The sequence below is a fragment of the Sapajus apella genome, unplaced genomic scaffold (assembly GCF_009761245.1).
Source record: "Sapajus apella isolate SASKATOON/1434 unplaced genomic scaffold, GSC_monkey_1.0 scaffold13, whole genome shotgun sequence".
Taxonomy (NCBI): Eukaryota; Metazoa; Chordata; class Mammalia; order Primates; family Cebidae; genus Sapajus; species Sapajus apella.
In genome coordinates this window covers 2,913,045-3,057,223 of record NW_022436953.1, presented here as the reverse complement: position 1 = coordinate 3,057,223, position 144,179 = coordinate 2,913,045, and the positions used below count along the sequence as shown (strand labels likewise).

General features: G+C 43.1%; 2 protein-coding genes and 2 long non-coding RNA genes across 9 annotated transcripts in view; 2 read left to right on the top strand and 2 right to left on the bottom strand.

The window, feature by feature from the left end:
* The window catches only part of LOC116553772, a 35,239-nt gene extending 31,412 nt beyond the window's left edge, over positions 1 to 3,827 (top strand). The window contains exon 2 of the long non-coding RNA XR_004269905.1: positions 142 to 3,827. This is a non-coding gene — a long non-coding RNA (uncharacterized LOC116553772). The remainder of the gene's footprint in view (positions 1 to 141) is intronic.
* A 30,244-nt stretch (positions 3,828 to 34,071) lies between these two features.
* LOC116553771 lies at positions 34,072 to 38,455 on the bottom strand. 3 transcript variants are annotated; one of them, XR_004269903.1, is made up of 3 exons: positions 38,114 to 38,455; positions 35,429 to 35,545; positions 34,072 to 35,334 (listed from the first exon to the last, which is right to left on the bottom strand). It is a non-coding gene; the product is annotated as an uncharacterized LOC116553771 (long non-coding RNA). The 3 variants fall into 3 exon arrangements; XR_004269904.1 differs by lacking the exon at positions 38,114 to 38,455 and adding an exon at positions 36,353 to 36,935; XR_004269902.1 differs by lacking the exon at positions 38,114 to 38,455 and having other exon boundaries at positions 35,429 to 35,888.
* A 1,820-nt stretch (positions 38,456 to 40,275) lies between these two features.
* GOT1 (glutamic-oxaloacetic transaminase 1) lies at positions 40,276 to 63,298 on the top strand. The gene is made up of 9 exons (XM_032281257.1): positions 40,276 to 40,601; positions 49,431 to 49,612; positions 53,677 to 53,800; positions 54,270 to 54,382; positions 54,659 to 54,763; positions 56,600 to 56,750; positions 56,839 to 57,004; positions 57,747 to 57,889; positions 62,491 to 63,298. Exons 1-9 carry the CDS (start codon positions 40,484 to 40,486, stop codon positions 62,628 to 62,630), a joined length of 1,242 nt encoding a protein of 413 aa, XP_032137148.1. The 5' UTR covers positions 40,276 to 40,483; the 3' UTR covers positions 62,631 to 63,298.
* A 2,529-nt stretch (positions 63,299 to 65,827) lies between these two features.
* Positions 65,828 to 130,490, bottom strand: CNNM1 (cyclin and CBS domain divalent metal cation transport mediator 1). Of its 4 annotated transcripts, XM_032281253.1 has the most exons (12): positions 128,588 to 130,489; positions 99,002 to 99,145; positions 96,225 to 96,365; positions 94,732 to 94,901; positions 92,744 to 92,843; positions 92,275 to 92,322; positions 88,850 to 88,912; positions 80,017 to 80,180; positions 71,801 to 71,984; positions 71,504 to 71,653; positions 69,710 to 69,811; positions 65,828 to 68,672 (listed from the first exon to the last, which is right to left on the bottom strand). In XM_032281253.1, the coding sequence occupies exons 1-12, from the start codon at positions 130,350 to 130,352 to the stop codon at positions 68,593 to 68,595; spliced, it is 3,111 nt and encodes a 1,036-aa protein (XP_032137144.1). In that variant the 5' UTR covers positions 130,353 to 130,489; the 3' UTR covers positions 65,828 to 68,592. The 4 variants fall into 4 exon arrangements, with proteins under 4 accessions (XP_032137144.1, XP_032137146.1, XP_032137145.1 ...); XM_032281255.1 differs by lacking the exon at positions 71,504 to 71,653 and having other exon boundaries at positions 128,588 to 130,490; XM_032281254.1 differs by lacking the exon at positions 88,850 to 88,912 and having other exon boundaries at positions 128,588 to 130,488.
* Between the last annotated feature and the right edge of the window lie 13,689 nt (positions 130,491 to 144,179).

Below are 144,179 nucleotides of genomic sequence, written 5' to 3'. Positions count from 1 at the left end.
CAAGCTGCATTAAATCACTATGTGTGTACTTCACAATGACTGGTAAAACACAACTGTAGTTCTAGGTATAGCCACTTGAACTAGCGCAGCGTTAAATCTTTGCCTCACTCAAGTATGGCCATTCTGTGGTTTGCTTTACAGTTGACACGTCAAAGGCATTATGAGGAACAAGATGAAACTCAAAGGTAAGATTTATAAACATACTATCCCTGCTCTTAGATTAAGTGTCCCTGAAGACTTCAGCCTAAAGTGGATCTCTCTAAGTCAGAATCCTGATCATGCACATGCTGATGTCTTCTCTTTGGACGTCAGTGCGAACCCTTAAGTGACTATGTAAATCTGACGACAGTGAAACACAACTATTTATTTGTTGGTGTTGAATGGGAGGAGGTGCAAAATGTGAAGCAGTAACAAATGGAAACTTCCTGCAGACCTAGAGGAATGACAAGGATATTTCAGGCATGTACTGAGGTATTAAAATATAAGTGTACCATGGAAAGGATGCGGACTCTGCAGCCTGGATGCAAATCCTGTCTGTGACAATTATAGCTGTGTAACCACGGCAAGTCACTTAACCTTCCTGTCTGAGTTCCCACAGTACAACCTCCCAGGGTTATTGCAAGAATTAAATAAAATAATGTGTGCAAAGCACTTAAAACGTGCCTGGACATAGTGCACTCCATATAAATGGGAGCCCTTGGTATTATCACCGTCATTATTGTTATGGACAATTGCAAAGGCAGGAAGGGATGTAGAATGCATGGAGCATCAGCAGGGAAGGCTCAAGAATGTGGACTCTAAACTGGGCTTTGATACATAGAAATTTTCAAGTGATGGAAATGGGCAGTGATTCTGGGTGTAGGGAACAGAATAAGCCAAAGTCCAAAGGAAAACAGTTTGAGATATGCTTAGAGAAAAAGCAGGCAGTCTAGCTGGAGCTTATGATGTTGCTGGGACGTAGGGAGTGATAAGGCTGAACGGGGAAAAATTACAGGGTTTGGCAACATTTTGATATGATAACTGAAGAAAAAGGAGGTGCTTTGTATAATCCAAATATAAGCTGTACATCTACATAGCTCAGTGTCAAAGCAACACTGAACTAAAAAAAAGTCTAACAATCAAAAGTATTTTAAAACTAATTTAAAATTTTACTTGCCATTCTCTAAGAACTTTAAAAAGCATACAATTCATAGTTTAGGAACAATTCTTAAACTTCCCCTTTCTGTCTTTAGTACTTAGAACTCATCAGCTTTGGAGCTTCTCACTCTTCTAACCTCTTACTTTCCATTTCTTTTTCCTGGAAACGCTCTCGAAAGCCTCAGCCCATGAGGCGCTTGTCTTTTGTTCTTTTCTTTCCTTCCTTCTGCTTCTTCAGTCTTATCTTTGTTTATCCATTCTCTTGATTTTGAATCATGAAACTCAAGGGACCATCCTGAAAAAGGCAGAACTCTCCTAAGAGGGCAGGCTTAGCCAAGCTATCAGAGACAACTTCTCTTACGGGTAGGGGCAGAGAGATTGGGAACATGCTCATATTAATACATTTTAAAATTCATCAAACAAAGATAACACTAAGATTTGGAGCCTTGGTGATAAGATAATGGAAGATATACCATCAAGAAATAAAAGTGCTTTGGGGGTAAGATGTTGTGTTTGGAACTGAACATGAATTGGAGGCTAGAACATCATCATTTGGATATAGATGGAGAAAAGAAAGCTGGATAAATAAGTCATGCATTTAGACTGGTTTGAGCATCATGCTCAGATAAGTGATAGTTAATGCTGTAGGAATGAATGAGAAGAGAAATAGAGGGAAAAAAAAAGAAATATGCGGGTTACAGACAGAATTTTGGACCATACCTGCATTTCAGAGAGAGGACTCATGAAAGGAGAGGGAGGTCTCATCCAGACCAATTCCATCAGAATCTCTGGAGCTGAATTCACGCATTAATGTTGCTTAAAGCTCCCAAAGTGATTCCATATGCAGCCCATGTTGAAAACCATTGTTCTAGTGGCTTATACAATGCTTAATGGTTTTTAGGGTTTTACAAGGAAAGCAGTGGTTAAGGAATGAAGTTCTAGTTCATGGGATTTAAAATCCAGAAACTCTTAACACTCTCATTTTGTTGAGGAACCTGAGGCTCTAAGAGATTGATTAATTTTGGACCTTAAACAAGACACTTAATGAATTTCCAGCCTACTGCTTGCCTCCACGGTCACTGATACAAATCCCTCCTTCTCCTCTTTTCTCACTCCCGCCTTCCTCACCCTAGCCCAGGTCGTCTACCACTCTTGTCCTGAAAATTCCTGACCCTAGTTCTAAAACTGGCCCGTCCTTCCAAAGACTCTCAGTTCAGGTTTTAAAACACCAACAATCTGTCCGGTTAAAGGCTCACTCAAGGTACTTTCAGCAGCGGCAGACCATGCTGCCAGAGGAAAGCTGTTTAAGGGGAATTTCTTATAACTTTGTGAGCCTGGAAGGAAAGTTAACCTCTAGAAGATAATGGGAGGGAGGGAGGCAGCCTATATTTTGAGGTACTGGAGGTGAAGATGCCCGACTTCTAGCCCAGGCCCCTCCTGAGAGACTCCAGCAATGCCCCCCATACTGTTATAAAGTGCGGCCAAGTCTGGGGCTGTGGTGGTGAGTCCTGCCAGAGCTGACGAGGACACAGCATTTGTGGGAATTCTGTGACTCAAGAGGCAAAGGGTCAGTTTCTTTTCATTGACTGTGTTCTTGCTGCCCAAGAGTTTATCTCTGAGAATCTTGACTGGTTTCCAGGGTCAGGCTTCACCTCCATTGTTATCTGGAAACACAGGAACAGCCGTTTTGTCGTGCCAGAATGGGTGAGACAACACCATTCCTTATGCACCATAATCACGCTCTTCCCACAGAGTAAAGTTCCACACACTTCCAAAAGAGCTAGAGGAGGATTTTTTTTTTTAAAAGTCACAAACCAGCTTGTGTTTCTCTTATACGCAGACATTTGTGCTTGATTTGTACCCTCCTCTATATTTCATTTTCTCTGTGGTTCCACAAAATACCCATGAATATGTTCTAACAATGGAATACACCCTGGAGCTTGAGACACACTGGAATCCCTTGCAAACACTAATCTTTCACTCATCCTCATACACAAAAAGGATAAGCACATATAACCCCTGAACTCGCATGTGACTCCATCAGCCCACACGCACACTCAACGTGGGTTCAGGTTACATGTGTGCTGCTTACGTGATGGTTCACGCAACCTCACCTGGAGGTTTATGTCCACAGGGCCTGTTTATTCCTAGCAGAGCCGGCATCTGTGTTCACAGTCACATGAAAAATACACCATTAGGTTTCTGAGAAACAAATGGCAACAGAGGAGAGCCAGGGCAGCTGAAAAAATGGAACTGCTCCTTCCTGCTCTGTCCTGAAGCAAAGCAATCAAACTGTTTTGGGTGACGCTAGTGTGCTGAGTTCCAGTGTGGACTCTCACAACAGACCCTGATTTAATTCCAAGGCCATGAGCAGCAGTCTCCTCCCCAGCGATGTCTGTTGGGTTCCTCCAGCTGTCTTCAGGGCAGTTCTCCCTCAGTGCAAACTATTAGCATTTCCTGTTAAAACATTTCTAATAAATAAATGAATACATCATCTCCCCAACCCAAAACAGGTCTCAAAGCAGCCTTAGGAACTGCTCTGAGCTAAGGACCGACATGGACCACCCAGCACCAACCCACTGGCCCAGAGCCAATGCTGCTTTTGTTTGAATTCCTGTATGAGTAACTGCTCGGGCTGACGCCAGCCAAACTCAGTGAAATATTATTTTTAATATTAAATAAATAGATGGCGGGGTGTGTTGATCTTTTTTTTTCTCAGTAAATTGCAGCATCACAACCTAGAAGCTGGCTCTCATGTCCAGATTTCCTCAGATAGCAGAAGGAAGGTTGACATTCTCTTTGACCTTCCTCATGGAACGCTTACCCCCCAAGAGACAGAAAAGTCCCAGTTGGTGTTGACAGGACCCTATTTGGAGTAAGCTGGGACTTTAAATGGTAACAAAGCTTGTAAAAAATCATCAACTATTTTTGTTAATTTTTCTAATTTATTGTTTCCTTTCAATATACAAAAACATATGCTCTTTATATAAAAATCAGAAAGCACAGATAAACAAGAGGAAGCTGAAATGATTACTACCCCAGAACCAATGATTACTGTCAAATTTTGGTGACTGTTCCTCCCAGCTTTCGAATATTTATATACATATGTCACAGTCAGTGTATGTTGATTTGACAGAAACGGGATCACAATGGGTGTTCATATGTTTGTTACAGAAAATTAATTTGGGGGTATCTATTTTAAATACCCTCCTAAAACTCCACTCTTCAGAGCTACCTGATTATCTGAATATGCTACAGTCTACTCAAACCATCTTCTATCATTGTATATTAAGGTTGTTCCCAAGTTTTTGCTATTACAGAAAATGCTCCAGTAAAGAATCCTTGTAGCTAACTCTGCTTCCATTCTTAATTGCTTTTTAGGCTAAAGTCCCCCAAACAGAATTTTTTTTGGGGATGGAGTTTCGCTCTTGTTACCCAGGCTGGAGTGCAATGGCGCGATCTCGGCTCACCGCAACCTCTGCCTCCTGGGTTCAGGCAATTCTCCTGCCTCAGCCTCCTGAGTAGTGGGGTTTCAGGCACGCGCCACCTTTTTTTTTTTTTTTTTTTTTTTTAGGGTCTCAATCTGTTGCCCAGGCTGGAGTGCAATGGTGTGATCACAGCTCACTGCCACCTCTACCTCCTGGGCTCAAGTGATTCTCCTACTTCAGCCTCCCAAGTAGCTGGGACTACAGGCATGCCCCACTGTACCTGGCTAATTTTTCTATTTTTTTGTAAAGATGGGGTTTTGCTATGTTGCCTAGTCTTGTCTCAAATTCCTGGGGCAGAGGGATCCTCCTGCCTCAGCCTCTCAAAGTGCTGGGATTACAGGCATGAGCCACTGTGCCTGCCCCACCACTCAACAGAATTTTAAGGCTTTGGCAACATATTACCAAATTGCCTTTTGCAACGATGACACCAAATTACATTACTACCAGCAGGGAACCAAAATATTACCCCGCTGGTACCTCTGCCACACTGTATAGTATTCTTCAAAAATAATCTTTGACAATTTTTTAGAGAAGAAAAGAACAACCAAACTTAAATGTTTAACACAAGAGGTGAGCAATACAGGACTTTTGCAAGTCTGAGTGGTAGGTGGCTGCATAGTGGGCAGCGAAGGCAGGTGACCAAAAGGGAGACCCTGGCTGTCGTGGCCCTCAGCATGTAGAAGACACTCTGACATCAGGCTTGGCTGGATGAAAGAAGTGCTCAGAAGCCCCAAAGTGAGGAAGACAAGAAGCTCTACCACAGAGATTCTCAATGAGATTCATTTCTTTGGAAGGAAAAAGACACTGAGGTCAGGAAGTCTGGGGAACACCGGGATAAGGCGAGTTAGACAGTTTCTTCACAGCAGCATTTCTCGGAACCTGTGGAATGTGGATGTTCCAAGAGGCTGGCATGGTCCGCACTGTTTCCTGAGGTGACTGAACCACCGACGGCCCCGCTTCAGACCCATCTTTTTTATTTTCCACAAAGCAACCTGTGGATCCAGTGCTTGGTGGAATACACTTTGGGAAACCGTCTGATGCCACAAAGGGAAAATGGGTTTCACAGAAAGAGCAGAGAATGGGAGATAGGACAGAAACGAAGGGATGAGGGAGAAAAGAGAAAAGATGAGAAAAAGCAAGATAAAATAAGGGGAAATTAGAAAAAAGGACAAGAGAGAAACCAAAGGAAATGAGAAAGACAAAGAGAGGGAGAAAACAATTTAAGAGAATAGGAAAAGAAATTGGGAGCAGGAAAAGTATCATAGAGAAGCTCCTTATTACTAACCACCTCCCCATTGCTTTTAGGAGAGACCTAGGTGCCTGTCATCTCTTCCAGGCACAGGGTCCCACAGGTCACCCCAAACCTCAACCTGTCACTCTTCAAGGTGATTTTCTCTGAAATGTTCTCATTTCACAGCTTTTTTCTCAATGGCTATTACTTAAAGTGCAAGAGTGCACTGGCAAGGGAAGCTCAGAGAGAAATAAATGGTAGGCCCGACTGGGCATGGTGGCTCACGCCTGTATTCCCGGCACTTTGGGGGGGCCAAGGTGGGCAGATCACCTGAGGTCAGGAGTTCAAGACCAGCCTGGCCAACATGGAGAATCCCCATCTCTACTAAAAATATAAAAATTAGCTGGGCAAGATGATGCATGTCTTTAATCCCAGCTTCTCAGAAGGCTGAGGCAGGAGAATTGCTTGAACCTGAGAGGCAGAGGTTGCAGTAGTGAGCCAAGATCATGCCACTGCACTCCAGCCTGGGTGACAGAGTGAGACTCTGTCTCAAAAAAAAGAAATGGTAGGCCCTAACAAAACCCAGGAAAAGTAAAACAGAAGGAAATTCCAAAAATATGTAATCGTTATGTCTTTTATGGTTGTTGTGTAGCTTTATGTTGAAGCACAGTAGGACATGACCAAAATGAAACAAACGCCCTAGGGCTTCCCCACTTAGAAAGCAGCCGACAAGGCAAATCAATGGCTTTTGAACACCATCTGGGCCTTTCATCCATGAGGGCCTGCTTTCCGGCAAACTGAAAGCACCAAAGTAGTCAAATAAACTAAAAGCTTAAATGTAGGGCATGTACACAGTCCATAAACCCTTTAGAATTCCACAACAAAAAGACAATTATTTCATAAAAGCTGTTTGTATTTTTTTTTTCAAAAAAGTCTCAAGTAATGCATACTGAAATAGAAATAGGCATTTTGAAATAAGCTCATGGTGCATTCATCCAAATCTGAAACCCCTAAAAATTTCAGAGTTATGGGGTAGGATTTGAAGCAGTTACATTAAGATTGATGTTATATTTCATTAGAACAGTGATTCCTAGGCTATTAATCACCAAGAGTTTATTTTTTAGCATTGTTCTCTGCAAGCAGTCACTTATCATAGGTCATCACTGTGTATTCAAGTCCACAATTGCTCGTGGATTCAATTGGCATGCTGGACTGTCAGGTGGACCAGTAACTCCAGAAATTTCTGTGACTTCAACAATTGTCAATCATAGCAACTAGCATGACACACCATTAGTGAATGGAATAGATATTGTTCTACTCAAAAGGAAAGGACCTTGACAACCCTATCACAGAGGAGGAGTTGGGCCTCCATATTATCAAAAATAAGATGTAAGTTATTATTACTGATTTTGTAAATGCCCCACGAGTCAAGACCCCAAGGATGGAAATCCCTACATTTGATATTTTTCAAAAAACCTCCCGGCTTTCAATAATTGTGACTTTTTAAATTTTACAACAGAGTTTCACTCTGTTCCCCCAGTCTGAAATGCTGCAGTGGTGCGATCTTGGCTCACTGCAACCTCCGCCTCCCAGGTTCACATGATTCTCCTGCCTCAGCCTCCTGAGTAGCTGGGATTATACAGGTGCCTGCCACCACACCCAGATAATTTTTGTATTTTTAGTAGAGATAGGGTTTCACCATGTTGGCCAGGCTGGTCTCAAACTCCTGACTTCAAGTGATCTGCCCTCCTTGGCTTCCCAAAGTGCTGGGATTATAGGCATAAGCCACTGCGCCCATCCAACACTTTTCAGAGTTGACTTATCTTGAGCCTGTCAACCAAGGACAGCTAGTGATGGCACAAATGTGGCTGTTCTCACTTCCCTGCCTGTGTAGATATCTCTAACCCATCTATGCTCTTTCTCATTGAGCAGTTCTTCTCAATATAATGTCTATGTGATGAATGAACCAGAGCTGGTGCTGGATGGAACTCACTTGCCTTCCCGTATCTTAGGTGATTTGTTCATAAGGCAAGTATGAGGGATATAGGCTCAGGATCCCTTAAGTGGAGAAACTTGAGATATCATAATAAGGGTGGAAGATGTAGACAGGAAGGGAACAAAGGGATGTAGAGATGACTCAAGAATAAGAATCTGTCCAGGTGCGGTGGCTCATGCCTGTATTCCTAGCACTTTAGGAGGCCGAGGTAGGTGGATCATTTGAGGTCAGGAATTAGAGATCAGCTTGGTCAACATGGTGAAATCCCATATGTACTAAAAATACAAAAATTAGCCAGGCATGGTGATGCATGGCTATAATCTCAGCTACTCAGGAGGCTGAGGTAGGAGAATTGCTTGAACCCAGGAGGTGGAGGTTGCAGTGAGCAGAGATCACACTACTGCCCTCCAGCCTGGGTGGCAGAGCTAGACTTCATCTCAAAAATAAATAAAAAAATAAGAAATTGACTTCTCTTCCACCCCTATTGACAAGTGACTATAAATATAAATCCTTATTCTTTTTGCCTCCTGTGCTCTTCCAAGCACAGATACAAGGGTTGGACAAAAAGGTGTCAGAGTGAATAGAAAAGGTTAGTTCAAGAACAAATTAGAGGAAACTTCCAAAGCATTCTTGGGAAAATACCCTACATGACCATAAGGTCAGGACTTCCTACTCTCCCAAGTCTTTTCACTCACATTAACTCCTTGGAGCTTAATGCTTCTATGAGAAAGGGAGAGAAGGTGTTGGTGTCATCCTCTTTTTTACTCATGATGAAAGAGAAGCTTAAAGACGATGAGTGATCTTTCAAGATCAAGGCGAGGAAGGGATGGAATTGGAAAATAACTTAGATTTATAACTTTAGGTTCAGTCTTCTTTCTGATGCATGTGTGCTTCTCATTTTGTGGTGTGAGTATCCTAGGGCAAGCACGGTGGAGCTAGGAAATTATTTCAAAGATTTGGGATAAAATGGCCCTTCTCAAAGGTTTTTAGGGAGACATTTTGATATAAAAAATATAAAGGCACATGTTGAAGTAGAATACAGAAACCGCATGACTTTTTATGATAAAATACAAGATTTCAAAGATTTTGGTAGGAATGTTAATGGCCTTTCTGGCCGTACCCCGCGACATCCTGATGGTGTGCTTTCTGCTGTTCTGGTGGAGATGAGTGAGAAGTACTACTCTTCACCACAGTGCCTCTCTTCTTTCCTTCTTCTCCTCTTCCTCCTCCTTGTTCCTCTTTTTCTTCATTTATTTAGTTGATGTTGCCACTCTCTCAGCACTCCACAGGCAGCTTGTTTGCAATATCATTTCAGAGGCACGAGGCTGCTGTCAGGACTGCAGTTGTGGGAGGAGCTGACTCTCCCAGGGGTGTTGCAGAGAGAACTGGGAAGAGACTGAGTCACCCTCTAGGCTGAGTCCCCTTCACTGGGTAAGTGTGGACCTGCAGTTGAACCACTCTGCTGGTGGCATATACCCTAACATACCTGTGTCAGTGTATTAGTCAGATCGGGCTGCCGTAACAAAATACCATAAACCGGGTGGCTTAAACAATGAAAACTTATCTTTTTGCAGTTCTGGAGGCTGGACATCTGAGATCAGGGTGTCAGCATGGTCAAGTTCTGGTAAGGGCTCTCTTCCTGACTGGCAGAGGTCGGGGGAAGGCTTTCTAGTACCACTTCTTATAAGGAGGGTCCGATCCTCATCCCCGCATCTAAATTTAATTACCTCTTAAAGTCCCAATCTCCAAATACCCTCACGTTGGAGGTTAAGGCTTCAGCATATGGCTTGGTGGAGAGCGGAGGAGAACAATTAATACATAGCAATCAGTGAGGATGATTTAAGTTGTAAGTAACAGAATACCCAATTCAAAGAAGCTTCAACAATGACAGGCATCTGTTGGCCCAGGAAACTGGAGGCAAGTCAGGGTGGCTGTCAGGAATAGTTGATGCTGAACAGGATGAGGAACAGCCTGAACCATGGAACTCTGGTGTCCATAGCACTGCCTTTATCCTAAGACTGCTTATTCTTTCAATGTTGAATGTCTGAGACTCATGCTTGCTAGTTCACCTAAGTTGAAATTATGTCATGGGCTCATTCCCAAATCAATCACTGTGGCTAGTTAAACCAATCAAAGTTCATTTTGGGAGCTGAAGAGTCAACCCATTCAAATTCCACAACTACTTCATAATCTGAGAAAGAAAGGAACAGAGATGGTAGGAGATGATTATGTTGCCCATTACAGTTTTCTCTTTAAAATTGTCCATTTTAAACTGTTGACTGTGTCTGGTGCATGGTAAGTTCTCAGTAAATATAAGTAGTTGAACTTATGGCCTGCCTGCGTATAGTTATTGTGAATGTCCAAGGAAGGGGTAATAATGAGATGGACCCTACAGAAAGCATAAAGGGAAATGCTGTCAACACCTCTCTGAACTCTTATGTTGTGGCAACACAAAGAAATTCAAGAGAGAGGCAGAAGTTCGTGGCCCCAGAAGCTGCATTTGGGGTTTCATTGAGATCACATTGCATCTGTATGCATTTCCTCTTCCACATCTGGGGAGAGCCATTTTCATTACGGAAATTAACATTGGGTCAAGCCAGCCTGGTAGGATCTGAATTTTCACTTTACTTAAAACATTCACCTGAGGCCAGGAGTTCAAGACCAGCCTTGGCGACATAGTAAAACCCCATCTCTACTAAAAATACAAAAATTTACCCGGGTATGGTGGTGCGTGCCTGTAGTCCCAGTGACTCGGCAGGCTGAGGCAGAAGCACTGCTTGAACCCGGGAGGCAGATGTTGCAGTGAGCCAAGATCATGCCACTGTACTCCAGCCTGGGCGACAGAGCAAGACTCTATCTCAAAAATTGAAAAAAGAATGTACTGTGACTTATATCCATACATCACATTGTAAATGACTTTGGAATATATCTAGTTAAAAAGCTGGGAGTCCATTATGCTAAGTGAAATAAGTCAATCACAAAAAAGACAAATACTGTATGATTCCACCTATATGAGGTACGTAGGGTAGTCAAATTCATAGAGACAGAAAGTAGAATGGTGGTTTCCAGGGGGTAGGGGAAGGTAGGAATGGGGAGTTAGTGTTCAATGGATACAGAGGTTCAGTTTTGCAACATGAAAAGAGTTCTGGAGATGGATGGTGCTGATGAATGTGAATGCACTTAATGCCACTGAACCCTACTCATAAAAGTGGTTAAGATGGTAAACTTATGTGATGAATATTTTACTATAATTTTTTAAAATTAGGAGTCATGTGTGGAATTTCCCTTTTTTCCTTTACCATCATTTTTTAAAAGCTCTTTTCTATTGCTATTTTAATCTTCTTACTTGTACAGTCAGCAAACAAGATGATTTATTTTTCTACCCCAGGCACCAAGATTTCTTTCTTAAGTTTAGCCGGGCGTGGTGGCTCAAGCCTGTAATCCCAGCACTTTGGGAGGCCGCGGCGGGTGGATCACGAGGTCAAGAGATGGAGACCATCCTGGTCAACATGGTGAAACCCCGTCTCTACTAAAAATACAAAACATTAGCTGGGCATGGTGGTGCGTGCCTGTAATCCCAGCTACTCAGGAGGTTGAGGCAGGAGAATTGCCTGAACTCAGGAGGCAGAGGTTGCGGTGAGCTGAGATCGCGCCATTGCACTCCAGCCTGGGTAACAAGAGTGAAACTCCATCTCAAAAAAAAAAAAAAAAAAAAAAAAAAGATTAAGTTTAGACCTTCTAGTGAGGAACTGTAGGTTATTTTCTAGATTTACTATGTGTTACTTTTCTTCTAAAATTTTCCTTTCCATTTTTGCCCTCCCTGATAATGGAATTGTTTTGCGGCCCCTTTTTCTCCTTTTTCTTTTCCCCAAATTGTCTAACTTTAGTGGCTATTAGAGTTTACTGTCACCATACCTTTTCTTGGGAGGATCAGAAGAGCCCAGCTAAGTTTTGGGCAGGATATAACAAAAGCCGAATTCTCCCATGTATTGAGGCTGCAGCCTGAGTGTCACATCCTTCACCAGGTGCTCGACTGTCACCTGCTCTGCCAGGTCCTTTATAAACGTGATTTCATTAGCTTATCACAGCTTCCCTGTAAGGTCTGTGTCTCATTGTCATTATACACCAGGACTCAGCCAGGTTGAGTAACTTGTTCAAATCTCACAGCTGGTGTCCTTGGCCCTGAAGCTTGATAAGATCTTTCTTTTTCTTCTCCACTGCCTCCATCCAGTCATTTCCTCCTACCTCAAGGCATTAGGATAGCCCCATCTCTGACCTCCTGGGGCACTGTCTGCATTTTGTGGGGAAGTGAAAAAGCCTGCTGGGAAGAGCTGGTGGTAGAATCCCCTGCAGTAGGAGATGAGTTATCCTGGTTTTGGACTCGCCTCCCACCCTATCCCCTCTCCGTCCGCCCAGCTCCTTCAGGTTCCCCCAGTTCTCTAGCTGCTGTCACCACATCTAACCCAAGGGACACCTTGATCCTCTCTTGGAGCCAACATGGGTGTAGACAATCCCCTTTGTCTCTGTTTTCAGCAGAAGCAAGATAGCACTTTTCACAAGTAAAGGAACATTTTCTAAGAAAGAGCATGAAACCAAACTGCAACCAGAAAAGACAAAAGCATCCAAGTAGATGTACTGACAGTAGATGCACTGCTCCTCTTCGTAATTTAACTGCACTCCTTCCAGAGTGGCTAAGGGTTTGTTTCCCGTAAGTTATTGGGGTACAGGTGGTATCTGATTACACCAGTAAGTTCTTCAGTGGTGATTTAAGAGATTCTGGTGCATTCATCACCCAAGCAGTACATACTACACCATATTTGTTGTCTTTTATTCCTCGCCCCTTCCCACTTTCCCCGCCAAGTCCCCAAAGTCCACTGATTTAGGGGCAGTTCTACTCCTCAGTCCCCGCAAGGGGAAGCAGAATCCCAATTCTTTCTTCCTTCCTGGGGCAACAATAGGTCTTAGTGGCTGGTGGACAACAGCACTCAGGAGATGACGTTCACATTTCTCCAGGGTTAAGATTACATGACCAGTTTCCACACCTGGAACTTACGGTCCTTCTCTCCTGACAAGGGAATGGGGAAACTGACATACTGAGAGGAACTTGACAGGAGTTTAATCCTCGAGGCCACTCCCACAAACAAGATATTGTAAAGAAGAGTTAAAGAGTGTGTTCGAATTCCAGCACTGCCCACTGCAAGCTGTGAGACCTCAAGCTGGGCAAATTGTTTAGCCCCTTTAAAGTCCCACTTCCTCCCATGTGGGGATCAGGGAGAATTGGAGAGGTTTGTACACACAGTGCTCAACAAACTCCCAAAACATTCGGTGTTATTAACGACCCTGGGAGCTGGGTGTCAATACTCCAATTTTACAGTTGAGGCAGGTCTGCTGAGGTCTATTTCCCCATCGCTGTGGCCCTCATCTGAGCACTTGTTCTCCTACTGCTTTGCACCATTACCAGACCGTGCATTTGCGGAGGCCGTAATAGCCCTGAGTAAATAACTGTTTGAATGAAATGCATGAATGCCTGTGTTAGTAAAAGGAGAGGAAATGATTTGAATTTGAGAGACAGCAAAAGTACTTATACCAGAGGCGAATAGATTAATTCATTTAGATAGTTAATATTTACTGGGTATTCACGGGGTACCCAGCCCTATTCATGCTGATTCCACAATCTTGGATGCCTGGAGGGCATGGGGAAGGCAGGGTGGGGCCACTAAGTTGATCTAAAAAAAGTCTGAATTATAATTTTTAACATCCTTCTTTTCAGATAATTATAATCTTCAAGTTGGGTTGAAAAAGTATTGTTAGATTAAGTAAAAAAATGATAATATCATTTGCAATAGCTATATTATTTATTGTTATAGGAAAACATTTCTGCCTCTTCTATCCCCAAATCCTAGTTATATGACTACTTTGCATAATCTCACAAAGCTAGTAATTTTAACTCTAAATTAGTATAGAGTCCAAGTGAAGGTTTTTATAGGACTGTTGCTATGGGCAGAAAGCATTTAAAAAGAAGACACCATGCCTGGGATCAGATAACAAGATGCTGGAGAGTAGGACTTCTTGTCTTGAAGATGGTTTATGATCCTTGACTTGGCCATTCATTTGATTTGAGAACAGGACAAGGAGCACAGGTGGGAATCCCAAAGGTCAGGGCCATCTCCAGTCAGTTTGGGGTAACATTGCCATTGCTACAAAGGCTTGTTGCAGTCAGGGTCATGGATAGATTGGTGAAGTGAGGGGAAGACATGGAGGATTCCAGGGCTGAGAATCCCTCGGTGTGGGCATCTGCAGGTTCAGACAGGTAAGACAACAGACAGGTTAAAGCAGGTTGTGTCACATATGACATGGTGAAAAAGACTCATAGGAGCAGCTCCCTAAACATGAGTTCTTGAAAGTAGTGTTAAAGTCAGGGTGAGATAAATCTGAGGACCTTAGTTCTCTTTCAATCAATCTTGAGTCATTAAATGGATTTTGGATGATGCAAGAAGGGGACTTGTGAAGGCAGCCTAGTAATGTGCCTCCAAGCATACAGTATCTGAATCCCAGTCTGTCACAAGCTGACTGATAGTAGTAAAGTGTGTAATCTTTGGGTTTCCACTACCTCATTTGTAAAGTGGGAATGACAACAGTACTTGCTTCATTTGGATGTTATGAGGATTAAATAACTTGGCAAATGTCACGTGCTTAGAAGTACCCAGCACCTAGAAAGAGCTCAGTACCAGGCAGCAATGATCATTAGAAATGTGTAAGACCTAGAGTTGCCACATTTGATTTGTGAGTTCCTCAAGAGTAGGTTCTATGATTTTGTTTTTAAGTGCTCATCAGATTACTTAGTTCATCACCCTCATTGTTGTTAATAAAATAACTCTCAGCTATTTTGAAACATGGCTTCTGCTTCCAATGTTGACTACTGTCTAATACCAATCAACCTCTTTGTGGACCTGGAACCAACTCTTCCAGATTATTTCCACCAACAAAGAGATAGCCAAGCCATGGCAATGCACTCAAGCTGTCACGTGAGTCATCTCTGTGCCCATTACATACTGCTACACTATTCCCTGGACCTCAGATCCCAGTAAAGCAGACAGTAGGGAGTACTTCTGAAAGCAGATGTAGAGAATTACGGACTCAGAGGGTTGGAAGGGATTTTGAAGGTCCTCCAGCTCAATCACCGCACACTAACAGTAAGAGTAATTAGAGTAACGACAAGCAGGAAATGGAGAGTAGTGAAGGGAGGATGGAAAGGAGCCCTCCAAGAAAAGGAAACTGTAGGTTGGGCATAGTCGCTCACACCAGTAATCCCAGCACTTTGGGAGGCTGAAGCAGGCAGATCACAAGGTCAGGAGTTCAAGACCAGCCTGACCAATGTGGTGAAACCCTGTCTCTACTAAACATAGAAAAATTACCTGGGCGTGGTGGTGAGTGCCTATAATCCCAGCTACTAGGGAGGCTGAGGCAGGAGAATCACTTGAACCCAGGAGGCGGAGGTTGCAGTGAGCCGAGATCATGCCACTGCACTCCAGCCTGAGCAGCAGAGTGAGACCCTGTCTCAAAAAAAAAGAAAAAAGAAAAAAGAAAAGAAAACGCAAGTGTAAAGGCCTTATGGTGATTCAACAGAACCTTTGCTTCTAATTATGAGGTTATCAACTGTTTTCCTTTAATTTGGGTGGTCTGGGACCGCTGGGGAATAGACAGGACATCTCTTCTCCAAATACTGAGATCTCTGGATGAGAATTACTTTTGCAAAGAGGCAGCATCTCTTGTAGATGTTCTCATCAGATAATCTTGGTTAAATTATAGAGACTTCTGACTTTTTTTGCCCTAATTACTCTCTTTTGTATAGCTTTCTTACTATGTAACGCGTGTTGCCATCTTTCTTTCTTTGCAGTCTTTGAATGTTAAGTCTCTGTACATCTCTCATATTCAGAGAAGAAACTTTTTTTAAAAAACTGCCTTCATTTTCTTATTTTCTCTACTCTGTCTCTTCAGTTTTTTATATTCTGCCCTTTTGCCATTCTCTTCTTTATTTTCTTTTCTGTCTTATTCTCTGTTCATCTTGCTCTAATACTGCATATAAGTTTCTATTCATATTCAGTGAAGGTTTTTACTGGACTATTGCGATGGGCAGAAAATAGAAAGTATCTTCAGCCTAAGATAACTCTATCAGTTTATAGGGAGGGAAAGCTGGAGGTTCAGCCCTGGACCGGAAGCCAGGATTCTGATTCTGGCCCTTCCCTTATTGTGTGGCTCTGACATTCCCTTAGTGCTTTCAATTCTTAGGTATTAGAATCGAAAAGAGAATAAGCTGAGGAGGCATTGCTTAGTAATGCTCTCCATGAATCACCTTTTTACTAAACTCCTAGAAGACACAGTTTCACCATTCAAGCTGCAAGGTGTTCCAGGGTCATATTATGCTCTCAGAGAACAGGAGTTCTAGCTAAAGCCTAGTCTCTGCCGCTCTATTGCCCACAGGCATTGTGACACTTTGTAATTCCAGGTAGGCTTTGCTTTAGAATCAGAGACTTTGTGGGAAAGGTTCTTCAAAGTCATGCAGTCCATCTAGCCATCTAATGTCTGAATCTCTGAATCCCTGGAAGGGAAACTCGCTACTTCCCAAGGCAGCCCAGTTCATCCCATGGCCAAATAATAAAGCTGAATTTTCAAAGAAAACATCTCTATGTGGTTGTTTGCTTAGCAGACACTCCTTCCATTAATCACAAGGTTATCAACTGTTCTCCTTTGATTTGAATGGTCTGAGACCCCTGGGGAATAGATAAGAGGTCTCTTCTCCAAATACTGAAGTCTCTGGCTGAGAATCATTTCTGCAAAGAGGCAGCAAGCACCTCTTGTGGATAATAGTTAGTCTTAATTTTCAGTAGCCATGGCTCATTTCCTTTCTACTGAGGTTTTTGCTGGGTGCAGTGGTGCACACCTATAGTACCAGCTACTTGGAGGCTGAGCATAGGGTGGGAGGATCACTTGAGCCCAAGAGTTTGAGTCCAGCCTGTGTAATAAAGAAAGATCCCATGTCAAAAAAAAAAAAAAAAAAGAGAGAGAGAGAGAGAGAGAGAGAGAGAGAGACCAGGGCTTTAAAGGTATCAGAATACTGCATTATTTCTTTCTTAAATTTACAGATATGGAGGTAAAATGTGTCTCTAGTGCATGGATGCATGCTCGTCATCCTCGTCATCATGTCAATGATAATAATAGCTAATACTTGTATAATAGCTTCCACTTATAGATACTAACAATTCTAGAACTGCTATGTGCTAGGCACCATTCTAAGCATTTTGCAAAATTAAATCAAGAAAATGTCATTTTTCTAAACAACTTTCCTTATTTGCTTCCCTATAGGGGCCCAGAGTATGATGCCACACCAACAAAAGAAAGAACCTAGATGTCATCTAGTCCAATATCAACTGTTCAGATAAGTCTTGGGATATGTGCCTCACTGAAGGCCACACAGCTATTAGGGGCAGTCAGATCTCCTGGCATCTGGGCCAGAAAATATCCTGAGCACTTAAAACATCTTAACAAGAACAAGCTGACTATTCATAGTCAGGATCAAGTAAGGCATTTGAGGAACCTGGAATTCCTTTATCGTAAGAGGAGGTCTCATTTTACTCAACATGTGTGCAATACTCTTCCACAAGATGCCAAAATTGCCTTTCTATTTTTCTGAATGTTTTATCTTTAAAAATAAGCCCATCTTTGATTTTCCCTTTAGGCACTTATATAATTTCTCTTTCCATTTCCCAGGCTCTTTAAAAACCTTCCTAATGGAGCCAAGTGAATTTTTATTCAAGTTAGGACAGGGTTTCTGGATTGGGAACAAAATAGTCATTTGAATTTCTCTACAATTGACTCTTATGAGAACTGACAAACATAGTTCAGTTGGCCTATTCTAGATCTATTGGATCTTCCTCCTATGTGGCTTGTGGTGAGGGATGTAAGAGCAGTGGAGGCAGGTGCCAGAGAGAGGGAAACCCTGGGTAGAAGAGGGATGAGGATGGCATCTTAGCTGGCTACGTAATGAACAGAACACCTCCCTACAGGGAGAGAAGAGCTGGCTCTCTGGCTGTTTGCTTCCATAGAAACCCATCTGATACCTCCTTCTAGGGCTGACCAGGAGCACCATATGGAAACTCCCTGACCAAGTCTGTTTCTGAATATTTCCTCCCAAGAATCTCTGCCTGTGCCCTGTCCACATTTGGAACCAGGCCTGGCAACATCAATACAGAGGAAAGACTTTTGTTTTCTCAGAACATGGGGATATTCTAAGTCAACAGCAGCTTTTCAATAGCGGTTTGATGAATCAGTATGTGGATTACATAGAATATTCTAAAAATCATGTTTGCCTGCAAGAAGTGATAGCTTTATAAATAGCATGGACATGGATGAATGAGTCTAATTCAATTTAAAACATACGCTAAGACCATATCAAAATGATTTCATTGTATAAGATATTGTCCAGAATGTATTCATTGGGTTGTAGCTTCTTTTAATTTTACAAAGAAATTATTATAGTTATATTTGTTGGGGAAAAATACTGAAGATAGATTGGTTGATTTTTAGTTACATTTTGAGCAAAACATGTGTTTTCTCTAATTATCTGAACTTTTCTCCAGTTTAGTAACTAGCAAGATGAGATTTATATGGGTTTTAGAGTCACACACACCTGGGACTTAAAATTGTAAGAGCTTGTTTATGTTACTTAACTCTCTGAGTCTCTGCCTCCTTACATGTGATAGTACTTATTTCACAAGCCATGGTGGGTTTCAAATAAGATATTGCACATAGAATAAGTTTGTATAGTACTAGGCATACAGATAGTCTATAAAGGTTTTTCTCTCTCTTTCTCTCTCTCTCTCTCTCTCTCTGTGTTGTGTTTGGAGAGAAGAAGAGGAATTGAGTTGATGAGTATGAATTGGAAGACCGTTCCAGAAATAAAGGATCTGTAAACATCATAAGTAACTAAGAACCAAATACAAAACCAGAAAGGAACACAGATGAGAAATAGAAAAAGAAGTTTGGAAAAATGCTGTCAACAACAGATATTTATTAAACACCTGCATTTAGGGTCATTTGTCAGGTAACCAATGCATGGGACTGAAGGATAGTTCTTGTCCTCGAGGAGTCTATGGTCCCTTTGAGGGCATAAGATTTATTCATGTGTGAAAGAATTAATTAAAATACAAAGGAATCATTACTGTTGCAGTTGAGAGGAGAGCAATCTCTGTATTCATCATGTTTTTGGAGACCATAGAAAAGTTCAAAGATGCCGTAGGCAGAAGGAAATGGCAGATGCGAACATTTTGAAAGCCCCAGCCATTTGAGTCTGATGACAAAGACTCACAAATGTCTACACATTTAGTTTTGTTAAAACAGCAGTGGTGAAAAATTATCTTAACAATCTTGGAAACAACAGAAAATCCCCAAACAAAGCTAAGTGGGGTCTGGTAGCCTCGCTGCACTTATGTCAAGGGGGAGGGGATGGGTGGACAAGCCGAAGATGTTCAGTGCATACTCCTGGCTTCCTTATTCGGTCTAAGAGACACCGACACCGTTTGTAGAGTTATTTATCCAGATCCTCTTTAAGCTCCATTTTTTTCTCGTCCCAGCAGATCCCTGGAGAGATGCCCTTTCAACCCTCCATCTCTGCTAAATGCCTGTTGGATCCCAGCAGTACAGCCTGCTAGATGGTTGGATTTACTTAGAACAGACTATTATGAAGGTCTGTTAGGGCTGGTGAAAAGAATTCTAGACAAATCTTCCAGGTTAGAAGATAAATGACAGCTCCTCCCAAAGGTATTCCCATGAGAAAGCACAGCAACCATCCTACAGAGGGTTAATAACTACAACCCCCAACTTGCTGTCAGAGATCAGCTAATCTGATAATTACGGCAACAAACACAGTTTAGACAAACAAGACCTGACCCTGAGGGTTTGGAATGAAAACATTTACTCTCTCCCTCCCCAGAGAGACAGTGCCTGGAGCATACACACAGAGAGACACTGGGAAAATACCCTTGTGCTGGAGCAACAGGGTGAAAACATCTGTGTTCCTGAGCTGCTTAGGAAGATAAAGTTGATGGGGAGGAGGCTCCGGTGGGGGAGGCAGGAGGAGTGGGGAAGGGTGCAGTCCAAGAGTGTGCATGTTTGGAGCAGATGGAAAATGTACCCCTATAACTGGAGATGTAAGCAAATTGTAATTGATTTTACAACAGAGACAGAGTGAGAGGAAAGGTACAAAGGAGACCGATGCAGGATTTCAGTGAAAATCTGGGGAGTGGCTAATGAAAGAGAAACAACTTAAAACACCAAAGTAGGATTTATTCCCAAGAGCAAGAGGGGAAAGATATTCACAGCGGTCCTGATTCTAAGTGAATTTAATATCTGCCTGCCAGCAAGGAGACCCAAGCTCTAACAGTCTAAGCTGGCTGGTTATCCTCTTCCCATCCCCTAGTTTGGCTTCTAAACTGAGCAACATGCCCCTTCCCCGTTCCTGCCTGGCCTCAAAAATTATCAAGCTCTTTTTTTCCCCTTTTACTTATAAAACAGCTTCCTAGAAGAAATCTTTCCAGGTTGCTTAAACCAGAGATTCTGACATGGGTCTGCCTCAACCTAGAATTCCAGCAGTTACTCCTTTCCCAACTCCACCCTGAAGTTTCCCGCATATCCACATCCTAGTGGCCACACATCATTTCATTTCTGCCCACGACTGAGAGTGAGTCAGCTGGCAAACACTCCTTGCCCCTTAGGATTCTCCAAATTAGATCTAGGCATCCACATCCTTGGGGCATTTGCAGGTCACATGTATGGATGCACCAAGCTAAGAGGATAACTGCTGTGATTGATGATAGGATCCAGATTTTAAATGAATTCGATAAGCTGAAATATGGTCTCAAATCAATAAGAGAGGATGCACCAGGAAAAAATGCAAAGCACTGCATTTAGGTCCAACAATCAATTGCACAAATATAGGATGGAAAACCAAATATAAACCTACAAAACAACAGTGTATGAAGAAACACCAGTTTTAGTTTGGCAATTGGCTCAACATGAGACAACAATCAATCTATCTGCTTAAATAGTGAATGCAATCCCAGTAGGCATTAATAAAAGTAATGTAATCACATTGATAGTTCCCTATGTTCTTAACAAGGGAAAGGTAGGGTAGGACTGAACAAATCTTCTTTTTTTCTTCTTCTTCTAGCTTTAGCTGTTGGCTAACCAAGTACATGGAGTCCTGTAGGCTGTGCAGAGCAGTTTTGTTTTGTGTTTTGATTTCAGGTTCAAGTCCCCTATTGCAGTCTATACAGGGTCCACCTTGGCAATTGTGAGTGGCTCCCACATCCCGTTTATCTGGTTCTACTTGCTCCTGTGTTTTGAGGCTCACTTGACTGCTCCTCTGCTGGTCTGTTGGAGAGTGCCCTACTCCCAGAGCGACACCTCTTCCCAGACAGAAAAATCTTCTCACTGTTCCTCATACACACCATGGTCGTTTGTTCATTCATATATCCATGGAACATCCACTATGTGCCAGGCACTGTTCCAGGAACTGGGGATTCAGTGGTGAACAATAAAGACAGAGTCCTTGACCTCATCAAGCTTCCATTCTCCTGGAGGTATGCAGACACTAAACAAAAACTTTAAAATGTCAGAAAACGAGAAGAGATGAGAAGTTACCCTGTACTTGAAAAGCCTTCCACCTTCTGCCTAGACTTTTCAGAATGTTACTTCCTGCTTCCTAACCCAGCTCAAGTTCCACTTTCCCCGTGGAGGCAGAGATCTCCTCTGAGCCTGTCATCCCTGAACTGTTGCCCAGGGGCTTGTATCACATAATTTAGCACTTAACTGTGCTCTAATTGTTTCCTTAATGCCAATTTTGCTTCCCCAACAGACTGTAGGAGACTGTTAGCTCTTTGAGGTCATAGGATATGCCTTCAATTTAAATATATTCAGTCAAGCTCTAGCTAGGATGCTCTTTAGAGGGAAATGAAAAGCACTGTTCAAACATGACTTTAGGTTTTTAAGCCGATTCCCAGATAACAAGAGAACTTCTTCCTGTGCTCCCAAAATCCTCTAAAATAAGAATGTAAAGTTAGGACAATAGTTTGTTTATTTGCTGAACTTACATCCCCCAAAGAGTCCTAGACTCTGTAAGGAAATCTTTAAAACAACAAACATACATTAAATTGTGTAACAGCAAGATTAGAGTGACCAGCAGGAGAGAAACAGCCAACAAGCTCAAAGAGGGAAGAAGGGTAAGTACAAAAATGTCAAATTCCAAAAAATGCTTAGTTCAGAGTTTATCCCAAACAATGTTCTTCTGGGCCCCCACACACTCTGTGAAATCAAAGCAGGCCAAGAAAAACCCAGAAACAATAGTGAAAGCAATCTTAGTAGGCATTAATAAAATGATCATCAATAAAGGACTGGTTAAAGAAATAATGGCACCTCCACACTGAGGGCTGGTATGTGGAGAAAATAAACTAGGTAAAGCTGTATACACAGACATAGAAAGTTTAATCATTACATAGTTTAAGAAGCAAGTCTCAGAGCAATATAAATAATAGAATCCTTTCAATTTAAAAATTATATGTATATATGTGTGTGTATATATATATATATACATGTATATACCAAATTGTTTACCTTGGATATTTCTGGTAATAGGGTTATAGGTAATAGGCTGGGGGAGACAGGCAGAGGAATTTAATAATTTATTTTTGTTGACCAGGCATGGTGGCTTACACCTATAATCCCAGCACTTTGGGAGGCCCAGGTGGGCAGATCACCTGAGGTCAGGCATTTGAGACCAGCCTGGCCAACATGGCGAAACCCCGTCTGTACGACACACACACACACACACACACACACACACACACACACACACACACATTATCTGGTTGTGGTGGTGGGTGCCTGTAATCCCAGCTACTTGGGAGGCTGAGGCAGGAGAATTGCTTGAACCCAGGAGACAGAGGTTACAGTGAGCTGTGATCACACCACTGCACTCCAGCCTGGGCAATAGAGCGAGACTCAAAAAAAATTATTTTTGCTTTTTATACTTGTGAAATATTATATATCCTATATTTATGTTTTATTTAAAATAAGCATTTATTGTTTTGATAAAGCAATAAACAATAGAAGCAACTAGAGCATTCATTAATCTTTCTTTTGGAAAAGACACATATGCTGTAAGGAACAGGATCATTACTACTGTTTGGTTTGCTCCTTGGAGAATTGTAGGTGCCTTGTGCACATGTGGGAGCACTTCTGGAGAGAAATTCTAAGCATTTGTCAATGGACTGTACATGGTTATCCCCTATGGGACATTCCTAGGGGGAACGAAAGCCTATCCAGACTAAAGACATGGCAGGGCACACCAAGGAGAGATGTGGAGGTAGCTAGAGGCAAGTTTCACAAGTTTGCTTCTTTAATGCAACTCAAGGATGCACTGAATAAATGCCTTGGTAATTTTTTTGTTGTACAAATGAGTTCCTAGAAAAATATGTATAAGTAAAATTTTATATTGACTGTAATTTTAAGCACTAAGGGAAAACTAAGAGATGTTGAGGTCAAGAGCATGGCTTTGGAATGTTAGAGATGTTTTGAATTCTAAGTTTGCCACTTACTAGCTTTGTGATGTGGGGCACATTGTCACCTCTCATGTCTTGGGGACTCTTCTCTTTCCATTCCTGGAATGTGTGCACATCCCAGGCTGCTGGCCAAGGCCCTCTTTGGTCTTCCCTGGATAATGTTATCTTCCCATAGCTTCAGTTCCCACTTCGTGCCCATGGCACACATTGGCTCAGACCAAATCTCCTCAGCTACATGCTTTGACTAATACCTAATGGATCTCCATAGACACACAGTAAAACCCTTCAGTGTGTTTTATGGGGTGCTTCTAAATCTGGGTCCAGTGTATCTTTTAAAAAATTGATGCAAAATATTTTACATATTTATGGGGTACATGTGATATTTTATTACATGCATGGAATGTCAAGTCAGGAGCATTTATCATTTGCAAGTGTTGGGAACATATCAAGTCCTGGCTTCCAGCTATTTTGAAGTATATAATACATTGTTGCTAACTATAGTCACCCTACTCTGCAACTGAATATCAGGACTTCTTTCTTCTAACTGTAAGTCTATATCCATTGACCAACTTCCCTTCCTTCCTGCCATCCCACACACCCTTCCCCTCTAGTGTACCTTTTCAGTCTTATTGCTCAAACCTCTCTTTCCTCTCCACTCTAATCATATCAAATCACTTTTCAGTTCTTTGACCATGGTATACTCTCTCTTAACTCTGGGGCATTGGAACTGCTGTATCCTCAGCTGTGAGCCCCCTTTCTCCTGCTTTTCTGTTGGCTAATTCATGCTCATATTTAGATCTCAGCTTAGACCTCACTTTTTCTGAGAAACCCCTCTTGATCTTCCTTGTCTAGGCGAATGTGTTAGCATCTAACCCAGCAATTTCCTGGAACTGCTCTCCGCACACTGCACTGAATGGTTCATTTACACATTTGGATTGCCTACAAGATTGTTAGCACCATGAAGGCCAGGACAGTTGTGAGTCTCTCGGTATCTGGGGGGAATTGGTTCCAGGACCCCTGCAGATACCAAAATCTGGAGATGCTCAAGGCTCTTATATAAAATGGCATAGTATTTACATGTAACCCATGCACATTCTCCCATATACTTTAAATCATCTCTGCATAATACAATGTTAATTCTATATAGATGGTTGCTGTACTGTATTGCTATGTTTTATTGTAATTTTTAATTTTTTTCTCCCAGATATTTTCAGTCAGTAGTTGATTGAATTTGCAGATGGGGAACCTGCAGATTAGGAAGACCAACTGTATTTGTCTTGTCACTGCATGCCTAGAGCATAACCCCTAATAATAGCACTTAATCGTCCCATAATGTTGTATGAATTACTGTTATTATGAATATGAGCAAGGTGATATAATGATTAAGAGTTGAACTCTGATTTCAAATTTTAGTTCTGCTTAACAGCTGTGCAAACTTTGGCAAGTAAATTCTCTGTGCCTCAGTTCTCCCATCTGTTAATTTCTCTGAAATGCTTATAACAGCTATAACAGCATCTGGCACTTAATGAAAATTTAATGAATATTAACTATTATTATCACTATAATTTTTGTAATGGTAAAAATAAGTTCTAATTTAAAAAGTATAGATTTTGGAATACAGATTTTTAAAAATCACAGCATATTTATATTTAATAAGTCAGTCAGCCTAGTGGCTTTTCTAAGAAAGTATTTGAATGCTTGAGTGGAAAATTATTGGGGTCATTAGGAGAGCCAGCAATCGTGTTTTGTGTTAATAATCTAGGTTTCAGTTTTTGCAATACAATGGTTAGACTTTTAAAATATTAGTGTTTATATGATTGTTGCTTTTGTCATCAGCTCTCTTTTTGGTGTGTGTGATCTAGTTGCTTGTTAAACTACTGATAAGCAGCTTTGATCCCAGAGGTGGTTCTGGGATGGGGCCTGGGTCCATGGACCCGTACTAAGCTCTACTGGTGATTCTGATGCATGCTAAGCTTTGAGAACTTGGGAGCTAACAAAATTGGCAAAAATCAGCGACTACTAATGACAAAGTCATGTGGCAGCACTGGGCTCAGTAGGGACTTTATTGGGAGTTGCCTTCATGATGGGCACCTGAGAAGTTGGCACTGTGTGGTCTCTGGGAGATGCCTCTGCTTCAGGGAGTGGTCTCTGGGGACTGTTGTTATCTTCAGGAGAACCCTGAAGATGAACTGGCTGTACCTTTAACAGGAACAGCTGCTGAGAACCAACTCTGGGCTTGCCAGACAGTGGGGAGGGGAGCTGTCCCCAAGAGGTGCTGCTTGCGGGTGCTATTAGGAACCCTGGCTGGAGGTGCTGCCCTGGGCAGCTGCAGGGAGTAGCAGTGCTTCTCAAAGGTGTCCCAGGATTACCTGCAGCCAGAGTCACCTAGAGAGTTTGTTAAAAATGCCTATTCCTTGGCCCTGCTCCAGATCTTCTGAACCAGGATCTGTATTTTTTTTTAAAAGATCATTTTAAAAGCCTGCTTCACAGATTTTTCTGAGACGTGTTAAGGCTGGAGAACCACTGAGAGAGGCTGAGTTGAGGAGACTGTGGGATACCGATGTGTCCCAGCTTCTGCTGTCTGGAGTGGAGAGGCATTTTCGTTTCATTACACTCCCCTTCCTGGCAATCCGGCAAAATTAGAGTCCCAGGCCCTCTGCACAGAACTTCAGGCTGACTTCTCGGATCTTAAATGGTCGCCAGCCCTCAAGGACCAGCTGGAGGGTGTAACCTGGAAGAGATGTTTATAAATCAAAGTAACTTTCTTTGAATTATTAGGCATTATATGCTTTTCTGAGGAGAACTTGAATGAGCATTTGGTTTGCAGGAATTGTCTGGTTAAAAATGATTTTCTTTTGTGAGAAATCTCCATTATGGTAGGTGAGCCTTGGTCTGGATTCTTCCTGTTGGGTCCTTTGAGGGCAACAGGGCCATCCTGGCACACTTGGTTCAGGTGAGTGAAACATTTTGTAGGTGACATCTACTCTCTGTATCTGTCAAACAAAGATGGATGAGCAGGGCCTCAGCTGCCGTGGGGGACATTACCACCTTGGTTTTCCCATCAAAATCTGTCAGGCTTTGTAACTTGAAGAAATGAAACAGGAGCTGAAGAAGGACAGTTCCTAATAAGCTGTCAGCAGGGCAGCCACGGGCTGGAAGCCTCCCTCTCTGTTGGCCTGCCTCAGCCCTGACTTTGTTCCAATGCCATTAGGGCAAAATCCTTGATTTTCTCCCAGAGGAGAAGAAGTGGCCTGGAGCTGAGAGGCACAGATTTATAAGTAGTTTCTCTCATTATGCACTTCCAATTCTTAATCACCATTTCAAAGAGGACTTAGAGAATTTCTCCCTAGACCGGATGCAGATCCCTCCTCCAGCAGCTTAATCAGTGTACTTTTCTCACTTGCTTGAAATGGAAGAGACCTAACTCTCAGTGAGGCTGAGTTGTAGATGGCTGTCTGTCCCCAGTGATTTTTAGGGCTGGGCTGAGGAAGGATTTACAAAGTACTAACATCAAGGTGCTTCTAGAAGTTCAGTGCTTGCGTGGGTGAGTTATCCAAGCAACCAGAGAGGCTGTTAGAGTCAATGCCAAGCATACTGTTGGACAGGGAGGGCATCCAGGGAAGTCAGGAAAACACAATTCCAGCCATCTCAGAGTCGAGAAGTGACAGGCTCCGTAACAAAAGCCCTGCGTGCCCTAGGAGCTTTTGTTTTGAGCTTATATTTAGATTTGCTTTTTTTTTTTTTGGCAGCCACTATATTATTTATTATAAAATTATTCATTCAAAATTGTAATATTAAAATAATAGTTTAAATAGTTTATTATCCAGTATTATAGTTGGTATGACAGCCAACAGCCCAGGAATATGTTTTGAATAGTTACACAAGTAGTTCATGAATATGTTTTTGTTGTAAAATGTTTAGAGGTTTACATAGCAAAACGTCCCTTTCCCTCCCATTCCTATTCCCAGATGTAACCACTGTCAACAATTTGGTGCATGTCCTTCATCAGTCTTTCTAAGCATTTACATATATGTGCATGTATATATGCACATAGCTTTTACATAAATGAGATCATATATAACATATTGTTATGTAACTGTTTTGTTTTACTTAATAGCATATATCTTGGAGATGTTTCCACAGCAGTACATATAGGTCTGCCTCATTAATTTTAACAGTGCAGTATTGTATCATATAGATGTGCCCTACTAATGTAATTAATTACTCACTAATTGGTGGACATTAAAATTGTTTCCATTATGTTTGTTATTACAAACAATGTTGCAACCAGCCTTCAGGCACGTACATCCTTGTACACATATTTTGGCAGGATAGATTGCTGGAGGTAGACTTGCAGGGTCAGTGGCAAAGATCGAGCCATATTTTTCAAGCCATTTTTAGCTCTTTAGCATTTCTGTGTTTGCTTATTACACAATGAATCTAATTCTGCACATCTCATGACTCATCTCTATCAATGGTTTTCAACTCTGGCAGTATGTTAGATTCACTTGAGAAACTTAAAAATTATGCAAATCCAGGCTGTGTGCAGACCCACTGAATCAGTATCTTTTGGGAGTAGGGCTCAGGCTTTGGATTTTCAGAAAAATTTAGAAAATTCTAACGTGTAGCAAGGATTGAGAATCGTTGATCTAAACATTAAATAAAATAAAGCAGAACTGTAGAACATTTCAAGAAAATTTTTAATATAACCCAATTATGGAAACAAATAGTCATTGATTAATCTTTAATTGTTTATTCTAAAAAAAAAAAAAGCTTGAATAAGTCAAATTGTTCAGGTGCAAATACATTTGATATTTAATAAATATTGCACTTTTATCTTTTGAAAATGCTTTCTTTTTTTTAAAAAAAAAGTTTTTTTTTTTTAAATCTCAGAGCATCTTCCCTTCCAAGCTGTGAGCTGGGTGGATCAGGAATGACCTTGTCCATTTTACAGTCCAGGAAGCTCATGGGGGTAAAATGATGTTTCTTAATTTATTGTGCTTGGGAATAATCTGAGGATCATCTTAAAATGCACATCTTGATTTAGTAGGCCTAGAGTGGGGCCTGAGATTTTGCATTTCTAACAAGCACATGGGTGGCAATATGCTGCTGGTCTGAGGACCAATCTTTGATTAGAATACCTAGATAAAAGTCAATGAGCTCAGCAAAAGGGCGAAGGAAATTTCCTAGAAGAAACTACGTGTCATGGAAATGATATATACTTGCCATAACAAAGGAGTGAAAAGAGAAGGAAATACAGAGTGGGGAAGGGAGGGAGACAAAGAGGCTCTTCCTCTACATCAGCTAAGCAAGGATGTTCTTCATCTTAGGGTCCCATTCCCTAAACAGGAGCATGTCCTGAATATGGCATTGAAGGCATTGTAAGCTGTTGGTTGTCAAACCATCTATCATTCTGGAGCTTTGTCAATATTGTTTCTTGCCTCTGACTATATATAACCTTCCCTTCTGGGGGATCCTGTTGGAGCTCATGGACCTTTTAGTTCTCATTGCATCGCTTTCCATGCCTCACTCACAGCCCAATCCTCCCTTCAGGAACCAGAGGCCCCAACTCAGAGCTTGACCTGTGTCTACCCATCACCTGCTCTTTTAATACGATGGTCTTCCTGAGGAGACTTTGGAGCTTAGGCCTGGACCCCATGCCCATCACACATGAAGGAGATGCTACATGTCACTTGGTGATGTCCACGTACTACCAATGACAGAGCTGTCCTCTTTGGGTGGTGCCAGTATGTTTTAATTTTTAGAGATTCTTGTCCTATGTAGAATAAGAATAATAAACACAAATAGATGTTTCTGGTTCTCCCTTCTCTTAATATTTGTGCCTTCCTTTAACTTAATAAAGATCTACGTTATTCTTACAGGAAATGCCTTATTCTTCACAGTTCCCAACAGAAACACAAAGATAAAAGTACTGGTATCTTACAAACACAAATTAGATTTTTAAAGTGATGTTTTTGTCATTTGGGAAAAAACTAGAAGTGATAATAAAATGACAAAGCAATAAATTAAAAATATTATTTTTAATGGGCCATTTTCTCTTGAAAACATTGGCTGCCAACTTGGACTCCATAACTTTGTCATATGTGCAAGCTGTAGCATCTAAGAGGTACTGCTGGAGTAGGAATGGAAATGGGAATGCTGTCTGTGCTGGAGGGTAGATTCTGACGGGGAAAGAACTGGTCTCAACTAGATTAATTCCCTCTATTTTATGCTTTCATGTACTTTTTCCATGAAGATATGTGGCACTTACCATGGCTGTATTTTAGTAATCTCAGATTACTAATCCCAGATTACTAAGATATGTAGCATTCAGACATGGCTATATTTTAGTAATCTTAGTATTTCATTTGTGCAATACTCTTATCTGTTTTCCCCATTAGGTTACAATCCGTGAGGAAAGGGATTTTGTCTTTTTGTTCATGTTATTCTTAGCACCTAGTGCAATGCTGGTGCATAGTAGATGGTCAATAAATATTTATGGAATGAATGAATAAATGAATGAATGAATGAATCATGAAAAAAGAAACACTGCTATTGTTATGGAATAGAGTTAAACTAAAGTTAAAACAAAAGCTAGCCAGCAGGGTGGGTTGTGCTTGTAATCCCAGCTACTTGGGAGGATGAAGTGGAAGGATTGCTTTTGCCTAGGAATTTGAGGCTGTGATGAGCTATGATCACGCCACTGCACTCCAGCCTGGCAACAGACTCCATTTAAACAAACAAACAAACAAACAAAAACAACAAAAAAAGCCTACAAAGCTCAGATATAGAAAAAAAAGTTTCCTGATTGAAAAAGTTGAAGATGTATTGCTTTAGTTACGCAAAAGATTGAAACACACACACACAACCTTACCCCTTTAAATAATTTTGGCATTGTTATTTAATTCTCTGTAGGTCCTATGTCTCTTCCATTTCTAAAGCAGGATGTTTCTGTGTTTGGAACCTGGAACTGTTGTCATGGAAATTAATATGATATCAAAAAGCAAATACGGTGATTTTTATCATAGGAACAATGACCTCCCATGTTCTTTTTAAACACAACTGGTAAACCAATAATACCCTAAAACATGATTTTAGAAATATTATCTACCTCAAAGAGAAGTTGTGGGAATGATTTTTTGGCATGGTTTGATATAAAATATTCTGAGCTCCCTGGGGTAAAAGCATAATTTGAAAAAAAATAACAAATTATTAATTCTTACATTCAGTAAGTTTTTACCATGTGGGATGCAATATGGCACCGTGGAGAATGAACCCTGGAGCCAGACTCTGTTCATATCTCCACTGTTGTCTAGCTGTGGCATCTTGGGCAAATTGCTTAATTGCTCTTTGCCTCAATTGCCTCATCTGTTAAATGGAATAATTATACCACTTACTTCAGTTAAACAACTTGAATGAGTTAGTGTTTATAAAGAACTTAGAACAGTACCCAGCGTATAATAAGCACTAGGTAAATTCTTTTAAATAAGCCCTCGTGATGTGTTAGGCACGTGTAAGTAGTGAACTAGTATCTGTTAAACACTTGTTGCAGACCAAGTAGTAATCATTAGGCAATTTTGCATCTATTTTTATAATAACTCAGGTGCAAATATCCTCATTCATTCCTTCAGCCAATATGTATTATCTCTTGGATGTCAGGAGCGGTTCTAGGTCCTTGGATACAGAATTGTGGGATTCATTTTTTTTCTTCAACTCTTAAGTTCAGGAGTACGTGTGCAGAATGTGCACATTTGTTACATAGGTAAATGTGTGCCATGGTGGTTTGCTGCATAGATCATCCCATCACCTAAGTATTCAGCCAAGCATCCATTAGCTATTCTTCCTGATGCCCTCTCTCTCCTACTTCCACCCTGACAGGCCCCAGTGTGTGTTGTTTCCCCTCCATGTATCCATGTGTTCTCATCATTCAGCCCCCACTTATGAGAACATGTGGTATTTGGTTTTCTGTTCCTGTGTTTGTTTGCTACGGATAATGGGGATTCATATTTTTAAAAATCACTATTTTATTATGTAAGGAGCGTCAATAGCTCCCCGGATTTCAGACCAACTTTAAACTGTAGCACACCACACTGTTCTTTATTTAAAAATACTTTCTCATAGTATCTGAAGTTTTAAGTTACTACATACATACATACATAGTCCTTTGGAGAATTACTTTTTCCTGTTTGTTCTACTTCATTATCATTGTTAGAAACTATATTAATTTTCTATTCCTGTGAAGTGTTTCTCAAGCTTGTTTTTTAAAAGTTTTATTTGTTTTTATTGATCAGCAGGTGTGTTGTTATACATGCCTTAGTGGATTCCAACTTCCATGACCACTGTCCTGCTTCAAACCTATTTTTTTTCCCCACTAAAAACTTGATTTTTTAGGTTACAAAAATAATACATGTTTACTCTTTTTCTATTAAAGCAAAGTTACAATGCATAACTGCATGCCTCCATACCTATCTTTAAAAACTTGCACAAATTTCTTTAGGTAGATTCCTAGAGGAGAAATTGCTTGGTCAAGTGGCATGTACATTTTAATTTTGACTTATTACCAAAATACACTCTAAGAAAAGGCTTTATTGATTGACAGTCTCCCATGCAATAGTGCATATCAGTGCTCTTTCCCCTCAACACTATTTTTTCAACATTTAAAAAATGTTTGTCAATCTGATGGGTAAACATTGATAAATTGATGTGGTTTCAATTTAATAATGAGGATGATTTGGTGTATGTTTATTGGTGTTATTTGTATTCTTTTCTGAATGATTTCTTTATATCCTCTTTTTCCCACCAATACAATGAAACTCTGAGTAAATAATAGATGTGACTAATAAGCATGTTGCAAATATTCTTCCATGTTATCACATCTTTATGGTGTCTATAGCCATGCAAAGTCAATTATTTTCTTAATAGCTTCTGAGATTGTGCTATGATTATAAAAGTCTATTCTACCCTAACACTACGTTTAAAAAATATTATTTTCCCTATATTGTTTAAAATATTTAAATCTTATATCATCTAGAATTTATTTTGTGCAAAGGAGAAAACCAATTTTTTAATATACCAAACAAATTTGACATAATTGACAATCATGACATCAGATGAAAATCTGTACTTGAAAAGGTGCATTGTTTTTAAAAGCACATATCAAAAGTTAAATACAGTCTTGCCATTGTGAGAGTTCCAGAACTCTCTACAGCCAATGCACAGTCCTTTTCTGGGACAGTTTCCCTCTATACTCCAGGTCTCACATATACCTGCCAAATAAAAATGCTATTGTGATAGCAATAGTGATTAGAAATAATACTTTATTTTCAATAATTAACAAAAGTCAGATATCCTGAAAATCAAATAATTGGCAAGTGAGTTTATATTTTAACCTGATAATTTCCTTCTTATAAATGTTTAGGCCGGGTGTGGTGGCTTATGCCTGTAATCCAAGCACTTTGGAGGCCAAGGCGGGCGGATTACCTGAGGTCGGGAGTTCAAGGCCAGCCTGACCAACATGGTGAAACCCCGTCTTATAAAAAAAATAAAATAGAATAAAATAAAAAATGTTTAATTGTATGCTAGACATAAATCACTCATGAAAGGGTTTTATAGTGGTACCTTCTTTTCTGGCATCCATTTTCAGGCTTATAGAAAATGGCTAGGCCAGGTGCAGCTGCTCATGCCTGTAATCCCAGCACTTTGGGATGCTGAGGCAGGTAGATTACTTGAGGTCTGGAGTTTGAGGCCAGCCCTGGCCAACATGGTGAAACCCCATTTCTATCAAAAATACAAAAATTTGCCAGGTGTGGTGGCAGGAACATGTAATCCCAGCTACTTGGGAGGCTGAGGCAGGAGAATCACTTGAAACTCGGAGGCAGGGGTTGCAGTGAATCAAGATGGTACCATGGCACTTCCAACCTGGGTGACAGCAAGACTCTGTCTCAAAAAAAAAAAAAAAAAAAAAAAGAATTCTGGATGAAAAGTTTTAGAGATGTGTTGCACAACCATGTGCATATAGTAAACACTAATATACAGTATACTTAAAAATGGTTAAGATGGTAAATACATGTTTTTTACCACAATTTACAAAAGAATCAATTATGTCTTGTGGTTTATGTTTTTAATCAAATATTTGAGTACAGATACCTTGTTGTGGATGATACCAAGAAGTGCAACTGATGGTTTCAATCCTCAAGGAACTAACTAGCAACCAAGTTGGGAGAAGATATTAAGTATGCATCAAAGTTATTAACAATCTCAGGCAATAGAATGATACCAAATAAGGAGAAGAGACATAAAGCCTTCTAGGCAGGAATCTCTTTGGGCTACAGTGATAGAAATATTTGTTAGGTACTTAAATGGCTTTCAAATCATTTTAATTTGTATTTTCTAAGTTGACCCTTTTAATAAATCTAGGAGGTATTATCTCCACTTAGCGATGAAGAAATGAAAGCTCAGAGGTTGTAATTTGCCCAACTTCACATGGCAGAGCTGGGAACTAGACTCAGTGTCTTCCAGTGCTTATTCCTAGTGGGATTTATTTAAATTGGCACTGAAGATTTGCTGCCAAAAAAGTTTTCAGGGTTAAACAGAATTCAAATATGCTAGGATTATATAGTTTTGTATTTGCTAAAATTAGAATTATTCTGTCATCCTGATAAAAAGCATCAATAACTTTTAGTACAAAATAACAGATCATTTTTTCTTGCTATTTACTGGTTAGGAAAACTCGAATCATACTGTGACAGAATGAGGATGAGCAGACAAGCTTCAATTTCACTATTTATACACAGCTGTTTAGTCAACTGCAGTCCCATGAAAGACATTCCTTACCCATCATGTCTGACACCACTCTTTAAAGTCATAATACACATACTCTATTTGAGATAGTTCTGACCTGACCCAGGTATAACAGGGAGCAACACTAACACAGCAGAATAAAGGCAGTGAATAAGAATTTAGAAGGAGTTATGAGGGCTAAGACTATACGAGTTACACACATTTTTTAAAACCACATCCTGCTATTTCAGTAGATTGACTTCTATCCAGAAAGTGCAGGAGCATTAAGTCTGTTCATACAATAACCCTATCTGATTACCCAGGGTCAAGCTACTGTTTATCTTTGCCAGACAGAACCCATATCCTGAGTTGGGGACCTCAAACGTTCCGTGTTTTTTTGCCAGTTACCTGGTGTACCACTTCCAGGCAATCCAGGCTCTGACATTCTTTCTACATAATCACCTAAACCATAACAGAAATACTCAATTTTTAAAAGTATACAGTAAAAGTAAATACACAGACACAGGGGTCAGGAGTTTTGCCTTTATTTTCCTTCTCAAGAGTGCGCAACATTTTGCAAATGAAGGGCAGTGCTGCCCTCTACTGCTGAATGTTGAAATGTTTTTAATACACTTCGAGGTTCCTACTAGCTTTGTGTAATAGATAACGACAATCTATTACATTGTTTTAAAAGAACCCTTTAAGAATGATTTAAAAGACTGTGTTCTTAGCAAACACATTGAATTTGTTTCCTTCATTATCTCTTCATCTACCTTCATCTTGTACCAAAGAGTAGGATTTTAGGACATGACCGAACCAAAAGAAGGACATTACAACTTAGGGGAAAAAAGCTGAACATGGCCCTAGAAATAAGAGACTGTACTGGTGACGCATTGAAGGAGAAACAGGCTAAGAAGAGGAAATTTTCTTCTGACTTCAAGGTCTGTAGCCTTCCCAGTCTTCTTTTATTTGGAGTGTCTTCATTTGGTTTTTGCTAAGGCAATCCATTTCCTTCTTTACGTTTCTTCGGAGAAGGCTGCTGCCCTAGGATGTGGAGAGAATAGTGTTTCAAAAACATTTTCTATTCTTCTGAAAAAGATAATATAGCTATACAGAGGGCTATTGTTAACATTTACATTTTACAATCATTTAACATTTACAATTATTAATAAAGTTGTCTTACCTTTAAATTGTCTTGAGATTTTATAGATTACTACAGACATCTTGGAGGGCTCTAGATATTTTGAAAACTGTGTTCTCTGCTTTCTTTTCCATTTGAAAAATATTTCAGAGTACATGCCTGCAAGAGGCCAGATCAGATAGACTTCAAAGAGAGTTTGCCTAACCACTACCAGCCTACAGCAACCCAGGGACTAATTTCATATCTATGACAATAGTACTAATAATAGTTTCTATAACTGTGTTAAATGTGTGCATATCAACACAAAGCAAAATTCTTTTTAAAAATAATTTACAGTTAAGAATATTAAAACTCAGACACATCAAGTAATTTAATCAAAGTTTCAAAACTAGTAAGAGGCAAAGCTAGAATTTGATTCCAGGACCAAGCCTATGTATTGTTCTATGCTGCTTATAATTTAATAAAAAAAGCTAAACAAATCCCAAAGGCAAGTGCTTGTAAACAAATCGCAAAGGCAAGTGCTTGTATGGTTTTACAACTTTATTAATAATTGTAAATGTTAAATGATTGTAAAATGTAAATGTAATGATGGTCCCAGTGAATAGCTGAGTACTAAGTGTCAAGTACAATTCAGAGTTTTGTATGAAATCATTAAATTAAATCATTTAATCCTCATAGCAACTGATGAAATAGAACTATTATTATTCCCAGGTGAGGAAACTGAGGCATACAGAGGAAATCTAGTTCCAGAGGCCATGCATTTAACCATTATGCTATACTGCTTCTTAAGCAATGTACAAAAACTATACAGCACAATTTCTAAATGGTACCATGGAACTTAATCACATTGGACAAGTAGATAAAACCATCAGTAGTTTTCAGTCTTACTGATCTATCTGCTATACAAAGATTTCAGCAGCTTTAAATAAAATTCTGCATATGTGGGTACCCACTTTAGGAACTAACCTTAGACCCTGTCCACTCTATGCCCTTCTATGAGGAAGCAGAAAAATACCCTCATTTGGTTCAATCCATGAGTGCAGATTAGGGGAGGAGTCATACATAAGGGAGGGAAAGAGAACTGAGGGAAGAGAAGGAGACACGGTTCCATGAAGGCACACTCAGGAAACAAGCCAGTTAATTTGAGAGGAGAGGTTGATCAAGAATCACTTTCCTTAGGAAGAAGAGTAAACTCATTACAGTGGGAGGACAGTACCATCTCAGGAGCCCTAACTTATCTTATCGCACACTATTTAGCCACACTGTGACACTAGAACAGATTTCATACAGCTTTGGTTTTTAAAGAAATATTTGCTCAGCACATAACTCAGCTTCCAAATAATATCCTACCCTTAGTGCCAGCACACACCCAAAGCACTTTGTGCTTCAGTGCTAAGAATGATAAACTTGGCCCTCCCCTGACTTATTCCTAAGTTTGGACCTTCTGGGTACTCAGGGGCAAGACTGAGTAAAATAAACGTGTATGGCCAGGTGCAGTGGCTCATGCCTATAATCCCAGCATTTTGGGAGACCGAGGCAAGCTGATTGCTTGAGCCCAGGAGTTTGAGACTAGCATGGCCAACATGTGAAACCCTGTCTCTACAATTAGCTGTGCATATTGGTGCATGCCTGTCGTCCTAGCTACTTGAGAGTCTGAGGTGGGACAATCACCTGAGCCCTGGAGGCGGAGGCCACAGTGAGCTGAGATGGTGCCACTGCACTCCAGTCTAGGCAACAGAGTGAGACTCTGTCTCAAAAAAAACCAAAAAACAAAAAACCAACCGCGTGTAGATTTGCTTACAGGTTCATGCAGTGCCCACTGCTCTTCCTGCCTGTCCAGCCTGCAGGCTTCGGATTTCCAAGACAGTACGTTCTAAAGGAATTCATTCCAGGTGATGCTCTTGCTATATGGGTTCCCAGTTTCTCTTTTCCAATTCTTTTGAAGAAAAGGTTTCAGGGAAGGGAGCAGGGGAAGGCAGAAGGGAGATTCTAGGGGGACTCCTGAACAGACAGTCATAAGGAAGGCAGGAGGCAGTAAGAATATCTGCCTCTTTCTCTTCTGACCCTTACTGCCTTTCCCTGGGCACTCACTTTTTCTGGCTGCCTACTTGTTTGGGCAGTATCCAGCTGAATTATCCACTCAGCAAGGAGAGAGTCTTGAGTCAATTCTAAGCCAAAGTGTTAAAATTAGCGATGACCTGAAAAGCATTCTGTTTATTTCAATACTGGCATTAAATTAGAGAGGCAGCCCACAGGGTTCAAGACAGAAAGGTACTGCACTTAATCTCCAAGAACGTCACACTCCCTAGGAAAGCAGTTTGAGACTTAGATCTTACTTAATATATAGGCTTCCTTCTCCCCCAGTAATTGCCTTTTTAAAAATTCAGAGCGAATATTGTGGGGACATGGAGAAAACCTGCACCTGGCACCTTCTTTGTCCCTATCAGCATTGGCTTGATTATGGAGCTGCTTAGGATGTTAATAAATATTTGGTCTTAGCCAACAGTGTTTAGGCAACCTAGGGTTGTTTTCCTCCCAGGGAATGACGTAGGGAGTGACCATGATATTGCTGGCCAACGCAATATCATACTTTTAAATCAAATTCCACAAGGCCCTCTCAGCAGTTGCCCCTGCTTTTGGAAACACTGAAAGTTCATTGTCATTTGAACTTCAGTGTCGAACTTGCAATGCTTAAAGTGTTATTAGTGAAACACTGTGGACAGTTACCTTTAAAACCAGAGGCAATGTTTCTGAAAGAAGTAGATGACACAAAAAGTTGACAGATGTTACACAAAGTTCTTTTGCTTGTGTTTATTACTCTGAATGAAAATTTATTTTGAGATTTATAGTATTATCCAATGAATAGATGCTGTGATATTGTTTCCTTCTGAAACGTCAAGAGAATTGACTCTTTCTTCTACCGTTTGTTGAAGGCTTAGTAAGTGCAAGAAACATAGGGAGACTTATAGGCCCCTAGCCAAAAGAAGCTACATGGCCAACAAGCATATAAAATACCCAGCATCAGTAGAGAAATGCAAATTCAAAACTACAATGAGATACCACCTTATACCAATCAGAATGGCTATTATTAAAAAGTCAAGAAATAATCGATGCTGGTGAGGTTGTAGAGAAAAGGGAATGCTTATACAATGCTAGTGGGAACGTAAATTAGTTCAGTAACTGTGGAAAGCAGTATAGTGATTTCTCAAAGAACTTAAAACAGAATTACCATTTGACCCATTAATCCCAGTATTGGGTCTATACCCAAAAGAATATAAATCGTTCTACCATAAAGACACATGTACATATATGTTCATGGCAGCACTATTCACAATTGTACAGACATAGAATCAACCTAACTGCCCATTACCAGCAGACTGCATAAAGAAAATATGGCACATATACACCACAGTATACTATGCAGCCATAAAAAAGAAAGAGATCATGTCTTACGTAGCAACATGGATGGAGGTGGAGGGCATTATCCTAAGTGAACTAATTCGAAAGAGAAAAGGAAATATCGCAAGTTCTGCCTTATAAATGGGAGCTAAACATTGAGAACACATGGACACAAAGAAGAGAAAAACAGACCTACTTGCGGGTAGAGGGTGGGAGGAGGGAGAGGATCAGAAAAAAAAAAACAAAAACCTGCCAAGTACTATACTTATTATCTGGGTGACAAAATAATTTGTACACCAACCCCCCCCATACGTAATTTACCTATAAAACAAACCTGTACATGCACCCCTGAACCTAAAAGTTAAAAAAGTTTGCTGTCTACAAAGGGTGTGGCAGATATGCAATGACAACAATAGCTGACATTTAGAGAGTGCTTCTAATATGCAACTAACTACTTCGTATATGTATTAACTCACGAAAATCCTCACAACAACCCTGAGGAAAATACTTCCACAAAGCAGGAACCTCCACAGAGAGGTTAAAATAACTTGACTAAACCTGCTCAAGTTCATAAGCGGCCGCCAGAATCTAAACCTAGACAGTCTGGTCCTGTAGCTAGGTTCTTAACCACAAAGGCATTTTCTAACATTGTTAAAATACAGAAGCACAGGAAAGATATATTTTGACCAGAATAAGGGTTAAGGGAAGGCTTCATGGATGAACTGGCATTCACTCTGGATCTTGAAGGTCAACAGATGGAGAAGGGTTCTGGGGAGGAAGGACTCTTACGGGGAAGGAACAGCCTGACGAAGAGGCACTTTGGGTACCAGCCAGCTGTCGACAGCAAGATCGGGTCCGGTGCGAGCAGGAGGAAGCTGGGAAGGGACCCCACGCCCAAATCCCGAAGGTCCTTAAGGACCAGGCCTCTCTGTAAGGAACCGGGAAGGAAAATCTCAAACTATTAATAGAAGAGCGGCAGAAAGAAACTCGTGGACACCCTTCCCTGTTGGCAGGACCTTCCCTGCCAGACACCAAGGCTGGCAGCACAGCCACATTTCCCTCAGGGGGAAACAGCCGACCAGGTGGTCAAGGTCGCCAGCGCGGGCTCCGGAGCTGCACGTCCCGGCCGAACACTCGCGTCCCGAGCACAGACGTTGGGGATTTGGCTGCCAGCCCGGGGCCGCCAGGTCGAGCCTGGCAGCGTCAACATCTGCTCGGCGGGAACACGAAGACCTGTCCTCGGGAACTGCCTCCGGCCACATCCCCGAATCCTCCGGACCCTCGAAGGTCAAAGAAGCAGCCTCTCGGTGACTACCCCGGCTCGTTCGGCTCCTCCCCTCAGTCGGGGGACCCAAGGAGTAATAGCCTCTGCGATAGGAGAACGCTCTGCCAATCAACCATAGTCCCCGCCCACGCTGCAGCCGGCGTAAATTGCATTGGTTGCATCCTTCACGGCCGCCGATAAGATTGTTTCCTTGGATTGGCTAATAGCTTTCCCACCCTCCTGTTTCTTGTTCGTCAGAAGCTGACGGTTGGTTAATCGCGTTGCCAAGCTCTGGACGCGGCTCGACCATTGGAGGCCGCGGGCCCGCCCCCGCCGGCTAGGTGAAGGTGAGAGTCTCCTCCAGTCGCAGACGCCAGACCTGACCTGGCATCTCTGGAGTCGCGGTGAAGCGTCTCTATTCCTGCTCTCTCGATATGGCGTCTCCATCAGTCTTTGCAGAGGTTCCGCAGGCACAGCCTGTCTTGGTCTTCAAGCTCACTGCCGATTTCCGGGAGGATCCGGACCCCCGCAAGGTCAACCTGGGAGTGGGAGGTAAGGACGCAGTGCCCTGGAGTGTGAGGAGCTCGGGAAGTGGAGCGGACCCAACGAGGGTCGTGGAGACTGGGGGAGAAGCTGAGGCCCAGCGTGGCGCTGCCTAGAGAGGGAGGCGCGGGAGAGGAGGGAGGATCCACAAAGGCTTCCTAAAACTTGCCCATTTTATAGATGTGGATGTGGAGTCCCTGGAAAGAGGCGATGTGTCCAAGGCCGCACAAACCAGGGTAGCAGCCAAGACACAAACTCAGTCTTTCTGATTTCCCATTCTGTGTTCTTTATACTATATCCTCCGAAGAAATGGGGCTGCCGGAGCTTGTAGAGAGAGGGAGAAAAATAGGAAGCCTGATAGGTTTAGGGTTCTGATTGCTGGGAAAGGAAGCTCTGTTTCGGATCGGTAAATATTTGAGTGACCACCGAGTATCAATCAGGTACCTTATTAAGCTTTGGTCGGAGGAGACTGAGGCTTGATTTTGCCCTTAAGGATTTAAAAATCTGCTGGTGTCATACAATGCTTTGAGACAGGTTAATGCTGCCCCCGGCGTGGCGGGGGGAGGGGAGGTAGGGGGGGTCCGGGAAGATGATTCTGGCCCTCACAGATGTAGTAGGAATGGGTAGAGATTGTGGAAATCAGTGGAGAGAAATACGGATAGTAGAAGCTTACTTTCCACACATCCTGTCTTTATTTCTTGATTGAAGTGATTCCCATCTGGACCTTGTACAGCTCAGAGCATGTGCTTCAGTTTCCCCTTCTGATAAGAAGATTTGTATTGGAGTGCCTCTTAAATTTATTTCACCCCAACCCTCTCTGATGAATTTATTATTCCTCTCACTGTCATTTGGATGTCTGAAGCCCCACAGACACTTTCTCCATTTGGATTTTGCCACGTTCAAAGACCAGCCAGAAACATGAAAACGGGTAGGATGAAGTCTTATGCTGGGGAACAGACTTAGAATAAAAGGTCTAGAAATTGTGGAAACAGAAGATGGAATCATTTTGTAGCAGAGTGTGACATGAAGGACGTTCAGTATCAGGTTTCTCATAGATAATGTTTTGTCTATTCATAGCATTTGTTAAAAAAAAAAAGTCTCCACTAAGGAGTATGGGGAAGGGTAAGGAAAAATCTATTAAAAAGTGATGGTTTGTTGAAGCTGGGTGATGGGTACATGGGCATATGTTATATTATTCTCAGCTTTTGTATAGGTTTGAAATTTTTCATAATAAAGCTCTTAAAATAAGTCAGTACTACATAGTTTGACCCACTGAGGGAAAAGGATGTTTTTAGCAGGCAGCAGAATCAGAAATACTGAAAGATTGCCTCAAATTGAATTTGAATGGACGCCATTTGGTCTCTTAATTTAAATCAGTCTAAAACCTCCAAGTGTTTCTTTGCAGCCAGATATATACAAAGAACTAGTATCACTGTCAATCTAAATACATCTTTTTAAAACATCAGGTTTGGCTGGGCATGGTGGCTCAAACCTGTAATCCCAGCACTTTGGGAGGCCACGGCGGGTGGATCACCTAAGATAGGAGTTTGAGACCAGCCTGGCTTACATGGTGAAACCCCATCGTTTACTAAAAATACAAAAATTAGCCAGGCATGGTGGTGTCCCAGCTACTCGGGAGGCTGAGGCAGGAGAATCGCTTGAACCTGGGAGGCGGCGGTTGCAGTGAGCCAAGATCACATCATTGCACTCCATCCTGGGTAACAGAGTGAGACTCAGTCTCAAGAAAAAAAAAAAACCACAACAAAAAATATGTTGGATTTAATTAACTCAATTACCTTTGAACTATCCTACAGAGTTTCTGTGAGGATTAAGTACATTTGAAGTGTTTAGAGCTGTGTCTGGCATATAAGCAGGATTTATAGAAGTGTATTGTTGTTTTGGCATTTCTTGGAGTCATTCTCATAAAAGATGTTGAATAAAAATTTGAAGCTCAAGAACTGCAAAATGAACTAATTTATGACACTGGTTTAGAAATAAACTGCTCATGCAGAGAAAAAGCACCCTGACAGCAGAGGCTAGAAGCGATGGACTGGGGATTGGAGTCATTAGCTCAGATAGCCACCTCAGCTGTGATGTTGCCTTTTTCTGTTTTCCAGGAACTCCAGCTCCTTACCATGAGCAAATGGTTTATACATGTAATCCCACTGAATGCTCACAACTCTGGAGGGTGGTTTATTACTATTAACTGTTTAGAGGCAAGGAAGTTGAAGACTGGAGAGATGAAGCAATTTGTCCTAGGTCATTTGACCACTAGGTGGTAGAGCTGGCAATCCAGGCCAGGTCTCTCAGGCCCCAGGGTCTCGCCCATGCCTCTATTTGAGGTACCTTCAGGTGATCTAGGGACAGCCAGTACACTGTAGTGGGAAGAGCCAAGAGACCTGGGTACAGGCCTAGCACTGTGGTCCAGCGATGTGAACTTGGAAGGGTTATTTAACATCCCTGGGGCTCAGTCTGTTAAATGAGGAGCCAAGACCTCGCTCTCAAATTCTGCTCTAAAATTCTACTCTACTAAAAATCTACTCCACAATTCACGAGTACATTCTATGACTATAATGTAGGATAATAATTTTACCGGCCTTATCAGTTGTCTGAGGGTTAGATGAATAATTATTTGTGAAATGTGATATGTCAATGAAAAATGTTATATATAAATGTTATTTTTGATCATCACTGTGACCCATCTTTTTGTGGATAGCAGGTGTTTGGATAAGGGTCTAAATAGAGTAGAATAAAAGATCTCCTTCCAGCTGTTATATGTCCCAGCCTGATTTATACACATCCCCGAATATACCCTTTGTGAAGAAAATGTAGTTAATCACTGACCTTAGGGAAGATACTTTTTCCCCCAAGTTAAGAAAAGTCCTAATGGAGGTTATCTCGTTAATGTTCTGGTGATTTTGGACACGTTTAGAATAAACTGCAACTGTAATCTCAGATAGTTCCTACTTGCAGCTAGTTTCCCCAGAGGTTTTCTTGCTGTGATGATTTAAATAATTTCCTTCTAGGTAAACAGGGGAGAGTATCACATTTTCCACTGCTAAGCACAATGCTTTCTAAGTTGATCATTTTAGTGCTTCTCAAAGCTTCAGACTGAAGTGGCTTTAAGGACGTGGGAGATGGATCCAACCTGATGCAACCTGTAGCAAGAAGTTTCTTCAAAGACTCCAGTCCATTCTTTCATGTGAGCCTAGTTTTCTTTTGGCCCAGATAAACTCTGTTAGCTTTAATATTTGTTGTTGTTTTCAACATAGTTTCCTAGCATCTTCAAATAAAATAGTTGGAAAGATACGCTTTATCAGGTGTTTCTGAGTACCCCTGGCCATCTCCCTAGTATCCTAGTTAGGCTCTTAAGTGGAGATGGGTGAGGGAAGTGGAGATCTTAGGAGGAAGATGAGGGTGATGGTATGACCATTTAAATTTCTGTGTTCTTTCTTCCTTTCCTTCTGCAAAGCAAGACTGTGGGGCCCACCTGTAGACTGTGTGTGACTCCCCTAGAAGGGCTTGTATCCAGGAAGAAGAGCAGTGCCACATGGAGCTGGGGAGCATGCTGATAAAAAGGCAGTTCCAGGGGCCTGCTTAATTCAGGCTTTCTCTAGACATCTCTTGCTTTTAAAAAAAGCACCTGGATCCGTGAACTTAATAGCTGACAAGCCTAGCTCTTGTTATCTTTGTGATCGTGGGCAAATGATTTGACTTTTCTGGCCACTGTGGTCAGATCCTTAAAATAGACATCGCAATGTCTATTTTGCGGATTGTTATACAAATTAAATGAGAGTAAAGAAATGTATTTAGTGCAGTACCTTGTATGTACACAGTATTTAATAAATACTTCTTGTTATTACTATGGCCTCGGGTTCTGTCAATGTCTTTCTCTATGTCCCAGACCCCATGTCTGAATGCCAGGCCTGTAGTGGACACATCCTCCGACTCCCTCAAATTTAGCATGTTCAAAGCACAACTCATCGTTTCCACTTTCCCCTTGATCTTTTCTTTTCATTTCCCTTGTGTTCTAGATCTTGGTTGACCCCACCACCACCACCCACTCGTTATCCAGACTTGAGGGAGACCTTGGAGTCATCAGCAACCCTTTCCCCAATCCCCTGTCTATGTGGTCAATAGGTTCTGTCTTTTCTACCTCAAATCTGTTTCCAGTGGCACCCCTTTTTTTATCCCTGCTGCCATTGCCTGAATTCAAGGCTTTATTATTTCCTTTCTGGAATATTGCTGTAGCGTTCTATTGCTTCTACTTCTGGTAACTCACCCTTCTTAACTACTGCCTTTGTCCTTCTCTCCAGTTTATTTTCTTTGCTGTCACTCAGATGATCCTGTTAAAATGTGCAGCCATTTATGTCACTGTTGCTTAAATGCTTTCAGTGGTTACCCATTGAAACTAAAGTTCCTTAGAAGAGACTCCAGGATTCTTTTAGCCACTCCCTGCTAATCCTTAAGGAATTCCACATCAGAGCCATGAAAATGCAGATTCTCAAAGACGTCATGCTCCCCAAGCCTCTGGGGCCTTGCACAGGTATGCTCTCTGGCATGTCCTTCTTCTCTTGTTTGCCTTTTAAACTCTTATTCATCTTTCATACTTCGTCCTCTATAAAATCTTCCCTGACCCCTCAAAGTAGAATTAAAGGCTCTATCTATTTTTTATGTTTCTTGGAGGGCAGATGGGATCTTATTTTATCAATCTCTGTAGCTTCTGCTAGCCAGTGCTAGCCTGATAATAATATAGAATAGGTATAACACCCAGACACAGAACTGAAACGTAGCAGAACTGGTTTTTCTATAAGCATCCAAGTTTTTCTACATCTAAATAGTATCCTTTGTAGGTAGTTCATATATGCTTTTCTTGTTCAAAGATTTCTGGAAGCCTCTTTTCGACTGGCTGTGGAAGCATATAGGACCTGCACAAGAGACGGTTTTTAAAAATAATTGTTCTCCATGAGTTTTACTCAGTTTATTCACTCACTCTCTTCAGTGGAGATGATACAAATACTATTTCTGAAAAATAAATTGACTTTCGAAAGACAAAGATTTGGTGCTACTGAGGATATTCAAAATAAAGAGATGTTGCCTCTAAAAACAATTCCAAAAGAAGTTTTAAGAATATTTTGAACAATGGTAGCATTGTGATCATAGATAGTTTGATGTGCTTTAGGGACAACTCTTACTTGAGAGTAGTTATTTCAGTACATCTTTAGAAAAACCAGACCAAACCCCAGTTGGCAAAGGAGGCTTTTTGAACTTGTTGAGAAGTTTGGTGGACTAAGGAGTATACTATGAATGGCATGGAGAGTATTGTGAGTTTAGCCAGGCGTGGTGGCTCACGCCTGTAATCCCAGCACTTTGGAAGTCTGAGGCTGGAGGATTGCTTCAGCCCAGGAGTTTGAGACCAGCCTAGGCAACGAAGTGAGGCCCTCTCTCTATAAAATATATATATTAGCTTGTCATGGTGGTGAATGACTCAGTTACATGGGAAGCTGAGGCAAGAGGATTGCTTGAGCCCAGGAGGTTGAAGCTGCAGTGAGCTGTGTTCATGCCATTGCCCTCTAGCCTGGGCAACAGAGTGAGACCCTGTCTCCAAAAAAAAGAAAAAAATACTGTGATAATATATCAAGGAGTTTTAATTTGCATTTCTCTTATTATGAAGGCAGCTGGGTATTCTTCATACATATGAGCCATATGTATGATTCACCAGAGCCAGAGGGTAGACTACGAGTGGTATGAGAGTATTGTTTGATTCACCTACCCAGAGGCATTTAGTGGCTCTGTCAGTCTGTAGCTGTCCACATTTCTGTTACTAGCTTGAAATGTTTCTCAGATTTGCAGATGACACTTTCCTGGAGGGTAGAGTTAGCTGATAGAAGACAGACACAAGATTCAAAATGATCTTTTTTTTTTTTTTTGAGACGGAGTTTCACTCTTGTTACCCAGGCTGGAGTGCAATGGCGCGATCTCAGCTCACCTCAACCTCTGCCTCCTGGGTTCAGGCAATTCTCCTGCCTCAGCCTCCTGAGTAGCTGGGATTACAGGCACGCGCCACCATGCCCAGTTGGTTTTTTGTATTTGTAGTAGAGACGGGGTTTCACCATGTTGACCAGGATGGTCTCGATCTCTTGACCTCGTGATCCACCCGCCTCGGCCTCCCAAAGTGCTGGGATTACAGGAGTGAGCCACCGCTCCCGGCCAAAATGATCTTATAAAATCTTTTATTTGCTGTATATCCTGCGACCTAATAAATTAACATTTAGGTATTTTTCCTAAGAAAACACTCATGAATATGCATAATATGAGCATTTATCACAATGTTTATAATAGCAAATAATTTAAAACAATGCAATTAATAAATTATATATAAAAAGAAAAATCTAACCACTAAAATGATGTTGTAAATGGCTCATATGTATGAAGAATACCCAGTTGCCTTCATAATAAGAGAAATGCAAATTAAAACTACTTGATATATTATCATATTGGCAAAAATTCACTCAGTGGGTAAGGCTGTGTGGAAACAAACACTCTTATACAGTGCTGGTGGGAATGTAAATTGATATAATTCCTATATCAATTCAATTTGGAAATATTTGTCAGAACTACAGAAACACATACTTCTTAGCCCACTCTTGTTTTCCACCCGGCATCTTACAGATATATTTGCATACATGTGAGATGATGTATATACAGGGTTGTTCACTGAAGTATTGTTTTAATAGCCAAAGATTGTAAACAACTCAAATGTCCATCAACGGGAGACTGGCAAAGTAAAATATGGTACATTCATCAGTTAAGAAGCTGTAAAAAACAACAAAGACACTCTATGCACAAATGTAAAATGATCTTCAAGTGGAAAAAGCAAGGAACACAAAACAGTGTATGGTATGTTTTATGCTACCTTTTGTGTAAAAGGGCATATGTAAGAAGCTGTGTTTGCTTGTGTAGGCATAGGAAAATGCTGGAAGGATATGTAAGAAACTAACAGTTGTTATTTATGGAGAGAGGGATTTGGGAACTATGTAGATAGAGGATAAGAATGGTATAGGGACATGCAAACATGTCACCTATGAGAAGAATAGTTAATGATGATGATAAATTCACAATATATATTTAAATGGAAAAAAGCATGTTGGAATTCTATAACAGTATGATCCATATTTTTATAAAGAATATGCCTATCGAAAATAAAGCCTAGAAGGTTGTACACCAAAATTTTCATACTGCTTGTCTCTGAGTACTGGGATTGCATGTTATGTTCTGTTAGTTCTCACACTGCTATAAAGAACTACCTGAGACTGGATAATTTATAAAGAAAAGAGGTTTAATGAACTCATGGTTCCACAGGCTGTATAAGAAACACAGTTGGGAGGCCTCAGGAAATTTAAAATTGTGGAAGAGGAACGAAGGGAAAGCAAGCACCTTTACATGGCGAATGAGAAGAGAGAGCAAAGGGGGAGGCGCTACACACTTTTAAACAACCAGATGTAGTGGGAATTCACTCACTGTCACGAGAACAGCAAGGGAGAAATCCCCACCATGGCCCATCAACATGAGATTTGGGTGGGAACACAGAGCCAAACTGGCCTTGCACCCAAATCTCATGTCCTTCTCACATTTCAAAACATAATCACACGTTAATTATAATGTTGATTTTTTTTTTTTTAACCTTCTGGGCTTTTCCCAATTTTCTACAATCAACGTGTTGTTCAGTAAACAATAACAACCACCCTAAAATGTGATTTTTTTTTTTTAAATCAGGGAGTGATGTTGGGCAGAAATCAAGAAAATAAAAATCAGAATCATTCTAAAATTTTGTTTCCATTTCAAAATCACTTGTGTATAGGATCATTGAGGACCTAAACATTCAAGCAGAAAGGTAAATGACCCCTGCCAGGAATCCTACTTGGAGAGATTATTGGCATGGGTACAAGGCTAAAGCAGCTGCCCTGTAAAGCTCTAATCCGAACATAATCATAGAATAGTGTAGGGAAAAAAAATTGGTGATGGATAACTCAGAATGACCTAAAAATCCTTGTAGGGGAAGACAGAATGCTCAGAGGTTTACTGTAGAGCAAGATTAAATATTGTGAAATAGATCAATTTAGATCAATGAAAGGGTAAGGCAGATGAAGTGGGATGAAGTTAGGAGGGTAAACACTGGCTGAGGTCAAAATACAGAGAGAGGATAAAGATGTGTTTAAGTGGGTCGTTGGGTGATTGTGTCACCGATTGTTGAAATCTTCAGTCACAGGGCATTTGCTTACTATTCGTCTTATTTCTGCTCTTCCAGGATAAGAGGAGTGGTAGGCCTCCTTCCACTCCTTTTCCATGTTTGTGTTTAAGGTGCCAAGTTCATGTGGAAGTAGCACCTAGGCTTTTTCTGGAAGTCTCTTGGGGAGATGCAGAAGGAAGAAGACTGCTGGACCAATCGCCTAGAGACCAGACCTCAGTACACTAGCAATATTGACATGACATTTGCAAGATGCTTTTTACTTTGCAGAGTGTCTTTCTATGTGCTCTCTCATGTGACCAGGCTCTGTGATGTCCCAGTTTTATTTTGGCTTTCTCCTTTTTAGAGGTCACATAGTTAAGAGCTGTAAGTTCCACAGGGATGGGGACAACATCTGTCTGTTTGCCCAGCACGTAGCCCAGTGCTTGGCTCAAATTAGGTACTCAATAAGTGAACAAACTTTTCTCCAATTTCCTTCACTATTCTGTTTTGACTGGAAGGTGGTAGGATTCTCCCAGTTCACAGTTACAAACTCTTTGCTTGGACACAGCCTGAGCCTCCTCTATGTTTAACTCTTATCCATTCTCCAGCGTATCGCACAGAAGAATGCCAGCCCTGGGTTTTGCCAGTAGTGAGGAAAGTGGAGCAGAAGCTTGCTAATGACAATAGCCTAAATCATGAGTATCTGCCAATCCTGGGCCTGCCCGAGTTCCGGAGCTGTGCTTCTCGTCTTGCCCTTGGGGATGACAATCCAGCTTTCAAGGAGAAGCGGGTAAGTTTTGGGTAAGGATGTATTTTCTCTTTAGAAGTGGAAGGTAAAAAGAGGTTGAGAATACAGTTTGTTTAAAGTGTTATGTCTATTGAACTGCCAATGAATAAGGGTTTCAGTAGTACGAGTTCAGGAACCTGATAGTGCAGATAATGTGGCCATGTACCAAGCATGGCCTCTTTACTTGTTCAGTTTTGCTCAGTAGATCATCAGATTTTAGCTACTGCATTTAAAGCCATCAGTGGAGATGCCAAGTAGAGAGAATTTAATGGAATGATAAAAAAAAAAAGCAGGGTTCTAGATCCAACTCTGCCACTACTTTTGGTCATCGGCAAGTCATTTAGCCCTCTGGCCTCACATATACATGTTAGAGAAAGACCACATAGTGCGAGCCTGTGATCCCATAAGGAATACTTGGATAGGGAGTTGTTTAAGGGGCCTCTGAGTCCCCTGAAATTATATGCAGAATTTTGTGTGTACTTATTTCTGGGGAGAAGGTGCATAGCTTTTTATCAGATTTTCAAAAGGTGTCTGTGGCCCCCAAGGGTTCAGGAGCCACTGGTAGATGCTGTCTGAAGTCCCTGCCAGTTCTAATATTCTTTAATACTTCTACTGTTGACCTCAGCATCTATCATTTAAGTGCTTCCTGATATATATTCTAGTGTAACTAGAGACACATGAAGGAAGAACACATTTGGAAGTAGTCACAGCGAGATAGGCTGTATGTGGCAGGAAGTGGTATGGAAAAGATTCTCAGTGTTGTAGAAATTCAGAGGGGAGGGATACCTGTGAGGGCTGGAGATGGCACTTGAGCTAAACCTGAGAGAATGTGTGAATGAGGCCGGGACACTGGTTCTCAACTCTGGCTATATGTTAGTATTACTTGAGGAGTTTTTAAAAACAGTGTGTGACTGGACCCCGTGAACCCCATGCCAGGTCAGTTAAGTCAGAATTTGGAGGGCACCACCCTTCTCCCCTCTCTATCACTCCCTTTCTTCTCCCCCATGGGCATATTTTTTAAATGCTCCCCAGGTGTTTCCAAAGTATAGCCAGGTTTGAGAATCGCAAAATAGGGAAGAGGGGCAAGAGGAAGCATATCTATCTTGAATGGTAGGAGTCCAGGGACAGAGGTAAGAGCTAAGCATGTCTAGGTTGTAAAGAGACCTTCCTGATTAGAGCTGGGAACATGTTGGACAGGTTAGGCAGGCTGATTCTGGCATCCAGGGCAGAAGCCAACTGAAGGTTTGAGCAGAGGAGTTACCTAATAAAAGTGTTGTTTGAAGAAGATAAGCCTGATTGGGTGGGTGGGAAAGGGAAGCGCTCAGGTATTTGCACTAGTCCAGTTGGGAATGGTGCAGTTTAAATCAGTGGCCCTTATTGTTCCCCCGGTCAGTGTTGTGTTGTAGCCTGCAGTTCATGCATTGAGGGGACCGCATCTTGGAGTCATCTGATTTATTCGCCACATGCTGTGTCTGGTAGGTTTTTCTTTTGTATATCATGTTACCCAGATGCTCTGATAATCAGAATGGCAGAGCACCATGAAGGTTGCCCACATGTACATTTGTACATATGCTAAAAAGCAGAGAAGGCCCTGGTGAAGGTCTTGGGACTCAGGTCCATGATTAGGCAAGTAATGAATTTGATTAAGGCTTTGTCTGGATTGGAATGAGAGACTATGATTTGCCTCAAGGAACTGAAGGCATATGGTTAGAATGAATTTGCTTTCTGTAGTGGGAAAGAAAGGATAGAGTTAAAAGTTGAGCACAGGAAATGAAAAATTATGCCTGGGAATGTTTCCACTGGTACCTGTATGCATCTGTCATGTTTCCAGAAGTTAAAACCACGTTCAAGGGAAGTCGTGCTCATTTGCTTAGGAAGTATTAGCACTCAAGAGTGGCTTAGATATCTGAAATGTGAAGTCATGTATGAAATTGACATTCAACTTAGCTGGATAACAAATCCATAAAAAACAAATGCACATTTGTGTTGTATCATCTTGGTAGCAGTTTGCATAAAGAATTCAGGCAGACCACATGTGGGGGCAAAACTTAAAGTAATAGCAAGGTATGAGTGCTCAGTGAGGGTCACTGTAAAGAACAGAGAAGTTAGCACACCAACTCTGACATACACTGACCATTTTCACCCCAGTGCACTGCGTTTGCTTCTCTCTGTAATGTACAGCTGTGTTTAGTTGTGCATCTCCTTGAATGTCACCTTTGCTTATGTTTCACATTTCAGATAGTATTCTTTCACAAATGCTCACCCCTATATATACAAATAGAACATTTGTGAATAATAGTGGTGATAATTGGTATCATTGTCTTGTTTCTGGCTTAAATGGGATTTCTGCTATTTTTTTTGTGATAAAATCCTCCACCGCCAGGGTTCAGGCGATTCTCCTGCTTTAGACTCCTGAGCAGCTGGGACTACAGGCCTGTGCCACCACGCCTGGTTAATTATTTTGTATTTTAGTAGAGACGGGGTTTCACCATGTTGGCCAGGATGGTCTCTATCTCCTGACCTTGTGATCCGCCTGCCTCGGCCTCCCAAAGTGCTGGGATTACAGGCATGAGCTACCGCGCCTGGCCGATTCATTGTTTTTTAGCAGACTATGGGTTAAATGAATTTTTTCAGTCATTTTCAGGAAGTATCCACTGTTTCCTGTTTTACTAAGCATTTATCTCAGGAATAGCTAAGCTTTTCTTATCAGTTGTGATGATCATTTGGGTTTTCTCTATCTAGCAGCTTGACAAATTTTACATCTTTTATAATCCATTCTTCGGATGACTCTCAATCAAGGTGGTAATTTTAATGTACTGCTGGATTAATACTGTTCATTAATGTTTACTTGGGAAGTTAGTAAACATTTGTTTAGGAAGTATTGGCACTCAAGAGTGTACTTGAATGAGCTAGGTCTCTCATTCTGCTTTTTCCCCTTTTGTTGTCTTTTAGCATCAATATTATGTTAGGTTCTTAAAAACATTTAGGAAGCTTTTCTTCTCTAAGAAGAGTTTTTAAACCTTCTTATTATAGAAAATTTCAAATATTTGTGAAAGTAGAGAAAACAGTATGAAGAATGAATCCCCTATATATCCATCACCTAGCTTCAAGAATTATCTGTATATGGCCAATCCTGGATATTTCCCTCTACCCACTCCCAGCCTCCCTGCCCTCTAACAAAGCTGGATTATTTTATAGTAAATCCCAGACATCTAAATAGGTGTTTTAAATTTTATAAAATTGTATGACTACATGAATACATTCATTTTATTTTTAAAAAAACAACTTATAGATTAGGCCAAAGTCCCTTTCGACCACTATTTCTACATCCTTGGATCCCTCCCCAGAGGTTGCCACTGTTAGGAGATTGGTGTGTGTCCGTCCTTGTATTTATTCATTTATTTGAGACAGACTCTTACTCTATTGCCCAGGCTGGAGGGCAGTGGTGAGATCTCAGCTCACTGCAACCTCCACCTCCCAGGTTCAAATGATTCTCATGCCTTAGCCTCCAGAGTAGCTGGGATTACAGGTGTGTGCCACCATGCCTGGCTAATTTTTTTACAGAATCGCTTGAATGTGGGAGGTGGAGGTTACAGTGAGCTGAGGCCACACCACTGCACTCCAGCCTGGGCAACAGAGCAAGACTCCATCTCAAAAAAAAAAAAAAAATGAGAGGAAACAAAGGAGAGGAAGGAAGGTAGTATTTGTGCATCACCTCTGTTTTGTTAGATCATACTTCTAAGGATGAATAAGCCTGAATTCTAGAGATGAGTAGCACAGATTGACGTCAGTGACAAGTTAGGAACACTGTTTTAGAGACTTATTCTAGAGGGAAAGTTTGATCTTAAGATAGGTGCTGAAAAGATGGGTTTGCCTTTTAAGGCATGTGCGTGCACACACGCACTAATGTGGCCTCATTGTGTCTTCTACGTCTATGTTCAGAAGGGAAGCTCCCTCTAGCGTCAGACCTCCTGGTTTGAAGACCAGTGCTCCGGCTCAGTAGCTGGTAACTTTGAGCAAGGTTCTTCACCTCTCTCAATCTTGGTTTCCTATTTCTTCTCTTTCAGGTAGGTGGCGTGCAGGGTTTGGGGGGAACAGGCGCGCTTCGGATTGGAGCTGAGTTCTTAGCGCGATGGTACAATGGAACAAACAACAAGGACACACCCGTCTATGTGTCCTCACCAACCTGGGGTGAGTCTTTTTGCTGAAGTGAGAGGAAAAACAGAAACCAGAGAGAATTATCCTCATGACTCTCCCTGGTTACCCAGAAAATGTAATCCAGCCCTGGAACAACTGGTGTTTGGGAATGGCTTGAACAGTGTTTATGGCAGTGCATGAGAAACCTGCTCAAAATCAAATTAAGAATATTCTTTCTGAAGAGCCTTGGTAGACTTGTATCTGCCAAGGCTATGTTGAAACTCCCCAGAGGAGGCATAGAATGTAGATGCAGGAAGTATCATTGTAGTAGGATACAAGTCTGGCATTAATGTGACTGGTTGAATTTGTTCTTGGTTACAATCATTCTTCATCTTAACCCTCAGCCTTGATGATGCCCAATGACATTGTGCCCGGGAGGGCCCTGAAAGCTGACTTGCCTCCTTTCCTCTCGTGCCTCCTAGTGTTTGTAAGAGTGCTTAACTTTTTACTCCTCTGCTTGCAGAGAATCACAATGCTGTATTTTCTGCTGCTGGTTTTAAAGACATTCGGTCCTATCGCTACTGGGATGCAGAGAAGAGAGGACTGGACCTCCAGGGCCTCCTGAATGATCTGGAGGTGGGTGCTTTAGAGGAAAAAGTAAAGAGAATCGCATGGTGTCAGGAACAGCAGGCAAAGTCTTTGGACCAGTTGCTAAGTGAGAGTCTGAGACACCTTCCCCACACCAGATTGTGGTTTCTGACATAGCATGTAAGAGAAAGGGCACAAAGGGGACATGTAAGAGTGATATGAATGTGGTTGCCCTGTGTCATCCATCACTGACCAGTCTGCTGCTGACTGTGTCTCCCAATATTCCCATCAGTGTCAGAGCTGACATAGCTTCCTTCTCCTCAGAATGCTCCTGAGTTCTCCATCTTTGTCCTCCATGCCTGTGCACACAACCCAACTGGGACCGACCCAACTCCGGAGCAGTGGAAGCAGATTGCTTCTGTCATGAAGGTAACTGCCCCTTCAGAGTATCTCTTAAAAAATAGCGTGTATTCTTGTTTAATATATTCAGAGGCAATACCTGTTTGTTGTTTGCTAAGGAATTTGGAAAATGGAGAAAAGTCCAAAGAAAAAAATAAGTATTAACTGGAAAGTTTATTGCCTAAAGAAAGACAGTGTTAATGTTTTGGTAGATAAAATATCAGACTTTGTGTGTGTGTGTGTGTGTTAGTTTTGTGTATATGTTTTATGTTTTAGAAAGGTGAAATCATTTTGTCTTTACTGTTTTTGTAACTCAATTTAGTTTTCATTTGTACTTCTTTATATACATGTCATTGAATATTTTGCAACATCATTTTTTGTAGCTATATTATATTCCTTTCATGGATCTGTCATATTAGGGATTGGATAAATCATCTGATGAATATTTAGGGTTACTTCAGATTGCTTGATCTGATGAACAATTATGTAACAAAACTTTTTATCATTTCTTTGGCGTAACTTTCTAGATAGGAATTCCTAGCTGAAAGTGTGTGTATTCTTCATTAATGAGGCACTATGGGAATATGGTAGTGAACAGAGCAGATGCAGTCCCTACCCTCAGAGACAGGCTGTTTGGGGAGATGGACTAGTACTAAGGCAGCTGCGATACTGTGAGATAGCTGTGTTGACGGCGTTATATGGGGCTACATAGCCCAGACTTTGGGCAGTGTACATGTGGGGGTTGGCGGGGGGCAGGGGGGCCAGTGGCAGGAGCCTTCCTGGAAGAAGTGGTTTCCATGTTGGATCCTTAGGATGGGGAGGAGTTAAAGTATCAACAGATAGGTTGGCAGGGAAGGGATGTGCTCTGCAGGTGGCAGAGCATGGTCAGAAGCCCCAGGCAGAGATCATGGGGAATGTGAGTGATGAGGCTAGAGTGAATAGGGGCGGGCCCTGCACTGAGGCTTGGACTTTATTCTCAGGGCAGTGGAAAGCCACTGAAATCTTGGATTTGGGAGTGACATGATCGGATATTCATGGTCTTAAGGTCACCCTGATATCATTAGCAGGGAATGGATCAGAGAGAGGCAAGACTAGACAGGCTGTGGGAGTGGTTAGGAGGCTGTTGCCATAGTCCAGGTAGGAGTTGATAGTGATGGCCTGGAGGAGGTAGGTGGCATTGGGGACAGTGAGATGCAAAAGGATTTGGGAGGTCTGAAGAGACAGACTGATAGGACTTGGGGCGTGCCAGGATGTGGGTGATAAGCTGCAGAGGTAGGAGTCCAGATACCCCCCCAATCCCATCCAGTCAAGATACACCCAAGAGATGGGAATCAATGTACAACCAAAGGCTTGGACAGTTCCGGGGAGGGAAGTGGTGTCCACTCAGAGAGAGCCCAGCAGTAGAAGCAGGTTCCTTGTGGAGAGCTCTTTGAGGAGATGAGTGACAAGAATAGAGGCTACTCTCTGTTCCCTTCCTCTTGAGTACCTAATAGAATAGCCCTGAGGTTGTGAGGAGCCCTGGGGACACCAAGCCTACACTTGACTAAGGTTCTCACACCAGGAATTCAAGGAGGAGAACCCACCGGCATACAACATTGCCTCCTTGCATCAAAAGTAAACCCTGTTAGCAAAGCTGAATCAGGACACTCTAGGACAACGTACTTTTAAAAAGTAAAGTTTACAGAAAAGGTTGTTGGTTGTAGAGAGAAACGGATGTAAAGTGGTGTTTGGGTGCATATAGTCAAGAAATAGGAGAAATGGACAGCGTTCGAAATTCCCTCCAGGCATCAGCTGGGGAAGTAAGGCCGGTGTCTGAGGTTGGTGCCAGAAGGATTTCCTGCCCTGACTCACTTTCCTTCCTCGCAGCACCGGTTTCTGTTCCCCTTCTTTGACTCAGCCTATCAGGGCTTCGCATCTGGAAACCTAGAGAGAGATGCCTGGGCCATTCGCTATTTTGTGTCTGAAGGCTTCGAGCTCTTCTGTGCCCAGTCCTTCTCCAAGAACTTCGGGCTCTACAGTGAGTGCTCTCCTGAGGAGTTACAGCCCCACCTCCCACATCACTCCCTGCTTCAGCAGCCACAGCTGATTCTGGTCCCTCTCTTTAGATGAGCGAGTCGGGAATCTGACTGTGGTTGGAAAAGAACCTGAGAGCATCCTGCGAGTCCTTTCCCAGATGGAGAAGATTGTGCGGATTACTTGGTCCAATCCCCCTGCCCAGGGAGCACGAATTGTAGCCTGTACCCTCTCTAACCCTGAGCTCTTTAAGGAATGGTAAGAGGCTCCCAGCCTGGTGGGCTGCGGATTGGGGAGTGCAGAACGGTAATTGTCCCAGTACATTTAGCCGGGTCTCTTCCTTTCATTTTGGCAGAAGCAGGATAAAATTACTTTAACTTCTTTGACTCTCAGATATTTGTAAAACGGGTTAATACCTACCTCACATGTGCATAACACAACACTGGGAACAGAGGAGGGGGCACTCGGTGAATTGTAGTTTTCCCCCGTTTCCCCTCCACCCAGTCTTCCTCCCCGTAAAGTTGGAAAACCTAGAAAGGTATTCCCAACAGAATAGAATATCCAATGTCAAGGTAGTTTTAACAGTTTGGGAGCTCTTGGTTTTTATCCATAATTTATATACATTTTATCTTATTTTAGAACGAAGTTATTTTTATATAATTGCTAAATCTGCAATCTCTATTTAATAAGACCTGATACAACATATTACCCTGTTAATATCCATATCAGCACCTTGGTGAAGCCCGAGTTGAAACATGAGTGTATTATGGCTAGTATACCCAAGACTGTAGCACTAGATTCCACTAGTAATACAGTCTTTTCCTTCTGCCTCCTAAGTCTCTGGTATGTTCACCTACTCATCCAAACATCAACACACTGTAATAGGCAGGTTGTGATCCCATTGTCAGCTATAGTTTAAATTATGTTTTTTAAACCTATGTATTTTTGGGTACTATCTTTCCTATCTGGATTGATATTTATGTTGCTGTCCATGCTTTAGGACAGGTAATGTGAAGACAATGGCTGACCGGATTCTGACCATGAGATCTGAACTCAGGGCACGACTAGAAGCCCTCAAAACTCCTGGGACCTGGAACCACATCACTGAGCAAATTGGCATGTTCAGCTTCACCGGGTTGAACCGTAAGTGTCCCCCTGCCCCCCACTTCCAGTGCCTGTGTGCATGTAGACACGCAACATTCCTTTCAGTCGCTGGCCTTGAGCTCACCTTCATGGCCTTTGCCTAACTGGACAGCCATTGCTTTGGACCAGGACAAGCTAGGTTTTCTTAGAGTGTCCCATCAACTCATAAACTCTTTGGGTCTCAGAAGAGTATTGTTGTGGTCTGCCCTGCTCACCCACAGCCAAGATATTCCCATTTTTGTGGGCTGGGAAGTGGCTCAGAGCCAGCTAGGAGGTAACAGGATTGGTAGCTGGGAACCTTAATTTAGGAAAAGCTCTATAAATGCTCAGGTATATTTTGGCTTTGCCTTAATCCTGAATATAAATATGTATGATTATTCAGAGATCTGATTTCTTAACAGGTCTTTCCTATTTCTAGGTATTATCCTCAAAAAGAGGTTACAAAGTTATCTCTGCATTTCATAAACAAGAACCTAGATTGGTGGTTGGAATTAAAAGCTGATTGAAAATCTAGTAGGTGGTCATGCATGATCTTGGTCAGTTGTCAGTAGGGCATATCTGCCATCTACATCCCATCTGATGACAGAAGAGTCATTTCTTCTTTTTTTTATTTTTATTTTTTTAATTTTTCAGATGGAGTCTTGCTCTGTTGCCCAGGCTGGAGTGCAGTGGTGCGATCTCGACTCACTGAAACCTCCGCCTCCTGGGTTCGGGCAATTCTCCTGCCTCAGCTTCCCGAGTAGCTGGGTTTACAGGAGTCATTTCTTTGGAATATCATTCTACAGGAATTACTCACTGTAATTCCCTCAGTGCAGATGTGGCCACTCACTTTTGTGTCCCAGTGACTCTGGGGAGCGGGGGGATATGTGACTTGGTTGGTTTGTAGGTAGAACATCAGAGGCCTTGGGGAGGTATTGAACTGGGTTCATCACAGTGCCAGTGTGAAGTGGGTTCAGAAAAAGCCAAAGGAAATAAATATAAATGAGAGTTAATAGAGATTGTATTGTGGTCCCCTCAAAATACTTTGGGGTAAAATGAGGCTACCTAAGAAAGTAAAGAAATAGCTCAGTTAGCTGTAGGTATCCTCATGACTGTGGAATGGAGAATTAGTTCACTCACAATTATGAAATATAAGGTGTAACAGAAATATTAATAGTCTTTAGTAGTAATATTCTAAAAGCTCACAATATGGGAATGTCTCCCCATAAAATATCCATATCTTCCCATTATCCACAGGAGGAAATTAGTTTTATTAATATTATGAATTGGAAAAATGAGTATAGAATTGTGCTTAAAACATAAAAGTTGTATTTTTAGCAGTTGACATCATTTGCTCTTATTAGAAACAGGAGTTTTGTTTTCCTCCCAACTTTTTTTTTCTTTTCGAGACAGAGTCTTGCTCTGTTGCTCAGGCTGGAGTGCAGTGGCACAGTCTTGCCTCACTGCAACCTCTGCCTCCTGGATGCAAGCGTTTCTCCTGCCTCAGCCTCTCACGTAGCTGGGGGCTACAGGCATGAGCCACCACACCTGGCTAATTTTTGTATTTTTAGTAGAGACAGGATTTTGCCCTGTTGGCCAGGCTGGTCTTGGACTCCTGACCTCAAGTGATCCATCTGCCTTAGCCTCCCAAAGTGCTGGGATTATAGGTGTGAGCCACTGCACCTGACCTTTTTTTTTTGAGACAGGATCTTGCTCTGTCACCCAAAGTGGAGTGCAGTGGTGCAGTCTGGGGTCACTGCAACCTCTGCACCCTGGGCTCAGGTGATCCTTCAGGTGGAAGGTCAGCCTCTGAGTGGCTGGGACCACAGGCATGAACCACCATGCTCGGCTAAATTTTTGTAGAAATGGGGTTTCACCATGTTGCTCAGGCTGGCCTCAAACTCCTAAGCTTAAGTGATCTGCCCACCTCAGTCTCCCAAGGTGCTAGGATTACAGGTGTGAGCCACCACACCTGGCTGGAAAAATTTTAAACATACAGAAAAGTTGGAGGAATTGTATAGTGAACCCCCATATATCTGCCACCTAGTTTCTACAATTCTACATTACAATTCTTCCTTTGTTATCTTTTCTTTGTCGGAATGGGGCTTTTAACCTGGAGTCCCTGGATATACTTTAAGAGAACTGTGAAGCCCCTGAAATTATGTTTTAAAAATCGTATATGTGTATTTTGGCCTTACCCTAGGGAAAGAGTCCATAACTTCTACTAGCTTTTCAAACTGTGACACTTCCCTCCTTCCAAAAAGTAGAAAGGACTCATTTTTATTAAAACAAAACCAAAAACCAGGATAGGAGCCCTTTAATCACTGCCTCAGGGCACAGGCGTTTAGAAACAGTGGTGCACCCAGGGCTGTGTTGGCTTGAGGCTGTGTCCCCTCGGGTGACCAATTCACACAGGTAAACCACTTCTGAAGCGTGCTTTATTTGTTCATTCATTTGTTTGTTTGTTTGAAGGGGTCAAAGGAAAACTTCCCCTTTACTCTCTGAAAGTTCGTTGGAAATCAACTGACAAAAGCAGATTAATAGGAGAAAAGGAATACAAATTTATTTATTTATTTTTGAGACAGTCTCACTTTGTTGCCCAGGCTGGAGTGCAGTGGCATGATCATGGCTCACTGTAGCCTTGACCTCCCAGGCCCAAGCAATCCACCCACCTCAGCCTTTCTAGTACCTGGGACCACAGGCATGTGTCATCACGCCCGGCTAATTTTTAAGATTTTTGTGTAGAGACAAGGTCTCCTTATCATGCAGTCCTCCCTCGTCGACTTCCCTAAGTACTTGGATTATAGGCATGAGCCACTGTGCCTGGCCAGTATGCAAATTTATTAACCTGCAGAGGTGTCTTACAAAGTAGAACTCAAATAAATGGCCAGATAATTGATGCTTTTATACCATCCTGGGGTTACAGAAAAATAGGAGCTTGGACCTTGGCGAAACAGGTTATGGCAGGCAGAGAAGAGCAGGCCTGGCTAGCAAAGGTGGCCTTGTTATGTTATGTAGATAAGTCACAGGTAGCAGCCCTCACAGAAAATAGCTGGTAAAGGTCTGTTCCTTTTAGACCTTTAAAGGCATCAGACTCTCAGTTAATCTCCCCTAGATCTGGACAAGGGAGGGCCTCAGAGAAAGCCTAGTTACAGCCATGCAGATTTTCTCTACAAATACAAATCTCTCCCACAAAAGACAGCTTTGCAGGGCTACTTCTGTATGTAGGGCCTCTGAATGGCCATCTCAAAATATGTCCAAGGATATTTTGGGGTGAACTATTTTGGTTTCCTTCAAGGAGCATGTAGGCAGCACTGAGTCCAGGGTCCAGATTTTTCACTTCCGTAGAGAGGCAGTGTAGCGTTATGGTGTACAGCCTGGACTTAAAATCCTGCCTTAAAATCCCACATCCACCACTGACCAGCAGTGTGTCCTCGGAAGGCCATTTAACATCTCTAAGGCCTATTTGTAAAACAGGCATGATAAAGTTATCAGGATGAACTAAGATGCAGTGCTTAGAGCACTGCCTGGTACATAGTATTTACTCCTCTGATTTTGATGATTTTATGATTGTTATTCCATTTCCTCAAGCTGGTGGTATCTTAAAGGTACTGATTACTTGGGCAAAAATTCACTAAAATTCTTTTTTTTGTTTGTTTGAGATAGAATCTCATTCTGTCACCCAGGCTGGAGTGTAGTGGTGTGATCTCAGCTCACTGCAACTTCCTCCTATCGCGTTTCAAGCAATTCCCTTGCCTCAGCCTCCAGAATAGCTGGGACCATAGGTGCACACCACCACTCCTGGCTAATTTTTGTATTTTTAGTAGAGACTGGGTCTTGCCATGTTGGCCAGGCTGGTCTTGAACTTCTGACCTCAGGTGTTCCGCCCGCCTCGACCTCCCAAAGTGCTGGGATCACAAGCATGAGCCAGATTCAATAAAATTCTATAAATGGATTTGCCAAAAAGCAAAACTGCTCTAGAGACTGTTTTGTATAAAGGAAGTACAGGTGGTCTCTTCTTACTCATATGTGATGCATTTCTGCAAGCATGGAGAAACCCTGCTGTATCTGAGAGAGAGTTGAGAAATGAACAGAAGTCTGATGGTGCCAGGTTGGAGAGGTCTGTGTTGTTTCTCAGCTACATTGAACAAGGCCCCATTGATCAGGTACCTCAGGCATTGGACCTTGTCCAATATACTGTAAAAATGAAAAAAAGGGAAGCTGCTGCAGGTGGTCAGTGCAAGTCCATGTTAAGGAAGAACTAAAGGAAGCCTTTCAGAGCCAGTGTTTTATATTGCTGGAGGGTTCTTACATCTGATGGTTGTTTTTATTGATAGGGGTGTCCTGGTGGATGTAATGTATAAGGTAATCTCAGATTAAAATTCCCATCAGTAGTAGCCATATTGAATTTTCTGGGGCTTCAAAGGTGAACTAATAAGAGTACTTTTCAGAATCTAGTGAGTATATTTTTCTGCTTGTCAGTTAGACAAAATAGCACCTTTTGTTTTGCTTCTCTCTGTTAAGGGTAAAGAATGAAAGCTGAAATTGTCACATAATTGCTCAGCCCGTACTGCTTAAGGATCCCCTTTGCTCTGATTATGTCTTCTTTTGGTTTTCAACAGCCAAGCAGGTTGAGTATCTGGTCAATGAAAAGCACATCTACCTGCTGCCAAGTGGTCGAATCAACATGTGTGGCTTAACCACCAAAAATCTAGATTATGTGGCCACCTCCATCCATGAAGCAGTTACCAAAATCCAGTGAAGAAAAACCACCCGTCCAGTACCACCAAAGTAGTTCTCTGTCATGTGTGTTCCCTGCCTGCACAAAATATCACAGATCAGAGACTCTGGCAGGACTGAAAGTCTGTTCTGGTGAGGCCGCCTCTGTTTAAACTGGCCCCACGTGAAGTGAACATCCCTTGAGACGAATTTGGACGCTGGGATTAGAGCCTTTGAAGGTCAAAGCAAATTGAGATCTTTATTTAAGAATAAAAGAGTACTTTGATCATGAGACATAGGTATTTTGTCCCCCTCACTAAGAAGCAGTAGGTTGCATGTGATGACCACATGCTTCTAAGTGGTGTTTGACTCTGTACAAAGTCTAGTCCCAAAGATCAAGTCGTCTGAAGGAGCCAAAGTACAAATGTGGGTGTTGGCTGTGGCATTAAACTCATCATCTCAACCCAGAGTGTCTGGTCTCCCTTCTCTTTCTGCATGATTGTGTCCCTAGTCCTGCACTTTGGTTCTTTAGGGTGACTGTGGTAAGAAAGATATTTAATCATGACATGCACAGACACACACATATTTAATAGGAACAGAAGTTTCACCAACAGTATTTACTTGTGCTGTGTATAGTGCATTCTGATATTTTTGAGTACATTCTATTGTGTTCTACTTCATCTAAAAAAATAAAATAAAAATGCTGATCAAGACCCATGGAGTTGATTTTGTGACTGCTAATGGGTTGTGATTCACAGTTTAAAATGAATGCTTCAGATGGGTTTACTAGTGGCTAAAGGAAAAACTACAATGTATTCTTACAATGTAGCTTCCTTCAGTGAACTCACCATATCATAATTCCGTGGCCATTTTGTGGGCTTGTCATTTGGAGGCCAGCCATTTCTTCATATGTTACTTAAAAAACTGGGCTTCTTGGACTTGTGAGAGGGGATGACATCACTCAGGGTCTTTCTGAAACACCAGCCCGTCCCCTGCTGTCAGAGTCCCTCCTGGTTTATTGAAGCAATTAGAACCACATCAGCATAGATCACAATTTCCAGAGTCCAAGGGCTGTTCCAAGCAGCCGTTTTGTAGAATTTAATGGGGCTGGATGTTACTTAAAACAAGTTGTCTATTATTTGGAGTTTTTTAATATTTAAAGTTAGTTCTTGTGATTTTAATAGGATCTGCCACTTTCTAGGACTTGTTTGGGTTGTTATAAAATCCTGCAGTCCTAAAGGATGGCTGGGGTCTTAGAAGTCATCAAGTCCTGCCTCTCCCCCAGTGAAATAGTCTTTCCCATATTGTCTCTGACTCATCAATTTCAACTAGTGGGGTGGTGGTGCAGATGGGTTCTTTAAATACTTGGTGATGCATCCCATTCTGCTGGTGGAGCCTCTTAATTAAAAAAAGAGGCTCATTTATCTTTAACTCATGGTAAAAGTTCGTCCATATTGAACCAGAATTTGGTCTTTGTCCTACTCCCCTGCCCCTCCTTCCTTCCTTTAAATGACAGCTAGTAAATCTACTGGCACTTCTAATCTACCACCTTTCAAATATTTGAAAGTACCAGTTGTTATTCCTTGTTTACACTTTTCCGTGTGAACTGCCTCTCCCCTGCCATTTTTGTTTCTGCACAGGATGTGGTTTCCAGATCCTTCCCTGTCTGGCTTGAGCCCTGGGAGTCCTTCGAGGGCACTCTCTGCAAGTGTGTGGTGGGCTGCTGGAAGTTAATGAGTGAATATGATTAGGTGCCCTCCCACCCATCTCTTCACAGCCTCTGAACAAATCAGTCTTTGTTCTTCCAATGTAAATATCCTTGTCATTAATAAGGGAAGGCAGCCAATATGGAAGTTGAATGATTCTACCTTCTGTCAATCTGCCATTCTCTCCAGACACTTTAAACCACTCATTCTCCGTGGGACGATACTGCCTCCATGGGGACAAAAATTGGTTCTCTGGGGGCAAAAGAAGCCTGAAATACTAAAATGTTTATAGCCTTCCAAAGTGCAACCCTACCTGACAATCTTATTTCTCAGTATTTATCTTCTTAGGGAAAATTAAAATTTTCTTTTTAGGGGAGTACCAAAACCATTAAAGATAAACGGATCTCTAAACCTAAGTGACAGTACCACAGTGCTAAAATATTTTTAGCACTTGAAAAAAGCCCATCTCCGTGGGAATCTGGCCTTCTTAGTTCTATTCTGACTTGGTCAGTGTGGCCCCACTGCGTTCACTTGAAAAAGCGTTCTGTGTGAGTTTGGTAAGCTGGCAGGACTCCTCAGGGCCTCTGACATGCCAGTGAACTTCAGAGGTGGGATTATTTCACAAATTTTGCCCAGTCATGAGCAGGGCACTTGGACCTCCAGGCTCTGCCAGTTCCCAGGTGTGTGACCTCGAGCAAGTCACCCCACCTTGCAGACAGTAACCCCTCCTCCACAGGGTGTGAGAAAGAAATGAGCTAATGGGTACTTAGCACAATACTTGGAAAATAAAGCCCTTGGCAAAATAGTTGTTTCCATCGTTTATTATTACCGTTAGTGAAATGAATAGCCTTTACTGAGGTTCCTAAGACCCTTAAGAGGTCCTGGCATAGGCCTCTAATCCTGTGTGCTTTGAGAAATTAGTATTAAGTGTCAGATTTCGGCCTTCCTTCCACACAGGCATTAAACGCCCAAACACATCTTCCCACCGCCTGGCTGTTCCCTTCCTCCGGCCTCGGCTTAAAATTGACAAACAGCCCTGGCCCATTCTTGTGTTCTGTTCGATAGCCTTTGGTTGCAAACCGTGAGTCATGCCACTTGTACTCCTTTCCGAAGGGTCTGCAGAAGTGAGCTTGTGTAACCAGCATATTTTCTCAAGGACTTGTCTGGGTTTAGCCCTCAAGACCTTGAATTTGGATGGCACCCAGCAAAGCACCTCACCCATCACATGGGTTCAACAAATGCTAGCTCTCCTCACTGTCGTCTTATTGCTCCTTGTCTTTATGCATGCTGGCTTCTCGTTTGGCTTTTACTTCTCATTTCTGTCATTCACTCTTGCAAAATCTTACCATCTGGCCTCCCAGAGTATGTGCCAAGCCTCCCCTGTGATCTCACTGCAGCCTCACACCTGGCCTGGGGCGGCATGCTTCTTCAGGCAGGTGGGCCACAGGTGAGATCATTACACTTGGGCATCACTCTACCTGCATCTCACATGAAGCCACTTCAGAAGATTCCAGGGGCAAAGAAAATAGCCACATTCCAGGAAAGGCATTTTCATTTTATTTAAAAATTATTTACAATGTATTGAGCCTTCATAAATGTTTTATCTTAATTTTTTTTAAATTTTTTTTAACCTGAAGAAAGTCTTTGTGGGGTGAGGGTGTGGTGGGAGGGGAGTGGTGACAGGCTTCTTAGGGATTTTGCAAAGGGATGGGTGTAATGCAACAGCAGTGGCTTGAGCCTGGTAGCCTCAGGGGTGATGAAGACCAGCCAGGCAGGCACCCCTGGGGCCAGTGGCCAGCTGGGCAGGAAGCCTGCATGATGGTAGTTCTTGCTCAGAACTCACCATTTATTGTTTTGGGTCTAGGTACCCAACACTGAGGGCTGACACTTCGCCTATTCCTACCAGGCAAGAGCAGGTGTTGGGACTGGATGGCTGTGAAGTTATCTATGAGAAGACATGCACTGCTGGAGCCTCAGGCTGGACCGGGCAAGGAGTGTGCTGAAGTCAATAATCGTTGCTGAAAAAGGCATCTCTAGCTCCAAAGTCTTTACTTCCACATGCTGTGGCCCTCCTGTCTGCAACACCTGCTCTGGGTTGTTGGGGAGGAGGAGACAAAGTTTATGTGGGGGGTGTACGTTGTACAATACTCTGGGGTGTGCCAAGAATTTCTGAGGACTTCCATTTCTTGGTGGGTACCAGCCTTCCCCACCAATTGATGGACACTTGAGAAGACCACTTAAAATTAAAAACCTGTCTCGAACTGCCCAGTATCCACTTCACTCTGCATTGCAGAAACCCTGGGCTGAAAGTTCCACTATTTAAAATAGTGGAGGTTTTTTTTTTTTTAAACTTTGTAGGTCTGAGACCTTTGAGAACCTTATGAAAGCTTTAATGCTCTGGAAAAAACATACAAGAATACATATATTAAATTCTGATAATTTTAGGGGTTTCGTAGACCCTCTGAAGTCCAACTATGGACCCCCTGGGGTGATGGACCCCAAGTTAAGAACCCCTGAGTTAAAGGTTCCTGTGGGTAAGCATTTTCTTTTGAGATGCAGATAACCCAGAGGAATGATCAATCTCCCTCCTCCCTGTGAATGATTGAATGGGTGTGGGGAGGTGGGAGTGAGGGTTTTGGAGGAAGGGAAGGGAAGCTGGATGGTATACCACAGGGAAAGGTTTGGGAATGGTTTGGAGATTCAGCAGTCAGCTCAACGAGTACCTGACTGAGCATCTAAAGGGTAGGAGATAGATCAGAAAGGGAAAGAAGTATTCCAAAGACAAACTTCTTCACTAATTCCAAGTTTTCCCTAAGGCTGGCTGTGGTGTTTTTTTTTTTTTTTTTTTTTTCTTCCAAAGACAAGTCTTGCTCTGTTGCCCAGGATGAAGTGCAGTGGTGTATTCACTGCAACCTCTGCCTCCCAGGTTCAAGCAATTCTCTTGCCTCAGCCTCCTGAGTAGCTGGGACTACAGGCATGTGCCACCATGCCTCGCTAGTATTTTTAGTAGAAGTGGGGTTTCACCACTTTGCCCAGCCTGGTCTTGAACTCCTGACCTCAAGTGATCCACCCGCCTCAGTGTTCCAAAGTGTTGGGATTACAGGCGTGAGCCACCGCACCGGGCCTTGTGGTTGCTTTTCAGAGCTATTTTATTCTTGGAAGCGGGTATGTGCATTCACTCTGCCATCTGGTGGTAGTGCCTGGGATTACACCTACCCCAACTTCAGGAGAAAAACCAGTAAGTTCTTGGAATAATGTACACTCAGCTGATCTACTAGGGTGTAGTAAGGGGTGGGAGAGGGACAAATGCATGAAAAAGAAGAATGATTCTTCAACATTCCTGTGTAACTCCCTGAAGTCCCATGAAATAATGTATCTTTCTTGGCTGAGCTGGGCACTCTTTGGTTTGTCATGGCTAAACTTGCTTTCAGCACTTACAATTTTTCCATGTAAGTTTTGTTTTTTGCTTTGATTTGCACTTAAGACCTGAAGTTCCATCTCTGGCTCCCAATTGGGTCTCTCTGCTCCCTGTTCCTTCTCTTCCAGAGCAGATTTATTGACAAATTGATGACTGCTGATTGGGAACCAAAACAGATGTGTCCCTGGGAAAAAAAGTGAATTGAGGTTCCATCTCACATTCTATCCATTCCAGCTGACACACACTTCCCCAGGCTGTTGGATCCCTTATCTAACAGGAAACCAGTCACTAACAGCTTTCTGTGCTGTAATGTCAATCACACGCCAACATGGCTGAGTCCCACTACTTTAAAGCTCTGGGGAGATTCTTGGTCCATCCCCTGAACTAATCTTCAGACCTCCTACTCCAGCCTCCCATGTGCCTGTCTGCCAGTGGTAACTTCTGAGCCAAACTAAGCATGAACTATGTTAGAAAGTTAACATTTTGTTCTGGAGGAAGGAATGGCGAGTTCCAAGACAATAGGTCTCCTATGGCATCGGGGAATCCCAAAGAACAAAGAACATCAGGGGTCCCAGAGTGGCATTGTCAGCTTGCAGTCAGACATCTCTTCTCCAGTCTCAGACTATGCTGTGGAAAAGACCACTTCTAGCATGTTCTGTTAGAGGCACCTCCTTCTGTTATGGCCATGTCAAGGCTCTGAGTCAAACTGGAGGCAACGAGGGGAAATCTGCCAAACTGGCAGCTAGGGGCAAAGAGATGGAAGGGAAGGCAGAATGTTCTGTCACCTGTGGAAGGCCTTGGGGGAAGCAGATGATGAGAGGGTGGGTTCTTCCCCAAAGCTCTGGAATTTCATATACCCAGTGAATGCTGACTTTGCCCTGTCATGTGATCAGAGGTGTTAAATTGGAGTTTTCCTCAGAGGTTCTCTCTCCTTCTGGTGATCTCTTCCTTTTTCGGCCACCTGAAAAAAAAACAGGTTGCAAGTGTCAGCCTGTAACACTGGAGGAATATTCATAATCGCTTGACAGTCTGAGTTCTTTTCCAAACAGAAGCAGAAATGTGGACAGAGCCCTTGACTAGAACTTGGCTTGGCTAGAACTAACCTGCATTGCATGCTGGTGCCGATACTGGCATATTTACATCTTGAAAGATTAGGCCACACTTTCCACATAAGATGCCATCTCTGAAAAGTCACAAACCCAGGCTGGTGCCTGGAATTGAGACTTCCAGAGGAGACTGAGTAAAGCCCATATAACACCTCGGGCTCATGTCTCCAGCACCCTGGGGGGCCAGCCCCACTGACGGCCAGACACCCTCAGAGAGGACCAATCTCATAGACTTTGATGTCCCATGAGCCAGGGTTGGTGGCTGTAGCTGGGAGCCACTTCCAGGGACCTGCAGTCTCTGGCTCTGAAGCAATCTCCCTTCGGCATTGGAGCAGGCGGGTATAATTACATAGTTGTCCTCAAGGATGAGAGAGCAATCTGTTCCCAGGTCTGTTTTTAGGAAGGAATGCCTTCACCTTGTTCTCTCCACCATGAACTTCCATCTGTGAAAGAGATTGTTCTCTTCCTATTGAGTCTCCTGGACACCAATTCTTTAAAGGACTAGATAGTTAATATTAAAGGCCTGTGGGCCGTATGGTCTCTGTCACAATTACTCAACTCTGCCATTGTTGTCATAGATAACAAATGTATCAGTCTATGATCCAATAAACTCTTATTTACAAAAACAAGTGGAGGAGGGAGGTCAGAATTGACCTGTGGCTGTGGGCATGGTGTGCAGACTCATATCCTGGAGGACAAACAACTGAATGGGACAGATCCCCAAACTGGTGCAATGCTGACCCAACCCCTTTTGTGGATTTCCATAATTGTATCTCATTAGGGTTCCTAAGAGGAGTCCCTTGCTCCTCCCCCAGGAAGAAGATGCTAACATGCTTTTCCTACTAAGCGTCGGCAGGGTAGCTTTCAACTGGGTGAAGAACTAGCTACTCACTCAAGGTTCTCAGCAGCTTCTTGCCCACGTTTTCCTCAAAATCGCTACTGCAGGGGCTGGTCTCTGTATCCAGGTTGATGTTACAACATTCACTGTCTGATGCTGAGAAAGGAAAGAAGAGGGAACTCAAGTTGTCTCAACCTACATGCTCAGGGATTAAGACAGGGTGATTCTGGGTGACATCCCTCAGCAGGTGAAGTTTAAGACATAAGCCAAGGCTAGGGGCATGTAACAAGGGAGGGATGCCCAGGAAAGTGCTGGGTCTCATTAGTTAGCAAGAGGCATTTTAGCACCACAAAAGGAACAAAAAGATGGAGAACAGGAGCAGGAATTCAACAATCCGTGCAAAGTCAGAAATCATTCCTTCTCCTCAAACACTGTTTTGGCAAGAGAGAGGGGTTAGAGAAAAATATGTTCTCCACTCAGTCTATTTGCCAGACTAAAAGCACACGTGAGGCCAGGTGGAGGTCTCCTTGGTTTATCTGCACAACCCTGGAAAGCCACAGGGTTCAACAACAATGCCCTGTCTTCTCCCACAGGACTCAATGGGAATTCAAAAAGTTACAGAATCTGAGAGCCCAGAATGGGGCCAAGCCTTACCACCAATGCAAATAAAAACCTAAACAGGAGGCAGAGTGGCGTGTTGGAAACCGCACTGCACTAAAGCCATGATATGAGGCTGAGCCTGCTTCTGAAGCAGTTGTTGGACTTGGGCAAGTTATTTCCCTTCTCTAGGCCTCCAGGATCCTCATGTGTCACAGGGAGAGGGTGGACTAGATGATCTCCAAGTCTGCTCCATCGCCTTCATTCTTACTCCTTTATTACATTTTCTTGCTACATGCTTTAGCTACTAGATTTGGTGTTAGGGGCAGAAAAAGAACATCAGTTCTAAATTCAGGTCCTGGAACAGTGACTATGTATGTCCTAGATTTTCTGGGTCAGCCATAAGTTCAAACATATTGTGTTGCTGATTTTAAAAATCTTGGAGCACTTTTTCAGGTCACTGCTCTGGACTTGAGGGGTCTTATGCTATGGATTGGGGTAGGTCTGAAAGGCTGGGTAGGGGAACTGCTGGTCTGGGTACAGGCGTAGGGGGCTGCTGAAAACTTGGGGAAGTACATCTTAGTTAGGCAAATGCAGAAGCATCTCAGGACTCCTGGGACTCTGGGAGCTCAGAGCAACACCACTGTCAAGGTAGAAGTGTCAGATGGAGGTGATGTGATCTGAGATCTCAGAAAAAGTCCTATAGACTACACCTTTGGTCAAAGCCACAGCTAGTTAGAATGATGGCTGACTTCAGTTTCCTGATCTATAAGGTAGGCCTCACAATAGTTACCTAACATTTATAGAGCATGGTACCGAACACTGTGATATACCTTTTATGTATATTATCTCATTTATACTCAAAGCTACTTTATGAGATAGCTGTTATAATTTATACCTATTAACATAAGGATACTTATCTATTTAAATAAAGAAACTGAGTCTTAGGTTCAATAACTTGCCTAAAATTGCATAGCTCCTAACTGAAGGAGCCAGGGTCTGAATCCAGGCAGAAACTCAACTCCTAATACTGCCCTACACAGTTTTCCTGGGAGAATGAATCAGACAGGGCCTGATGCATGGCGTAGGTGCTCAGTAAATGTTTCCCTTCCCTGGCTGTGTAAGGAGGTTGGAGGTTTAACACAGGGTCTGGGGTCCCTGGGCTCCCCTCAGCCAGCTTTCCCTGGGCCATCCCAATGCCCAAAGGCGATGATCCCCCTTGCTCCACTGGGCCCAGTTGGCCTCCCTGACCTGCTCTTGTGGGAACGGCTGCAGTAGATAGCGTGAGCTGCTGTGTGCTGTGCTCTCCGAAGTCAGTCATTTCTTCCTGGGTGAAGGCCAGCTCCTCCATCCTCAGGTACACCACCTCGCTGGGGCTTCTCAGCCCGTCTGAGTGGCTGCCTGGGGAGGATGGTGAGTGCATCACCTCTCTGCTTTGGAGAAGACCCAGGGCTCAAGGGGTGTGAGCCCTGGGTAGGGCTGGAAGAGGAAGGCAGGGCCGCTCTCACGCTACACCAGCCCGGCCTGCCCTCCACCCAGCTGACTTACACGGCAGGCTGTTCCTGTTGTTCAGGAGCATGGTGACAGGGTCATCCTTAGGGGTCTGGGGTGTGCCCCGGGTTGTGGGGGCCTTGGTGGAGTCCCCATCAGTGAAGGCCTCCATGTCAGGGGACTGAGGCGAGCTGTCCATGTGGCAGGCGGTGAGTGCGTTCTGATACTGCTGCCGTGTGATCTGCAAGGAAGAGGCAGGAGCTTAGGAGCAGTTAGGCAGAGCCCTCCTGCATGCAGCCAGTCTTCTAGGCTCAGGGGCAGCCTTGCTCTGGTGCTTGGAACCCTCGGCCTCTGAGGCCTGAGATCCACAAACAGGGGCCTTACTCATGCTGTAGCAGTCCAGCAGGGACAGTGAGGGGGTCCTTTGCTGGTCTGCCACCCCAGTACCCACTGTTCATTTTTATGGCATCCAGAAGAGCCAAACCTTCCAAGGCCCTGGAGAGGATGGAGAGCATCTTCAGTGAGCAGGGTGGTTGCCCATGGAGAAGTTTAAAACACACATTTACACGATTGCCAAAGGCCCAAAGGGTGCGTCGGGGGTGACTTGATGAGAATAAGGTAGGACTCTGGCAGGGAAGCTCTTGTCCCCCAGGTCTTAGTGTCTGGAAGCTGGAGTCTAAGGCCTGAGAGAGCACAGGCATTTCTGACTTAGACTAAGCCCATCCCTGGATGTAGGGTCATGCTCCTATGTTGGCAGGGACCACAGCAGGGAAGTCTTCTAGCTGTCTCTTCAAATCACAGAGTCAGCCTTGTGACTTTCCTGATGGGTCAAACCTCACCCACAAGTGAGGGCATCCGGAAGGTCAGACAGCAGCTAGACCAGACAAGAGTCTTCATGATTCCAGGTGGGAAAAATATGAATCAACTATTTTCTTTCTAAAAGGCAGGAAGGTGTCTCTGTCACCCATGTTCTCTGGGTATACATCACAGACTGGCACTGTGAATCCTTGCTAGCAGTGAAAACAGGTTAGGTTGTGTGCCACGCAGTACAGGAATGTGAAACCGCTAGTGACTGGCACTGGGGGAAGAATGGAAATGGCACGTGGCATAACATCCTCCCCAATCACACCATCTCCTAAAGCGTTTTCATCCCTCCTTCCCCGCATTAGCGCTACAGAATGGACAAAACCACAAATTCTGCTCATTTTTCCTTCTCTTTCCTTTAGAGGCAGAATTGGTATTACATGTTGACTCAGAAAAGATGTCCACTGGACATAGGAGAGGGGATGGTCAAGGCTTACACAGTGGGACAGAGAGTAGGCTTGAAGTTGGCTTTGTATCTGGCAAGATCTCAACAGAGGCCCCGTGTTAACTACTGACAAGACCCATTATTTTACTAGACATGATCAATCCTTTCTTTAACAAACTTCAGGATATTTGCAAGGATATTCTAAGCATAACTAATCTAATCACAAAACAGCAGTTAAGAATGCATGCCTTTTTGCAGCACGTGTGGGACGCACACATGCAGATTCCAGGCTTCTAATCTTACTACTGCCCATTTGAGCGGGCAAATAGTGTTTTCTCTTGATGGTTTAAATCAGTGATTCTCAAACCTCAGCATCAGAATTATCTGAAGGACTTGTTAAAACAAGATTGTTGGGCTTAACTCTGAGTTTCTAATTTGCTAGGTGTGGGGTGGAGAATGAGAATTTGTATTTTTAGTAAGTTCCTGGTGCTGCCAGGCTGGAGACCATGCTTTGAGAACTGCCGACTTAAGACTTAGTTAAAATCAGACACAGGTACTACTCAGGTGTTGGATTTTTCCTTCTAAAGGATTTTAAGGGACGAAGCAGCGAAGCATTAACAACTGGCTTTGATATTTTTCAGGTCAAAATTGTATGTTCTATGCCTTATGGCATGGAACCACAGGTCTCCACTTAGCATTTATCCAAAGTCTTCCATCGATTCAATGTTCTTGTTGAGAACATCTGACTTTTGCAGCCCCCTCTGTTGGGAAGTGAGATGTCAGGTTCCAAAATTTCCCCGAAAGATGAGGAAATTTGGCTCTAACAGCAAAGGACAGGAAAATTCCCTAAATGATGCTTGATAAGCCCAGCAAAGCAGTTGATTTTACTCCGTTTGGGTTCTTCAGTTTTATTTAAATTTGGCTTCGAGTTTTGTCAAAGGCCAAGTGTTTCTTTACCTAGGAAATATGCCGGGAAACACATAGCCTGCTAAGAACTAAGGTTTGAGTCCCAATTTTCAAGCTGGGTGACCTTGGCCAAATACATATACATTTTTAATCAGCCAATGGGCAAATGAATGCACTGACCACACTGTTAACCTCTCCAAGCTTGTAAAGAGGCCCAGAGATAATGAGGTAACACAAGTGAATCCACCCTACAAAACGGTTAGGAATGGTTGTTTAAAACATGCCCACATGCATGTCTCACCATTTGACTTTATAATGGGCATGCATTTCAAAGACAGCTGTCGAGCTTACCATCTCGTTATGTCTAAATTGGCCATGATGCGCACAGGGTGGAGGTGGGGGAAGGAGCAGTGTCTCCTCCACCCCCAGAGTCAGTGTGACTGGAGGTGCTGTGAAAGCAAGACTAGGTCTTGGAAAAATAAATCCTTAATTAAGAAAATAAAGCAAAAAGGAAAGTAGGGGAAGGAAGGCAATTCCAAGTATGGACAGTGGAGAAGGAAAGGGACAGAGAGTGACGAAATGGAGGAGGAAGAGAGAAGGAAGAGGCTGTGTTTCCGTTGGCTTTGAAATGGATTTGCTGGCCCAGGGCGCCTATGAGTTGGTAGACTGGCTGCATTTCCCAAGCTGGAAGTCTCTTGGGAATGACTACTGTGCAAAATGCTCTATATTATTTAACTAATTTATTTTTGGAAAAGTTCTGCCCAACTCTTCAGTGACTTGTACTACTCTTTTTGAAAAAAATTTTTTTAATTTTTTTTTTTTGAGACAGAGTCTCGCTCTGTCTTGCCTAGTCTGGAGTACAGTGGCACAACCTCTGCCTCCCGGGTTCAAGCAATTCTGTTTCAGCCTCCTGAGTAGATGGGACTACAGGTGCACACCATGATGCCCAGCTAATTTTTTTGTATTTTTAGTAGTGACAGGGTTTCACCATATTGGTCAGGCTGGTCTTGAACTCCTAAACTCCAGTGATCCACCCTCCTTGGCCTCCCAAAGTGCTGGGATTACAGGTGTGAACTACTGCACTTGGCCTCTTTTTGTTTTTATTAAACAATGATATGCCCCTCTTGCTACTTGGAATCAAGGATCCAGGAACTCTAACCCTCTCTTTAAACATTGTCAGGGGGGAAAGGATGGGAAGCAAATATTTCTGGTAACAACACTAAGTGAATGGAACATGCTTCCTTGTAAGGTACCAAGTTCCTCATCATTGGAGGCATTCACACAGATCTTAAACCACCGCTTGTCAGTGATGCCAAAGAGAAGATTCAGACAGCCACAGCCAGGGTCTGATATTGGTGGGAAGAAGCATGGCAGTGTGTGGCAGTGAGGGTGGGGAGGGGTAGGGACTGGAGAGGGTCTGCACTGTTGGTGGGTTTTTATGTAAAAGGAAAGGTACCATCCAATGGCTAAATCCTCTGTACATCTCACAGCCTTAACAGCCTTGCTTTCACACATCTCCCTATTAAAAATTTTTTAAAAAAACTCTGAATTCTTGCCATGTCAATGTGTTGCCTCAAAAGAAATTATTGACAAGGTCCCAATATATCCAGGGAAGCAACTCTGCTCTGCCACTCCCAGCAGCATTTCTAGATTCGGGTATCACTTCTTGTCAGTTCCTTCCCCTTGTTCAACAACTTATGAAAACTTCTTTTAATCTAGCATAATACTGTTGAAGAGGAATATAATGTGAGTCCCATGGGTAATTCAGAGTTTTCTAGTAGTCACATTTTAACAAGTAAAAACAGGTAAAGTTAATTTTAATAATACATTTCATTTAACCCAATATATCTAAAATAATTTCACATCATCATGTGATTAGTATAAAATGATTAGTGAGGAATTTTATATTCTTTTCTTGTACTGGTCTTGAAATACAATGTGTATTTTGCACTTACAGTACATCAACTTGAAAGAGTCACACTTCATGTGTTCAATAGCCACTTGTACTGAACGGTTGCCTTCATCACATGGCTACTGGCTACTGTACTGGATGGTGAAGGTTTAGTGGATCACCTAAACGGCCGTGCCCAGTTTCCATGGCCCGACCTTGCAGGGCCAGCAGCATTCCCACTACTCACCAGGACAGAACCACTGGTCCTGCCCAGCTCCTCTCTCTTACCAGTCCCTTGAATGCACCGTGTCTACTCGCCTTCCATACCTGTTCGGGGTGTCCCTTTGCACGGCATTGCCTTAACTCTCCTCTTGTTCTTTCCAAATTCCTGAAGGCTCCAGCCAATTAGTGCTTAAAAAAATGCCACATAATTTTGTAACGAATTAGATAGTACCCTGCATTGGTCACTGTTATTTAACTTAAGCTTCCTCTCTCTAACTAGGTCTTAATCTACTTATAAGGCAGAGGATATATTTTTATTAGATTTGTATTTCTGTATTACAACTCAGGGTACCCAGAAACATTGTTAATGCTTAACAAATACGTATTGATTAGTTGATTGAGGGAATCAAGCCACTTTTCAACAGACTCCATGTTTTTGTTTCCTCTTCATTGCGATAGATATAAGCATTTATTAGCAACAGCTTTTGTTCAAACTGTCTTCTCCTCTAGAGTGGCCAGTTTAGAATCCAGGCACCCTCTAAGCTACAAAGGAAGTGGAGGTCTGTTTATTCTTAAAACTAGCGAAAAGCAAGGGTGCCTTTCTGGACATTTTGACTTAGCAGCCAAGGTGTCCAGAAGTTAACCTTTAGGCTAACATGATGTCTCCTGTCATTTTATTTTATTTTAGAGACAGGGTCTTGCTCTGTTGAACAGGCTAGAGTGCAGTGGCATGATCATAGCTCACTGTAACCTTGAACTCCTGGGTTTAAGCAATCTTCGTGCCTCAGCCTCCTGAGTAGCTGGGACTACAAGTGCGTGCCACCATGCCTGGCTAATTTAAAAATTTCTTTTTGTAGAGATGGGGTCTCACTTTGTTGCCCAGGCTGGTCTCACACTCCTGGCCTCAAGTGATTCTCCTGTCTCAGCCTCCCAAAGTGGTGGGATTACAGGCGTGAGCCATTGCACCTGGCTTTCTACCATTGTACGATGTTCTGTTTTCACTTTCGAGGTGTTTATTCATCCCTGAAAACACAATGCTGCAATCTAGGGATTTGGCCACCAGATGGTAAAGAGGATCTTGGTCAAGGTTACACAGTCCGGACTGTAAGACATCTGCCAAGTATTCTCAGCTTAATGATGACACAGAACACATTTCAAAAAACCTTCATAAGAATTCTTTGGTACCTTCATACAACTTATTAACTACTATTAATCATGGCTTTGTTTAACACCTTTCCCAGATGACAATTAGATGAACCTTTCTATCTCATTTTGTAACTTATCTTGAAGTTATTCTCAAGTTATTCTCAACTTATCTTGAAGTTACAAAATGAGATAGAAAGGTGCATCTAGCGCATCTGAGGCAGGAAGATCACTTGAAGTTCAATTACTCCTGGACTTACTTCTGGACCTTCAGTCTGTTGAACATGAAAAGCCCTTAAAAAACTTCTAGCAGCCAACCACAGGGGCTTTGACCTGTGAAAACCTCTTGCTCTGTTGCCAGGCTCCAGTGCAGTGGTGCGATCTCAGCTCACTATAACCGCCGCCTCCTGGGTTCAAGTGATTCTCCTGCCTCAGCATCCCGAGTAGCTAGGATTATAGATGCCTGCCACCACGCCCATCTAATTTTTGCATTTTTAGTAGAGATGGGGTTTCACTATGTTGGCCAGGCCAGTCTCGAAATCCTGATCTCAGGTGATCCACCCACCTCGGCCTCCCAAAGTGTTGGGATTACAGACGTGAGCCACCACACTTGGCCCATTGGCCAAGAGTTTGAGACCAGTCTGGGAAACAGTGAAAGCCCTGTCTCTACCAAAAAAAAAAAAAAAAAAAAAGAAAGAAAAAAAGAAAAAAAAATTTCCAACACACTTAAAATAGAATCCAAATTACTTACTCTGGCCTAAAGATCCCAAATGATACCAGCTTTGATGCCCCATTCTCATGGGCCCTCTGCCTTTGCACACCATGGGTCTGAGTGCTCAGACCCTTAAACTACCAAGCTCCTTCCTGCCTCTGTTGTTTCTGTCTTGAACATTCTCCCTGTCCCCTTTCAACTCTCAGCAAAAATGTCCCTTCTCAGCCTGTCTGATAACCATTTAAAGAGCAGTCTCCTTGACTTCTCTGCCCAATCACTCTTTCTTTGCCCAATCCCAATGACCTCTTTGTTTCCCTCATGGCTCTTATTACTACCTGAAATTACCTAGGTTATGTATGTGGGTATTTGTTTGTCATCTTTCTCCCTCATTAGCCTGTAAGCTCCCGAAAGGCAGCAGCTTGCTGTCTTCGCCACAGTATCTCAACAATGTCAGGAACAGAGAAGGCCTCCATTAAATATTTGTTGAATCACACACTCGTTATTATGACTTTCCATTTCTTTTCCCACAGATCGCATGTCCAGCACGAAAACCAACCAGAGTTAACATATTAGAGTTTCTCTTTTCCCGCTTTTCCCCTACCTCCCTTCTGGGGAAGGTCTGCATCAGCAATGAGGAGGCTTCGGGGATGGAAGCTATGCGGAGGAGAATCATGGGCTATGGTTTTCTAAGGTTTAACCTCCTTGTCACATTAGACTTAAGTGTCCACAGTCATATTCACCCATGAGTATTGCATGGTGAGCTTGTAAAGACACTTCCCTCGGGTTCCTTTAGCTCTGATGTCCTACCACTTGCTCTAAAGCCCACTGAGTTTAGGGCTTGGATGCTGGAGGCAGAAAGAACCAACTTTGAAGCTTGGCTCTGCCATTTACTAGCCATGTGACTGTATACTCCTCAAACTTCAACTCTTCATCTATAAAATGGGCATGACAGTAATTCCTACCTCATAGGGTGGCTATCAGATTACATGGATAATTCAAACAAAGGACTCAGTAAAGTGCCTTGCACAGTTTACTGCAAAAATAGTTATTGTCTCACTCCATTCCCCAGGTTCTGTCACTCCCTCTGACAACATCCTGTGGTTACTTTTCAAGGTTTCTTTTATAGGCTAATGTCAGTTTTAACTCAGGGCTGTCCACAAAGTCCTGAAACACAGCAAGCCAACCAGCACACACCGCTCTCCAAATACTGAAGGCATGTGTTCTGGAAAGAACGACCTTCTTCCACCCTTGTGACTTCAGTGCACCTCTCATGACCCAGCCCGCAACTGGGACAGCAGCTACCAAGTGATCTCACTGGGTGTTTTGCTGGCCTGGGATAAATGGGGCTCTAGCCAAATGTCAGGCCAAAGTTTGTAATGGTTTGCAGAATACTAGAAAACAAAACAAATAGAACCTATGGAAACACGAGAATAGGGGAAAATGTTAAAGGCTTGTGTGATGCCAATCCCAATGAAGGGTATGAAGAAACAGCTCCACTCTCCTCTTTAATTATGAGGCCATGAGCCCTGCTACCTCTCTCCTGGGCAATTGCACATGGGTCTCTTCAATTAGCTTAGTAGTTTTCAGGGGGTCCTTCTTGTGACTACAAAGATTTTCAGTTAACACACAAGTTGTGTTTTAGACGTTAAATATTAAAGTATAACAATATATTAACATATGTGAAAGTATAGCATGGTTTCTTCTTACTAACCAACAGACAGGCAGATGTATAGCATGGTTTCTTCTATACATCACTTGGCTTATTAATCACCCTCAAACTTATCTTAGAAAAATCTTATCTTGAAAAAAATCAACGAACAAAATCAAACTGATGCCAATGGTAGGGGATCCAAAGGAAGTGATTCTGGCAGCAACTTGTGTCAGGCAAGCTAATCTAGTACTTTGTGGTTCATTTTCCCCACATGAAAAATGGGGGTCAGGAGATGTTAAAAGAGTGACAAATAATGGACAGTCATAAAGCTTACTGAAAACAGCCTTTATACAGCCAGCAGCAGTTACCACCCAGCCCTGTATTGGAACACATGGGAACGGTGCACACATCCTGCCTAGCGATGGGAGTCTCCTTGTCCCGCTCACCCAGCCAATGCTGCCCACTGGGAGAGAGAGGATCACCTTCCTGGGGGAGTTACCTTCACAAACTGCACATCGCTGAGGATGTGGACTGAGTAGTCCGGCGTGTAGAGGTTGTTGCTGCTGCTGTACAGCTGGGTGTTGCTGCCCCCAAAGTCACTACGCTCTCTGTTTGGAGACTCAGAGCGATTCAACCCACTGCAGCGAGAAGGGGACCGGTTTACTGCAGATGGTGAGAGATGGAGAAAAGACAAGGAGAGATGGGTGGGGAGGAAGAAGGGGAAGGGAGGCAAGGAGAGAGGGAGGGAGAGACAGGCTTTGTTTACTGAAGTCCCATTTGACTTTTAGGCAATGGTAACACGGGGTGGTGGCAATGGGCCTTGCCCTTCCCTCAGAACCTGGGAAGGAGCTGAGCTGCTTTGTTGATGTTTATTCCTATGAGGAACAAATACCTAAGACAAGCTCATGGCTCCCTTCCACTTGGGCTGCTCCCCACAACTTCTCCTAGCGAGGAGCTGGAGCATCTGTTTCCCCCAGACGGGGAAGATAGTTCACACCTTCCTCGATTCTTGTCTTCAGGATAGGTGCACAAGGACCCCGAACAAGATGAAGTCGGTACTATGAGCGTGGCTTGCTACCCTAGACCATGAGCCCCTTTACCGTGGGGGATGTATTTACAGAAACTCCAATCACAAACCTTGTTTTAGAAAGGCCAAGGCCTTGGGTTTGCCCTCAAAACCATCTATCACAGCACAGGCAACCAATCCTCACGTGGCCATACACTTTAGTGGGGAGAACTCAGGCCTGCCCCTATGTTGGCAGGGCCTGGGACAAATGGAAGTCCACAAACCACAAGGGTAAATATTTTTAAGTTAGAAGTCACATTAATAAACGGTACAAATAGGCTTTATCTTCTTCTTTGACAAATGTTCATAACAACCATGCCAGAAAACAGGTGTGGGTGGAGACCCAGGCTTGGCCCTAGGGCTTCTGGACCCTGGTCCTCTAGGACTGTTCGGGTGGGGGATTCCAGGATCCTGGATATCTGAAATGTAGTTTAGAAGGGAGGACACAGGCTCTACCTCAGCACATCCTGTTGGCCCTGAGAATTCCTTGCCCCATATAGATGGGCTGGACTGAGAAGGACCAAGGTGTGTGTCTAGGGCTGAGCTCCCTCTTACATAGGCCTAAGGGGGCACTGGAATAATCTGCAGGCCTTCTGTCAAAGATCTCCTGAATGCTTAGCCAGCTTCTTTTCGCATTTTTAAGAAATACTTCTTAGAAAAGACCAATTAAGACCATGTCCCTTGCTTTTATGTGAGCTGCCCTCCCCAGGAACAACAGAAAAGAGGATACCAAAGGTGACTCCAGCATTGTCTCAACTGTGGAACCACCCCATGGTAGCCTGCAAAGAAAGCTACCCGCATCCTTCTGCTTCCCAAATGATGCAGCTCTGCATTTCTTCCAAAAAAGGGGATGAGGAGGCTGTCAGTTTCTCTTAACACAGATTTAGTTCAGAGGGGTCAAATGAAGAAGCAGATTCTTTATAGGTTCTGCTCTTTCAGGGTAGAACCTTAGAAATTTAATCCTGTCTCTTGAGATAATGATCAATCAAAATATTTGATTAGCATTTATTTGGAGTGAGTCATGGAAGGTTGATGATCTATTTAGCTGCCAAGCTGTTGTCTGGGAAACAATGTAGCAGAAAGAGTAAAATAGCAATAGGTTGAATCATTTTCTCATTAGAACCATAATCATCACTGCCTTGATCTGACTATAGAGTTAAGGAGTCCACTTCCAGTCTTCCTCCTTCTCAGTAAGTGTCATCCACTTCTATGCAGTTCCTGAAACCAGAGACTCCGGGATCACCCGTGACTCCTGCCACTCCCTCAGCCCCACATGGAGCCCTGCTATTGACTCTGATAACGAGCCCACTGGTCCTGCGTCTGTCTCCACTCAAATCCCAGCTACCTCAGCTTTGCCTGGACCACAGTCTCCTCTCTTAGAATCTTAGTCTGTTTTCACCTTAGCTAACAGAATCATTTTAAAACAAATCAGCTTCCTATTGTGTCTAAATAAAATCCAAATTCCTTGCTGTGACCTGGCCCCTGCTTTCCTGTCTGATCTTATCTTGGAGCCTGCTTTCCCCCTCTTGCTTTGCTCTAGTCACTGGTCTCCTTGTGCGTCCTTAACCATGCAGGCTTTCCCCACCTCCATGAATGCCATTTCCTCTGCCCACCCCACCTCCCACCTTAGCTAATGGCTGCCTGCTCAGCTGAGGCACCACCTTCCCCGAAGACCTTGTCTGGTCACCTTAAGAAGATTCCTCCTGTTCTCCTATATCATGACCCCCTGTCCATCCTTTCAGAGCACTTTCACAAGTAAAATTACACATCGTAATTATTTGTTACATCTACTTAATTCAACTTTTAATTCCACAAGGGCAGAGACCTTGTCTTCTTTGGTTATCTTCATTGTACACCCAGTACCTAAAACAGTGCCTGGTCTAGAGAAGGTACTCGAGGAAAATGTGTAGAATACATGAATCAGCATGCCAGGGTCCCATATGGTGATATGGTGACTCTTGATGTTCATAATCTAAATTTTGTTTTAAAAAACGGGTTCAGAGCTCTTAAATCATCCTGGAATCACAAAGCCTTTCTTTGGCAACCTAAAGTCATTCTGGGGAAGTTTACTTCTCGAAGAAGCGAGGGTAGGGAGCAGGACATTCCAGAAATGTGTCTGAATAGAATAAAGTAGTGTGCAACTAGAATCAAAGGGCACTAAGAAGGCTCAGGCCTTGGCCCAGTAGCTTGAGGAAGAGGCCACATGGAACAGGAAGACTGTTTGTTTAATAAGGGCATATGAAACAGGGGGTCCTGGAGTCAGTTGCCTAGAGCCCTACCCATCCACCGGGACCAGACCCTTCTCCAGAGTGACTAAGAACTGACAGGGACAGGGATAGTGATGATGCCCTACAGAACAACATGAAGCACCAAGGTGATTGTAAAAAACAGTAGTGTGGGCAGAAAATGCACATTTCATTTCTGGGCCTTATCCCTTGAAAACAAACTAATGAGTTCTTAAAAATAGAACTACCATTCAAGCTAGCAAGCCCACGACTGGATATCTACCCAAAGGAAAAGAAATTACATAAAAAAGATACCTGTATGTATGTTTATTACAGCCTATTCACAAATAGCAAAGATACAGAATCAACCCAAGTGTCCATCAATGGATGACCGGATAAAGAAACTGTGATTTAGTGTATATACACACACACACACACACACACACACACACACACACACACACAAATGAAATAGTCTTCAGCCATAAAAAGAATGAAATTATGTCTCTTGCAGCAACATGGATGGAAATAGAGGCCATTATCTTAAGTGAAATAATTCAGAAAGTCAAATACTGCATTATTTCCCTTATAAGTGGGAGCTAAATAATATATACAAGTGGACATAGTGAAATAATAGACATTGAAGACCCAGAAGGGTGGGAGAGGGCGAGGGACAGAAATTACCTAATGGGTACAACATACACTATTTGAGTGATGGCCACACTAAAAGTCCAGACTTTACCACTAGGCAATATGCCCATGTAACAAAGTGCACTGTACCCCCTAAATCTATAAAAAGAGAAAACAAACTGGTGAGTTCTGGTTTGATGAGATCCATCTGTGGCTGTTTTAGGTGGTACCTGGCTAAGTCTGTGTTCTTTCCTCCAGGCTAGTTGTTGCAGAAAAGGGGAGGAAAGAGTCCTGCCCAAGAGTAGCTTCTTTGGCCCCAGAACAGCATCTGGAAAATCATACCTTGGCCTGGTGGGTTTGGGCCTCAACTCAGTTTGGATATAACCAAGGGAAGAGAGTGTGAGCAGGGTCTGTGGTTTCAACTGCCCTGAGAATCACCACCATTCCTTAATCATCCTCTACTTTCCTGGCCAGACGTGGGCTTCACACACCTCATAGTGGTTGTTCCGCATCCTCATCTCTATGCCACAATTCAAGATACATTCAGGGAGGACAACAGGGAAATAGCCCTATTTTATCTACTAAATCCCTTCCATCTGTGGAAGCTTACCAAGAGGCAACAACTACATCCCAGTTCCCTCCAAAGCTTTCATTGTTTCACTGGCACCCAGTGTAGATGACACCAACAGAGACTCACATTTCAAACACAAGGTACATCACTGTTGTACTGGGAGGAAAACATTTCTTTCTTTCTTTTTTTTTTTTAAGTAAAAACAATGATATTGAAAGTGTATTTATAAAATCACAAAGAATTCCCAACACCAAATGATACAACTATCTTACAAAGATCGAGTCTATAAAAACAATTTTTAAAAGAAAAAGGAACCCTTACTCTGTGACAAAGTCCCAGCTCCTCTGAGTATTGTGTGAGATCAATGTTTTTGTGTCCTAGAGTCTGATATTCCTCAATAGGTGGGATGCTGATGACTTGGCATTTTGGTAATTGTGCACATACACTCAGAGATTTCTGAGTAAGGGAAATGGGAATTATTTAAAAAAAAAAAAAAAGAAATCATTAACAGAAGAGTGTCCTAGCAGCATGGCAAACTAGTTCAAATTGTATAATTCCCCTTGGCTTCTCCTAAGAGCACAGAGGCACAGCTTCGGGGAGTGAAGAGAGGAGGAAAATCCTAAGTATAGTGTGAGGAGGTCTGGAGGAGACAGATCAAACAGTGATGGATAACATACCACGAGACCTGTCAACAGGCGGCAGGCCAAGCAGCCAACTCATCCCTTGCTCACTCTTGCTCTTACATCAGACCCTTGGGTTGGCTCAGGTGTGACTGGGTATTGGGGCGTAGGGTTTTCTGCTCTATGAAAGTGTGGCAGACCTCATTCCTGTAGACTTTGAGTGGTCAATCTGCAAGAGATATCTGTCCTGTGTTGGCTACTTGGATTACTGAGCTTTCGGTGGAGAAGGCGCTAGGGTAAAATTGGGGGCAAGGTGGCAGTGGGTATGGAAGAGGACTTCACACTGTAATTGGGGCCAGATGGAATCTCCTCTCCTTCTGCAGTAATAGTCAAGGGACCTGAAAATCTATACACAGCAGCTGTGGGACTCTTGCTTTATTTGTGACACCTGTATCCAGGGAGCCTTCACAACCTTATCCCGGAAGCAGACCCCAAGATACAGAAGTAGAATGCTATGCTCCCATTTTCCTTATGGGGATTTGAGGAAAAAGGAGGATTCAGGGGTTGCCTGCCTACATCTTTTGTAGTATCAGTGAAGGATGAGGGAGAATGGCCTACTTTGGTCTGACTGTGATTGTGCCATGGGCCATCTCTGTTCTTCAAAATGGATAAGGAAGCTTAATTACATAGACCTGTAAGAGTACAAACTGGATTATTAAAATTCATTATACTGGGGTAATATTTAGCATCAGACAACCAATACTAAAGCCAGCTGTCTGTCAAAACTACAATGTGAACTCTAAGTCAGCCCAAGATAGGATCCCAGCTGAACTCACTCACTTTACATGGAGCGTTAATGGTTCCCAAACGTTCATCACACAGGAGCCAACCCAAAGGAATATTTCCACTTACCACGTTTTGCAAAGTAGAAATATTATTTTTAAGGATTCCCTGTATATTTGAGGAGAAAACTGTGTCATTATTGATCTCAATGCACATTACGGATGGATAACCAAGCACTGAAAAAGAACCCTTGGTTCCAAAGTCTTTGTCTCTGTGCTTTTGTGGATTTGAAAGGACTGTCATGGGGAATTCAAAATTATCTCCACCACCAGGAGAAGAAAGGAGGAATGAATCTGGAGAAAGGGAATGATGACTGAAGTGGGGCTGTGTACTTATAACCCCCCACCCACCATAAGTTTCATTTTTAAATGAAAGCACCTGCCAAGCTGGTTAAGTACACCACACTCTGGAGGTAATCTGAAAACCACCGTGCTCTTATTTCAAACTAAGACTCAAATAGAAAGACACTCCCTGTGGATAATGATGGCAATATTTGGTGCAGAGACCCTGGCCTCAATCTAGTGTGAGCAACAGATTTGTTATTAGCACTGCTTTCAAAATGCAAATAAATCTCTGCCCTCTAGGGGGCACAAAATGTCTATATTCAGAGGTACAGCAAGGTCCCGGGCAGTAAGTGGAGAGCAGGATCTAAGATTTTAGCCCTTGTCCCTCTACCTACCTACTGCACAGGCAACACTGACTGACTTTCTCAGAGCCTGATTTTTTATCTGTTGTTTTTCAATGACAATTCCTGCCTATCTTACAAAGTGATTGTGAGGAGTCAAATAAGACAAGGACAATTCTTTTTCAGACTTAAAGGCCCTACTAATTTCTAGGATTTATCCCTCCTGCCCCCCGCCACCGTATAAGGTAGGGTTGAGACTTAGCATATATGTAAATTAATGTATCTGGATCAGAAATCAATAGTTCCACTTAGCATATTTTGCAAATTAAAAAGATTTTTTTTTTAGATACTCCTGGTATATTCTAGGAAAAAATGGCATCATTATTGCTTTCAGTGCACGTTATGAATCGACAATTGAGCACTGAAAAAGAACACTTTGTTCCAAAGTCTCTGTGCTTACAGGGGCCAGAAGTTACCTGGAACTTCTTTCTACAAAATCCCAGACCTCTGAGGCTACTTTTTTTTTTTTTGATATGGAGTCTCGCTTTGTCACCCAGGCTGTAGGGCAGTGGCGGGATCTCAGCTCCCTGCAACCTTCACCTCCCAGGTCCAAGCCATTTTCCTGCCTCAGCCCCCTGAGTACCTGAGTAGCCGGGCTTACAGGCATACACCACTACGCCCAGCTAATTTTTGTATTTTTAGTAGAGATGGGCTTTCACCATGTTGGTCACACTGGTCTCGAACTTCTGACCTGGTGATCTGCCTGCCTTGGCCTCCCAAAATGCTGGGATTACAGGTCTGAGCCACTGCGCCTGGCCTGAGGCTACTTCTTTTAATGATATGGAACAAAAGCAAGAGCGACAGAGGAAATTCTGCAGAATAGGTCTGTGGGTGTCACCTGATCACTGGGAAGGCACAGTGATTAGTTATAGATAGAAACCAGACATAAGGTGGAAAGGAACCAGCCAAAGGAGAAGCTAGGCACTCCCTACCTCTAGTTTTCTCCCACTGTACCCACCATTGTTTCACCTTGCAGAGTTAAACCAAGGGTGGGAATAAGCTCACCTCTTTATGGGTAGAGTTGCCATTGTGTTGACCCTACTCTCCTTTTGGGCTGAATACCCACAGTCATGGAAAAGGGGGGAAAGTTGAAAATGCTTTCAGGGGCACATGACACCAGCCAGAGTGGGATCAGAAGTCTCAGCACTTCCTGGGGGTTCTGCACAGCAGGAAGGAGTCACTTTAATCTTTGTCTGACACTGGGTTATCATGAGCTTTATCATAATCAATACAGATGGACTAGAATTAACCTTCTTTTAACTGGGAAGTTACAATTAACTAGGTCATCTGGTTAACTGAAGTTAATTAAAAAGGAAAATACACCCCTGCTTTAATCTTTTTGGATGAAAGTCTTTTAAAATGTGCATCTTCCTTTTCCACTGAACCTTCACAGCACACTCTTGGCATTCGCCAAGATTCACTGCATGTGAAGAAACTTGAAGGTCCATCATGTGGTCATTTCTAATTTTGCTGGCATGTAGGAGTAGGCCATTTAGCTGGTGAGGGCACCAGATTGGCATCTCACATTGACTGTCCGATCCTGTAGTCATCATGAAGGCATGAGCTCTCACAAAGCAAGAAAAACTATTTCTTAGTGGAAAATCACCATCGAGAGAGCGAGAGAGAGAGAGAGAAAGAGAGAGAGAGAGAAAACTTCTGTGAAATTTGAGAAGGTGGGTTAACTTATCTTGTATAGATAAACATGGGAACCAGATGGTTTTTGATGAAAAAAATGTGATTTGGGGAAAAAACAGAAGTCAACATAAATACTTCTGAGGTTGCAAATTTGAAGTTTCTCAGAACATAGCCTTTTTTTTTTCTTTTAAATGTTGAGGGTCTACTGTACAGACAGAGAAACATAAGTGGTTTCTCGATGACTGAGGATATGGTGGGATCTTAGTATCATTACCCCAGCAATGTGATAAGGGATACAGATTTAGAGAGTTGAGAAAATTGGACTGTGTTCTAACTGCAGGGCAACTTAACAAATAAATTCCTGGTTTAGTCATTACTTGCTCTGTGAGTCCAACAGAACAACCTCTGAGTTGAGGTTGATTGATTAAAAACAAACAGTTGATTGATCATTCAGATTTATTGCATTCCACTTAGTCATTGAATTATTGTCTAGCTCTATGAGGAGTTGTTACCTTATTAAAAAGAAACTCGGTGACTATGTCATTTATTAACAAAAGAGTTTAAACCTAATGAAAAGTTGTTTTGAAAGTTTTATATATAGCATCCTTTGTATGAGCAGAGCTAGTGAGAATAGGATCATCACATAGTAAACATTACTAGGAAGATGAGGACATGGAAGGAAAGAAGAGTAGAAAGAAAACAGGTAGAAATAGAGCATAGTATTCCACAATTCCAATTTCATTCCTGCTGTACTCCTCATCCCTCCATTCTGTGGTCAGACAAATGAGGAAAAACTCACACTATCCTTCACTCCTACCATTTTTCCATGTGCACATACAGATACATTCCTGGGAGGTAAATTCACAAATGACGCCACTGAACCAGCAATGCCTGGCCAGTATGTGCAAATGAGTGCTATTTGTGCAAAGTGCTCAGCCTTAGTCACAGGAGTGCCTGTTGGAGAGATCAGTTCTCATGCAGGAAAGTGACAGACACCAAAGGCTTATTGCAAACCCCTCTGGATCTACAGAGACCCAAGACACACATGCATGTTTACCTGGGGAGCCTGCCAGAGAGTCCCCTCTGCTGACAGCGAAGGTACGAGACACAGAGACGGGCACTAAAGAGTCAGGGGCCAAGGATTTGTGAGTTGCAAAAGGGAAGATATAAACACAAAAGGAAAGAGACAAAGAACAAAGTGGGTGAGACTGTTCCTGGATCTTTACAACATCACATTTCTCTGCAAAAAGAATCTTGACTCTGAAAACACAGGAATCATATCCTCTTACAAAGTCACTCTCCAGAAAGACAAGAAAATAAAATGGACTTTGCTGAAAGTGATCTGAAAAGATGTGCAACACATCTTAGAGAGAATCAGAGATGCGCAAGCACAAGCTGAGCTCTGTGGGGAACATGTAGGCAGCATTCTCTGGGGCTCCCATTTTGAGCCAGCAAACATGCTGGGAGCCCAGCACTGAGTTCCTACCAAGCTCTCCCATCTACCATGGAGCTCAACTGCCGAGGGCGCCTGCATAGGCACGCAGAGTCCTGAAAGGAAATTGTGTGCTCCTGCTAGGGGCATCCTTGAGGAAGCGAGATCCCTTCTCTGATTTCTAGGAGCTCCCTCTGGTCACAGTGTTGGCGAGGAATTGTGCATTGCTAGAGAATAGGGAAACAGGAAGAACATTATATCTAGCAGTGTTAATGTGAATCGACTTGATGAATTAAATCATAGCCACTTCGTAGTAAGTACCAGTGGTCCAAAGCATCCCTCTATTCCCTTTTCCTTCTCTTTCCCCACAGAGTGTGAAATGGTGCTGGCTATGGCTTGGGGGCCTGGGTGGAGTAGAGTGTGTTATAACAGCCCAGTCCCTCCCCCATCAAGTGGTGTCTGGGCACGGGAACCATGGGAACCTGTCTTCATCTCTCTTATCTGATCGTTCCCAGAGTCCTTTTAAGGAGCTAAATGAAACCAGGCCATGGATGATAGCATACTGAAACAGGCAGCTTCTGCAGTTTTATTTGCTACACCAAATGATTTTATTTGAAATTACCTACCTGATAACCCTTTACTCTGACATGAGATGTTAATGAATATTAGAATGGGCCTCTAATGTTATGAGACACACTGGAGTTAAGAAACCCTCTATTCTCAAGAAGAATCATAGTTCTAAATGTATAAATGTATATACCAAACTGTATACATTGTATACAATGTATTATACAACGTATAAATGTATACACGAAACAGATAGGAGACTTGTTTTCTCCACATCTGTACACTTGTGTGTGCACCTATTCCAGCTACCGTGGGTTCCTGGCAATCAGAACCAAGAAGAAGACAGTGTAGATTATGTTCCCTTCACCTCATTTAGGAAAGCCAGAGATTTCTTTGTAGCCTCAAGTTCAACTTTGAAGCATAGGTCATAGTGCCAGTATTCTAGCAAACTCATCATCTTACTCCTCATCCTCAAAGACTGATTAAGCACAGGTTAGCTTCAAGCATATGGGGAGTGGGCTGGGCCAAGACCCTACAAGATTTTATTGCCATTTAGCTTAGACTGAAGCTCTCCCTCAACCTATAGGCTGAGGTTCTTGGCAAGTGAAAGATGCTGGGTGGCTTGACCATGGGCTGAGCATTCACTGGGGATAACTGTGGTGTATGGTTGGCTTTTGCAGTTACTTCACACTTCACTACACTAAGTATGGATTTGGGGAGGATGGACAATGTCTTTTTACTCCTATTGGCTAATAATACTTCTTTTTCCTTTGGAAGGTTTACAAAGATGCTCAGCAACATGGCGAAAGAAAGGGAAAGAGTGTTATGCTTCTTTTTTAGTTAACTATTTTTAAAGGAGAAATCAATGTTGCACCTTTATTTCTATCTTACTGATACAATTGAAAGCTTTGGAAAGAACTAGAGACAGGAAGGTAGAAAAGGAAGAAATCAGATAACATCTTCCTTCTACTTAAAACAATTTTTTTTTTTTTTTAAAGAAAGAAGGTCATATACATTGGGTGGGCTAGGAAGCCATATGTAGGTCTTTTTTTTTTTTTTTTTCTCTCAGAATTCCCACCTCTTTTGGTCTTCTGGAAGAAATCACAGACATTTCTAGGTAACATATTAGAATCCCAGGAATAGTCGCTAAAGTGATGGATGATGGAAATTTCCTTTAGAGAACTAAGGTTTGCCCAAGTCCTGTAGCCCGTCCCTCACCCATCCAGAGTTCTACTGAGCACTGATGCTTCCTTCATCAACCGTAATTGAGATTTGTTGGCTTAAGCATGATAATGTACCAGGGTCTTTTCAATTTTCCAGATATCCTCCAACTTAAGCTCTGCCACTCTTCAGGCTGGACAGGTACTTCATTTCAGCCACCGGCTGGGCTATTACACTGTAACAATTACACTGTGAATTGTTCCACTATTTGCACTTAGAAATTGCATTCCAGAATATGATGAATCTAAAATCTGTATTTTATTGTGCTGTGTGAACTAGCCAGGACACCAGGAAGCATCTTGGCAGGTCACCAACTTACAGGGCGATTTGAAGCAAGTCATTTCCTTAGTTTCACTCATGTTAAAATGGTGCCTACCTTGCCATGTTCCAGGGACTATGAGATCAAGCTCTGGGACTCTCTGATAATTCCCACAAGGCAGTGTGTAAAATCCTTTTTTATGATGAAAGACCCTAATTGGCATTGAAGTGGCCACTGTAAACACTAACAGCTGAAAGCAATGCAAAATTCACATCTGTGAATCAGAAAGAATAAATCTAGAGAAATAATTCTTTCTGGATCACACTTTTAATCACAAGAAATGCCATGCCCTTTAAACACAAGTGCAGTAACTACACAGGAAACAGCAAGAAGGCACAGCACAGAAGGGGCAGGGCAAACCAGCCATCAGCCTTGTGCCAGCTCCCCACCAACAGCATGCACGGCCAGCTGGCAGATACCTCTCAACTAGCTGAGAGGTAGAGAACAAGGAAAGAGAAGCAGATAAGCAATGTATTGCCCAAGGGTGGAACTTATATCCCCAAATCTTGCAGTCACTTCTTATTGAGGACAAACCCCACAGATGCAATGATAGCACCTGAGAACTTTTGAGTAAAGGCTAAAATGAGTGAATTTTCATTGCACAGAAGGAAAAGCTGAACCTCTGCCAAATCACCTGCCTGCATTTCCTGGTAGGTGGCAATAAGTAGTGCCTCCCCTCATAACCCCTGCATCCCCCCAACAATTCATCACTTGCATGTGAGCAGAGAAGCCGCAGAAAACATTCCAGACACATAGAACCTAAGCTCCCATGGTCTGCGGGTACCTGGCAGGAAGCAGTGTTCCTGGCAGAACATTACAAAGAGGCTGCCAGCATTTGTCTTAGCCCCAGCCCAGGCTCAAAGTGATCGCAGTCCAGGTCCCAGAGAGGGCTGAGGCAGGACCACGATAGGGAGGATGAGGAAGGGGGTTGAGAGATACATACGAAAGACAGAAGATCCAGCCAGACTTCCAACCTTCCGCACGTCATTATCTAAGGATAGAAGGATGCAGTGGGTTTCAGAGGCAACTCAGAAAACACACTTCTTATGGGAATCTTCCTTCTTCTATCCACCCCCAGCACCAATTAACCCTGCAAAAACTAGGCAATTAAATGGAACAAGTATAAAAAGCAAAATAAACTTGTCTTTTCATACTGAAGTCTATCACCCTAGATCCCTAACAATAATATTACTGCTTTTTACAATTCAATTTTTTGTCACTTTTTTTAAAGCACTAACTGAATGAAAAGTGATTCATACACCCAGCTTGCAGAGGAAGCAATTAAAGCCAAGGAAGTTAAATGGCTTGTCCAGGGTGATTAACAAGTCAAAAGAGGAGTCAAGACTTGAACCCCTATGCTTTTTCTACCATATTCCATTACTTCCCCAATAAACAAATGGAAACTAGAATACCTGAGCAAGCAGTGGTCATGATGGCTGGGACGCCATAATAGGTAAAGGCTCCATTCTCAAAGCGAAGGCCTTCCTTACCAACTTCCACCTCTACTTTACCCTGGGGGGAAAAAAAAAGAAATGTATTATGAACTTGTATGAGCACTTCCAGTTCTACTATTGGCCAGAACCCTAAGCGTTTCTGCTTGGATAATAACTGGACTAGACCCATGTTCTTATCACAGAGGAATGTTAATTCTTTTATTTATTATTGCATTTTAGGTTTTGGGGTACATGTGAAGAACATCTAAGATTGTTGCATAGGTACACACATGGCAGTGTGGTTTACTGCCTTCCTCCCCATCACCTAAATCTGGCATTTCTCCCTATGTTATCCCTCCCCAACTCCCCACTCCAGGAATGTTAATTCTTAATTCTGTCCAGATTTACGTTTCAAAAAGCACCTGCAACTTTAGTAGCTCTTTGCAGTAAATTCAGTGCTTCACTGTTCATAAAACAGCATCCAGTCATGAATAGCCAAGCTCTCCTTGTGTACTGTAATGGCCCTTCTGTGATGCAGGCCAAAGCACCAGCTAATCCAGGGCCTCATAAACTACCCCACTGGTTTCGTCTGAGATTGGAGCATTTTAAAATCAGGTCAAGAGAAAAATCTAATTCTGTGTGAAGCTTGTTTAATTCATTGCCAATAACAGTGATAGCTAATGTGTAATGTGTAGCATGCATGGATATGATGCTGTGTTATGTGCACTGCATAGATTCTCATGCATAATTAGCTCATGCACAATCCCATGAGACCCACACCATTTTTATCCCCAGTTTACATGGGACTCAGTTTTGAGGCTCAGAGAGGTTGAGTAACTTGGTCGAGGTTAGTTAGGAAATGTCAACAATGGAATTTTAAAGCCACATTTTTCAAATTTCTGAGCCTACACTCTTTCTACTACATTTTATTCCCTCCATGTTTTATTTGAAAACTGTTAAGTTTATTTTAAGCATAAGACATGAGACTATGTGATCATTATATTATACAAACAATGTAACAGGATTATTGTTGATTTCCAACAGTGAAGCACATGACTCCACTTTTTGGAGAAGAGAGGTCATTTCATTGAGAACATTAGGAAAGATATATGTGAGGCAAATTACAGTGTCAGAGCAGAGAGGCTGGAGGTGGACTGTAACAAGAGGCCATTTCTAAGTTCATGTGAGCTTAATCAAGACTTTAAAGTACAATCACTGTATTTAGGAACCACAACATTATGTTAGGAAGGGACAGGGAATCAGAGTTAATGGTGAAGCCAGACAGGTCACCAGCGGTGTTACAAGCTGCAATTATGTCTGACACTTATCTAAGACAGGCCTATCCAGGTATCCAGAGCAGAAGGCGACCATACTTATGTGAGCACTGGGAAGTTGTTGCACTTCTTTGAACAGGTCATTTTCCCCTTCCTGGTCCTCTCCAGGGTGAGAAGTTTCCAGGAACTGCAAAGGCTAAAATGCAGCTGAGAGAATGAATGTGTCCCATGCACCTCCAGAGAGCAGAGCAAGGACCAGTATGGAAGTTAGAGATGGTGAGATTTCTGCTCAACAGATAGAAGGGTTTAAAGAAGAGTTGTCTAAAGTTTAAGAGGCAGTGGGCAGTTTCATTTCAGGCGATGTTCAAGCAGAGATGAGGAGGTATTATAGCTTCTGCAGAGCAGCAGCTCTGGAAGTTTAGAAGCAGACTCCCTCTATTGGAGAGGTATTCACCCCACCCCAAACATCGCTGAGTTGTCAGACTAAATGTCAAAGATCCCATAACTCCCAGGACACCAGTCTTCTATGTCTAGGCCCCTCCTGTGGGTCATGAAGAAATGTCCACCCATCTGGCCTTGTCCCTGAGGCAGCCAGCCAAGTCTTGGAACTTGGTGCTGAAGGAGACATGCCATTTCTTCACCCTGGACATGCCGACTTCTGGCTCCTAGAGATTCCCTGACTTTCCTGCTCACCTGTAGAAGCAGCACAAAGTAGTCCACAGGGCGGTTGCGCTGGTAGAGGTAGTGTTCTGGGGCCTTCTTGTTTTTCTCATCAAACTTCAGCTCCTGGATCACGTTGGGATGTTTCAGGAGCCGGAGCAGGATCTTCTCCGAAAGGTACAGAGACTTAAATGGCTCCACTTCTAGAGGAGAGTGAGTGGGGAAGGAGGAATCAGCAACAGCTGTGTCCCACCCATTTCAGCAGTGGCAGCTGGGAGGAGTCAGAGTGGGCACAACTAGGGCCCCCTATGCATGTACCTGGGCACCAGGCTGGCAGGGCTTCTGCAGTTCCTTTGGAGTGGAGGATCCTAATCCCAAGTGTGCATCTCAGGGCCTTACTCATGTCCTCTGGAGAGTGTGTCCCTGCACTGGCATCTCAGGGGAAACAGGTCTCCATTTTGGAAATGGCTGTTTTGTTATTAGTTTTCTTTGATTTTATTTAAAATTGAGCATGGATAACTAAGCCACATAAATAACACAGACTTTAATGCTATAATGGAATGAAATGCAGAGAATTTAATCTGACTTATTTGTATGACATATATCTGCTGAATGAAATGAAATCCCAGGTTAATAGAGACAGGTGATTATTTAATAAGTTGTCAATAATGTAAAGCATAATTGCATCATATTTATATATTACAGATATTATTTATATTACATATAATATGTTAAATAGAGCTGCTTTGCTCTGGGAAATCAGACAGCCAGTAGTTAAATCTGTACTCAGAACTAGAAATTTTACCTTAAAGAAGCTCCAATTTAAAATTTTTTACTCTTAAGCACCTAAAACAGTGCTAGCACTCATTAGATACTCTGGAAAATATATATTGGATTAATTAAATATTGAACTTAGTGATAGACATGATCATTCTAGGTCAGCAAATTAATAAGGCATTGATGGTCAGAGAGTTCAAAGAGAAACTTTACCTTTTTCACAAGAAGGAGTTTATACTTGGATTTTCTCACTTTTTTTTCTTTCTAAAGATTCCAAGATTCACAATCCACTTTTGTATTTGAACAATTCATAGCTCACAGGCTTCTATGACCCCTGGAGGCTACTGGACCCTAGGGTCTTGTTGTTGGGTGGGACACAGCCTTTCCCTCCCCTACAAATACTCCGGGGAACCCAAGTCTAATGGACAGGGAGATGGCCTCAGGCTTCAGCCAGGAAGTGAAAAGAAAAGGGAAAAGTACAGCAATGGTTTCTTTAGCTCTTTCCTCTGGCAGAAGAGTTGAGTTACACTTATTTCTTCCCCTATAAGTTCAGGCCTGGGGCTCAATCCGACAGTAGGTGGCATCCCTTACCCTATCTAAGGCAACCTTCTTGATAGAACAGTGGTTCTCAATCCTGACAGCACACTGTGCAGGCTGGAAGGTATTAACAAGGATTGGTGCCTGGGTTCCACCCTAGAGATTCTGTTTTGGCTTCTCTGGAGTGGAGACTTGAGTAGGCAGAGTCCTACCTGTGGCCATGAAGCGGTGTGTGGCCAGCAGGAGCTGTGGTGAGATCTTCACCCGCATCTCCGTGTCCGAAAGCTTAAACAAGGAGAAGTCCTGCCGCTTCCGCTCCCGGTGCGGGACCCTCTGCTTTTTCCGATTATCAGCTGTGGGGTCACAGAGGACAGATTGCAGCTATCTCAGAATCATTGTTGGTCTTTGAAATTTTTCAAAGGGGACAGATAGAACATTTCTGCAGTGTCAACTATGAGTGACATCACAACATCACCCAGGAAGTAGAAGGATGTTGGTGAAGGATGGACAATGAGAGATTGTCACCCTCATTTCAGTGTTTTCCACACTTAAGGGGTGTATACTAGAAAAAGGAGAAGGCTGGCTTGGGGTACGCAAGTCTGGGGTTCTGGTGCTTGTTCCCTTACTTAATAACCATGCAACCCCTCTAAGCATCAGAGTTTTTGTTTGTTTAATCTGTACAAGGAGGCTAATATTTAATATAGCTCTTGTACTTATCTTGTACAATTATTATGAGACTCCAACTGGAAACTACCTGTGAGAATGCTTTTACACAAAGTCATACAAACACAAGGGAACTGCATTCTTAGTATCCAAAAGGTTGCAGGGGCCCAGGGAATTTCTGACTCTGTCCCCCTCCTTTCCCCTGAACTGGCTTTATCTAGTCTCCTGCTGCTTATCTGAACCATGCTCTGAGTGGCACCTGAAGCATGCCACACAAGGGAGGAGGGTGGCCATTACCTCTTATCTCACAATTTCCCTGCTTCAACCCTAGTCCCTCCACTGGGAGAAAATCAGAAAATATAAGGAAGAAGAGAGGAGAAGAAATAAGACTGGAACTATAATCTCTGAAGATGGGTTTTCTGGGTGGGAGACTCAGGCAGGGTCTGGTACCTCCCAAGAGCCTGTATATATCAGGCATGTAATTATTGGTTGAAAAAATTTGCTTTTCCCAATTTAATTTGTTCATATATTCTTTTTAAAGCTTGTCTAAATATATCTACTTTTTTTTCCTTTTTCTTTTTGGTAGCGAGAATGTTTTCTTTGGTCGTTTCTCTTTTGCTTTCTGAATTTTGAGTAAAATTTTGAAACTGCTAACCCATCTTATCTGCACTAAGGGGAACAGGGAAAAGGGGTTTGGAATTTCTTCAAACTTGGCCTAAAGAGAAACAGGGCTGTGAGGGAACTTATGGTGCCGGCTGAGTGGATGCAGTGGGAATGAAAGGGAATGAACCTTTGTGGAAGGAAAATAAGGCCCCAGAGTCTGGCTCCCTGGTGTACCCCCTTTCCTTTTGGGGCTTGCTTTTGGGTTTCCTTCTAGAAAGGACAAAGTGCCCTCCTGCTGGCGCAGCTCTTCCGTGGCCTGCTCCGACTCCGGACCTTTGCAGTCATCTGGCCCCTGCTTTGACATTCCTTTTGCTCAAGTCACAATGGGGAGACCCAGACCCAGGTGTTCAGATCACGTAAGATGTCGGGGTCGTGCAAGAAGAAAGACAGTATCCCTGGCTTCTTGGCCTTTTCACAGCTCTTAAGGAATCATGCCAGTAGCTGATTTATAAGGTAGAAAGACCCTAACCTCCTCCTGTAGAAAGAGGATCACTCAGCAAAAGAGTAGCAAATACAGGTATTGGCCCAGGTCTTTCCACTCTGGAACTAGTGAGTAACTTTATGATTTGTATGAGTTTGACTAAATAGCTCCCCTCTACCCCATCAGATTGCCACTAAACATGGCATCATTAGAGAATCATTCTTCTGAGCTCCCCCTTTATTCCTTAGATTTGAATAGTGTATGTTTGAAGGCTTAAGGTTGTTCAAACAAGTGCCCTGGGAGGAGCTTACTCATTTATCAGCATCTAACACCTTGGTGTGAATGTCTTCACTCTTTATTTGAGACACATGGAATCCTTTTTTTTTTGAGACAGAGTCTTGCCCTGTCACCCAGGCTCCTAGGCTGGAGTGCAGTGGCACAACCTCAGCTCACTGCAGCCACAACCTCCCAGACTGAGGTGATCCTCCCACCTCAGCCTAAGAAGTAGCTGGGATTACAGGCATGTGCCAACACACCTGGCTAACTTTTGTATTTTTTGTAGAGTTGGGGTTTCACCATGTTGCCTAGGCTACTCCTGAGAATTCTAAATCAAGAGTGGCTGGCAGAGGTGGGGGAGGGAAAGGATATTTCCAAGCTCAGTCCCTACATGAGGAAGACAGGCCCAGTCGAGGCAAGCACAGCAATACCAGGCTCTTGGAGGGAGGCACCATGACTCTACTGCTCATTTTTGTCACGGCCTGGCACACCTTTTAGGGTTGATCTATTCTTAGTGCAAAAGAAAGGCACTCTTTCTGCACTGCTCACTGCCTTACGGTATCAAAGCTCTTTCTACCAGGAGCCAGTTTCTGAAAGGCTGCATCTCACCCTGCAACTCATCCAACTAAGGACAGAAGTCTGAGATGAGTTCTCTGAGAGGAAGAAAAGGATAGCTATCCCATGAGATGAAATTCTGAGGAGGAAACACCTCCTGGCCTAGGGAATCCCAGGGACTTAGATAACATTCCAATCCTAGAGACAAAGCATGCCTTTGTAGTGTTTACAAGCAAAACTTTGATAAGGTTCAGTAACCCGAAGTCATCACATCTGGATAGAAAAGTCCATATTGTTCCTGAGTGACGGAGTTAGGAGGGGGAGTAGATCAGAAAGAGGGAAGCAGAGACAAGAGCAGGGACCCTGGTGGCTGGGGGAGAACAGAAGCCCAGGCTAAGGCCGTGCACTTACTGTAGAGGTCAGTTTCATCCAGGATCTCTGACTTGATGATCTCCTCTATGATATCCTCCAGCGTGACAATGCCCATCACCTCGTAGAAAGGGTCCCCTTCTCCCTCATTATTCACCCGCTGGACAATGGCCAGGTGAGATTTTCCTAGAGAACAAACGAAATCACAGTTAAGTATCTGGGACATTTTCAGAGATCTTTCTTTGTGAGAAAAATGATACAAAGTTGCTGTCTTATCAATCTCAGGACTGTACTCATCCCAGGACCTACTTAAAATATGACATTTTAATGCAAGTGCTTATAAAAACAAGCTCTTATAAATGCAAACCTTATTCTTTTAGATTTCTGTTTCTATTTAGGGAAGGAAGTTACCTAATATACTCAAAGCCAGTTAAATTTTTCTTTGAACGTTTACGTATTAGAAAGTATATGTTAGCTGATCTAATATATACTAATCGAAAGAGCAAGAATTTAGAGTCAGAATTATGGTAGAAGTCATTCTCCTCCCCTAAGCGCCTTTCCCCGCTAACTATTTCAGTTACTATTCCTTGGCAAATCATTTAATCTCCACTGAATTACAATCTCTCATCTAGAATCAGGAAATAATGCCAGTGTGTGATTTTAAAACATGGCCCCCGTGGTATGCCTCCCACGGAGAGGTGTGGTCTACAGCCCTTTGCCGTGAATCTGGGAGGGCTTGTGACTACTTCAACCAAAGGAGAATGGGAAATGAATGTCTGTTACGGGACTTCTGAGGCTAGGTCATAAAGGCATGTAGCTTTTGCTGCAAGAACACTGTAAGAAGTCTGACTACTACCCTGGAGGCCACATGTAGGTGCTTAGGTGCCAGGCCCAGCTGAGCCCACCCTTCCAGCCTTCCCACCAAAGTACCAGGCAGCTTGGCAGAAGAAATCATCTTGGAAGTGGATCTGCCAGTCTCAGCTGATCCAGCCCCTTGTTTCACTCCCCAGCCTTTCAAGCAGCTTCCACCTGTGGACCCAGACACTGAGAAGCAGAGATAAGCCATTCCCACTGTACTTCTTTGGAATTCCTGACTCACAGGATCTGTGAGCATAATAAAATAGTTGTTGTTTTATGGCTATAAGTTTTGGGGTAGTTTGTGAGCAGTAATAGTAGCTAGAACGATCAGTACATATAAGGTGACTGGAGCTCAAATGACCTAGTGGGTATGTGGAAAGACTATAAACTACAATGTGTCACTGGCAGAGACTTCATAGACTTCATTTTTATTGCCCGATGACTGAATAATAATAGTTTACATTTATTGAGCCCTGACTATGTGCCAGGCATTATTCAGAGAACTCTATATTTATCTATTTAATTCTCATAACAACCACTGAGGTGAGGACTGTTCTCCACATTTTACAGATAACAGGACTGAGGCACAGATTGGTTAAGTAGCATGCCTAAAGTTACACAGGGTATAAGGGCAGAGCTGGACTGCAAACCCACGTAACTAGGCTCAGTACTAACCTGGGGACTGAAGTTTATCTGACAGTCCAGCTTCATATCAGTTTGTTTTCTTCTGCTGTATAGGCACATTTCCTGGTCCTTTTTCTGAAATGCATATCTGTGTGGTTCTTTTTTCTTGGCTCAGAGACATTTAAGGAGAAAATCTAGGGTACTGACTCAGATGTTATTCTTGAAAACAACAACAAAAAGCAAGTTCATGTTTTATTAATACCCTTTATAAGCTCTTGTTTCACCATTCCTAAAAATATCAGTCAAGATGAGTCATCGGTTTGCTGGAGGCATAATTAACCACTGAAATGTAAATGAACTTCTATATCGAATATCTGAAATCACAAGATAGCTACCCCTTGGAGTTTTTAAACTGAAATGAAATTGGAAAGATGGCATTCATATCACCCAAGAATGGTCTCTAATTTTTTCCCGACCTTCAACCTAACCTTTGGTCTACTTCTATACTGATCTGATCATGCCACAGCCCTCCTCAAAAACCCTCTATAGCTCCCTACTGCTTAAAGAATCAAGTCCAGGCTCATTAATTTGGTATTATATTATCAAGATTCACAATGTGGCTTTTCCCTGTCTAACGGTATGCCCTGCTACATCCTCTATTCATTCTATACTCCAGACATACCAGGTTATAACCACTTCCTCGATTTCTCTTTCCCATCGCTGCGATCCCCACCACAGTGGGGTGGGGCTCTAACCCAGGTATCAGCTCTCCAAGAAAGCTCCTCCAGATCTGCTCCATTCTGAATCTGAACTAACCTCTCTATTACAGCATTTATCACAATTTGCTACTTCTTGTAACTAGCAATGTGTGTGTCCTGTACGAGACAGCATTTCTTCCTCAGATCATGAACTATTTTAGGACAAAGGATCATATACTTAAATAAGGTTCTTTCCAAACATCAGACAGCCAATCAGTGCCTGATGAACCGAAGACTGAATAAAAACTCATAGTTTATACAATAGGTGATATTAAAACCAGATACCAAATAAAGCCTTTATTTTTTGATAAAATATAATAGTATGTTTAAATTAAAATTTAAACCCTTCATCAGTGGTTCTAAAATTATCCTTCTTGGAAACTATATCCTGCCCAGTTGGGCCAAAGTACTTTGTAGCTTAAATTAGATTATGTTAATTGTTAGAATGTGCTCAATTTAAAGTTTTTCATTTCTAACACATTTTTCTTAACTTACGGCACCTATTCTCACTTTTCTGCTAACATGTGCTAGCAGATGACAAAACAAATGACTAGTATAATGAAAAGCCTTGGAAAAGTGATTTCTTAAAATTTTTTTCTACGATTGTTGTTGGTTTTTTTTGGTAATGTGAACCCTAGAATACATATACTACAGCCATACTCCCTACCACTAAGATGATTTGTTCATATGATGAAATTAAATTGACAGTTTTTGATATTTTACAAAGAGTACTATAATTTCCATATTAAAAAGCCACCATTGCTCTATATTTTGAAAGTTCAGTCTGAGGACACACTATGCTATCACCAAGGGATAGAGATTTTAAGTCCTAATTATATAACATTTAAGATAATATACTTAGGCAATCTATTTAGAAACACTTTATAATTTACCCTCAGCCTCTAAGCTTCCCTCCAAAGCCTACAAAAAAATGAAGGAAACCATTTCTTCTTCAGGATAGACTGGGATGGGAATTGTCAATCACAGTCCTTATTCGGAGCTGACACTCACAGGGATAAGGAAACCAACTGTTTCCATGCCACATAGACCTGAGCTCCTCCCTCTCATGAAAGGTTGGTCTTCATGAACCCTATGCCTGCACCTCTCCCACTCCCTTTCTGGGCCCTAGAGGTGCTGGGGGTGGCCCTACATGAAGCCAATCTTGAGATGTGAGCAAGTCACTCTCTCCTGCCACAGCACTTTGTACATATCTCTCTACTGGCATTTATAATAACAACAGTAATAGCTGTTATTATTATTGAAGCCATATTTTGCTATGTACACTCTATGGGCCAGGCACAATGTCAGGCATTGCACACACATTATTTCACCCTGGTTTTCTTCTATTTATGTGATCCCCACTCCCTCCAGTGAAGGTCAGCTCCCTGAGAGGCAACAGGTATGCTATGTTCTATTTAATTCTGTTTCCTCAGAATCTAGAATAGCATCTGGCATATTATTACTAAGGATATACAAATCAAATCTTACATCTCATAAAAAGACAACTCCAAAAGTGGGCAAAAGATTTGAGTAGATATGTCTCCAAGGAAGACAAACAATTGGTCAATGCACATGTAAAGATGCTTAACATTGAAAAGTCAACAACTAGTAGCTGATAACTAGATACCAACATACAACAAAAAAAATGAAGTTAGATGCCTACCTCACACTATACATAAGAATGAACTAACAAGGGATCAAGCACCTATATATAAGAGTAAAAACTATAGAGAGAGATCCAAGATGGCTGATTACTACCAGCTCAGGATTGTAGCTCGCAGTGAAAGCGCAGAGAACGAGAGGACACCGCACTTTCAGATGAATTTTTGTTGCTCACGGACCAGGAGATTCCCAGCAGAGGGGCCCCATGGGTCACTAGCGCGACTCTTGTGGCTGGCGGTGTGGTGGTTTTGCCTGTGCCCTGGTGCGGTGGTTCTTAGTGCAGAGTAAACGGGACTGGGTCCCTTTTTGGTTGACGTTTGGAACTACGGGAAGGCAGAGTCGCCTATTCAGCTGTTTGAAAAAGGGACTCAAGAAGAAAGCCAGACCGGAGATTCCCGGGCAGAAAAGCACCACGAATCTTAATGCTCCTGTTTTGGCTGGAGCAGTGGGTTGCTCAGATTCCGGTGCTGGGAATCAACAAGTTGGACGTCCACTCAGAGACCTAATTTGAAAGTCGGTAATTACAAAGACAACAGGTGGATACATTTACAATGATGGGAAGAAACCAGCGTAAAAAGGCTGAGAATACCCAAAATCAGAATGCCTCTCCCTCTACAGGGGATCACAGTTCCTCATCAACAAGAGAATAAGGCCTGATGGAGAACGCGTGCGTTCCATTAACAGATTTAGGCTTCAGAAGGCGGATAATAAGAAACTTCTGTGAGTTAAAAGAACATGTTCTAACCCAATGTAAAGAAACTAAGAACCTTGAAAAAAGGTTTGACGAAATCCTAACGAGAATAGACAATCTAGAGAGGAATATAAGTGAATTAATGGAACTGAAGAATACAATACGAGAACGCCGCGAAGTACGCACAGGTTTTAACCGTCGAATTGATCAAGCAGAAGAAAGGATATCAGAGGTCGAAGACCAACTTAATGAGATGAAACGAGAAGACAAGATTAGAGAAGAAAGAGTAAAAAGGAATGAGCAAAGTGTACAGGAAATATGGGACTATGTGAAAAGACCTAATTTACATTTGATAGGTGTACCTGAATGTCATGAAGAGAATGAATCCAAGCTGGAAAATATTCTTCAGGATATTATTCAGGAAAACTTTCCTAACCTAGTAAGGCAGGAAAATACTCAACTGCAGGTAATACAGAGGACACCACAAAGATATTTCTCAAGTAGAGCAACCCCAAGACACATAATCGTTAGATTCACCAGGGTTGAAGTAAAGGAGAAAATTCTAAGGGTAGCTAGAGAGAAAGGTCAGGTTAACCATAAAGGGAAGCCTATCAGACTCACAGCAGATCTCTCAGCAGAAACCCTACAAACTAGAAGAGAGTGAGGGTCAATATTCAATATCCTCAAAGAAAAGAATTTTCAACCCAGAATCTCATATCCAGCCAAATTAAGCTTCATAAATGAAGGAAAAATAAAATTTTTCACGAACAAGCAAGCACTCAGAGATTTCATCACCACCAGGCCTGCTTTACAAGAGCTTCTGAAAGAAGTACTGTACACAGAAAGGAACGACAAGTATCAGTCATCCGAAAAACTTACCAAAAGGTAGAGTATCGCCATAATGAAGAATCTATATCAACTAATGGTCAAAATAGCCAGCTAGCATTAAACGACAATATTAAACTCACAAATATCAATATTAATCCTAAATTTAAGTGGATTAAATGCCCCAATCAAAGACACAGACAGGCAAATTGAATAAAAAGTCAAAACCCATTGGTTTGCTGTATCCAGATTCATCTCATAAGCAAGAACACACAAAGACTCAAAACAAAGGGTTGGTGGAAGACTTACCAATCAAATGGAGAGCAAAAAAAAAAAAAAGCAAAACAAGAGTTGTAACTTTCGTCTCTGACAAAATAGACTTTAATAATAACAAAGACTAAAAGAAACAAAGAAGGACATTACATAATGGTAAAGGATCAAGGCAACAACAGGAGTCAATGATCATAAACATATATGCACCCAATATATAGTTGTCACAACTTAGGGCAGGGAATGCTACTGGCATTTGGTAGGTAGAGGCCAGGGATGAAGCTAAACATCCTTCAATGCACAGAACAGTCCCCCATCACAAAGAATTACCTGGCACCAAACATCAATACTACTTAGGTCGAAATCCCTGGCCTGTTGTGGGGGTGGGGTGGGGGAAGAGAGAACATTAGGAAAAATAGCTAATGCATGCTGGGCTTAATACCTGGGTGATGGGTTGATAGGTGCAGAAAACTACCATGGCACATGTTTACCTATATAGCAAACCTACATCCTGAACATATACCCTAGAACTTGAAATAAAAATTTAAAAATGTACAGAAAGGCAATGGAAGCAACATCACAACTGTATTTTGATATTTGAAGAAGCTAAAATAGCCTCTAAAAGTCTCTAATAAATATAGCCCAATCTGTTCTAAATGGTTTAGGCACATCCATAGAGAAGAACTCTCCAGGACCCTGTTAGCATACCTCCAGTGCCTTGGGGGAACAAAAAAGCAAATAATCGATTTGCTTCCTCTCTTCTTCAAAAATAGCTACAGCACTTCGGTAACTGTTCCCAAGATAAAATAGGAAAGCATATTGCTTGGAAATAGAGAACGAAGCAAAATCGTTTTATGGTTTTATGGTTTCTGCCTCACTTATGACCTTCACCTTATAAAATACAGTAGCTTTTGCTACGTTCTTCTTCCTGGTGTGCTTGCAGCATCCTTTATTCGTTTGGTAGGCAGCACTGAGTGTCTCCTCTTTCTTAATTTGGTCTTGGTGACTCCGTATCAATGGAAATGTATTCTTCGGAGCAGGAGCATGAACACTACTTGGGCCTTTGTTCAAAATGCAAGATCTGAGGTCCCATCTCTCCCCTACAGAATTAGGGTCTTGCGGGGTGGGGTAGGGCCCAGACAGCTGTTTCAATGAGCTCTCCAGGTGATTCCTACGCATACTAAAGTTTGAGAAGCACTGCTCTTGACATGTACTACTCAAAGTGTGGTACTTGGATTGGAAACATTGGTATCACTTGGCAGCTTGTGAGAGAAGGGAGATTCAGGCCTGCACTTTAGCTTTCTGAATCAGAATTTGCATTTCCTTCAGACCTCCAGGTGATTCTTATGCACAGTTGAGTATGAGAAAACCTGGGCAAGGCTACCCTAGTTCTCTTCCCACCCTTATGACTGGTACTTTTCTGTTTCCATTGTGGATTCCTTTTTTTTTAAATCCTCACCTACAGATAAATATATCTTAAAGACTTGGACTCAGTGATTCTCAGCCCTGGCTACATGTTGGAGTCACCTACTAATGACTATGTCCCACCCACAGAAATTCTGATCTAATTGATCATGGATGAGGCTGGGACACCGGCATGTTTAAAACTTTTTCAGGTGATTCTAATGAGCGCTTCAAGTTAACTTCTGCTCTGAAGGCAAGTGATTTCAGCATTTCCAACTGAGGTACCCTGTTCATCTCATTGGGACTGGTTAGACAGTGGGTGCAATCCACGGAAGGCAAGCCAAAGCAGGGTGGGGCATCACCTCATCTGGGAAGTGCAAGGGTTGGGGAGCTCCATCCCCTAGCCAAGGGAAGCCATGAGGGACTGTGCCGTGAGGAATGATGCACCCCGGCCCAGATACTACACTTTTCCCATGGTCTTCGCAATCCACAGATGAGGAGATTCCCCAGGGTACCTACCTGCCCAGGGCCCTGGGTTTCAAGCACAGCGCTGCGCGGCCATTTGAGCAGACACCGAGTTAGCTGCAGGAGTTTTTTTTTTTTTTTTTTTCCATACTCCAATGATGCCTGAAATGCCAGCAAGACACAACCGTTCACTACCCTGAAAAGGGGGCTGAAGCCAGGGAGCCAAGTGGTCTAACTCAGTGGATTCCATTCCCATGGAGACCAGCAGGCTAAGATCCATTGGCTTGAAATTCTTGCTGCCAGCCCAGCAGTTCGAAATCGACCTGGGATGCTCTAGCTTGGTTGGGGGAGGGTGGTTCGCCATTACTGAGGCTTGGGTAGGTGGTTTTCCTCTCACAGTGTAAACAAAGCTGCAGGGAAGTTCCAACTGGGTGGAGCCCTCCACAGCTCAGCAAAGCCACTGTAGCCAGACTGCCTCTCTAGATTCCTTCTCTCTGGGCAGGGCATCTCTGAAAAAAAGGCAGCAGCCCCAGCCAGGGGCTTATAGATAAAACTCCCATCTCCCTGGGACAGAGAACCTTGGGGAAGGGGTGGCTAAGGGCACAGCTTCAGCAGACTTAAACATCCCTGCCTGCCAGCTCTGTGCAGCAGATCTCCCAGCACAGCACTCAAGCTCTGCTAAGGGTCAGACTGCTTCCTCAAGTGGGTCTCTGACCCCCATGTATCCTGACTGGGAGACACCTCCCAGTAGGGTCTGATAGACACCTCATACAGGAAAGCTCTGACTGGCATCTGGTGGGTGCTCCTCCAGGATGAAGTTTCCAGAGGAAGGAACAGGCAGCAATCTTTACTGTTCTGCAGCCTCTGCTGGTGACACTGAGGCAAACAGCGTCTGGAGTGGACCTCCAGCAAACTCCAGCAGACCTGTAGCAGAGGGGCTTGACAGGTAGAAGGAAAACTAACGAACAGAAAGAAATAGCATCAACATCAACAAAAAGAACCCCATCTGAAGGTCACTAACATCAAAGACCAAAGGTAGAAAAATCCATGAAGATGGGGAGAAACCAGTGCAAAAAAGCTGAAAATTGGCCGGGCGCGGTGGCTCAAGCCTGTAATCCCAGCACTTTGGGAGGCCGAGGCGGGTGGATCACGAGGTCAAGAGATCGAGACCATCCTGGTCTACGTGGTGAAACCCCGTCTCTACTAAAAATACAAAAAATTAGCTGGGCATGGTGGCGCGTGCCTGTAATCCCAGCTACTCAGGAGGCTGAGGCAGGAGAATTGCCTGAACCCAGGAGGCGGAGGTTGCGGTGAGCCGAGATCGCGCCATTGCACTCCAGCCTGGGTAACATGAGTGAAACTCCATCTCAAAAAAAAAAAAAAGCTGAAAATTCCAAAAACCAGAATGCCTCTTCTCCACCAAAAGATCACCACTCCTTGCCAGCAAGGAAGCAAAACTGGATGGAGAATGAATTTGACAAATTGACAGAAATAGGCTTTAGAAGGTGGGTAATAACAAACTCCTCCGAGCTAAAGGAGCATGTTTTAGCCCAATGCAAGGAAGCTAAGAACCTTGAAAAATGGTTAGAGGAATTGCTAACTAGAATAACCAGTTTAGAGAAGAACATAAATGAACTGATGGAGCTGAAAAATACAGCACGAGAACTTCATGAAGCATATATAAGTATCAATAGCCAAATCGATAAAGCAGAAAAAAGGACATCAGAGATTGAAGATCAACTTAATGAAATGAAGCATGACGACAAGATCAGAGAAAAAGGGATAAAAAGGAATGACCAAAGCCTTCAAGAAATATGGAACTATGTGAAAAGACCAAACCTGTGTTTGATTGGTGTACCTGAAAGTGACAGGGAGGATGGAACCAAGTTGGAAAACACTCTTGAGGATATAATGCAGGAGAACTTCCCCAACCTAGCAAGGCAGGCCAACATTCAAATTCGGTAAATACAGAAACACCACAAAGATACTCCTTGAGAAGAGCAACCCCAAGACACGTAATCGTCAGATTCACCAAGGTTGAAATAAAGGAGAAAATGTTAAGAGCAGCCAGAGAGGAAGGTCGGGTTACCCACAAAGGGAAGCCCATCAGACTCACAGTGTATCTCTCTGCAGAAACCCTACCAGCCAGAAGAGAGTGGGGGCCAATATTCAACATCTTTAAAGAAAATAACTTGCAACCCAGAATCTCATATCCAGTGAAACCAGGCTTCATAAGTGAAGGAGAAATAAAATCCTTTATGGACAAGCAATTGCTGAGAGATTTCATCACCACCAGACCTGCCTTCCTTACACCTTATACAAAAATTAACTCAAGATGGATTTAAGACTTAAATGTAAAACCCCAAACCATAAAAACCCTAGAAGAAAACCTAGGCATTACCATTCAGGACATAAGCACGGGCAAAGACTTCATGACTAAAATAAAAAAAGCAATGGCAACAAAAACCAAAATTGACAAATGGGAACTAATTAAAGAGCTTATGTACAGCAAAAGAAACTATCATCAGAGTGAACAGGCAACCTATAGAAGGGGAAAAAAAATTTCAATCTATCCGTCTGACAAAGGGCTAATATCCAGAATCTACAAAGAACTTAAATAAATTTACAAGAAAAAACAACCCCATCAAAAAGTAGGCAAATGATATGAACAGACATTTCTTAAAAGAAGATGTTTATGTAGCCAACAAACATGAAAAAAAGCTTATCATCACTGGTCATTAGAGAAATGCAAATCAAAACCACAATAAGATACCATCTCACACCAGTTATAGTGGTGATCATTAAAATGTCAGAAACAACAGATGCTGGAGAGGATGTGGAGAAATAGGAACACTTTTACACTGTTGGTGGGAGTGTAAATTACTTCAACTATGGTGATAGATAGTGTGGCGATTCCTCAAGGATCTAGAACGAGAAATACCATTTGACCCAGCAATCCCATTACTGGGTATATAGCCAAAGGATTATAAATCATTCTACTATAAAGACACATGCACAGGTATGTTTATTGTGGCAATGTTCACAATAGCAAAGACTTGGCACCAACCCAAATGCCCATCAATGATAGACTGGATAAAGAAAATGTGGCACATAAACACCATGGAATACTAAAGGATGAGTTTATGTCCTTTGAAGGGACATGGGTGAAGCTGGAAATCATCATTCCCAGCAAACTAACACAAGAACAGAAAACCAAACACCGCATGTTCTCACTTATAAGTAGGAGTTGAACAATGAGAACACATGGACACAGGGAGGGGAACATCACACACCAGGGCCTGTTGAGGGGTGAGGGGCTAGGGGAAGGATAGCATCAGGAGAAATATCTAATGTAGGTGATGGGTTGATGGGTGCAGCAAACCACCATGGCATGTGTATACCTATGTAACAAACCTGCATGGTCTGCACATGTACCCTAGAACTTAAAGTATTAAAAAAAAAAAACAAAAAAACTTCTGCTCCGGTCCTTGATCTTCCGCTCATCTCTCCTGTTGATTGAAGATCCCAGTAAAGGCCGGGTTCGGTGGCTCACGCCTGTAATCCCAGCACTTTGGGAGGCTGAGGCGGGTAGATGACGAGGTCAAGAGTTCGAGAACATCCTGGCCAACACGGTGAAACCCCGTCTCTACTAAAAATACAAAAATTAGCCAGGCGTTCGGCATGCGCCTGTAGTCCCAGCTACTCGGGAGGCCGAGACGGAGGAATCGCTTGAACCCGGGAGGTGGAGGTTGCAGTGAGCTGAGGCTGTGCCACTGCGCTCCAGCCTGGTGACAGAGCAAGACTCTGTCTCAAAAAAAAAAAAAGATCCCAGCAAAGCCTATTAATTTAAATATAACATCTCTTTCCTGAGAACTGGATTTATATCTGAACATAGATGTTGATTTTGTTTGTTTGTTTTGAGACAGGACCTTACTCTGTTGCCCAGGTTGGAGTGCAGTGGTGCAATTTCAGGTCACTGCAACCTCTGCCTCCCAGGCTCAAGAGATCCTCCCACCTCAGCTTCCTGAGTAGCTAGTACCACAGACTCAAGCTACCAGGACTGACTATTTATTATTATTTTTTTTTGTAGAGATGGGATTTTGCCATGTTGCTCAGGCTGGTCTGGATCTCCTGAGCACAAGTGATCTGCCCATCTTGGCTGGGATTACAGGTGTGAGCCACTGCACCCGGCCTCAATGTCTATTTTGAACCCCCATCTTGTTTTAGATATTTTGCCTGAGCTGTCTTCTTGTCAAAATCCCTTACCCAAATAGAAACTCCTGATCTTCAAGACACACTGCCCCTGCCCTTCCTCCCTCTTCACTACAGTAAATGGTACCATCAACTCTATTTACTTTGAGTCATAACCCGAGTCATCTTTTATCTTCTTTTCCTTTATGTCAATTTATAAAAAAAAACCCCGCATAATTTCAATTCTTCCTTTATTCTTTGAAAAAGTACTTACTGAATGACTACCAGGTGCTGAGCACTCTTCTGTGCACTTGAAATGCAGCAATGAACACAATACACAAATCATTTTCCTCCTGCAGCTTACACTCTTTTAAGTAGAGGTAAGAGATAATAAAGCAAATACATATGTAAAATATATAGCATAAGGCTGGGCACTGTGGCTCATGTCTGTTATCCCAACACTTTAGGAGGCTGAGGTGGGAGAACTGCTTGGGCCCAGGTGTTTGTGACTAGTCTGAGCAATGAATCAAAACTTCATATTTGCAAAGCTTTTTTTTTTAAATTAGCCAGGTGAAGTGGTGCATGCCTGTAGTCCCAACTGCTTGGGAGACTGAGGCAGGAGGATTGTTTAAGCCTAGGCATTTGAGACTGCAGTTAGCTATAATTGCACCACTGCATTACAGCCTGGGTGACAGTGAAATGTTGTCTCAAAAAAAAATATGTATATATATGTATTTATTTATTATATATATATAATAAATCATATATACTTATATTATATTATATATATATTATATATAAGTATATATTATATATAAAATATTATATATATAAAATAAATGTGTATATATATATATTTTTTTTTTGAGACAACATTTCACTGTCACCCAGGCTGAAATGCAGTGGTGCAATTATGATCTTCTGCAGACTCTCTCTCTTTATATGTGTGTGTGTGTATATATGTGTGTGTGTGTGTGTGTGTGTGTGTGTGTACACACACACATACGCATTATATATATATATATGGCACAGTGCTAAGGGGAAAGCAAAGCAGGGAAGAGTGATGAGGGAGTGTGCGGGAGTGAGTGAATAGGTGTTACAATTTTACAATTTTAGGGGGGGAAGACTGGGGATGAACTCCCTGAGGTGATGTTGGCATAAAGCCCTGAAGGCGGTAAGGTAAGGAGCCTTGTGGATATCTGGGGGATATCTCTGCAGTAGAACAAGGTGTAAAGGCCACACATTGGGAGTGTAACTGATGCACTTAAGGAATGGCAAGGCCAGTGTGGTGCCTGTAGAGTGTGGGAGACGAAAGCAGTGGGAGCCAAGGTCAGGGAGCTGAGGATGGGAAGGTACAGATGTGATAGAGCTGGAAAGGCCTTTGTAAGGACTTTGGGTCTTACTCTTAGTGACATTAAGAAAAGCCATTGTAACATTTTGTGTTGTGGGTTTTTGTTTTTGTTTTTTTTTGGGGGGGAAAGGTGATATGATCTGACTTATGTTTTAAAAGGAACTCTAGCTATTGTGTGTGTGTGTGGTTTTTTTTTTTTCTTTTAACTTTTATTTTAGGTTCAGGAATATATGTGCAGGTTTGTTATATAGGTAAATTCATGTCACAGAGATTTGGTATACAGATGATTTCATCACCCAGGTACTAAGCATAGTATCCAATAGGTATTTTTTTTTAATCCTCTCCCTCCTCCCACCTTTCAGCCTCAAGTAGGCCGTAGTGTCTGTTGTTCCCCTCTTTGTGTCCATGTGTTCTCATTATTTAGCTCCCACTTATAAGTGAGAACATGTGGTATGTTGTTTTCTGTTTCTGTGTTAGTTTGCTAAACTGCTGAGTTAAGAATAGACATAAGGCTGAGTGCATTGGTTCCCACCTGTAATCCCAGCACTTTGGGAGGCTGAGGCAGGAGGGTTGCTTGAGCCCAGGAGTTCCAAGATCAGCCTAGACAACACAGTGAAAGCCCATCTCTATAAAAAATTAAAAATATTAGCAGGGCATGGTGGCTCATGCCTGTAATTCTGGCTACTAAGGAGGCTGAGGTGGGAGGATCACTTAAGAAGTGTGTTTGGCAAAAAGAGTAGGAGCTCAGTTTTGGGCAGGTTTAAGCTTGAGATGTATTTTACACCTCTAAGTGGAGATGTTCAGTGTCAATTGGAAATGTAAGTCTGGAGCTCATGTTGATAAGTTGGGAGAATGCATGAAATAACCAAGGGAATGAGAATAGACAGAGAAGAGATCAGTTTCTGAGCACTGAGGAACTGTAATGTTTAGATGTCATAGAAATGCTCAGTGGCTCATGCCTGTAATCCCAGCAGTTTGGAAGGCCAAGACAGGTGGATCATGAGGTCAGGAGTTTGAGACCAGCCTGACCAACATGGTGAAACCCTGTATCTACCAAAAATGCAAAAATTAGCAGGGTGTGGTGGCATGCGCCTGTAATCCCAGCTACGTAGGAGGCTCAGATAGGAGAATCTCTTGAACCCAGGAGGTGGAGATTGCAGTGAGCCAAGATTGTTCCACTTCACTCCAGCCTGGGTGACAGAGAGAGGAGATCGTTCCACTGCACTCCAGCCTGGGTGACAAAGACTTGGTTTCAAAAAAAAAAATGGCAACATTCATGCAACAAATATTTGAGCATCTGCTGTGGGTAGGCACTGTGCCAGGTGCTGAAGATACATCAGTGGATATGATGTAGGCAGAGCCAGTAAAGGAGACTGAGGAGGAGTGTTCATATGTAATGAAGTCTAAGAGATTCATTTTTTTCTTCTAATTCCAAGTGTCCTTAATTTCTGTGCCCTTATCCGATCTTGGACAACTGCACCAATATCCTAACGAATCATCCTTTTGGTTTTTCTAGCTCTAATACATCTTATATACTAAAACCAGATTAACGATCCCCCAAATACGGGATTTATGAGGTTACTCCCCACCTCAACAACATGTAGGAGAATCATTTAAGACTTAGGAGGATCATTTCTGAGTTCTTCTTCCTCTCCTTAAGGGCTCCCATGAATTTTTGGTATATTATTTGCCTTCTTTTTACTACTATGTCAAAATGTATTATGCTTATTCTCCATTCATAAAATAACTGGTTCAGAGGCAATCCAGGGCCAAGGGTGGTGGCTCATAATCCCAGCACTTTGGGAGGCAGAAGTGGGAGGATCACTTGAGGCCATGAATTTCAGACCACCCTGGGCAACATGGCAAGACAGAGTCTTAAAAAAAAATTTTTTTTTTAAATTAAAAAATATAAAAGAAAACAACAATAAAATAACTGGTCCCAGAATATTCAGCTAATAAATGGTGAAGCCAAAACTGGACCCTGGCTAGGATTTGGGGAAAGCTTTAAGACTCAACTAGAAAAGGTTGGATACATTAAGCTCAGGCCTCTCAGATACAGACCTGGTCTTGGAGAATGCCCGGGTGGCCAGTTTGACTCTCTCTCTCTCCATGTTCAGACTAACCATACCCTGGATCCCCTGCTTAAAAATCACCATGGTGACCCAGAGTGATCTGGCTAAGTTTTGGTAGACGGTGTCATTCTTGGGCCACAAACCAACCTCAGATATGAGGACGATACATTGAAAGGCAAATAAGGCCAACTGTGGTCATCACTTAGTTGTGAGCCAGCCAGGGAGTGTGGTGAAGTGACGCTAGTCCCCGGGAGAAGAGAGATACGTGGACTCTCAGAGGCATTATTTGAAGTAAGCTAGACACCTGAGATGACCTTAAAATTCACGCTTTTGAAGGTTCTCATTGCAGCTGAAGACAGTCTACAGATTCTTCAGTGTTCTCCATATCATTTTGTTCTAAACCAAGCTGACTCCTGAGAGCATGGGTCAACATTCACTCCATTTTCTAGTTTTTGCCATAGTAGTTTCTGCAATACCTACTGTACAATTGGTGCATATGTTACCTCTGGTCTTCATAATATCTCTGCAAAAGGGGGATTGCTATTACTAATATGTAGATGAGGAAACTGAGACTTGGAAAAATAAAGTGACTTATCTAAGGACAAATATTAGTATGTGATGGAGCCATGAACAACTTCGGGTCTGTCTGCCTCCTGAGCCTGTATTCTTTCCAATACAATGCAGACTCCACATTCCAGGCCAAATCTCAGGTTCACTGTCTCTGATGTATTAAGAGCAATGGGCACACATTCTGTAAATGCCTAGAGGCTGCAGGAAGGCATGCTGAGCTAATGCCCAGCGCCTCCCTAGTGATCAGCAAGGGAGGAGAATGGCTTTGAACTGGGAAGGGGAAAGGAGTCACAGTCCTACCTCCTCACTATACTTCTGCCTTCAAGTCCAAGCCTTCCTATGTTTAGCTTGATATTTTATTTCAGTAGACTGCTTGGAGCTTTGAGGTGTTTTGTTTATACGGCTGTGATATTTGTTTATACGGTCAGGTTTTGGTATTTGCCTGAGATGTCTGAGGAAGGGCAGAGTGATGGGGGAGGAAACTGAATTCTAACTGAGGACAGGATAAAAGAAATCAAAGGAACCTAACACAGCCCAATTTTTATACCCTGGATCCTACCCAAAGCAAACAGCTTTCAATTTTGTTTTCTTATTATATACAGTTTTACATGGACTGGCTCAGAGAGAGAAAGGACTTGTTATACAAGATGACTAACTGTATACAATTCATTTAACTAGATCAGGGAGGTAAGAGACAAATGGTGGAGTGTCCTTAGGGCTATGCAGGAATTATCTTCAGCCTTCACAGTAAACTTACTATGTAGTATCACTATTCCGTCCCCCTCCCCCTCCCCCCGCTTTATTGAGATGGAGTAGCACTCTGTCCTTTAGGCTGGAGTGCAATGGCACGATCTCAGCTCATTGCAACCTCTGCCTCCCCGGTTCAAGTGATTCTTCTGCCTCAGCCTCCAGAGTAGCTGGGATTACAGGCACCCGCTATCATGCCTGGCTAATTTTTCTACTTTTGTAGAGACGAGGTTTCATCATGTTGGCCACGCTGGTTTTGAGCTTTTGACCTCAGGTGATTCACCTGCTTTGGCCTCCCAAAGTGATGGGATTACAGGCATGAGCCACTGTGCCCGGCCTATTTCCCTTTTAAGAAGAAGGAAGATAGACCAGGCGTGGTGGCTCACTTAAAAAAAAATAAGCTGGGCATGGTGGCAGGTGCCTGTAATCTCAGCTACTCAGGAGGTGGAGGCAGAAGAACTGCTTGAACCCAGGAGCGGAGGTTGCAATGAGCTGAGACCATGCCACTGGACTCCAACCTGGGCAACAGAGGGAGACTTCATCTCAAAACAAAAAACAAAAAAGAAGGAAGATAAGTCTCAGAGTGATATAATGACCTGCCCCAGTCACAGCTAGTTAATGGAGATGCTGGGATCTGAGTTCGGGCCTCTGGGACCCTCTGTCTATGTCCATAGCTCCGTGGTCTGAGGTGGCAAATCAGACATGTAAGTCCTGGTTCCACCTCTGTCACTAACATTGACACTTCTGTCTTTAGATCTCAGGTGCTGCATATACAAAATGGCGATAAGAAATGCTGACCTCACATTTATGGTGAGCACACAATGAATTATCGAACAGGAAATTTTGTTTATATGGCTGTGATATTTGTTTATATAGCCATAAAATTGCCAATAAATTAATGTAAAGCTTTTGCAACTATAGGGATTATCATTGCTCTTTTTAGTATTTGTCCTTTCTGTACCTCAGTTTTCTCAATCATAAAAGATGGGACCAGGTGATCACCAAGGTTCTTTTTCTGGCTCTAAAATTCTGTGCTTTTATAAGTCTAAACAGCCCTGGGCTACAAAACAGTTTGGTTTTACAGGGTACTTCTTTGCAATGAAATATACTAGAATTTTAATAGTGCTAACTGTTAGAGCCTCTTGTGTTCATAAAGGGCTCTGAGCTCCTAATGTTTGTATCTTAATATTTGAAGAACTCCTTTTGAATGAGATAAAAACAGCTACCTTGACTCATGCTAGGTGTTTTTTTTTTTCTTTTTCCTTTAATCTATACAATCAAGCGAAAGCATTCTCTACCAAATCAGGAAGAGAAACAAAAAAATGTTATCCTACCAATCCTGCAGAAACCACCTTGATTTGGAAAAACAAAACTGTCCCTTTCTCTAGCTTAAAAAAAATGCTGTACTTTGCAGTAATTATCCTGCTCTACTTTATCAGAAATAACCCGTTTATCACAAAATAACTTCTTGAGCCACTAAAACACAATTATAAAAAAGCCAACCATATCCTCCAGAGCACCATGGTAACCAACATCACTAGGGCGTGAAAAAATAGTTGTTCGTCACTAGAATCTAAGCCAGTTGGTGGTTTGGCTTGCTAAGCAACACTGTAAAAATAGCAGAGTAGCAACCCATTATCTGGAGGTCTGACTTCACACTGTTTTGAATACTGCCCCAGAAAGAACTGTCCCAGGTCTCTCCATTGATTCCATACCCTAGGCTCACAGTCAAAACCAGATTAATCATTTAACCAACAAGTATGTATTGAAGAATATTGTATATCAGACACATGATTCTCAACATGGTATTCACTTAGTTTATCACTGAAACAGAAACTATAAGTGAGATGAACACAGCAAGAGTGGTTTTGTGAAGAGAATGGTGGGGCAGGGATTTGCTGGAGGCAGATTCAAAGAGAACTAACATCTGTCAGCCAGAGGACAGAGAAAAATTTAAAAAATAGAGAACTGCTTTATAATACAGCAAAAAATAACTACACTCTCATGATCATGATTATGCGTCATCAAGAAAAGATTAAGTTATATTTAGAATCCTTTGTTAAGGAAGGCAGGAATGGATATAGAATATTTTAAAAATATCTCCATGAAAAATGATTAAAACACACAGTTTTAGCATTTGAAGGAAACAGAAACAAAATTATGTTTGACAAATGTCTTCTGCTGCCTAGCTCCCCGTTTTGCTGGAAGATAAACAGCATTATGATAATGGATTTCCCAACATTCAGATGCAGTGTCGGCTCCCTCTCTGCCCTTCTTTTCCAGCTCAAACTCCTGCCTCAGCTGGAAAGCTCTTTCCCTTCATAATTGCTCAGCAGAATTCTTCTTCTTTCAAGGCTGAGCTGAAATTCCACTTTCTCAGAAAAGTTTTCTCAGATCATCCAGGGACTATTTCTCTCTTCCCTTTTCACCCATAGATGTTTTCTGGATTCCCTTGCCTGTACCCCAGGCTGTCTTGTATCATCATTTCCATCATGACCCTTCCTCCTTTCGTGTTCCTGGAGGGCAGGGTCAGCCCTGCATTTATGTCCATGTCTATCTGCCGAGCCCTGGTGCTCAGTACATGCTACTGAACTGACCTGCCCAGACGATGTTGAGGGTCACTGGGGGAGAGGGGGAGGGTGGCTGGCAGAGGTGGCACTTTCCCTCCTGGATGTTACACAGCCCTAGAGCCTGGCATGGCACCCATGCTGGCCCTCCTTCCTCAGCGCCTTTGCATGTCTGTTTCTGTCTCCTGGGAAGCTCTTCTTCTGATGAACTCCTTCTCACTGCCCTTTAGGATTCAGCTCAAATACACTTGGTGAGGGGAACATCTATCTTTACCCATAAGACCAAGTCTATGTATTTTATGTTCACAGCTCCCTATACTCTTTGTTCAACTCACTTATGACAATTTGTAATTATTAGTTGCCTGGTGTCTCTCTCCTACTTGACTGCAAGCCCTAGGAGGGCAGGAATGGTGTCTGTCTCATCCACACTGCATCCCCACACTGGGGGAGCCTAATACAGGCCTGAAAGAGAAGAATGCCCGTTCGATACGTGAAAGAAAGAAAAGAAGGAAGGACATAAAGAATTGAGGAGAATCTCATTTTGAAAAGGAACATAACAGCAGCAAATAAAAAGAAAATTTAGAGTTGTTATTGAAGGTCCCAGAATCCCCAAACATGGGCCTAGAAGTAACTCAGTTTAAAAGAGTACTATGAGGAAAACCCACAGACCTTCCTTGGAGACACTCAAATGCTTTAAGGGAGCAAGAAACACAATCAAATGTATTTGGTAGCAAAAAAATGGAATTGAGATGAGCTATGATGTTCTTCAAATAAAAGAATACTCACAAAGGATGATAAAAAAGAAGTGAAATTTAACTGCAGCCTGTGGGATTTAGATTAGATAAAAAGTTAAGTCTGACAATGAAGGCTGGTATGGCCTGGAAAAAAATAACTGAATCTGAAAAAAATGTAAATGAGATTCTCTCACAGGTTTTTTTAGTGCCCCTTCCTGTTCAGATTCTGTTGTTACCTGGCACTTCTTTTGCCAGGCTGAAAAAAAGAGTATTGCATAATAACATTATAACAATCACAATGAAAATGTTTAAAGGAAAAAAAACCCACAAGCTTATTATCTTGAATATTAATTATTTTCACTTTTTTGTTCCTTTCATTCTTTCTCCCTACACACAATGGATTATGCTTTGGTTATTGTTTGTGCGTCTCATGATAAATTTTACTAATTATTATTTCACAACATTTAACACATTTTAAAGAATAATACATCGATTTATACCAGTGAAATGTAATGGTGAATGAAGAATTTTATTTTCTCTTATGGACGACAAAGAATATAGTACTAATGTTTTGGGAGGTTTTTATAGAATTAAGCAATGGAATGGTTACTCTTCCTGCAAAAATAGATAAGGTCAGCATTTGGAGTATAAAGTAAAACACTGGCTATTTGGATTAGATTATTCTGTAGTGAAAAGGTCACATTGTGTGTCTGGTCCAGGAGCACTTACTGGCTGGCTGGATATGCTTTAGGCCAGAGGTCCACAACCTTTTTGGCACCAGGAATGGGTTCTGTGGAAGACAATTTTTCCGTGAACTGGGATGGGAGGGCAGATGGTTTGGGGATGAAACTGTTCCACCTCAGCTCATCAGGCATTAGATTCTCATAAGGAGCATGCAACCTACATCCCTTGCATGTGCAGTTTACAGTAGGATCTGCGCTTCTTTGAGACTCTGATGCCCCAACTGATCTGACAGGAGGTGGGGCTCAGATGGTAGCGCTTGCCCACTGCTCACCTCCCAATGTGCAACCCAGTCCCTACCAGGCCACAAACTGGTATCAGTCTGCAGTCTGGGGGTTGGGGCCTCTACTTTAGACAACAGACCACTTGCAGGAAGACCAAAGATGGAAGAGGAGATTTTTAGCTTCATAATGTCTGCCTAGCTCACCACTGTATTCCTAGAGTCTAGTATAATGCTTGGCCCAAAGCAGGAGTTCAAAAAATGTTTACTGAATGAATCAATGAATACTCGAAGACTGACTATGGATTGTACAGTAGGCCGCATTACAGCCGTGCTAGTGTACAGGTAGAGCAGCCCAGCATATGTGGGTTGTGCTGTCTTTTGTTTGCAAAGATGGTGTTACTAGCCCAGCAAAGCTAAGCTGTTTAATTGAATTAAATGTTAGTACTGCATTGCCAAAAAGCCTTTGACTTCAGAACAAAGCTTTATTCCTTTCCCCTACTCTACTGTTGGATTGCTTTTAAGCTTCTCCTAAAAGCAATCCAATAATAGAGTAGTAAATTTAAGAAGTATGATAAGTCTCTACAGCTCCATTTTTAAAATTAGTCTTCCCAAATTATAGAACTCAACCCTGAGGAAACTATGGCAAAAATAATACCAACCTATAAGAAAATAACTCTTAGGATTACAGTGGGACGTTTGATTTGTGGTTGATGGCAGGACAATGGGTTTTTTCTTTTGTTTTCTTTTTAAGAATTTCATTAAGATTGTTATTATGTGCAATATATTTTTAATATGAAAAAATATTGTTACTATTTCAGGGCGGGGATGATTAGCCTCATATGATTTTCATAATTCTTTTTTCTACTATTCTATATTTAGCTTTTTTCGATATAAATTAGAAACATAAACTTCAATAAAAAATTTATAAATGCAAAATATGGCTTGGTGCAGTAGCTCACACCTGTAATCGTAGCACTTTGGGAGGCTGAGGCAGGTGGACTGCCTGAGCTCAAGAGTTCACCCTGAGCAACACAGTGAAACCCTGTCTCTACTAAAATACAAAATTTTAGCTGGGTGTGGTAGTGCATGCCTGTTGTCCCAGCCACGCAGGAGGCTGAGGCAGGAGACTCACTTGTACCTGGGAGGTGAGATCACGCCACTGCACTCTAGCTGGGTGACAGAGTGAGACTCCATCTCAAAAAAAAAAAAAAATGCCAACTAGTCATAGTTATTGTATGCTCCATGTTTCCATTGCATTTTTGCATTTCTATTATAGCACTTTTGTTTCAATGCTTTATGTAACAAGGTCTGTCTTACCCATATACTGTACTTAGATACTGAGACATAACTTGTAAATTCAAGGTCACTGGAAGCCATGGGAAAGGTGAGTGTCCAGCTTGCCTTCTAGCTTTGCAAAGGGAAGTACTATTCATCCACTATACTCTAGGCTCTTTGGGAACAGAGACTTTTATCTCATATCCCTAACTCTTAGCACAGTGCTTTACATGTGAAAAGAAATTGTAATAAATATTAATAGATGTACCTAAAGAAGCAGAGAAAGAATATATGCAACACTTTTCTTCTAACAGTAACAAACCTCTAAGTTTCATTTGCTACATAGTCCAAAATGATTTAATTCATTTACCAGAGCTCTGCAGCTCTCTTCCATTAAAGATTAACTCCTTAAGTCATCTGTTCAGTCTTTAAACAAATATTTATTGAAAATTTACTATGTGCCATATGCATCATTAGCTGCTGGAGCTTCAAAGATAGATGTTAGATAGGGTGGCACATGCCTATAATCCCAGCACTTTGGGATGCCGTGGCAGGTGGTTTGCTTGAGCTCAGGAGTTTGAGACCACCCTGGGCAACATGGTGAAACCTTGTCTCTACTAAAATACAAAAAAAATTAGCTGGGTGTGGTGGTGGGCACCTGTAGTCCCAGGTACTTGGGAGGCTGAGGCAGGAGAATTGCTTGAACCCAGAAAGCAGAGGTTGCAGCAAGCCAAGACTGCACCACTGCACTCCAGCCTGGGCAACAAGGAAACCCTGGCAAAAGATAGATAAGACAATCTTGCCCTGGAGATGCTCATTATATGGGCGGGAGGCACTTATGAACAAACACTTAGAGGACAGCTTCTTAGTTCAATGATTGAGATATGCACACAGAACAATGAAGCTGGCCCCAAACTGGGGTTTACAGAAGTTTCCCAGAGGAGGTGGCCCCTGAGCTGAGTGTTAAAGAGCTGACGATGAATTAGTCAGGCAAAGCATATTCCTGACAGAAGTGCAGTGTGAATAAAGGGACAAAGACGAGAATAGCACAGTGGACCGGAGAGTTCAGCATTGCTGGAGGGTAAAGCTGTGGCAGGGAATGGTGAGTGTTGAGGCTGGAGGGGAGGGCAGGAAGCAGGTCATGAGTGTATTGCTGGCTGCCTTACCAGCTTAGACTCTCTCCCGTGGGCAGCGGGGAGCTGCAGAAGGGTTTTAAGCAGTGGGTGACATTACTGGAGATGATGATGATGATGATTATTATTATTATTTTGAGACGGAATCTTGCTTTGTTGCCAGGCTGGAGTGCAGTGGCACAATCTTGGCTCACTGTAACCTCCGCCTCCGGTTTCAAGCGATTCTTCCGTCTCAGCCTCCCGAGTAGCTGGGACCACAGGCGCGTGCCAACATGCCCGGCTAATTTTTGTAGTTTTAGTAGAGATGGGGTTTCACCATCGCCAGGATGGTCTCGATCTCTTGACCTCGTGATCTGCCCACCTCGGCCTCCCAAAGTACTGGAGATTATTTTAGTGGCACTGGAGAGAACAAGTTTGAGGGAGACAAAAATATGAAAAAGTGTAACTTCTAAGAAGACATTTGCATAAATGAATAACAGATTTGTGTTTAATAATCATCGCTAACACCTACTTAGTACTTAAATGACAGGTAGTAAGTAAGCATAATGCAATAGTCTTAATATTTCACACAATCTTATGAGTAAATCTTAGTATTATTTTCATTTTACAGCTAATGAAACAGACATAAACAGTTAAGTAATTTGCCCAGGGCCAGTATCAACCCAGGCATTCTGGTAAATCTTATGTTCTTTTTTTTTTTTTGAGATGGGATCTCACTCTGTTGCCCCAAACTGGAGTTCAGTGGCGCAATGTCTGCTTACTGCAACCTCTGCCTCCCAGGCTCAAGTGAGTCTCCTGCCTCAGCCTCCCGAGTAGCCAGGATTACAGATGTGAGCCACTACTGCCAGCTAAGTTTTGTATTGTTAATAGAGATGGGGTTGGCCAGGCTGGTCTCGAACTCCTGACCTCAAATGATCCACCTGCCTTGGCCTCTCAAAGTGCTGGATTACAGGTGTGAGCTGGATCACCATCCTGTTTGTTTGATTTCTGTCTCCTATATTAGAATGAAGCTCTATGCAGACAAGGACTATGTTGGTGATGATTTCCACTGTGCCAATATAACTATTTGTTGAATAAAATTAGTGAATAACCTAAGTGGAAGAAACTATGTACAGATTTAAGAAATCATCATGCACTGCTTAGCTATAGAGACACTTTCTGATAAATTTATTGCTAGGCAATTTCATGGTTGTGTGAACATCATAGAATGTACTTACACAAAACCTGGAGGATATAGTGTACTGCACATATAGACTACCTGTTATAACCTATTGCTCCTAGGCTACAAACCTGTATAGTATGCTACTGTACTGAATGCTGTAGGTAATTGTAACACAATGGTAAGTATTTGCGTATCTAAATATAGTAAAGGTAATGTGTTGCCTTACGATGATGTTAGATGTTGACTGCTAGGACATCATCAGGTGATAGGAATTTTTCAGCTCCAATGTAATCTTATGGGACCACCATCGTATATGCAGTCCATCATTGACCAAAATGACATATGACTGCAGTTGGATGCAATATTGGCATCCAATTATTTGGCCAACTTGGTGTTATGGACTGAATATTTGTCTTCCCACAAAATTTGTATGTTGAAGCCTAACAACTCCCAGAGAGGCCTCTAAGGAAGTACAGTAGTTACGATTAAATGAGGGAATAAGAGTGGGCCCTGATTCAACAGGATTGGTATCTTTCTAAGAAGAGAGGACCTGAGCCTATTGCTGTCTATGGACATGCACCGAGGAAATGCCATGGACAGAAGGCAGCCATCTGCAAGCCAGGAAGAGTATCATCACCAGAAAGTGAGTTGGCCAGAACCTTTATCTAGGATGTCAAAGCCTTGGATTGTGAGAAGATAAATTTCTGTTGTTTAAGTCACCAGTCTATGGTATTTTGTAATGACAGCCTGTGCAGACTAAGACAATGATTAATAGGATGAGCTGTATGTGAAGGAGAGCTTTCTAGGCTGGCAGACTAAAGGGACAAGTGGCGCCACTTACTGGGGATAGAGGCCCATGCAGAAGAAGAGTAGAGATTTGTTGTGATCAAGGAGTAACATTAATTATTCTGTGCTTAGGGTTCACCTCACTCAAACATAGAAATATAGAAGTTAGGTATTTAAAACCATTTATTCAGCACATGTGTATACATCCCCTAGCCATGGTAGTCATTGTACTTGTCCTGAGAACACAAAGTGAATAAGATTCATTTTCTGCCCTCAGGGAACTTATAGTCCAGTGGTAAGAAATACTGTCCCCTTTTGTAAACCTAGAACTCTAGTGTGAAAGACCATTTTCCTTTTCCCTACTTCTGAAGACTTGCAACGCATAAGAAGTAAAAAGATAAAATCCCGTATGGACCAAGTGCTGTGGAGTCACATGACCTGGATCTGACTCTGGGCCACGGAATAAACTAGTGGAATGATGATTTTAGGGTGGCCAAATAACCCTTCTGGGTCTTAGAGTCATCACCTGTGACTACAGAGTTGTTTAAGATTGGATAAGAGAAGGTATATAGAAATGTTTTGTCAAGTACAATATGCATGTTAGCAATTCTGTAATTATAAAGCTACATTACTAACCTGCAGAAACCAGTGGTAAATCAGCCATGGGCAGCAATCAGAGGTGAAAAGGCCACCTTTGAACCCTTTGGGTGGCAGGAATTCCCGGATGGAGGAAGAAATAAGACCGGTATAGCAGGGAAAGAACAGGCTTTGGGGTCCTACAGATGTAGTTCACATCACAATTCAGTCGGTTGTTAGCTATGGAAAGTTGTGCAAGTCATGTTATTGATCTGAGCTTTAGTTTCTTCATCTGTAAAATGGAGTTACTAACATCTACCCAGGAGGGTTGGTCTGAATATGTAAAGGGCCTGGCATGGTGCCTAGAACTGTTGGTGCTCAATTAATGGTAAATGTGGCTCCTATTAATATCATTATTTTCCTCTTCTACCTTCTAAGGGGTTTGTTGGGGTTAAGTTACCTGAGATGCAAGGACATAAGGAAAATGGAAAAGCTATTAAAGACCCATTTAAAAAATTATTTTAAAAATTTATTTATTTATTTATTTATTGTATGTTTGTTTTTGAGACAGAGTCTCTGTCACCCAGGTTGGAGTGTGGTGGCACGATCTTGGGTCACTGCAACCTCCGCTTCCTGGGTTCAAGTGATTCTCCTGGCTCAGCTTCATGAGTAGCTGGGACTATAGGTGCACACTACCATGCCCTGCTAATTTTTTGTATTTTTAGTAGAGACGGGGTTTCACCATGTTAGCCAGGATGGTCTTAATCTCCTGACCTCATGATCCACCCGCCTTGGCCTCCCAAAGTGCTGGGATTACAGGTGTGAGCCACCGCTTCCGGCCTTATTTATTTATTTATTTATTTATTTTTGACACAGAGTCTTGCTCTGTCACTCAGGCTGGAGCACAGTGGTGCGATCTTGGCTCAGTGCAACTCCACCTCCCAGGTTCAAGCAATTCTCCTGTCTCAGCCTCCCGATTAGCTGGGATTATAAGTGCGTGCCACCATACCTGGCTAATTTTTGTATTTTTAGTGGACATGGGGTTTCACCATGTTGGCCAAGCTGTTCACAAACTCCTGACCTCAGGTGATCTGCCCATCTCAGCCTCCCAAAGTGCTGGGATTACAGGCGTGAGCCACCATGCCCAGTCAAAAAAGTTGTTTTTTAAGGGTAAAGAAAATCAGTTCAACCCAGCCTTTCTCTTCTAACCTATGGTGCAAATGTATAACTCCTAAAGAAAATGACCACTATGTTACATGGCTTGCAGCCTGAGAATATCCACCTTGTTCACTATGTCAGTAGATCTACCAAACACTGTTAATAAGGGATCTCTGAAGGCAATGCTTCTCAAACTTTCATGCCACATAGGAGCCAACTGGAGGCTTGCTAAAGTGTGGATTTTCATTCAGTGGATTTACGGTGAGGCATGAAATTCTGCATTTCTAATAAGCTCCCAGGTGAGACTCATGCTACTGTTTCATGGACCATACTTTGAGGAAGTAGCAAGGCTATGAAAGGAAGTGGAAATATCATCCTTGGCATGGTATTCTCTGTAATGGCCTGCTTCTCTTTAGCGATCTACCTAAATACAAAATAGGTATTAATAGAACACTAAAGGAGCTTTTTTTCAGACCAGGTTTAGAAATTCTGCACAGGGATTAATTTCAGTTCAATATCAACTTTTTGGAACAGCTTACTATGTACAAGACATTGTGTAAGACACTGAGGATATAAGAGTTAATATGACAATTCCTGCTTCAAAAGACTGCTCATTATGCCTTGTATATTGCTAACCAACTGAGGACAGTCTTCTTGTCTTCCCTGTTGCCTAAAACTGTATAGATGTTAAAAAATACTAAATGAGGCCAGGTGAAATGGCTCACGCCTATAATCCCAGCACTTTGGGAGCCTGAGGCAGGTGTATCACCTGAGGTCAGGAGTTTGAGACCAGCCTGGCCAACATGGTGAAACTCCGTCTTTACTAAAAATACAAAAATTAGCTGGGCATGGTAGCACACGCCTGGGAAGCAGAGGCAGGAGGATCACTTGAACCCAAGAGGCAGAGGTTGCAGTGAGCTGAGATGGCAGTACTGCATTCCAGCCTGGGTGACATTGACAAAGGGAGATTCTGTCTCAAAATAAATAAAGAAATAAATAATGAATAAATGAATGAGTTCATAGGAGTTTCATTTAAAATGTCTTCTGTCAGCACATGACAATGAGGCTACATTTTAATATTTAATGTGATTTCAAAATATTGTGGCAGGAACAAGACCCCAGATTTGTTTGTATTCAAAGTCCTAAAGATTACATATGATGCTAAAGTGATGAGATTTAATTTTCTTCTTTCTTTCTTTCTTTTTCTTTCTCTCTCTCTCTCTGTCTCTCTCTTTCTTTCTTTCTTTTCTTCAGACAGGGTCTTGCTCTGTTACCCAGGCTAGAGTTCAGTGGCACAATCATAGTCTACTGCAGCCTCAGGCTCAAATTATCAGAGATTAAATTTTTGACAAAACAATTTATACAAAATGCAGTCAAATAAGGGTACTGCTAGCCACAAGGAAGTGAAATTTGAAGCCTGAATCTAAAGTCAAGGGATTGATTTTTTTGGTTTTTGTTTTTAATAAACATTCCAACTCATATCAGATGAGTGCCTACTTCAAAGTAGTTATTCTGGAAAGTTCTACACTTATTCTAATTATGTCCCTGTTTCCAAATTATGATGTCTCTAGTTGCTTTCAGGGTTTGTGAGATAGTCTTTTGAATGCTCTTAATGTTGACTCCTGAAAGTAGATTTGATTTTAAAAAACAGTCAAGGGTTCTGGGCCAAATCTGGTGAACTAGGGGAGAGTCAAACTGTGTAATGCCAAGAGGGATGACTCTAATGTGTCCAGGCTGATTTTTCTTGAGTTAATTTGTAGTCACCAGAAGGCACTTTCTGAAGACAAACTCAGACATAAAGTAAACATGTTATAAACATGACATCAGGCTTGAGTTTGGGGAGGAGAGTTGGAGGATGGTGACTGCGCTGAAGGAAACCCCACTCATTTGGATGTGCAAGTTTTCTAGGATCTCCTCTACCCAGAGTATTTCCTCAGATCTATCTTATTTCACAGGACCACAGTTCCTAGAATTACAAGGATCCTACTGCCTCAGTCAACTTTTAACCCCCAACCTCAGCACACCCCACCCCTCACCAGGGTCGTGCTGTTTTGTACGATGGTGGGATTACAGCTCACTGCAGCTTTGAACTCCTGGGCTCAAGTGATCCTCCCACCTGGGCTTCCCAAAGTGCTGGGATTTCAAGCATGAGCCACCGCGCGGGATCTGAACCTGAGTACTTGATATGTGTGCAATCAATACCTGACGGGAAGCTAAATATGGGGAAGAACATCTAACGTGTTTGGGTTTAGTCTACATGATTCAAAAGGCAGAACTAGGAGGATTTGGAGACACAAACTTCTCTATTTAAGGAAGACATTGTCAGCCACTGGAGCTGTCCAGCAACGGAATTAGTTTGCTCTGTAAATAGTGAGCTTTCAGCCCCGGGAGGAGTTTAAAGCAAAGGCTGCTTGTATGGGAACCTGTAGAGGTGCCTCCTGTAATAGGTGGAGAGCTATGCAATGACCTTCAAGGCTATCACCAACCTACACAATACCTAACACTTGGTAGGCCTTGGAAAAACACTGGTGGAATGGAATAAATAAGAAATATGGTGAGTCTTGTGAGTCATGTAAAGGGGAAGAGGCCTGGGGCTCAATCGGGAGCAAGATGTGAGGTAGAAGTGAGATGAAAATAGCCAGGGAGCCAAGAAGTAAAGTCTTCCTTGGGTTTTTCGTACCAGAGGAGAGAAATTGCTTTGGGTATCTAGAGCCTCACGTGGTCACGAAAGGATAATACCTTTGAGGGGGATAGGAGTTGGGGGAGAAGACAGACTACTGCTCACCCTTCTTAAACTCCTCCAGTACGGTGTCCAGTCGGGTGTCATTGAAGACGCAGTGCAGGGGCCGGTTGTAGAAGCGGGTTACAGTGAGGAGCGGGGTGCAGTCGTCGGGGTCCACGAAGGCCAAGTCTTTGACAAATAAAATGTCGACAATATTGTGCCGCTGGTCGCCCTCGTACACTGGGATACGCGTGTAGCCGCTGCGCAGGATCTCGGAGACAGTGGCGAAGTCGAGCACCGCGTCCGAGCGCAGCATGAAACAGTCTCCCAGGGGGGTCAGGACCTCTTCCACCACCTTGGTGCGCAGCTCCAGGGCACCTTGTATGATGTTGAGCTCCTCCTTCACCAGGTCGCTGTAGGGGTCTGCGGCCCGCAACGTCTCCAGCAGCTTCTCCCGCGTGTAGAAGGTACTGATCTCCTGGCGCAGCGCCCAGTCGAGCAGGCGGCCCAGGGGGTAGCACACGGGGAAGGCGGCTGCCATCAGAAGGCGGGTCAGGCACACGCTGTGCGAGGCGATGGCCAGCCCGTGCCGCGAACACACTGAGTAGGGGCAGATCTCGGCGCCCAGGAATACCGCGCCGGTGCACACGAGCGCCGGCAGCCACGGGAAGTGGATCCCCTCTTCGCTGTAGTCTTCCCCGGTTCCCCCGACGCCCGGCGGCAGCGAGGCGTACAGCCAGCCAGCGAGGGCCGCGTTGGCTCCGGCTTGGCCCAGGAGCAGGGTGCAGAGCAGATGGGTCCCTCTGCCGCGAACGGCCTGCACGCGGCGCGCCTGCTCCTGCTCGGCTGCCGAGCCGCTGTTCCGCAGCACCCGTAACTCCACCGGGTCCAGCGACAGTAGGCTCAGACGCAGGCCGCTGAACAGGGCCGACAAGGCTAGTAGCAGGAGCGCCCCGAGCGCCCGCAGCCACGCAGGGGGCAGCAGGTCCCCGCCTGGGCCGTACAACCGCGGGCGGACGCGCAGCAGGAAGCCGCCGGCGGCGCCGTGGTGGTGCCAAGCGCGCCCATCCCAGGCGCAGAGCGAAAAGAGCTTCCCACCACCGCCCGCGCCACCCTGCTCCGCCTCGCCCTTGCGCAGCTCCCGCACCCTCACCTGGACCAAGGCCGAACCTGCCACGCCCCCGGGACGCAAGGGCCCCAGGACCTCCACGTCCGATGCCCAGTCGCTCTGCTCCCGGCAGCGCTGCGGTCCTGGGGGCCGCGTGGGGATAGCGCTGGGGGCCACGCCGCTACCGCCCGGGGGCTCCTCGATGAACACGAGCCGCGGAGCCCAGTCGCTGGTGCCATTCTCCGAGGAGAGGGTCGGTGCGGGCACCCTTGCGGCGGTGGCAGGCGGTCCTGGCTGGAAATAGACACGCAGGAGGAAGCTGGTGCCTTCGGCAGCTCGCAGGGTGCCCCCCTCCAGGGACACGCGGCCTCCAGCAGTGTCCTCGGGCCGCAGGCCCAGCAGCCAGGCGGCGGCGGCCGGGGGCCGAGGAGACAGGGAAAAGAAGAGCAGGAGCACAGCGCCTCGGCTGCAGCAGTCCCGGAGCCTGGCACCCACCGCTGCTGCCGCCGCCGCGGCCGCCGCCATCCTGCACCCGGCGCGGCTGCACGTGATACTGCAGAAAGCCGAGCGAGAGCTGGAGGGAGGAGGAGCCGGAGCTGGGAACTCAGCAGCAGGCAGGTCACCACGTGTACGCCCACTGCGCGCGTGGGCTAGTGGCAGTGGGCATTCAGACTCCGCTTGGCAAGGGGTCCCCGCGGGAGGCTGGAGGTGACCAGGCATCACTGCACGGTGCGTAGCCGGTACACACTTCAGTGTAACTGAGCTGCAGCCTGGGAAGCCTCGTCTTGGAGCACAGCCTCCTACTCCAAAAGTAAGGTGCCGCTCTGCGAACTCCTACCTGGCAATAATTCCCTGCCCGCTTCACCGCCTTCCATTGGCCGGGGAAATTTCCCAGCTTTTCCATTCTTCTGTCACTTGCATTCCCCCTTCTGGTCAAAAGAATTTTCTGGAGTCAAGTCTTTAATATGTGAAAACTTTTAGTCCCAACTCCAGCCGACCTTTCGTATTGTAAAAATTTCTGAGTTAAGTTCAATTTTTAGTTAAGATCCGAATGTCCATCAATAAGAAACTGTTGAAATAAATGATGACACCACTGTGCAATGGAATACTATGCAGCAAGAAAAACTAAGGAGGTGGATCCATTGTATATGTGATATGGAAAAAATATCCAAAGTAATTATAGGAAAAAAGCAAGGTGCAGAACAGCAAGTATAATATGCTGACATCTGTGTTAAAAGTGTTTATGTATAAATTTGTACACACACATTTATATGAGATAGATTTATTTATTTATTTATCTAGCTTGAGACGGAGTCTTGCTCTGTCGCCCAGGCTGGAATGCAGTGGCACAATCTTGGCTCACTGCAAGCTCTGTCTCCCAGGTTCAAGCGTTTTTCCTATGTCAGCCTCCTGAGTAGCTGGGATTACAGGCGTGCACCATCACGCCCAGCTAATTTTTGCATTTTTAGTAGAGATGGGGGTCTCACCATGTTCGAGATCAGCTTGTCCAACATGGTGAAACGCAGTCGTTACTTAAAAAAAAAAAATACAAAAATAGCTAAGCATGGTGGTGAGCGCCTGTAATCCCAGCTACTGGGGAGGTAGGCCATATTGGCCAAGCTGGTCTCAAACTCATGACCTCAAATGATCTATCTGCTTCAGCCTTTCAAAGTGCTAGGATTACAGACATGAGCCACTGTGACTGGCTAGTTGCATTTTTTTTTTTTTTTTTTTGAGTTGGAGTTACTGAAGTGCAATGGTGCAATCTTGGCTTATTGCAACCTTCACCTCCCAGGTTCAAGAGATTCTCCTGCCTTAGCCTCCCCAGTAGCTGGGATTATGTCATCATGCCTGGCTACTTTTTGTATTTTTTTTTTTTTTAGAAAAGACTGGGTTTCACCATGTTGGCCAGGCTGGTCTCGAACTCCTGACCTCAGGTGATCTGCCTGTCTTGGCCTCCCAAAGTGCTGGGATTACAGGCATGAGCCACCACGCCTGGCTGGTTACATCTTAATTATAGTACAATATCAAAAGCAGGAAGCTGATATTGGTGTAATGTGTATAGTTTTCTTATCATTTTATCACGTGTATGGATGTATGTGACCAGCACTGCAATCAAAATACAGATCTATTATCAGAAAGACCTGGGAGGGAGACTTTCTTTAAATTCCTTGTGTTGTTTGAATTTACCCTGGGACTATATTATTTGTATGCATTTATTTTTAAACTTTATATAATAAAATTTCCTTTTTGGTGTACTGTCCTATGAATTTTGACAAATGCATATACATGTAACCATCACAATCAAAAGTAATTCCATCACCCCCCAAAATTCTCTTACTGTACTATTGTAGTCAACCCCTCCCTTCATCTTATCCTCTGGGAACTACTGATCTGTTCTCCCCTATAGTTTTCTTTTCCGGAATATCATATAAATGGAGAATACAGTCTGTAGTCTTTTTGGGTCTCCCTTCCTTTGCTAAGTTAGCATAATACATTTAAGATTCACGTATGTTGTGATTTTTCAGTAGTTCATCCTTTTGTATGGTTGAGTAGCACTCCATTATATGGATGTGTCACAGCTTCTTTATTCATTCAATAAAGAATATTTGATTTATTTCCAGTTTTTAGCTATTATTTTAGTTATTATTAATAAAAGTGGCTATAAACGTTTGTGTGAAGGTTTTTGTGAGAACATAAATTTTTATTTCTCTTGGGTAAATTTATCATAAGTCTGTATTACGTTTTAAAATATAGTAAACCCAGCTACTTGGCAGGCTGAAGTGGGAGGATCTCTTGAGGCCAGGAGTTAGAGATCAGCCAGAGCAATATAGGGAGACCCTGTCTCTAAAAAATTAAAAATTAAAAATTAAAAACATTAGCCAGGCATGGTGACACATGTCTGTAGTTTCATCCACTTTGGAGGCTGAGGGAAAAGGATCACTTGAGCCCAGGAATTCGAAGCTGAAGTGAGCTATGATTGCATCACTGCAGTCCTGCCTGGGCAACAGCATAAAACCCTGTCTCTAAAAATAATTACTAAATTAAAAAGAAACAATAATTTTACATACTACCCTTGCCACCTCTGATTAATGTAAAAAATCATCCCTATGTGTGAAATCTCATTTTCCATGGCATTTGTGATATGCTATTGTCTCAAAATACACTAGATCCTGTCCACTATAAGCTGCTTCTTGCATTGGCTACTTAAGAGACAGAAAGGAGGTTTAATTTTAAGAGGAAATATTGAGGCATTTATCTGAAGTATAGGGGAAGGAGAGAACTGGGGTCAACCATATGATTGTTTTTCTTTTCTTTTTTTTTCTCAAGACAGAGTCTTGCTTTGTTGTCCGGGCTGGAGTGCAGTGGTGCAATGTTGGCTCACTGCACCTCTGCCTCCTGTGTTCAAGCAATTCTCCTGTCTCAGCCTCCCACATACCTGGGATTACAGGTGCATGCCACCATGCCCAGCAAATTTTTGTATTTTTAGTAGGGATGGGGTTTCACCATGTTGGCCAGGCTGGTTTTTAACTCCTGACCTTGGGTGATCTGCCCGCCTCGGCCTCCCAAAGTGTTGGGATTACAGGTGTGAGCCACCTCACCCAGCTGATTGCTTTTCTTAAGCGCAAAATAGCTCTTACTTCTCTCCTGACAGTAGACTTCATTCCCTTCCCAACCTAAACTCCTCAGCACAAAGATAACTGTTATCCTAAGGATTTTCCCGTCTCTTGTAGGTCACAGACCATTATCATCATTACAATCCCACTTAACATCTTTATTAAGCTTTAGAGTTATGAAGGAATTTCATATTTATTATTCCATATACACAAGAACCCTGGGAAGTAGGTATGGTTATACCCATTTTACAGATTAGGTTAAATGACTGGTAGAACTTCTTTGGACCCTAGGTTGATGCGTCCTTCACCTGGTGGAGCTGACCAAAATAAAATCTTTAAAAAATATTAGAGCAGGAATTAAAATACTGAAATTTCTGATTGTAAAGTATTATATGCTTATAAACAACAAATTTTAATACAGAAAAACATAAATAAAAATATACTATGACCTACCAACAAGGGATAAACACTATTAACATTTTTATACTCCTTTTTACATTTTCTACATAGATGAGTAACTGAGAAATATATACACATATGTGCTCTCCATATAGTTAAATATTTTATAATTGAATATGTATTATGTATGTAATTCTAGTCAGCTCATGTTACCTAACACATCAAGAGCTTTTCTGCCAATGTAATAAAAAATCTTTCATAAATGTAATTTAAATAAATCAAATATATTTTATATGTATTATATACATATTGAGAAAGAGAGAACTGTAAGAATGAGCCTATTCCTGAATGCACCAGCTCTGTTATTAACAAGTGTTAGGCTTGGAAATCAATTCATTTTTCTAGGCTCATTTCCTCATTTGTGAAATGAAAGTTTTAAGCTCCCTACCCTTTCATGAGTCAGTGAGTAAGGGCTAATGTACACTGGGTGAAGATAATCTAGAGAGACTGAGTATTTTTCCTTTTACTGAACAAGAGGCTCTGGAAAAGTACTGGCTTTCCAGAGCACTGCTGTAACTGAAAGGATTCCTGGGGACAGGTTCAGGCAGTGTGATTCTCCTAAGGAAGAGCAGCCAAAAATAGCTCCCCAGAATCTGAATGTTTACTGTCTTCTTAGCTTACAAGATGGGCACTTCCTCACTTCTGAGAGAGATGGAAGAAATAATACCTCTAATATCATGACTATGCTATTTCGGAATGTACATGTTAAAATGTTTTTGTTTATTTCATTTCTTATTCATCCATTCCATAAATATTTGTTAACTAACAAAGTGCCAGGCCTTGTGCTAGATATTGAGCATATCTGACACCTTCTTTGTCATCTTGGAGCTTAGATTCCCCTGAGGAAGACAGACACGAACCAGAAATTGCCTACCTACCTAATTAATTAATTACTCCCATAAAGGAGCTGTTCAAAGTGCCCAGAGGATGTATGGGACCCATCAACTAGAGAAGAGGGTCTGGGAACTCTGTCCACAAAAATTAGATGTTATAAAAATAGAAGAATTTATACATTAGAAAGAAAATAAAATTATTAAATTTTGTATCTTCTATTCATTTTTTGCACTTTAAAACTATGATAGCATGTTAGTAATATTCCTAATAATATAATCTGTTAGGTTTTTTTTTTTTTGGAGGCAGAGTCTTTCTCTGTCACCCAGACTGGAGTGCAGTGGCGTGATCTCCACTAACTGCAACCTTCACCTCCTGGGTTCAAGCGATTTTTGTGCCTCAGCTTCCTGAGTAGCTGGGATTACAGAAGCACACCGCCACTCCCAGCTAATTTTTGTATTTTTAGTGGAGACGAGGTTTTGCCATGTTGGCCAGGCTGGTCCTAAACTCCTGACTGCAAGTGATATGCCCACCTAGGCCTCCCAAAGTGCTGGGATTACAGGTATGAGCCACCGTGCCCAGCCTGTTAGCATTTACTGAGTGCTTGCCATGTGGCAACTACATTATCCCTTTTAATTCTCGCAATAGATGTGAAAATTGAGGCTCAGACTGGGTTACTTTGTGAAATTCACATGATCAATGGCTAGCAAAGTTCAATGGGACACATAGTTTGAGTCCAGAGTCTACAGTTTCAAAAGTTAGGAAAACAATAATACCAGGTAACCTTTACAGAAGGCTTACTATGTATTATGCATAAATTAACTTAATTAATTCTCATAAGAACCTTTGGAAGTAGGTGTTATTATTATCATTTCCATTTTGCCTGAGGAGGTTCAGCTACAGAAAAATTAAGTACATTGTTGTCTAAGCTTATGCAATGGGTAGCCAAGGCACTGCCAGTATTTTACACAACACACTATTTTACACAACATTACATTATAACTATTTGTTGTACTTTTGTTCATTTACATACATCGTTTTACATAGCTGCACTTACAATGTTCTTTTTTTTTTGAGACAGAGTCTTAACCTGTCACCCAGGCTGGTGTATAGTGGGTGAGATCTCGGCTCACTTCAACCTCCGCTTCCCAGGTTCCAGAGAGTCTCATGCCTCAGCATCCCGAGAAGCTGGGATTAAAGGTGTGCACCACCATGCCTGGCTAATTTTTTTTTTGTGTGTGTATTTTAGTAGAGATGGGGTTTACCATGCTGGTCAGGCTGGTCTTGAACTTCCGACCTCAAGTGATCTGCCTGCCTCAGCCTCCCAACGTGCTGGGATTACAGGTGTGAGCCACTGTGCCCAGCCAGTTGCACTTATGATGTTCTTACCATTGTAGTATTCTAATTTTTTTTATTCCTCATTACAGCACATTTTCCCTCATTATACTATAATATACTTCCCTTTTTATTTCCCTCCTTCCACCCTCAGTTGTTGTTGTTGTTGGTGTGTGTTTGTTGATTTTATCACAGGCACAGAGGATTGAGTCTTCCTCAGTTGATAGTTGATGGTGCACTAGCATCATTGGCTATAAAAATCCTCTTTTACCCCATTCTAATCCCCAATCTCACCCCTTCCCCCTTTAGATAGCCACTCCAATATTGACTGATATATCCTTAAGTATGTAGATATCCTTGTAAAATACTTAGTATTGGTTTGTGTGTGTTTTTCTTTTATTGAGATATAATTTGCATACCATAAAATTCCCCTTTTATTTTTATGTTTTTTAGAGACGGGATCTTGTTCTGTCACTTAACCTGGAGTGCAGTGACGTGATCATAGCTCACTGCCCTCTTGACCTCCTGGCCTCAAGTGATCTTCTTGAGTAGCTGGGACTACAAGTGCATACCACCATGTCCAGCTAATTTTGTTAAAAATAAAAAAACAACTTTCGTAGAGAGGGAGTCTCTCATGTTACCTAGGCTGGTCTCAAACCTCTGGGCTCAAGTGATTGTTCTACCTGGGCCTCCCAAAATCCTGGGATTACAGGTTTGAGCCACTGCACTCGGCCAAATTGAGCCCTCTAAAGTGTACAATTCAGTGATTTTTTTTTAAAAACGAATACTCACAAAGTTGTTCAACAATCACCACAATCTATTTCCAGAATATTTTCATCACACCTAAAATAAATCCTGTACCCATTCACAGTTTCTCTCCATTCTCTGCCCCAAGCCTACTTTCTGCCCGAATTTGTGTTTTTAATTTTCATAAAATGCACTATAGAACTTGTCCTGTTTCTTACATTTTCACATAACAGTCTTTGTGTAAGATCTGTTCATGTTGCTGAATATATACATGGTTTGGTATTCTAAATGCTGCATGGTGTTCCATAGTGGATAGCCAGAACATTATTTTTATCCATTCCTTTGGGGTGGACACTTAGGTTACTTACCACAACTACAAATAGAGCCACAGTGAAATCCTTGACCATGATCCTACTGGATCTGTGAGGCAATTCCTTTAGGATGTAGCTGCTGTGGGACTGTTGGGCCACAGTACATGGATTCACTCAGAATTGGTTTTCTACCAGTAGCTCCAAAGGTTTTCTATTTTCCTACATTATAGCCTACATTTGGTATTGTTCTCTGTGCGACCTCTGGTTGTGGGACCCCAACCCACGGAGGCAGGCACCCAGTAGACACGAGGCAGGACGCATGGTGACCAGTACGGACTTTATTGGGATCTCCGGGCGACTCAAGCGGGAAGGGAGGAATCGCGCGCGCTTTCCTTGTTCGGTCGGTTTTATAGGGGCAGAGGGCCTGGGGCGGTGGGAGAGCAGTGGCGGCGGGTGATGATTGGTTAGTCCCGGTTGCCGGGCGGGGAGTTTGCCGAACGGGAAGTTGAGTGGGCAGGAGGTTGATAGGGCATATGGTGATTGGTCAGGGTTTGGGCAGGAAGTTTGCTGGGCGGGAGCTAAAGAGGCAGGTGATGATTGGTTAGGTAGTTGCTAGGCGGAAGGGGCTGGAGTTCCTTCAGTCAGGGGCATTGTGCCGAGTCACATAAGGAAGTTAAGCTCCTTCCATGTGGTTGGAGAACGGGGCCAAAAGTCCTCTACCAGACATTCCCAACTCCTTAAAGAGGAAAAAGGGGCGGCGGCTGTCCTTCTGGCTACTTCCTGCTGACTTTGGGGCGGCGAAGGGGTGAGGGTAGGAGTTTAGGCTGTCTGGAGAGGGGTATAACGGTATTCTGGCCGATGGAGATTACGCATCGGTTGGAGCATCATTTGATGGATGGTGACTCTAGTAAGCTCCTGGAATCGCTTTTGAAGAAACTGGAAGAGACAGGGTAAGAAAAACAGGATTAGGCAGAGGCCGAGAACGGGTCCAAGGAGAGGAAGGAGGTAAGGGAGAAGTCCATTAAGCCCGCTCCACAGAGGGTTATCCTGGAGGGCCTTCCGTCGTTTGGCCAAGTCCTCCTGGAGAGTTTTAATTTTGTCCCTGACGACGCCCGACCGGTTGGCGTAGAAGCAGCATTGCTCGTTCAGGGCGAGGCACAGGCCTCCTTTTTCGGCCGTGAGCAGGTCCAGACCTCGGCGGTTCTGTAAGACGACCTCTGCAAGGGAATCAAGCTGGTCCTGGACAACTTGAATGGTAGATGAGAGTAGATCAACATCATTAATTAATTGACGAGAGAGCTATTGATAGGTTTGTAGGGAATAGCCTAGCCCAGCGGTTCCCGTAGAGACTGCAGCCGTGATGCCAAGGGTGGCCAACAAAGGGATAAACTGGACTGCCCTTTTATTTCTTCCTATTACTGAGTCGAAACTGGGAAGGGGAACAGGATCATCTCCCGAGACGATACTAGCATCGGGAAGAGGGATGCCACCATGCATATACCTGTCCAGTTTTGGGGTAGGTAAGAGAAGGCCATGTTATTCCCGCAAACAAAACTCTGTCCTGGGAGGGCAAACAAAGCAGTGTTAGAATTTCTAAAACTAGAGCAATTACAAGACTCTAAGACAGAACCTACATCAAGATCATAGGAGTTATTTATAGGAGTTTTTTGGTAGCATGTGACATTGACACAGGCGCTCCCTATGGGTTGAACTGGGAAAGGGAGCCGAAGGGTCCCATTGTGGCTGTGGTTGGCAGGGGCGGGCAGAGCCAAGGGCATAGGGGTTCCCAGAGGTAAGCATATCCAGCAACTGTTAGCTAAAGAAGAGTTGCCATGTAGGAGGAAGCTGTGGACCGCTTTAAGAAGACTTTGGGTTGATCTGTCCAAATCTAGGCGGCAAGATTTGGGCAAGGATAAAGGATGGTAAGATAAGGTGGGAAATAATGTTTTAAGAGTTTCTTTAAGATGATGGGACTTCATTTGGTCATGTGGGCCCTCTTTGCAGTTGCATGGCTTTCCGCATACAGCCTGTAATACCTGATTTGGGTTATAGCCTGAACCAAATCCACCCTGGTTAGGTTTTGGTAAGTTTAAGAGATAAAGGGCCAGTAGAAGTGGCCCTCCAGCTGGGAGGGGGGCCATGGACAGCCTTTTTAACCCGAGAAAGGTGAATCCAGGACGGGACCTCAGCTATTTTCATGGCAGAAGGGGTGGTGAGGATGACCGTGTACGGGCCTTCCCACCTTGGAGTGAGAGGTTTCGGGGTTAGAGATTTTATAAGGACCGAATCACCCGGGGAGATTTTTTTGGGTGTCCTCGGATGGCTGGGTAGGTTGGGGAAGAGAGGCGTTAGCGTGCTCACGGAGAAGGCTTCGGAGGAGGGTGAAATAAGGGAGGTATCCTTCTAAGGGAGCAGCGTCAGGAGGTGGTGGGGTTGAGAGCAGAAAGGGGCGACCGTACAGCAGCTCAAATGGGCTGAGCTGTGATGGGCCCCGAGGGCCTGCCCTTAGCCGAGCGAGGGCAATGGGAAGCAAGGTTACCCAAGACTGGCGAAGTTCTAGCATGAGCTTGGTTAACTGTTCCTTGATTAGGCCATTGGCCCGTTCTACCTTACCGGAGGACTGCGGGTGATAGGCAGTGTGTAATTTCCACCGGATTCCTAGGGAGGTAGAAACAGCGTTAGTAACTTTGGAAATAAAGGCTGGACCATTGTCAGATTGTATGGTGGCTGGCAATTCGAAGCGCGGAATGATGTCTTGGATAAGATGAGTGGCCACCGTTCCTGCAGACTCAGACGCTGTAGGGTAAGCCTCAATCCAGCCTGAAAAGGTATCAACAATGGTTAACAGATATCGGTACTGTTTATGTTTTGGCATGTGGGTGAAGTCGATTTGCCAGTCTTGGCCGGGGAGGAACCCCCGTAATTGGTGGAGTTGTTTGCGGGGGTGACAGGACCCCTGGGGGTTAACTTTGGCACAGGTGAGACATTCTGTATGGACCTCATGGATGGTTTGAGAAAGGCCGTCCGGATGCAGAAGTGGACTGAGGAAGTGGAGCAGGGCCTTAGGCCCAATATGACGAGAGTTGTGAATATCCTGAATTATCTGAGTTTGTTGCTGCTTTGGGAGAATGAGAAGGTTGTGCTTAAAGGCCCATTCATCTTTGAACGTCACTCCTGGGGTGCTCTGGAGAGTTTGTTTTTCCCGGTCTGAGTAATACGGTTTGTATGACCTGGACAGGAAATAGAGGCAGGCAGGGGGCGGGTGATTTTTTGCCGTGTCCTTTGCCACCCTATCTGCCAAGGCGTTGCCCATAGCCACTGTGGAGCCAATGGTTTGATGTCCTCTACGGTGGATGATGGCAACCTTGCTAGGGAGTTGGACAGCCTGAATAAGGTTGGCAATAAGTTTCCCATTTAGAACAGGGGTGCCCTTAGTAGTGAGGAAACCCCGTTCCTTCCAGATCATACAATGGGAGTGGGCTATGAGAAAGGCATACTTAGAGTCCGTGTAGATGTTAACTTCCTTGTCTCTAGACCATATTAGGGCTCGAGTAAGTGCCACTAGTTCGGCCTGTTGTGAGGTGGTTCCTAAGGGCAGGGAGTGGGTCCTTGAGGAAAATTTTAACAGGCCGATGGTGGGCGGCCACAGTGGGGCTGTTGATATTCCAGACTTGGGGATTTACTTCAGGGAGTAGCGTGGCCAAATCCGCTGTGGGTGTGTGCTCTGGGACATGTGCCAAAAGAAGGAGGTTACACTGGGCAGTGGGGGAGAGGGTAATATTGGCATTTAGCTTGGAGAGAACGTCCCGTCCTAGTAAGGGCACTGGGCAGGTTGGCATTACCAGGAAGGAGTGAGTAAATGGGACAGAGGCATAAGAGCATGTGAGTGGCGGAGTTTGGCTAGGGACTTGGGGGGTTCCGTCAATTCCCATAATAGAGACCTGGGAAGGGAAAGTTTTTCCAGAATATGTGGGGAGCACAGAGAAGGTAGCCCCCGTGTTGAGCAAGGAGACACTTTTACCCGCTACCTTGAGCGTAACCCTGGGCTCTGCAAGGGTAACCGGAGTTGGGGAGCCAGGGCCCCACTAATCGTCCAACAGCCCCAGCAGTTCTGGAAACGGAGAATTCTGGGTGTCTGGTTCCTGGACAGCACGACCAGGTTCCAGGCTTCCAGTGACAACCCCTTGTTGTCCAGTGTGCCGGCCTGGAAGGGCCGGAACCCTGGGTAAACTGGGGCAGTCCGACTTCCAGTGCCCCATGAGCTGGCAAACGGGACATGGCTTGGCGGGTGGACGAGGCTGGGGACAGGTTGAGGACCAGTGCCCCTCTTTTCCACATTTAAAGCACGCCCCAGGAGGAGGGCGAGAACTGCCTTTTGGCTTTTGGGTTCCTGCCGGCCTCAGGGCGGCAGCTAGCAAAGTGACCTTTTGCTTCATTCGGGCTTGGCGGGCTGCCTCAGCTGTGTCCTCCCTGGCGTTAAAAACTTTAAAGGCCATTTTCACCAGGTCTTGTATGGGGGTTTCCGGACCCTCCTCTACCTTCTTTAGTTTTTTCCTGATATCAGGGGCAGATTGGGAAATGAAATGGGAGGCTAGGACAGTGGCCCCATTCTGGGACGCAGGGTCTAGTCGAGTATAGCGGACTAGCGCTTCTTGCAAGCGACCAAGGAAAAGGGCGGGGTTTTCGTCTGCCCTCTGAGTGATCTCCCTGAGTTTGTCATAATTGACGACTTTGTTAGAGACTATATCCATACCCCTAAGAAGGTACTGGATCATGCGGTCCCGTTGGGGTGTGTCGGACCTGTGGCCAGTTTGGTAGTCCCACTGGGGGTCCACATTGGGAATAACTTCAGTACCCACAGGGATTTGATTGGGATTTATGGCATGGTCCCTGTCTGCTTGGTGCCTGGCTGCCATGAGGATGCGCTCGTGTTCCTCGGCAGTGAGGGTGGAAGTGCAGATGACACGTATATCGTGCCAAGTAAGGCTGTAAGCCTGGGTGAGGTACTGGAACTCTTTAAGTAGAGGGGTCAGCTGAAAAAGAGCCGAGCCTGTGCTCGATTTGTGAAAGATCCTGGAGGGAGAAGGGGACATGCACTCTAACCAAACCTTCCGCCCCAGCCACCTCGCGGAGCGGTGCCAGGAGAGTGGGCCGGTGTGAGCGGGTATGGGCTGCCACTGGGGAAGTAAGAGGAGGTGGGGCCTCTAAGGCGGGAGGCGCAGAAGGAGCGGCCGCTGGGGAAACAAAGGGAGGTGGAGTTTCTAAGGCGGGAAGCGCGGAGGGAGTGGCCACTGGAGAAGCAAGAGGAGGTGGGGCCTCTAAGGCGAGAGGCACAGAGGGAGTGGGGGAAGGGCGAGGCAAGGCCTCTGAGGCAGGAAGTGTGGAGGGAGTGGGGGAAGGGCTAACGACTGGTGGTAGCTGGCGGCTGGGGTTGGCGGGAGGAGAGAGATGGTCAGGCAGATCCTCCTGCGTTGAGTAAGGCGGGGGAGAAGTAATAGAAATAGTGGAGGAGGTTTTGCGAGAGACCTGGGCTAAAAGAACCTGGTGTGTAAAGCAAGTGGAATAAAGGTCCGGGTGGGTACGGAGATCCCAAAAAGCCTGTACATAAGGCACCTCGCGATCTTTGCCTGTACGGCGGCAGAAATTGTCAAGGTCACGAAGGATATCGGAATCAAAAGTGCCAGTCAGGGGCCAATGTGACTGGTTATCGAGCCGATACTGGGGCCATGCCGCTTGAGACAAGAAAATGAGTTTTTTGCCTCAGGGTTTGCGAGTATCCCAATTTGGAGAAGTTTTGCAATAAACACCCAAGAGGGGTGTTAAGGGGTATTTTGGACTCCGCGTTCCCCATGGCGTGCGCAGCAGTAATTTCCCTGCCAACGGGTAGATGCAGGAAGAGGCGTCCCCCTTGCACTACAGATACCCAGAGAATTGGAGGAGGGAAGAGTCAGAGAGGGCGTCCCCTGTCTGGCGGTTCCCAAAAGGCTCCTGGAGCCTGGTTGGAGGACCCTGCTCGGGCCGGCCGGCGCTTGGCGAGAGGTCCGTGGACTCGTGGTTGAGAGGGACCACAGTGCACACCACGGGGAAGGAAAGGTAAGGAAAAAAGAACGAACTTACCTTAATCGGAGTGCAGAGAAGCCGGATTCAGAGAGGTTGCCAAGGGGAGGGGGCTGCGGCTGGGCCGGCAGCCCAAACCTCCCGGGTTTCAGCACCATTTGTGCGACCTCTGGTTGTGGGACCCCAACCCACGGAGGCAGGCACCCAGTAGACACGAGGCAGGACGCATGGTGACCAGTACGGACTTTATTGGGATCTCCGGGCGACTCAAGCGGGAAGGGAGGAATCGCGCGCGCTTTCCTTGTTCGGTCGGTTTTATAGGGGCAGAGGGCCTGGGGTGGTGGGAGAGCAGTGGCGGCGGGTGATGATTGGTTAGTCCCGGTTGCCGGGCGGGGAGTTTGCCGAACGGGAAGTTGAGTGGGCAAGAGGTTGATAGGGCATATGGTGATTGGTCAGGGTTTGGGCAGGAAGTTTGCTGGGCGGGAGCTAAAGAGGCAGGTGATGATTGGTTAGGTGGTTGCTAGGCGGAAGGGGCTGGAGTTCCTTCAGTCGGGGGCATTGTGCCGAGTCACATAAGGAAGTTAAGCTCCTTCCATGTGGTTGGGGAACGGGGCCAAAAGTCCTCTACCAGACATTCTCCTTCCAATTTGGCTAAGCTGATGGACATGAAGTGTTATCTCATTCTTTACATTTGAATGTCTTTAATTCCTAGCAACCTTATGCCTCTCTTCATATATTTGTTAGCCTTTCAGGTGTAAAATTGGGGGCTAAAATTTTGAACTGGCACTTAAAATACATCTGTTCTTTTTTATAGGCCATTCCACATTTTACAGAAAACATGAACCTATGCTTTACCGTGCTTGAATCTCTGGACCCAACTCAGACAGAAGCCGAGAGATACAGCTTCCATGCCACAGCGTAGAGCTGGCTGCTTCTACACCTGCCAGCAGAGCAGGTACAAGGCAATCTAGACTTGTTAATGCCCACAAGAAATGATTAATTTTGTGTACAGAATTTCTGAGATAAGCTGTTTCTATCAGTTAATAAGAGAAGCTGCCTAGGCTAGGGAGGTTTTTTGTTTTACCAAAGAGGTTAAGAAGTTTTTCTGGAGGGAGTGTGTAATCCCAGCATTGGGGCAGTCAGAAGTTAAATCCTACTTTGGCTACCAGTTTATTCAACACCTGAATCAG

Coding starts and splice junctions, on each gene's coding strand:
- GOT1 (XM_032281257.1), top strand. CDS start 40,484: ATGGCGTCTCCATCAGTCTTTGCAGAGGTTCCGCAGGCACAGCCTGTC. Junction 53,801..54,269: donor TGTGTCCTCACCAACCTGGG/GTGAGTCTTTTT, acceptor CTCTGCTTGCAG/AGAATCACAATGCTGTATTT. Junction 54,383..54,658: donor GCCTCCTGAATGATCTGGAG/GTGGGTGCTTTA, acceptor CCTTCTCCTCAG/AATGCTCCTGAGTTCTCCAT.
- CNNM1 (XM_032281253.1), bottom strand. CDS start 130,352: ATGCCTGGTCACCTCCAGCCTCCCGCGGGGACCCCTTGCCAAGCGGAG. Junction 96,366..99,001: donor GGATGAAACTGACCTCTACA/GTAAGTGCACGG, acceptor GTGACCCCACAG/CTGATAATCGGAAAAAGCAG. Junction 92,323..92,743: donor CATGACCACTGCTTGCTCAG/GTATTCTAGTTT, acceptor TTCTATCCTTAG/ATAATGACGTGCGGAAGGTT.